General features: G+C 41.5%; 1 protein-coding gene across 1 annotated transcript; it reads left to right on the top strand.

Moving 5' to 3' along the window:
- Nucleotides 1-54,557: 54,557 nt before the first annotated feature.
- JCAD (junctional cadherin 5 associated) lies at nucleotides 54,558-99,173 on the top strand. The gene is made up of 4 exons (XM_081160680.1): nucleotides 54,558-54,654; nucleotides 68,075-68,413; nucleotides 83,776-87,554; nucleotides 94,795-99,173. The coding sequence occupies exons 2-4, from the start codon at nucleotides 68,133-68,135 to the stop codon at nucleotides 94,827-94,829; spliced, it is 4,095 nt and encodes a 1,364-aa protein (XP_081016806.1). The 5' UTR covers nucleotides 54,558-54,654; nucleotides 68,075-68,132; the 3' UTR covers nucleotides 94,830-99,173.
- Nucleotides 99,174-144,179: the final 45,006 nt, after the last annotated feature.

Here is a 144,179-nt window from a genome sequence, read left to right as displayed (position 1 = left end):
CCAATCTTAGATAAGATCCCACTTTAGGAAAACTTTGATCTAGAGAGAGAAGCCACCACCCAGGGCTGTGTTCTGCCAAGGAGCTCAAAGACACTCAGGAAGAGGTGTCAAGATTGAACAAAGGAAGAACCATCTCTGGTCATTAGGGACACTGGTGTTGATCAACCACCATCTTAGTTGTTTAGAAGCAACCATGGTGTAAAGGCCAATGGACTGGAGTCAAAGAAGACTTTCCCAGTGGTGTAAATGTGGCTCAGCTCATTTCTCTACCTGTTAATAGAGTCAGGAAAGGGGCTCCACCATCTCCATGGGAATGTACATGATAGTATGTGTAAAGCACTGAAGATACTTTATTATTAAATACCATATATTATTCAGCTCATATTTAAAGTCCTACTTGCTCTTGTTTCTATGCAGGTCCTAAGAATCACTAAAATTTCGTATTACCTTGTTTCTCAGTATTTCTCATTTTATTCTTTTTAATATTCTTTACTAGTTCCATGCCCCCTTCAGTGTGCCCCAAGTTCCTGGTAGTTGGCTGTCACTCAGCCCTACCTGTCCTCTTCTTGTCATCACTTAGTATTACATGACCCTAGATAAGAAAGGGAAGGGAAATATTTATTGTTGTGCGAACACCCTTATTTTTCAAAAGACAGCTTTGTAAAAAAAAAATTTTAAAAAATCTACCTATCATTGTATCACCTTAACATACCAATTCATTGTCCCACACCATTTCTAGTTTGTCCATATGCCTCTGTGCTTTTCACATGGCTGTGATTACAGAGTAGACACCTTATCTGGTTCTGCTAGTTCTATTTATTAACACTGCTATAAACACTTCCCAAGTTGCTGCATCAACTTCATTATTATTTTGCTATTGGTTGAAAACTATTCCATGATATAAAACATCTCATGATGAAACATAATTTTATTATTGTTGGACATTTAGATTTATTTTAATAAGTAATACCATAATTAATATTTTTCATATATAGCCCTACCCCCCCACACACACCTCTTTGAACTAGAGAGAAAAATGTTTATAATTGTTTATCTAACAGCTGGGCAAATTTTTCTATATTTCTTATTTATGTACCAGCCTTCCCTGACCCATCTCTGTTTTATTTCGTTTTATCCTCATGGGATCTTCTGGTCAGTGAGGCAAGGATTTAACTGCTGTTTCTAATCATTACTTTTTCCATTATAAGTCTCTTTGAATGCTGTTTCTTGTTCTCTGGAAAGACCAGAAGAGTTATGGAGATGGCCTGATAACACTTACTTCATGGTCATTAACTTTGGAGAAGTGATCTTGTCTGAAGCAGTAAGAAAAATTCTACACAATGGGTGAAGGTTCGGCACAGAGTCCCACCCACTCAAGCCCACAGGCATGTGCTGGTTCTATGACCTGAAGCGGAAGTGATGTTTTCATACTGTATCATTCAGGATCCAACCAGGAAAGTGGGAACCACTCTAAACATTTAAACAGGGGGCATGTAATACAGTGAGGTGGTAACACAGGTGATGGTAAAACTGAGACTCCAAATGGAGGTGGTGAGGCCACTGAGAGATGAGCAGCAGCAGCAGAAAGTCACTACTGCCCCTGGGCTGAAGCACAGAGCCAGAGTCACCTGGCAGAAGCTGGAGCCAGGGGCCTGTCCCAGCTTAGCTGAAGTCATGGAGCAGAAGATGACCCTGCTGGAGAGCTATCCAGAGTGGAGAGAGTGGGAGAAATATCCTGGCATTCCCCTCCATCTCCCACCAGTGCCTCTCCTTGGCTGAAACTAGCTGGAAACCATGTGTCACAAGAGCCTGGGACACACAGCTTTCAGAGATGAGCTCCCTATCCCTGACACAAAGTAAGTGGGGAAAGGATGAGGAATGAGCCCAAGGCAAACAAACCAAGAATTTGTACAAAATCACATTGCCAAATATTCATTCAAAATAGCACCAAGGAAAGAAAGAAAAATCCTCTAGAAAAGCTGGCAAAGAAAGCAAAAGGAAACTACATGGTTTAGTTTTTCGTACTCATATCATTTATAACATTGGCCTTCTTGGTTGCAAATGGTACCTCTAGCTAGTTTGAGCTAAAAGATGATTTACTGAAGACTATCAGTTGATCACAGAATCTCTGGGAGAACAGGGTCAGGTGTAGAAGTGGTACAACCAGGAGCACAAGTTTCATGTGGTGAGGGTGGGGATGGGGGTTAGCTGTCACCACAGAGGTGGGGGCAGGTCCCTGGATTCACCCAGCAGATAACCTGAATTGGACATCGTGGTTGGCTCTCCTTGAGACTGCTTCTGAGAACTTCCTTGCCAAATGGCACCAGTCTCCTGTAGAGTGTATTCAACCCTTTTCTTGCCTCCTCCTGGACTTTACTGAGTTGAAGACACCTGGCTGCCCAGCCTGTGACATATACCTGCACCCCAGCTGCAAAGGAGGTTGGAAGAGTGAGTCTGGTTTCTATTTGGGGGAAGAGTGACTACTATGGACTAAATTGTATGCCTCCCACCTCTCCCCTCCATGGCAATTCATATGTTGAAGCCCTAACCCCCAATGTAACTATATTTGAAGGTAGGGCTTTTAAGAGGTAATTAAGTTTTATTAGCTCATAAAGGTGAAGTCCTAATCTGATAGAATTAGTGACCTTATAAGAGGAGGGAGAGAGAGAGAGAGGGAGAGAGAGAGAGAAAGAGAGAGAGATCTTTACCCATACAGACACCAAGGCAAGGCTATATAAGCACACAGGGAGAAAGTGAGAAGGGGAACTAGGCAGTCCACAAGCCAGGAAGACAGCTTTCACTAGAACCTGACCATGCTGGCACTTTGATCTTAGACTTCTATCGTTCAGAGTAGTAAGAAAACACATTTCTGTTGTTTAAGCTATCCAGCCTATGGTATTTTGCTATGGCTGCCTGAGTGGACTAAGACAAGGCCTCAATGTGGGAAGACCAAGTTTACCACAGGAAGGCTGTTCACAAACAGTTAAATGGCCACTCATGTGATAAATGCCCAGAACACCACATTACCAACTTTTGTTCACTACAAAATGTTATCATGTCTTGCCACACTTGTCACCATTATAAAGGAATATAAATAAGAGAGTGATGGCATTGCTGCTGAAATGGTACAATGCTAATGTCACTTGCCACATAAGAGGACTAGTTCCTTTTATGCTCCTTTCCTGACGGGGGCAAATATGCATCCCATGGCCATGTGATAGTTCTATCTTCTGATGGGTGTTGACAAAAGAACGTCCAAACATGTAGAGAATTTTTATAAAATTTATTTGAGCCAAAAAGAGTATATACCTGGAAGCAAGATCCCAACAGACTGAGATAAATGCTTTTGAGAATAACAATCTGCAGTTTCTTTTCATGCATTTGAAATTAAGGAGAGGAGGTAAGGAAGATTACATGAAGGTGAGAGGAAGCAACTTGGGGATTGGATTCCAGGATAGTTAATAAGAGTATGTGCTCTCTTGAGGGTGGTTACAGCTTATTTCCAAGGTGTGTTAATCTATATACACAGAAATAAAGGACAGGGCTTACTAAGGCAAAGGTCAGCCTTTTAGTAAAGAAATTGTATACTTGGGGCATGACTAACCACCATTACCTGCCCAGTTCAGAATTTATGATCAAATCACCCTGTGAGGTTACTTTTCATAGAACAGGTGTGGGGGTTTTTGTTCACATGGGTCCACACCAAAGACACTAGGCTGTTACCAATCCTTAGAATGAGACAAGAACTTAGAGAATACTCAGCCTATTTTCCATCCAATGCCAGACCCTTCCAAGTCTTCTGAAAGCTCTAGTTGTTACAACAAATGTCTTTTTCTAAGTGCTATTGGTATAGATTTTTACAATAAGGCTGTTTTTCCACAAATTCAAAATTAAATGGCCAACTAATGAAGAATGTGTAAAAGTCAGCTGCACTTAGGGCCAATGGTTAGAAGAGCCACTGTCATCCCTGGGGAAGACTATTTTAAGCACAACTAGTTTTCAGAGAATATCAGACAACCTTTTCATTCATTTCCTTTGAGGTTATGTTCCAGTGGAGTAAGATCGAGTGAGTTATTTTTGTAATAATCACTAATGGAATGTCCCCTTATATGCTTTTCACCATATTAGGTTTTGGGTATGAAAAGTTTAATAAGATATAGTTCTTACTCTCAAGAAATTCATAGTCTAGTAAGAAAGGCAAACATAGAATGAGATAATTGGAAGATAACTACAAGAACTGCAAGAATGAACAAAAATATTATGAGAGCCCGGAGGAGGGAAAAGTAACTCTGCCTGAGAGAACTAAAAAGGATTCAAAGACAAGGTGCTTTGGGGTGACATGGTGGGGCCTTGAGGGTGCTTTCAACACTTCCATTTGAGAGACCAGTGGGACACATCCATTGGTAATTTCTTGGGGATGAAGTTAGGTACTCTGGGGCAGTGTGGCTAGGCAGGAACAAAGGGTATCTGGATAAGAGTTTCTCTGATGAAGGAAACTGGAGACTCATAATCTGAATACAATATTTCTTCCACAGTATGATCTTTAGAGATTATTGAAAAAGTTTCCTTGTTCCTTTCTTCTACCTCTAAAAAATAAAGCAATGAAAAACTAAACAAAACACCCTACATGCAATCTCTGCCACATCTGCTCCACTTCACTGTTGCAGTCATAGACAGTCCACAGATGAGTGTGGCTGTGTACTAATAAAATTTTATTTACAAAGCAGGCAGTAGTCTGGATTTGGCCCAAGGGCCATGATTTGTCAACCCCTGGTCCACAGGATCAACTTTTAAAATGCAGCCATCGTTTACTCTTAGTTTGTGATTTTGAGGTCCATTGTGAGATTGTGTATGTAGGCAGGACTGGGGAGTGGTGCAAAATCACTAGAGGAAGGTACAGGGACTCAGAAAGGAACGTGTTATTATGGGGTAGATCGTGAGGGGTAGATCGAAGAGGTCCTTTGTAGCTCCGGGGAAGAAAGGGTGACATTGAAAGAGCAGATCCCACTCATTCTTCCTCGAAGAGTGCTTCCTGGCAGTGGTCCTGCTGTCTGACTGTGGCTCCAAACTGACTGGCTGTGTCCTGGCCAGCTGCTGCTAGGTAGGAACTATATTTTGTCCCCAAGGTGACTTGCACAGGATAATTTATATTTTGGTGTAAATGCACCTCAAGCTCCTTTGAGATGAAAGACTATATAAAACTGAGTTATGACCCTGCTTAATAGGAGCACTGCTGAGGTTTTCCAAAAGTGGAGTTAAACCCCTTTGGCATCTGTGAAAGCCTGGCTGTAAAGGACCATTGGCCATTTCAGCAGCTATAATCTTTGCTGTTGATTCTGTGTGTCATAAATCATTCTTCTCCAAGACCAAAGGCGGCCTTTGTATTTGCCAAAACACTAAGGAGCAGTATCTCCAACTGGTCCAAACTGAGGCTGAATCTTTTCTTTTTAAGTTGTTTGGGAATTAAGGAGAATACACACACACACATTTACACACACAATCCCTCATGCTCACATACTCACACACACTTTACCCTCCATAATAACACATTCCAGAATAGCTATCGCCCTACCCTGTAACTCTCTGTGGATTCTCATGACACTGGTTTTGTTTCTGACCTGATCTCATTCCTTTGTTATTCTATACTTTAACCCCCGGAAGGGCTACTTTCTTTGTGTAGCAAAGCTACAGACAGATGTCACTTTCTCCTGTCTGAGGCCCAGGACTCCACAGGCCAGCTTCGTGCTGGGCTTCCCTTCAGATGGTATCTGACAGGGCATACCAACATGTCTTTTTTTAAGAAAAGACCTCAAGTGTCTTATCTTACTCCATTGGAATTTTCCACAGTTCTTTAACCTCTAGTTTAGGAAAAGTTGGTTTGAGGGTTCTTCAAGCATCCCTGAGCTGGTGCAGCAGGTCTGTGAGCTTGCTGCCCTTGAGTGGATGGTGCCTCCACTTGCCAACAACCTACCTCATTTCCATCTCTCCTCCCTACTGACTAGAAACCTTGTGGTTAAAACAACATAGCCTCTATTCAGAGCTCAAACTGAGAGCTGCTATCGGAGGCAGATTTTGGATTTAAGGAACTCTCAGAAGATGCATTTGAGTTGCTTCTTAAAGTTTCCATTTTAGCTTCTCAAGAAATCAGGGTTCTCATCAGGTAAATGTTTTCTTTTTCATGGCTTTGTTTGAAAAACTTGTTAAGAAAATTGTGTCAGTCAATGTTGGAAGAAGTCAGCTGCTTTCTAGCTTTTTCCTGGTGAACAGGGCTTGTGTCTATTTCTCTGCAAGAAGTGATGAAACAAGTGTCTCATGGGGAGAAAACTGTAGCAGCAATTCTCTGTGTGAAGAAAGGCCTGGGTGTTTGAGAAATAGGTATGTGAGGTGGAGCAACCTTCTTTTGGGTATGTACAGGTCTCGGAGGTTGGAAATACCACTCATGTTGGTCTGATTTACTCTCTGGTGCAGCTGCTTGGAGGGTGGTCAGCTCATACAGGAGTGGTTCCCAGCCCTATCTTGGCATCATACCTTTTTATTGAATAAAACTAAACTGGTTCTCTTTTCCTTGCTGTTTTTCTTCAGCTAGTTAGGTATCTCTCTCTCTCCCCACCCCCTTTTTTCTCATTTCTAAATTTTTTGAAGTATATTTCCCCACTCTCTCCTGTTTTTATATTTTTAAGCACACATCTTCCTCCAGTGATAGAACATTAAAGATTTGTCTTACATATATTTGTAAAATGTATTAATACTTTCTTTGGACACCCATAGGTATAGCCTCTTGAAATAAAAGAAGTCCATTGGTACAGTGAGCCACTTTTCTGAAAGTCTTGCCACCATTCCTCCAGGAATTTTTTTTCAATCACTTGTTCCTATGAACAATATATTTCACCCTGGTGAAACCTGATGTTTATTTACCAAGTCTCTTTTCTCTCTCTTTTCTCTCTCTACCTTCCTCTCTCTCATCCCCCCAAGAGATCATGTTTCCTCTAAAGTTTTAATTTGAAGAAAATTCCATTCTCATGTGATGACAGAGCCAAATCAATCAATCATTGGCCAGTCAAACATTTCAAGCGTCTTCTAGATGCGCTGTGTTGGAATAGTCTCAAGGGATGGGGGAGGCCGTCTCAAGAAACATCAATAACTCCATTGGTGTTGATCGAGTATTTTTACTCCTACCCACACTTATGAAATAATCACCAAATATTATCAGATAGAACAAGATGAGTGCTAAATTTCAAACTTTATTTGATAGGTCAGGTTGAAATAATAATACAACTACCATTTCTGAGACCTCACTATGCACCAAGCATTAAGCTAAGCACTTTGCAGCCATCTCATTTTATTGTCTCAACAGCACTCATTTTACATGAGGAAATAGAAGATTAAAGAGGGGCTAAGTGCCCAGGATCATACAGCTGATGGATGGTAGACTCGATGCTCAAACCCCCAGTCTGGGCCTCCTGTTCGTGCTCTGGCAGGTGTCAGAAAAGTACCCCAGATGATGTGGTCTCCGGACTGGGACCAGAAGGGTTGTTTGACATCCAAATGGCTGGAAGGAGCAGTCGTGTGGGTGATGGACAGGTGGATGGGGCCAGTGTGTCTGGAGGACAGTGCAGCAATGAGTGCCTTGATGAGAAGCAGGAAAGGAAAGGCTGGGTCAAGACAGGCAGAAGGGTTGGGTGCCAAGGAGCCATTTGTGTTTCTGCATTGAGGAATGAAATAAGGAAAGCAGAGTGAGATCATGATAAATGCTGCTCAGAGCCGGCTGTGAGCTTTGCTTCTTTTGCCTGGGAGGCCTTCTGCCTGGGTAACTGCAAGGCTCAAAGCCCTCTGCTTCAGATTGCTGCCCAAATCTCACCTCATCTCAGAGGCTTCCTTGACCCCCCTATTCAAGGAGCAACCCCTGATACCCCATTCAACTTTTCATTGTAGTAAAATGAGCATAACATAAAATTTACCTTTTTAACCATTTAAATTGGTGTTTAGTACATTCACAGTGCTGTGCAGTGATCTCTAGTTCCAGAACATTTTGCTCGTCCTGTTAAGCAGCCATTCCTCATTCCCCATTCCCAGCCCTGACAACCACTACTTTGCTTTCCATCTCTGTGGGTTTGCCTGTTCTGGACATTTTATATACACGGAATCATACAATATATGGCCTTTTGTATCTGGCTTTTTTCACATAGCACAATGTCTTTAAGGTTCATCTACAATGTAGCATATTTCATTCCTTTCTATGGCTGAATGATATTCTATTGTGTTTATACACCACTCTTTGCTTATCCATGCATCATTCGACGGACATTGAGTTGTTTCCACCTTTTCACTATTGTGAATAATGCTGCTATGAACATTTATGTACAAGTGTTTGTGTGAACATGTTTTCAGTCTCTCAGGTGAATATGTAGGAGTGGAATTGCTACGTCATATGGTAGCTCTATGTTTAACTTTTTGAGGATCTGCCAAACTGCTTTCCACAGCAACTGCACCATTTTACATTCCCATCAGCAATGTATGAGAGTTTCAGTTTCTCCACATCCTTGCCAACATTTGTTTTGTTTTTAAATTATAGCCAACATAGTGGGTGTGAAGTGGAATGTCATTGTGGTTTCAATTTGCATTTCCCTAATGACACTGAGCATTGTTTTCTGTGTTTGTTGGCCATTTGTACCATTCACTTTTTGTTCCCTTTATTTGGATCTATTTTTCTTTATAAACAAGTTTTATGATTTATCACTTCCTGTCAAATTGTATATTTATTGACAATCTATCCTTTGACTAAGTAAGCTCCATGAGGACAAGGACTCTGTCTGCTTTGCGTATTATTGTATCTCAATATCTAGGACATGGTTTGGTAGTATAGGGACTCAGTATATACTTGCAGAATAATTGAAAATTAAATTATGGTTATCCCCTCAGCCCTGCACTTAGGGTCTCCCCTCCCTGCAGGTGGATGAGCAGAGGGGTGGCACTGGGAGGGGAAAGCCACAGCAGGCACATTCATCAGTCCCTGACCACATTTTCCACCCTCCACACCCCCAGGCCTGGTGCTAAGACAAATGGATTGTAGTGCCCTCTGCGATCCACCCACCCCTGGGGTTATGGGGAGAGAGGTTGAAAAGCAAAGTACTTATAGAGATAATCAAGGTTTGAGATAATGAGAGTTGGAGCTAAGGCAGCAGCAAGAAGAGCAGAGTGGGAGGAACAGATATTAAGGAGATATTTAGGTAAAAATCAGCAAGACTAGGTGACTAGCTGAGGTGTCAATCAAGGTAACTTCAAATTTGGAACTTGAAAGGTGGGGAAAGTAGTGACACCATTTAACTATAAAAGGGAATTGGGAGAAAGAGCTTACTTGGTAGCAGGAGGAAGGGGAAGTCTGTTTTATATTCAGTTTGAAAAAAAAAAGAGATCTGAGTATACACAGCCAGAATAGGGAGGTGTTGGAGCACAAAGGAGGAATGGAGGCGAGGTATGACACAGAAAAGAGAGGGAACAAAGAAGGGAAAAAAGAGTGAGAAGAGGGAGCAGGGGGTTAGGAAGACAAGAAAGCAGGAAGGGGTTGATATTTTCACCTGTTCTGTAGCAAGAATGAGAGAAGTGTGGGAAAGAGAGAGCCGGGGGCGGGGGGGGGGAGGTTCTCAATTGACTTGCTGGTCTACCTTCTCTCTCTGTCCTGTCTGCTCCCTATAGTCTTCTAAAGTGCCATAAAAGTAGCCTCTACTTGGCTACTTGCTGTCTAGGACCTTTCCAGTAAAAGGCCATTAATGAATCAAGTCCAGCCTTTCATTCTGGAGAGTCTGTAGTGATTCTCCTGATACAGGAAGCCTTTGAGCCTCACCTGGCTTCTTTGCCCCCTTGAGTGACGTTTGGCTCTGCCCATTGGTACTCTGCCCACTCATGGAGCCACGGTGGAGAATGGCCTCAGTGAGCATGGAAGGGAAGCATAAAAAGGTAACTGGGCACAGGGACCTGTGAGAGAGGCAGCCTGACAAAGAGGGCAGATGCTCAGTCCCAGGGCTCTCTCTGTAGCTCTAGCTCATGTATTTCAACTGGGCAAGTTGGTCCAAGAATTCCAAGCTCTGCCACATCAAGGTCAGGATGGGAAAAAGTTAACAATAGATCTCTTCCTTATCTGTGGTTTTGTTCACAGTTTCAGTAACCCACGGTCAACCACAGTCTGAAAATATTAGATGAAAAATTCCAGAAATAAACTATTTATATTTTAAATTGCACAGCATTCTGAGTACAAGTACCTCACTTCGTCTCATCATGTAAGCAATGTACCACCTCACATCATCACAAAAAGAAGGAAAATGTGATATTTTGAGAGAGACAAAGATAGATGACATTCACATAACCTTCATTACAGTTATTGTTATAAGTGATCAATTTTTTATTAGTGTTGTTAATCTCTTACTGTGCCTAACTTATAAATTAAACTTTATTATAGGTACATATATATAAGAAAAAACACAGTATATATAGGGTTCGGTACTATTTGTAGTTTCAGGCATCCACTGGTGGTCTTGGAACATAATCCCCCACAGAGAAGAAGTACTAACATACCTCCAAAATGTTCAGTGTGGTTCATACTTGTGGGAACTTGCCAAAAGCATGTGAGAGTTATTATTATTATTTTTAATGTTGAATGCATGAAGCCCTTATACTTCACTGGGAGTTTCTTTTCCATCAAAATGTAGGATGAAATGTTTTTATGAAGAAGGTGCTTATCATCTAGGGTGAAAAACTATGACTTGCAGAAGACTACTAAATGGCGGAAATAGACTCTGTGAAAGCTCTGGAGAGGGGATGCTGGCTGCCATCCTTGCCCTTCCCTCTGGCTGAGGACACCAAGTGGGGTGCACATACCTGGGAACTGAGTGCTGGGAACAAAGGGGCATCTTCTCCCTGTGAGCCTCTCAGAGTGTTTAATGTTGTTCCATTCTTGAAGTCTTTCTGATAAAATTGTCACCTCTTTATTGAAAATCAGCGCTCACCAATCATAAGGTTAGATGCCTGTACTTCTCCAGCTCTGGGCCTGAATAAAGAGAAAAGTTATGAGAGCCAAGTGGCAATCCACGACAGTCACCCTGTATGGCCATGTTTATCACAAGATAGGGCTCTTGATATTTTTCTATAACATAACCTAGTTCCTAAGGTGTCCCAGGCAGAAGAAAGACATACCAGGACAGGGTGCATATTTTATTAAATGGTATAGCCAACATTTTTTTTTAAGTTTTCAGGAAGTTTTTTTCCCCTGACACAATTCAAGAGCAAGTAAGAGTTTTGGCTTCATTCTGAAATGATGGGGCTTTAGGATTGACTTCCTTGGACAATGTGTTTTCTGATTTCATTCAATCATTAATTAATTTATATACTTATTCATCTAACAAATATTTGTGTAAGCTCACCGCGAGTCCCCCTTGGAGGAGACACAAGACCCTATCCATATTCTCCAGTCTTAATAAAGACTCGAGGCTGCCATGGGGATGAAAAGTGATCACAGTAGACAAGTGCAGCAACCAGGTGCTGTGAGGACAGGTGTGTGGGGCTTGTTGCACACAGCTGTGGCCTCCCTATATTTGAGCAGATGGCCACCTCCTTAGCATGTCCAGCCAGGAGGGTGGAGGACAATCACTGAGAAGTGAAATGGGGGCACTGTATAAGCATTCAAACTCAAAGATATACAGCATACCATGTTCATCCAAATGAACCCTGTGTAGGCTTTGCAGTGACAAAATCCTATAGAGTGTGCTTTTTCCTGCTGCACCTTTCCTGTTGTAAAATGTCTGTTTAAAATGATAGATAATGTTTCAAGCATCACCTATAATACTCATTCTATTGTTCTGGAATTGTGTTGAAACAAAAGTACTGTTGGGGTCTTGGTGCCATAGGATATTTTGTCCTGAAGAGAGTGGTGTGTTTCTTCCTCAATGTTGCCTAGGAAATAAGTGATTACAAGGGTTAGCATAGTTAGGTTAATGCTGGGTCTGGATATAGAATGTAAAACACCATTCTGAATTTTTGCACATAAATTGTAAAATCAGCCTTTGCTATTTTATCTTTTCTATTTATCAAAAGCAGTAATGTCAATTAATGCCAAAGCTAATTTATACTGACAGATAATTAAAATAGAACAATTATCCCACTGGCTTTAGGCTTTGAAAAGTGTTACATAGATTACTTTACAATATCCTTACCTTCCTGATTCTTAATTTTCTTAAGTCAATATTAAAGTCATCTTGTATGATTTTTAGCACATACAAATGAAAGTGAGGAATTAATTGGGCCAGAAAATTGGCAGAAGGAGCCCCTCAGGGGTTAAATGTCACCCACAATGTAGGGCTGCTGACAAGCACAGTCAAGCTCAGCTTTTGTCTTATCATTTTTTTTCAATATGAGCCATAAAAGGTGGTATTTTCACCTCTCCCATGTGTACCTCCTTAACAAAATCATTGTCAACTGAATTTAGAATTGAGGGCAATATAGTACCACAGATAAGAGGGTGGATTTAGAACTAAAACTAACCTGGTTGGTTCTCCAATCTGATTCTTTCCAGCACACAACTTCTCTAAGCTTCAGTTTCCTGATCTGTGAAATCAAAACACTAAAAGCTCCTAGTCCATAGGAATGTGATGACAAATAAGTGAGCTAATGTATGCAAAGCTCTTAGCACATTCAATCAGTGCTAACTCTTATGATCCCGGGTAACATGTGAATAATAGAAGTGAGCTGTCATTTTTCAGGCAACTGCCAATGTGCCTCTTTTCGCTCTCAGTGAATTTAGTCATAAAGCACAGTTTTAATGAAGTTACTCCTCTATTCAAAACCTAGGACTGAGCCCTGGCTGGATAGCTCAGTTGGTTAGAGCGTCATCCCAATACACCACGATTTTGGGTTCAATCCCTAGATAGGGCACATACAAAAATCAACCAATGAATGTATAAATAAATGGGACAACAAATCAAAGTTTCTCTCTCTCCTTTCCTCTCTCTAAAATCAATCAATTAATAAATTTTTTAAAACAAACAAACAAACAAAACAACCCAAAAAAACCTGAGACTGAATCAAGTCCAAACTGCTTTGGCATGGCCTGTTTAGCCCATCAGGGAGGGGCATTCCCACCTCCATCCCATTCCAGCCATTGTGGGCCCTAGACCCCAGGACCTGTAAAATCATCTCCTTTTTCCTGAGTGAGTCCTATGCCCCAAGGCCTCTGTGAGTTAGCTTCTTATTCCCTCATCCCTAATGCCCTTTCCTCCCATCTCTGCCTGAGGGCAAGTTCCAATCAAAACTAGTCAAGCTGGAGTCAATTTCTTTGGGTGCATTTCCATAATTGTGCCTCTACGTAGCACTGACCACATTCACTTAAAATTATCTTCTGTGTTATATAAAATCTCCTTGAAAACTGGAACAAAATTTTATTCATTTTTATACCTCTGATAGTACTTTGTAAGCTGTTTTGCACATAACCAAATAGCAGAAAAGTTGGTTGAATTGAATAGTTGACTTTGTTTATTGTCAGTAGGTTATTATTGTAATAATAGAGAAAGGGCTTGTTTGGGTCAAAAGAATAGGATATTTATGTATACATGTGTGTATATGTGTGTGCATGTATATGTAAATATATGTAATATAATACAGTCTTGTCCTACTTAATGATGGAGATACATTGTTCTGAAAAAAGTGTTGTTAGGAGATTTTGTCATGGTGCAAATATGATAGAGTGCATGTACACAAACCTAGATAGTATAGCCTGCTATACACTTAAGCTGTATGGTATAAGCCTATTGCTTCTAAGCTACAAGTCTGTATAGCATGTTGCTGTACAAAATGACATGAGATTAAATCAAGCACAAGAGAAAATTATGCAATCAAGAGACACAGTAAACACAAGACATATGAGGCTGCTGGTGGTCTAACACGCATATTGTTTTACAGGTATTTTTTAAAAATAAGTACAAAGAATACACTCTAAAAAGGCAATGAAAGTATAGTATAGTAAATACACAAACCAGTGACATAGTTGCTTATCATTATCAAGTATTAAGTACTATATATAATTGTATGTGCTTTACTTTCATATGACTGGCAGAGCAGTAGGTTTGTTTACAACAGCACCACCACAAACACAGGAATAATGCCTCATGCTATGACCTTATGATGTCACTAGGCCATAGGAATTTTCTAGGTCCATTATAATCTTATGGGACCACTGTCGTAAATGCGGTCTCATTGACCCAAAAGTCATTATGTGGTGCATCACTGTATACATGTCCTCATCTGTGAAATAGACATATGATGTTCCTTTCAACTCTAAGTCTATGAATCTGAGTTATTGGCCTTTCTATTCTTATAATACACCTTTAAATTTTATGGTAAAAGAAAAACCAGGGCTCTGACATCTAGAGCCATGGAAAATTGACTAGGTGGCAGGCAAGTCACCTAGAGTGGTCGGAGGGTAGTGCACTAGCTCACCTGCTGGCTCAATTGGCTTTTTCCTAAAGGCCATGGTGGAGGTGGCTCACGATTTTAGTCCTGCTTTTGAAGTCAGAATGTCACAGGTTTTCTGTTCTTTATTGCAAAACTTTCCCAGGGTAGATACCCCATAAATATCTCTTAGATGAATGAGTAGGTAATCTCTCCTTTCATTAAAAAAATAAAATAATAACAATAAATCTTAATACATTTATGAAATAAATCTTAATACATTTATACATTATTTAAGCATCTGTGCTTAAAATACATCACAATTTCCACCAAGAATAATGAACCATCCTCTATACATTATGCATACATTATACTCATTAATTTTCACAGTATTCCTGTGGTCTAGGAGCTATATATTCAGACATTTTAAATTGTACATAGCATTTGTCATATAACATTATTTATAGAGCTTATCACTATCTAAAATTAAACTATATATGTCCATATATTTATTATACCTCTCCCCATAAAATGTAATTTCCAGGAGGAAGAGATTTTCTTATCTTATTCATTGTTGTTTCTCTAGCATGGTGCCTGGTACATAGTAGGTGCTCAATAAATACTTGCTAAAGGGAATTGTAATTTATATCCAAGAATTTGGGATATTAGACCCAAACTAAATAAGATCTATTAGAAAGGAAAATCACTTACCTAGTGAAGAAAGCTCATTCTAAAAATAAAAAAAATGAAACCTAAGGCATAACTACTTGATTGGGCTTAGAGACGGGGGATTGGACTAATGGGATTTTTTACCTCTCATTTGTTTAGAAAAAAAGTAAAGAGACAGAAAGTAGGAAGTTGGGAATCCCCTGAAGTTTCTGGAAATGATTAACTGAGAACTTTCCTTTGTAATGCTGTTTTATGTTTCAAAGGTAGGGGGTAAAAAGAGTTGGGAATAAGTGTAAGTTTAATTTCACCCACTTTTTAATACTTCTTTTAATGGAAAGAACAAGAAATAGAAGGATTGAAAATTTAGAAGTCTGTGGAAGAGATAATAGAAAAAGGCTGGGTGGAGGATAGACTGAAAAAAACACTCAAGAAAATGGCTTTGTTAAAGAAAGAACCACAGAGGCAATTCCACTTGCCAACATGAGATCCAACAGTTTAAAGGAAACTGGAAGCTTTGGGGCAGATGTAGTAAGTAGAACAAGCAAGGGAGAGGTGGGTGGAATTTTAAGTTTGAAGATTTCAGGGCAGTTATTAGACAGTAAGAACTTTGGAATGGCACTTAAAGAGATGAGTCATCACAGAGACTAAAGAGAATTTATGAAAATATGTGAAAGTATTAAAAATTGGAGGCCGTTTATCATACTAAAACTCTTAAAACCAACATCCATTCTTTCACTTAGCATATTGAGTATCTACCAGCTACTGGGGACACAAAGGTGAATGCCTCAGGCCAGGACAATCCTTGCTTTCTTAGAGTTTACAAATGACCAAATCAGACACACTCACTGATGAATAGCTATGTTCAAACAGGGGTTCAGTTGGAGGAGTGCTTGACGAAGGAGCCAGGCCTGGCCAGGGGAAGGCGGGATGGAAGTATAAGCAGACTTTCCAAGGAGTGTGGCCTTTGAACTGGGATCTGGAGCTGGAGAGGGATGGAGGTTGGGATAGTGGGAGCAGCACATGTAAACCCTATGGAGGTAGGATCATGGCACCTTCAGGAACTAGAAGGAAGGCCAGGATAGCTGGAGAGTTAAGAGTCAGAAGAAGTGGGTAAACTGAGGCAGGAGTGGTGGACAAAGCTAGCAGCCCAGAGCATGGTAATTATCTGGGGTTTCAGCCCAAGAGCAGTCAGATGTCATAGGGAACTACAATTTCTTGCTTTTTGGGAAGACTCTTCAGATGACCGAAACTCACACATTTGTATGCCAAGACTATCGATATTTTTACCACCTTTGGTGGACAAAGGTCTAGAGGAGTCTTGCTCATTTCCTCTTTATCCTTCCTGAAGCTTACATCCTAGAACTTAACATTTTCTCAATGATCCAAGGAATCAGATACTGTACGTCTGAGGAATAAAGGCCTTGTGCTCAGTAACCCTAGACTGTTTCTTTCGAATCCTGTTCTGTATTCAACCCTTTTCATCTCCCTTTGCTGCCATTGTGTCTGCCTCTTTCTAACTAGATGTTCCCAATCTGTTGTCAAACGAAAAATCAGAGAACCAAATCAAGAGGCTTTAGTTAATCTTCAGTACATGGGTTTGTGCCTCTCTGGGTGCCTTTTGGGTGCCCTCTTATGCCCCACTGGGGCTCCAAATGGTAGGGCAGCTGGAGTGGGCTTCCAGTTGGTCCCTTAGCTCTGTGCTGTCCAATACACTAGCCAGTAGCCACATGTGGCTATTTAAATTTCTTTAGTTAACATTAAATAAAATTCAGTCCTTAGTCTCATTAGCCTCATTTCAAGTGCTTGGTGGCGGAATGTGGACAGTAGCCACCATGTGAGACAGCACAGATCTGAGCACTTCTATTATTGCTGGAAGGCCAGCTGGACAGTGCTGTCTTAGAGCATTGGTGGAAGGCATGAACCAACTGATCTGCACTATTGTCATTAATATTTTTAAACATCAATCTCACAATAACTCCAGGCATGTACCAAATGCAGAATTGGATGTAATGTTGCTTTTCTTGTTTCTCTACGCTTACAAAAATACATCCTGTGAATTATTCTTTTCAGAAATGTTATAGTTATTGTAATGCTATTGACGAAATGCTTAGAGACCTGCTATTTCCAGCAGAGAAATGGACTCAAAGTTAATTAAAATTCCACAGTTGCTCACTGGAAAAATCTGAGCTCTTGCTTGAGTCACCTTCCCACAGTGTCTCCAAATAGATACATGCTGCATATGTGTCATGCAACCTCAATAATCTATTTAAGAAATTCCATGATACCATCTTGAGCTTCATCAGTTCATACCTCAACATAAGAAATATTCAGGAACCTGAGACCTTGGCCCAAACAGATGCTCATTAAAAGAGAAAAATCAACTCAATGAACTGACAAGCTAGTTATCCTATGTCCTGAGCTCAGAATAGCAAATGGAGAAGAAACAGATTGAAGATATTCTGGCTGAATGTTATATAAAAGTCATGTCAAGGTGTGATGAATAATGCATTTGACATTCCCTGCCTTTTATTATGTGCCAGCTTGAGAATGTGGTCTGTGCCTGGAGGTTTCCATAATAATCACAGTAATAATTTATACATTATCACCACACTCTATAACAACTCTGTAAGGTAGGTAGCATTTCCCACATCTTACAGATGAGGAAACTGAGGCTCAGGAAGATGGGGTTTGTGGCAGAGCACGAGTTCAGCTCTAGGCTGATAATGACTTTGTGTGTCCCCAGGGTCAACCCCTCACCACGCATGCTCCTCTATGTCCTGAAACCTCTGGTGATAGAAAGGTCAAGGAGGTGGGTTAGGAAGACATAAGGCAAAGTGACAGAGAAGAGTCCTTTATGGTCCAGGCTGAGAGCATCTTTCTGGAATCTTCTCTGCCTAGTAGCTCCTCTGGTGATGGTATAGCTTGTGTGCAGGAAACCTTAGCTTTTACTGACAATGAAACAAAAAAAGTGGAACACAGTATCTTTTTTCCTGACTGTTGTGGTCAGCTGATTCAACAGGACATAAGTTTCAGAGAGAATTCACACTCTATTTAAAAATGAACAAATAAGTAAGTAGAAACAAAGAAACAAAACAAAACGGTAAAAAATTCTCTACCATGAATGGGAACAGCTTGTCCCTCGCTAGTTTGTTATCATCCCTACTTCTGGGAAAAAGGACTGTTCATGGCCAGGCTGAGGGTTTGGGATTCTGTGAGGTCTCTTCCTGGGAGAACCTCAGCTGTTAACCACAGTATCTTGTAAATATTTTCTGAGTTCCTGTCATGTGTCAGGTACCCACTATCCAAAGATGAGTCATATGCATTCCCTGCCCAACAGCAGTTTGTGTTCTATACCAGGAGACCAACAGGTAAGAAAATAATTAAAACACAGGTGGATAAATGCTATGATACCAGGACATATGAAGTGCAAATGATCAGAGAACTAAATGCACATTTCCAACCCCAAATTCCAAGTTTGGCACGTTGGATGGGCATGTAAACTTGAAATGGGTTAAGACAAGGAGCTGGCTTATACTTAGTGCTGAGGCGATACAGACAAGGCACCTGAGACACTGGCACTCATTACTGAGGCCACAGGACCCCTGGTAAGGCTGGCTCATGACTTAATTTAGAACAATAGTTTTAAAAGCCATGATTCACCCAGGAATAGAATCAGCTTTAATAATTTGACTAGTAAATATCTATCAGCAATACTGAATTAGACATGAAGAAATGGGTCTAAGATCAGGAAATAGCTTTAAGAGACGAGAGCCACAGACTATTCTTCAGGGACAAAATTGAGACCTTCAACTTTAAGGCAGGACAGAAAAATGGGGGCCACGAACCACAGAAGGAGCAGAGTTCTAGGGCACAGAGAATGGGCTTAAAGTTTGTCCCAGGGTCATGGGGAATATGAGAGAAAAGGATAAAAGGGGCTCACACCCACCCCACAGCTTGTGGTGCATCAGCCCAAACCCAACCTGGTGGAAATCTAAACCATGGTCCAACATCCCACTCAGACAATTTGAATGAAACTAACCTCTGGTGAGAACTAGGTGTTTTCCTTTGCTCTTTGTACGCTTGTTTTGGAGAGACTGTGGGAGGACAAAAGATGGGAAAATACCCCACACCTCAGTGAGATCAGGGAGAGGAAAATTTAGGCAGGGAGTGGGGAATGAGAATGACAGAGAACTGGTCGCTAAACCTGTGATGTATGTAGTCAAGAAGGAAACAAGGAGGGATTGGGTGGCTGGGCCAAAGGCAAGAATGGTGCTTTAGTTTGAGCAGTAAAAAACTGACTTCTTTCCATAAGACTCTCATCCACCTCCCCCAAGACTGCATCAGGGAGACACAGGCAGGCATAAGGTTCCTCCACCTTCAACATGAAGGTGACCGTTCTACACAGCCCCTCGGACAGTGACAGCAACAGCACTGTACCTGGGGATCTGGCTTGTTCTTTTGTATCTACCATATTGCATGGGTAGCCTTCCAGTATACAAGTCAAGAATTTTCATTGTGACCTCAATATAATTAATGACAAAGTAGGAAGGCAAATTCCTGATGACTTCCTATAGCAACCCCAGAAGAAATCTCATTTCCTTCATTTCACATGGCAGTGACCATCTCATGCTCTGTAAATCCTTGTGGGCCTGGCAAAGTACTATGCAAGAAAGACGCAATTCTATGAAGTGCCCAACATGATGACAAGATGCCCAGGCTCTCAAGTGAGAGTCTAGTTATTGCAAGCAATGCTCAGGAAATCAATATTCTACACAAGCAAAGAGTTTAGAGTTTACTTTGGAGATGCTTATTAAAGAACCTTGACCTTCAAATACTTGCTGAATCTCTAAACTATACTCTATCCCTGGGGCTCCCTTGGCTTTGGTGTTGCTCACTAGAGTTAAGGCTAGAATAGCAGAGTGTGGCTCTGAGAATACAAGAGGGCTATGTGCATGGGCCCAGAGTTCAGGAGGTCCCTCAGGAACTCAAAGCACCAAGCAATGTGGTATGCACATATCCATCATCAACTCAACAAACCTCCCAGTCCTATTCTCTGTTTCACAGTCCTAAATGAGTGAGTTGCCGCCTTAGGTCTGTCTTACACTTCTCCACCAGCAGCCTGAATGTACCAATGATTTCACTGAAAGGCCAACTTCAGGATTCCAAGAAGGCAATGGATTAAGTGGAAGCTACACTGAGATTCTCCCAGAGCCAAACTGGAATTACAACTAAAATAAAGAAAAACCATCCTGAATAATCAACTGCAACTGGAGACTAGCTAGAGAGCACCCTCATAACTAAGGATGTAATGTGGAGACTGCATAGAGACTGGTAGGGAGTGTGGAGGCGTGAGAGGGCTGGCTGGGCTCCCACAGGCAGCAGCGGAAGGTCCGGAGGGATATCTCAAGTGTGGGAGGTTCCCACTGAGAACCCTGGGATCTAAACCCCAAGCTGGGCTTCTCAGCCCAGAGCACCAAAACTGAGCAAGATGCCCATATGACATCTGGCTGTGAAAAGCAGTGGGGTTTCTGTCTGCCAGGAAAAGATGGCTGGAAATGCAGGCACCCTCTTAAAGAGCCAATACACAAGGTTTACAGAAATTGATGGCATTTTTATACACCAATAATGAACTCTCAGAAAGAGAAACAAACAAACACCCCCATTTACCACTGCAACAAAAAAATTGATATTCTTAGGAATAAACTTAACCAAGGAGGTAAAATACCTGTACTCAGAAAACTACAGGATGTTGCAAAAAGAGATAGAGGAAAATATAAACAAGTGGAAGAATATACCATGTTCATGGATTGGAATAATTAGCATCATTAAAATGTCCAGCCCGGCTGGGCATGGCTCAGTGGATGAGCGTCGACCTAGGATCCAGGGGATCTGGGTTCGATTCCCAGTCAGGGCACATGCCTGGGTTGTGGGCTCGATCAATGGCTCTCTCATCATTGATGTTTCTATCTCTCTGCCCCTCTCCTTTCCTCTCTCTGAAAACAATAAAGATATATTAAAAAAAAAAAAAAGTCCATACTACACAAAGAAATCTATAGATTCAATGCAATCCCTATTAAAATATCAATGACATGTTTTACAGATCTAGAACAAATATTCCAAAAATTTATATGGAACCAAAAAAGACTCTGAATACCACAGCAATCTTGAGGAAGAACAAAGTTGGAGGGGTCACAATACCAGATATCAAGTTATACTACAAAGCCCCTCTAAACAGAACAGCCTTGTGCTGGCACAAGAACAGACATATAGATTAGTGGAAAAGAACAGAGAACCCAGAAATCGACCTAAGCCATTATGCTCAATTAATATTTGACAAAGGAGGCAAGAACATATAATGGAGTAAAGAGAGTCTCTTCAATAAATGGTGTTGGGAAAATTTGACAGGTACATGCAAAAAAAAAAAAAAAAAACTACACCACCAACTTACACCATACACAAAAATAAACTCAAAATGAATAAAAGAGTTAAATGTAAGTCTTGAAATCATAAAAATCATGGAAAAAAATATAGGCAGTGAAATCTCAGACATCTCTCATAACAATATGTTTGCTGATATATCTCCTTGGGCAAGGAAAACAAAGGGGAAAATAACCAAATGGGACTACATCAAAATTAAAAGCTTCTGCACAGCAAAAGAAACCATCAACAAAATGAAAAGGGAGCCCATTGTATGGGAGAACATATTTGCCAATGACACATCTGATAAAAGGTTAATATCCAAAATACATAAGGAACTCATACTACTTAACAAAGGAAGGCAAAAAATCCAATTAAAAAATGGGCAAAGGACTTAAATAGACACTTCTCCAAAGAGGACTTACAGGTGACCAAGAAACATATGAAAAAAAGCTCAGGATCACTAGCCATCAGAGAGATGCAAATTAAAACAACAATGAGGTATCACTTCACAGCTGTCAGAATGGCTCCATCAACAAATCAACAAATGACAAGTACTGACGAGAATATGGAGAAAGGGGGACCCTAGTAGATTGCTGGTGGGAATGCAGACTGGTATAGCCACTGTGGAAAACAGTATGGAGGGTCCTCAAAAAATTAAAAATGGAACTGCCATTTGACCCAGTGATCCCACTTCTAGGAATATATCCTAAGAATCCCAAAATGCCAATCAGAAAGAGTTTATGCACCCCTATGTTCATAGCAGCACAATTTACAATAGCAAAGATCTGGAAACTGCCCAAGTGCCCATCCGTAGAAGAGTGGATAAAAAAGCTGTGGGACATTTACACAATGGAATACTATGAAACTGTGAAAAAGAAGGATCTCTTACCCTTTGGGACAGCATGAAGGGACCTGTAGAGTATTATGCTAAGCAAAATAAGCCAGGCAGAGAAAGACAAGTATCACATGATCTCACTCATATGTGGAATCTAATGAACAAGATAAATGGATGAACAAAATAGATCCAGAGACATAGAAGCATGGAACAGACTGAGGAATCTCAGAGGGAAGGCAGGAGTGGGGGCATGAATAGTGAGAGATTAATCCAAGAATTTATATTCATTTATGTATAAGCCATGGACACAGACAATAATGTGGGGAAGGCCTGTGGGGAGGTGTCTGATGCTGGGTGGAGGGGGTCAATGGGGGAAAAAAAGGTGGCCATCTATACTTTCAACAATAAAGGTAAATTAAAAGTAAATAAATAAATAAAAGGCCAATTTCAAATTATCCAAACTGTCATGGGTGGCCAAATATTAAAAACATGGACCTATAAGCAACTCTAATACGTGGACACCAAAAAGTTGTCATAGAATTAGTTTGCCATTGGGATCTACATGGAAAAACTAAAAGACTAGAAGACTATCTGTGGGTTTTATCAACATGTAAACTGTGCCCAAGATGAGTGATACCTTAGTTTTGGCTGAAGGTAGATCCCTTTTATTACTTGGTCCAATATCTACATCGAGAGTAGCTCTCATATCAAATCCAAAGACACAGTAGACTCAACATCCAGGACCTTGGAACACGTGCAGATTTTAATCCTTCTATAGTACTTTCTTTCCATTATTATTTTTATTATTTTTATTTTTCATTTAATTTTTTTTCATTTACAGTTGACTTCAATGCTATATTAGTTTCAGATGTACAACATATTGGTGAGACATATAAATTGCAAAGTGATCTGCTTAATAAGTCTAGTACCCCCCTGACACCATGCATAGTATTATTTTTTAATTTCATAAAAAATTTATATTTTTCTGGCTAAAACCCATGGTTTATTCAGAGAATTTGGCATTCTTTTAACTTCCAGAATCAGCATGCATAGTTGGCTTTCTTTATGGACTATTTTCTGCAACAAAACATTTTATTTTAATATGTTTTTATTTATTTCAGAGAGAGGAAGGGAGAGGGAGAAAGAGATAGAAACATCAATGATGAGAGAGAATCATTGATCCGCTGTGTCCTGCATGACCCCTACTGGGGATCGAGCCCTCAACCTGGGCAAGTGCCCCTACCAGGAATTGAACCACGATCTCCTGGATGCTAGGTCCATGCTCAACTTCTGAGCCATGCTGGTTGGGCACATTTTATTTTTAAAAGCACCTCCCAAGAGTTGCTGAGTGATAAAGGGCAAAACCTGAGTTGAAATGCAGCTGCTAAGCAGTAGGCCAAGCTCATTCACTAGCTAAATGGCTCACTGTCTCCCAGCATTGCTCTCACCATTCTAGACTTTGCCTCAGCAAAAGAACAAATTATTACATATTACAGGCTTTGGGGTTTGTTCACAAATAGAACCAGGGACATTCAAGCTGCAAATGCCCAGTATCCCACATGCTGGCTTCGGTGCTGCTACTAATCCTGTCCTCGGGAAGGAAAATGCTTCTTTCTGGAAGCCTAGAAGCCACTCACTGTGGGGGTAGTTCCACACACAGCACTTAGCTTTATGCTCAGAGGCGGAGCTTTTTCCCAGCCTGTTGTCCACCGGGGCAGGTGTCTCTGCAGAGAGCTCTCAGGTGTTGCTTCCTCCTCAGGTTTGGTAAGCTAACACTCTGGCCTGCTCACTCCTGTTTGCTGGGCCTGAGGGTAGATGATGGAGTGAGGGTGGTAGTGATCGTTTTGACAACTACGAAGCTCCCAGCTGCTCTGCTTTGCCTGCCACCATATACCAGAACCTGTGGCTCGGCACTGCCATGCAAACGTGTGTCTTTGGCCCTCCCTGCTGCTATGGCCCTACTTGGATCCCCCAATAACCCCTCAATGCCCTCATTTCCATTCTCCACTCTGTTTTCCCCTTTCAGAGGATCCCTATGTGTTATAGAAAATGTACTTTTTTATTTTAGGCCTAAATTAGATTGACATTAAAGAACTTGAATACAGTTTAAAATACAGCTATTGACATCATGAGAAGATTCACATGGTTGATAGTCATATTTTCACATCTTTCCTCCTTCTTGACTCCTGCACCCATCCGAGAAAATCTGACATCAGTCTCCATATGTTTGTACCGACTTCTTTAACTGTCTTAGTCCTGCTTCTGACAGGAACTTCCTTTAAAGATAAATTTAGAGAGAAATTCCATCATGCTATTAGAATCTCATCCAGAATCATATCTATTTCTGAAAAGTTCTTTCTTAGCTTGGCTTAGTGATCTTTTAATTATGCCAAACAACTGTCAGAAATAATATTGCAGAGCTTCTCACAGGTGTAGCAGTTAGTTAGTTGTCTTTAAGTCACCATGCTGTTACTTCTCCAGAGTTTTCACAGTCTTATTTAGCCATAAAGGTGGAGACAGACTCTGCACCTGTGGCCTGAATAAGTCAGTGGGCCCAAAAGGAGACCAAGAAGTGTGGCCCTGCTGACTGTGTGAGCAATTCCCGTGCTTGCGTTAGTTAAGGCTATGTCTGGGTCAGACTGCCATTTCTAATCCTGCCTTGGGGGTTGGCTTCAGTCCCCTCTCTCACCCCCCAATCTTATTTATCAATGGCATGTGAGTTAGAGCAGAAGCTAACAGACAGTGAGCTGATTGTGGCCCATCCTCTGCCTGTGAGGATAGCAGTGTCCTGGAATCCCAGTGCACCACATTCCCCATAGGGACTGGATTATCACTTTCTAGGGTCCTGCTTCTCTGGTCTGAGAGGACCTTTGCCTGGACATGAAAAGGGAGTTAGGAGTAAACAAGGATAAGATCCAGAATGTTCACATTTTTCTTCTCTGGCTGCCCATCACTTGTGCAAAGGTTTTTCCTACAAAGTTTCTCAAGCAATCAGCAGGTAAGCAGATAATGTCCCTGATGAGTGAGTGTTGGATGTTGGTGGACTCTTAGGGTATTTTAGTGTCATTAGCTTTGGAAACAAAGGAACACCATTTGTCACACTGCTGGGCTCAGCGGCTTTTTTGGTGATAATTCCTAAATTAAAGATGGCAACACCTAGTTAAATAAGCACCCATTAGGTTGAGAAGGACAATGCCAGCATAGTCTCTTGCTGTTGGTAAAAGGTAAGCACATTATAGATCATTGATGTTAAACACTGGGACACATTCTTTTGACCATTTCATAAACATAATTGGGAACAAAACAAAACCAGTCATCTTGAATTTAATTTGAAACAATTGTGTTTTCATGTACTGTGAATAACTTTTATACAATAGAGGCGTGTGTGTGCGCGCTTGCGCACTTTAAAAGCCTCAAAATACAGAAAAGCCTTTCTATTTGCTAGACAACTGGCATCTGCTGCTCTATTCCAAGTGATTAACTCATTTACAGTGACTTCTCACTCCTTTGGATAAATGAGACAGCATCACTGGCCACAAGAATGCAGGTGGCCATCCTATGAAACAATTACCCAGTGAACTCTAGATACTTTTAACATTTCAGAAGACATTTCCAAAAAGGGCTTCCAACGTTTTTGTCCCTAGATAACCATTAGCAGCAACTAAAAAAATATAGAAGCAGTATCCACCTTTCACACTCTCACCCCTGATGTTCCAGTGAGATTTGACACATGGAGTCACAGCAATGGTTCTGTAAGTGGCTCCAAATAGGGCAGCCAGGCGAAGCAGCGATAGAAGATGCTGTTCCAGATGCTGAGAGGGGATGCTTCTCTGCAAGCCCCTGTGTCCTCCCAGGAAGCCATCACATTCAGCTCCTCTTGCCAGACAGAGGCACTTGGAGCCAGGAGGCCCACCTTCACCACCATGGAAGAAAGCCACCTAGCTCTTCATTTCACAGATGGGAAAGTGACTTACCAATGGCATGGAATGTAGTCTCTTGAATCCTAGTCCAGCGGTCAAACTATGATACCCCATCATGAAATCTAACCAGGGATTTAGGTACTATAGGCCCTTCTGTCACCAATGGCTTCTAAAATTTCCCCTGAAGAGGGGAAAAAGCAAACAAACCTCCATTTTGGTTAATGAGCATTCTTTTTGTACATCGCCTCCCTCCTTAGGTTAGAGATCAATTGTCTATGCTGTGTCTTCTTTTCTTCCCATATCAAGGCCTGGAAACCAAATGGACTTCATCCAGTTCCTGCTTTTGAATGATTGTGTTTCTGAACCTTATTATTTTTAAAAGAGAAAGAAACTAAAATTGAATCAGGGTCTTTATCTTGCGATCTCCCAAACTCTTCGATTTAAAACCTGGACACAGAGCTGGCAGATCTTCCACTTGCTCTAAGCAAACAAATGAACCAGGAGGCCTGCAATAGGGGTCCCTCCAGCTTTGGTGGAGATCAGCAGATGCTCAGAAAAGTGGCATGTTCTGGAACTCCAACCAGTGACCATTTTATCCTGAATTTCCCATGGGGAGAAATACTGCTGTTTTCTATTCTAATGCTAATGATATATCTCTGGGAGTCTGAAGCTGGATCAACTGCTTCAAACTGCTTTCTATTTATAATTTTCACATTCAGCCTACTTTGTTTTATTCCATCAGATCCACTCTTTCCACCTTCATTCATTTTAAGCCAAAATTTACTAAAGTCCAGTGAGGTTCTAGGTACCACACCAGGTATTTTTTCATGAGGATGAATAAATCACACACACATACACACATACACACCACTTTTTTACTTCCCACATTCAGAACCAGTTGAGTAAGGTAATTGTATTATAGATAAAATGATATTGGAGAATGTGGTTTCAGTCTATTGGGTTTTATTACAAGTGGGCTTAATATCATGTCCCTAAATCAGATATACTTTACCAGTCATGGACAGTGTCACTGCTGAACAAACACAGCCAGCCCCCTTAAGAACTGACTGAGTGAGTGTGCTCACTGGTAGATTCAGACGGAGGAGGAGGAAGGTGCTGATCTGAGTGTGTTCAGCTCCTTCCAAACTTAACAATGAGACACAAGTTTGCCTTCTGCCCAGGATAGAGGATGTGAAGGAGTGAGAGCCTGGGGGATGACTCTATATCAACAATGGGAATAGGGTTTCTTTTGTCATACAAGTATTCTTAATTCAGAAAGCCAGGGTGAGAGCTCTTGTTCTAGTTGCCGAGTGACTAGAGGACATCTTCAAGGTGAACCCAAGACTCCCCATTCACATATACAATTTCCAACATGGATCTTTGGTTTCTAAAACTAGTTCTCACTTCTGGGGCTCATAACTCACATTGTCCCTCACTTGGAAGCCATTTCTTCTCCTTATCTTACAAAGGCACTTCATCCCCTTCAAGTGGCCTTTTGTGGTTGCACAGCTCTCCCTGGACTCTGTCTTCTCAGTTCTGCAAAAACCTATGTCCTGTATTACAATCCAGCACATCTTCTCTTTAACTTGATAATAAATTTGTTGAAAGCAAGAACCATGACTTTTATTCATTACAGAATTTTTGAGCTAGAAAAATATTATGGTAAAATCTCATGGACAAACATGGAAATACTATTGAAATATAAAAACCAATACAAGTCACATAAAAATCATGGCAAACAAAGCAGATGGTCCACACAGAGTAGGGCCTTAATATATGCTCATTTTATAGCAGATCATTTTATTTTATTTATTTATTTTTTAATTTATCTTTATTGTTGAAAGTATTATAGATGGCCACCTTTTCTCCCCCCATTGTTGATTCCCCTCCACCCAGCATCAGGCACCTTCCCACAGGCCTTCCCCATATTATTGTCTGTGTCCATGGCTTATACATAAATGAATATAAATCCTTTGATTAATCTCTCCCCACCCATGCCCCCACTCCTGCCTTCCCTCTGAGATTCCATAGTCTTTTCCATGCTTCTGTGTCTCTGAATCTCTTTTGTTCATCAGTTTATCTTGTTCATTATATTCCACATATGAGTGAGATCATGTGATACTTGTCTTTCTCTGCCTGGCTTATTTTGCTTAGCATAATACTCTACAGGTCCCTTCATGCTGCCGCAAAGGGTAAGAGATCCTTCTTTTTCACAGTTTCATAGTATTCCATGGTGTAAATGTCCCACAGCTTTTTTATTCACTCATTTACTGATGGGCACTTGGGCTGTTTCTAGATCTTCACTATTGTAAATTGTGCTGCTATGAACATAGAGGTGCATAAACTCTTTCTGATTGGCATTTTGGGATTCTTAGGATATATTCCTAGAAGTGGGATCACTGGGTCAAATGGCAGTTCCATTTTTAATTTTTTGAGGACCCTCCATACTGTTTTCCATAGTTGCTGCATCATCTGCATTCCCACCAGCAGTGTACTAGGGTTCCCCTTTCTCCACTCCCTCTTCAGCACTTGTCATTTGTTGATTTATTGATGGGAGCCATTCTGATAGGTATGAGGTGATATCTCGTTGTTGTTTTAATCTGCATCTCTCTGATGATTGGTGACCCTGAGCATTTTTTCATATGTCTCTTGCCCATCTGTTTGTTCTCTTTGGAGAACTGTTTATTTAGGTCCTTCGCCCATTTTTCAATTGGATTGTTTGCCTTCCTTTTGTTAAGTAGTATGAGTTCCTTATATATTTTGGATATTAACCTTTTATCAGATGTGTCATCGGCAAATATATTCTCCGATGCAATGGGCTTCCTTTTTGTTTTGTAGGTGGTTTCTTTTGTTGTGCAGAAGCTTTTAATTTTGATGTAGTCCCATTTGTTTATTTTCTCCTCTGTTTCACTTGCCCAAAGAGATGTATCAGCAAACATTGCTATGAGAGATGTCTGAGACTTTGCTGCTTATGTTTTCTTCTAGGGTTTTTATGCTTTCACAACTTACATTTAAGTCTTTTATCCATTTTGAGTTTATTTTTGTGTATGGTGTAAGTTGGTGGTGTAGTTTCATTTTTTTTTTTTTTGCATGTACCTGTCAAATTTTCCCAGCACCATTTTTTGAAAAAACTCTCCCTACTCTATTGCATGTTCTTGCCTCCTTTGTCAAATATTAATTGAGCATAATGGCTTAGGTTGATTTCTGGGTTCTCTGTTTTTTCCACTGATCTATGCCTGTTCTTGTGGTTATTCGGAGTCCTTTTTGGTTCCATAGAAATTTTTGGAATATTTGTTCTAGATCTGTGAAATATGCTGTTGGTATGTTAACAGGGATTGCATTGAATCTATACATTGCTTTGTGTAGTATCGACATTTTAATGATGCTAATTATTCCAATCCATGAACACGGTATATTCGTCCACTTGTTTATATCTTCCTCTATCTCGTTTTGCAACATCCTGTAGTTTTCTGAGTACAGGTATTTTACCTTCTTGGTTAAGTTTATTCCTAAGAATCTTAATTTTTTTGTTGCAGTGGTAAATCGGGGTGTTTTGTTTCTGTTTCTGAGAGTTCATTATTGGTGTATAAAAATGCCATTGATTTCTGGGTATTAGTTTTGTATCCTGCTACCTTGCCAAATTCATATATTAAATCTAGTAGTTTTTTTTTTTTGGAGTCTTTAGAATTTTCTATGTACAACATCATGTCATCTACAAATAATGACAGTTTCACTTCCTCCTTTCCAATTTAGATGCCTTTTATGTTTTCTTCTTGTCTGATCACTGTGGCTAGGACTTCCAGTACTAAGTTGAATAAAAGTGGTGAAAGTGGACACCCATGTCTTGTTCTTGTTCTTAGGGGAAACACTTAGTTTTTGCCCATTGAGTATGATGTTAGCTGAAGGTTTATCATATATGACCTTTATTATGTTGAGGTATGATCTCTCTATTCCCATTTTGTTGAGAGTTTTTATCAAAAATTGGTGTTGGATTTTGTCCAATGCCTTTTCTGCATCTATTGATACAATCATGTGATTTTTGTCTTTCAATTTGTTGATGTGATGTATCACATTTATTGATTTGTGAATATTGTACCAGCATTGCCTCCCTGGAATAAATCCCACTTGGTAATGATGTATGATCTTTTTAATATATTGCTGGATCCAATTTGCTAATATTTTGTTGAGGATTTTGGCATCTGTGTTCATCGGCGATATTGGCCTGTAATTCTCTTTCTTTGTAGTGTCTTTATCTGATTTTGGAATTAGGCTAATACTGGCTTCATAAACAAAGCTTGGAAGTGTTCCTTCCTCTTGGATTTTTTGTAATAGTTTGAGGAGGGTAGGTGTTAATTCGTTTCTGAATGTTTGGTAAAACTCCCCTGTGAAGCCTTCTGGGCCAAAGCTTATGTGTGCTGGGAGTTCTTTGATTATTTCTTCAACTTAATCAGCAGTTATCAGCCTATTCAGCTTTTCTGGCTCTTCCTAATTGAGTTTTGGCAGATTGTATTTTTCTAGGAATTTTCCATTTTGTCCAGGTTGTCCAGCTTGGTGGTGTATAGTTTTTCATAATATATTCTTATAATCCTTTGTATTTCTGTTGGGTCAGTTGTTACTTCACCTCTTTCATTTCTGATTTTGTTTATTTGGGTCCTCTCTCTTTGTTTCTTGATGAGTCTGCCTAAAGATTCATCAATCTTTTTTATCTTTCAATGAACCAGCTCTTGGTTTCATTGATCTTTTGTATTGATTTTTAGTCTCTATGTCATTTACTTCCACTCTCATCTTTATTATTTCTTTTCTTCTACTTACTCTGGACTTTTCTTGTTGTTCTCTTTCTAATTCTTTAAGTTGTAGGGTTAGTAGCTTATGGAAAGTTTTTCTTGTTTTTTGAGATAAGCTTGTAGTGCTTTGAACTTCCCTCTCAGGATCACTTTCATTGTGTCTCACAGATTTTGGGTGGTTGTGTGTTCATTTTCATTTGTTTCCAGGAAGTTTTTGATTTCTTCCTTGATCTCATTGGTAACCCAGTCATTACTTAATAACATGGTATTTAGCCTCCATGTGTTTGAATGCTTTTGAGTGTTTTTAATGTAGTTGATTTCTAATTTCATGCTATTGTTAACCGAGAAAATGCTTGATCTGATTTCAGTCTTCTTGAACTTGTAGAGACAAGTTCAAGATAAAGACATTAGATAAAGACATTCTCTATCTTTGAGAATGTCCCATGTGCACTTGAGAAGAATGTATATTCTGCAGCTTTGGGGTGGAATGTTCTGTAAATGTCAATTAAATCCATCTGATCTAGTGTGTCATTTAGGGTCACTGTTTCCTTTTTGATTTTTTGTCTGGAAGATCTATCCAGTGAAGTCACTGGGGTGTTAAAGTCCCCTACTATAACTACTGCTATCCATCTCTCCCTTAAGTTCCTCCTTAAGTTTTTTTAATTAATGTAAGTACTCTCATATATGGTACGTATATGTTTATCAGCATTATATCCTCTTGTTGGATCAATCCCTTTACTATTATGTACTGACCTTTCTTGTCTCTCATTATGGTTTTCATTTTGAAGTCTATTTTGTCAGACATGAGTATTACTACTCAAGTTGTTTCTTATTTATTTCCATTTGCATGGAAAACTTTTTTCCATCTCTTCACTCTCATCTTGTGTGGATCTTTTGTTCTGAGGTGGTTCTCTTGTAGACAGCACATATTTGGGTCATGTTTTCTTATCCACTCAGCTACCTTATACCTTTTAATTGGAACATTTAATCCATTTACATTTAAGGCTATTATTGATACTTATTTGTCTACTACCATTTTAATGCTTTATGTCTATGTTTTTCCCTCTCTATTTATACTTCTTATTACAGCAGTACCTTTAACATTTCTTGCAATGCTGGTTTGGTGGTGATAAACTCCTTTAGATTTTTTTTTGGTCTGGGAAACTCTTTATTTCACCATCTATTTTGAATGATAGCCTTGCTGGATAGAGTAGTCTTGGTTTCAGGTCCTCTTTTTGCATTACCTTGAATACTTTATGCCATTCCCTTCTGAACTGTAGCATTTCTGATGAGAAATCAGCTGACAGCTTTATGAGAGCTCCTTTGTAGGTAACAGATTGCTTTTCTCTTGCTGCCTTTAATGTTCTCTCTTTATCTTGAATTTTTGGCATTTTTAATTTTGATGTGTCTGGGCGTGAGCCTCTTGGGTTCTCCTTGTTTTGGACTCTCTGTGCCTCCTGAACTTGTGTGGCTTTTTCCTTCACCAGGTTAGGGCAGTTTTCTGCCATTATTTCTTCAAACAAATTCTCTATCCCTCTTCCTCTTCTGACTATCCTATAAGGTGAATATTGTTATGTTTCATGTTGTCCCACAGCTCCCTTAAGCTGTCCTCCTGCTTTAAATTTTTTTTCTTTTTCGATTTCTGATAGAGTAATTTTTTCTTCCATGTTCTAATTCACTGATTCAATTCTTAGCTTCCTCTAATCTCCTGTTTATTCCTCCCAATGTATTCTTTATTTCTGCTATGTCATTCTTAATTTTCTTCGTAGTTTCCATATCTTTTCCCATGCTGTTGAGCATCCTTACAATAGGTATTCTGAACTCTATATCTCATAGATTGCTTATCTCCATTTCATTTAGTTCTTTTTCTGGAGACTTCTCTTGTTCTTTCATTTGGAGCTTGCTTTTTGTCTCCCCATTTTGGCTGCCTATTTAGGTTTGCTTATATGTATTAGGTAGGTTTACTAGGAATCTCAGTCTTTTGGAGGGTCTCTGGTGCAGGCCAATGTCAGACACTGTGTTTTACTGACCTTGAGTACCCCGTTTGGAGCTATCAACAATCCATGGTTTGTGGTTCCCTCTTCTGTGCTGGCTTGTTGTTCTCTCTGCTGTGGCTGGGTGCATTTGGACAGGACCAAGATGCATACCAGTCTGCTTTTCCAAAGCCAGGTCCAGAAGCAGTTCAGCCAAAGACTCAAAGCACCTACAGGTCTGCCTCTGCCTGCAGGCTGATTGATCTTAGTCTTTTAATGAGCCTCAGGCTGTAGACCACAGCAAAACAAACTCTACAGGGTGGGGCAAGAGTTTTTCCAGTGGGTGAGGCAATTGCTTTCCCCCCCAAGCAAAAGTTGCCTGGCTGGCAAAGGTCTGCCTGACAAAAGATGTCCTCTGTAGTACGGGGGAATTACTCAGCACAGGAATCTGGATGGCTGCCCTCTGAGCTCCATCTCCAGAGGCTGCCACTCCAGATTCTTCTCACACAGCTCCAGTCCACTCTACCCCCTCTCCCCCCCCCCCCCCCAGAGCTCAGGCTGAGTGGCTGCACACAAAACTTTGTGTGTTGGCCCTTTAAGAGGGTGCCTGCATTTCCAGCCTTCTTTCCCTGGCAGACAGAAACCCGGCTGCTTTTCACAGCCAGGTGTCATGTGGGCACCTTTCTCAGTTCTGGTGCTCTGGGCTGAGAAGCCCAGCTTGGGGTTTAGGCCCCAGCGTCCTCAGTGGGAACCCCGCCAGCTGAGAGATCCCTTGGGACCTTCCGCTGCTGCCCGTGGGGGCCCCGCCAGCCCTCTCAGCCCTCTGCCCTTCCTACCAGTCTCTGTGTGGTCTCCACTTTAGGTCCTTGGTTATGAGGGTGCTCTCCAGCTCATCTTCAGTTGATTATTCAGGATGTTTCTCTGTATTTTAGTTGTAATTCCCATTTGGTCCTTGGAGAGTGCCAGTGTAGCTTCCACTTAATCCGCCACCATCTTAGAATCTCAGTGTTACTTTTATTTTTTTCTATAACAGATCATTTTATTTATGCCTTTCTTTTTGACTAATTTCTCAATTTGACAAGCTGACTCATTAACATTAAGTATTTAGGTTATATCAAAAAGATAATCAAATTGCTCCTCTGAAATAGTGAAAACGTAAAAACTGAAGTTCAGAGAAACCAAAAGATTTAAACAAAAAAGGTTATATAAGTGGACGAAAAGACACCAGTGAGCAGTAGAATATCTACTGTTATTCTAGAATCAGGATTCTAACATACAGGTAGGTCTAGTATCAGGATTGTTACTTTGTTTTTGTTCCGGGAGGATATAAGGAAAAACCAATTTGACAGCTGTATGGAAGCAGGATACAGAATGACCATGAATTGGGTGACTGATGATTTCCAGGGTGCAAATAATTGCTATATTTTACATTAATTGAATTTGCTCTCTTACCTCATCAATAATAGAAATTTTCTGATTCTTTAAATCTGTTTGTTCATTTGCCTATTTTCTTTCTTATGGTTTAAATGTCTACATTTCAGTTCTGATTCATGACTGACTTGTGATAGAAGTTTCATTTTTATTCCTATATAAAATTATGGACTGAGTTATTTAAACACAGATAGGATGGCTTAGTTAATAGGCATTTAAGCTTTAACTACTGACGTTCTCCTAGCTGTCTGTAGACTCTGTATTCTGGGAGTACAAAGAACTCTGGTGTTTCTACTGAGTAGAGGAAGACACCCATAAGTACATTTATCTTGACAACTATGGTAAAGTAAAATGTTAATTTTTTTTTTAATCAAATAACTCAGATTCACATGAATATATACATACAGAAAAACCAATATGAGTGACTATTTACAGAAACAGTCTTTTAGAAATGATTATTTAGCATTCAATGGAGGTGGTAACAAATACACCAGAGAGATTTGATTTCCAGTGTCTGCTCTGGCTCCAAACCGTTGTCTGATCTTGGACAAGTCATTTGCTTCATCTATAATGACTTTAAGGGTTTCTCCAGTTCTAGAAAACTCTGCTTTTTATAAAATGAGAGATTATTTTTTTCTCCTTCTTATGGTTAATAGAAGAGAGAAAACGTTTCTACAAATGGGGACAGGAAAACTACGCATATCTGAAAAACCCTGAAAATTTGCACTATCTTTTAAAATACATTTTGAATTAGGTTTCATATTATTTGATTAGAGAAGCCATTTCTTTTGCAGTGACACTCATTAATAGTGAGTTGCCACAGTGTTCCCATGAAAAATATTTTACAAAAGAATTCATATCCTGAGATATTAGAATAAGTGAGAGCTTTTCTTAGCACTACCTGAGAATGACTCTAATTTTTATCCTATGGAAAGCTGGATTTGACAGCTAATGGGTCTGTTTTCTTCTAAAACTACTATCTGTTTTAGGTACTTTTAAAGGTTTCTATCATTACCATTGTGTGTGAAATGTATAAATATATATATTTATAGTTATTCATTTCTAAGAAAAGGTAAAAACAGTTACACTTGGTCTTCAAAGATATAATATTTAAATAAATGCAACTAAATTTAAATTTCAGCAAATAAAGAAATTTTGTATACCTGCTGAACCTCTAGTCATATATATATTTGATATCTCTAAAGACTAAAGGGATATCTTATTGCAACAGAACTGCAGGCTATACTGAAGGTGATAGCACCTCACATAGCTTCCAAACAGTGTCTACTGCTCCTGGGAGCTGCTGTGCAGCAGGCATGTATGACATCCTCAGGGATGTGTCTCAGGGACATTGGTTCTTTTCTAGTAGGAAGAATCCTTATACCACTGTGGTACCTGCTGGCATTTGAATTCCAGGCTCTGATTAAACTCCATGCCTTAGCCTACCCTTAACATACCCAACTTAGGTGTTCAATCTTTTCTTCAATTTTATGATCCGATTAAATCTTCTTATATGACCATGCTAGTTCAAACTGTTTTTTGTTTGTTTGTTTGTTTGTTTTGTCATTTTAACAACAAAAAAATCCCAACTGAGAAGTAAAATGTTAATTATACAGTGGTTCTTTTTTCTAGTCTTTTATTTTTTATACTCTAGCTAATCTGGTAAACCAGTCTGTGGTATGAGTTCACTAGAGGCCAATAATGTCTTATCACTCTTAGGTAACATAGATGCTTGTTGAACTAGACATTTGCTTTCACCTGGGGGACCATTGGTGGTCAGTAATAGGAAACCACTGTTCTTCAGTGAATTGGGAATACAACCAAAACCTGGTAAAACTCTAAAGTAGGGTTTCTTTGATGAAAATATACTTTTTTTCTCCTCTTTCTGTAAACCGAGGACAAGTCTTGGTCGACTCCTGGTCTTACATGTGAGAGAAGCTTAGGGAGCCAATTGGGCAACAGGTTTGTGTAAGAAGACAAGAGAGGGGGCAGGTGTGTGTGTGGTTGATAACCTGTGAAGCATCTGATTGGGAACTTTAAGGTAGGAAGTGTGTGATGTAGGATGTGAATTTGACAGAAGCTTTATTATAGTTTTGCATGAAGAGGAGTGGGGTGATCCAAATGAGATTTATGTCAGATTGCTCTTCAGGCTTTGTGCAGAAAATCTGAGGGCTAGAGGAAAATCAATGGCAGAGCTCCAGATGGGAGACTGTTGCCAAAATTGCAGGAATATATTGGAAGTGGTGGGTTGAAAGGACACAAAGACAGGACTCAGTGATGATTTATTATTGGGGAAAGAGAAAAGGAGAGAGGGACACAAATTGACTCAAAGCTGTGTAACCCCAGTGACACAGGCCAGTAAGTCAGGACAAGCAGAATAGGGAAACTGAGACAGTTAAACAGCAGTTTGCACCCATCTAGAAAATCTAGATGCCAAGCAGTTTGCAGCCATCTAGTAAACCCTATTTTTCCCAAACCAGGGACACTTAAGAGTAAATGGTTTGCACTTCTCCCCAACCAGAGGGTAAGTAGCCCTACTCAGGGAGACAGACAGCAGAATCCAATTAGTGCCATTCGCAAACCACACCCAAGGACAGATGAAGTTAAGAGAATAAATCTCATTTTGGTACGTCTCAGCATAAAGCTGATGAATATTCTATTGAAATCCTCCCCTAAGACCTCCCTTAAACACTCAGCCTTTAAAACCCCTCAAAACAAAGGTCCCTGTGTGTGCTCTCTCTCTCCCAGGAGTAAACCTGTGCCTTTTCCCCTTCTTTCCCCACAGGCATGCATCTCCTAAACTCTAAGGGACCCCCTAAGACTTGCAACCAGAGGAGCAGTGGGCAGTGGCAGTTCATCCAGGGCAAACCCCCTGAGCCTGTCCCCAAGGCCTCCTTTTCTCTGACTTCTTAGTAAATCCAAGCAGTCCAGCCTAGGCTCATTTCCCCAGCCCCTTCTTGTTTCACTGTCCTCAGCTTTAGTAAAAGTCTTCTAAAATTCATCTGGACTGGTGTGAAATTTTTCCTGCACAAAGTCAAGAACCCACACACTACCAGCGAGCCCTAGGCAGACCCGCTCAAGGCCAGGTCCCCTTTCTGGTAACACCAGGAACTAAAAGGAGCATGCCATTAATGCAGCTAGTTGAAGGGTGAAGAAGGGAAGATGGGGAAAGGAAAAGCAACACTAAATCTTTAAGAAAAAAGACACTGATTCTTTGAAATCTAGTGGTTCTTCTAAGATGAGAATTCCAAAAAGAGGGAAGAATTTTTTTTATTTTTTACTCATTGAATATTAGATCAAACCACTGGATGGTGAGAAAAGTAATTCTATTTGTGCTTACTCTTGAAAACATCTAAACTATTCAACTCAGGTAACTCAATAAAGAAACCTTCTTATAGATTTTTTTTCCTGCCAAGAGATTTATATGGGCATTCTTTTTGATTCTTGTTTTTTCTTTGGGAGGGTGGGCTTGTTTGAAAAATTAAATAAATGATGAATAATGATTAAGAATAACCATGTAGAGGAGAAAAAGGGACATCTGTAACATTTTAAACAAAAATAAACAAACAAACAAACAAAGAATAACCATGTAAATAAAGCCTGAGCTAAATTCTTTTTATAACTTGTTCTTATAATCTGCAGAATCTGTCCAAGTTTTAAGCAGGGGACACAAACATGAAGCCCTAGTGTCTGTTTTTTGTAAGTGCAGAGTTGAGAACGAAGGTATGAGATCCATCAACCATAGATGTGATTCACATTCTCTGTGACTCCAGAAACTCTTGCCCACTACCCTCTGGTCTTGGAATTGGAGCAGTCATGTTGTGTTTCATGTAACCCAGCCCTCCAGCCACAGCTGATTGGCTCCTGGTTAATAAGCTTACCCGAGGATAGCCAATCCATGGCCAGAAATCAGGAGGAAGTTTGTCAAAAGAGCTTTCCCTGGAGATAATGATGATAAAGTAGACTATCAGATTTTTTCTCTAGGAAATTTTGCTTCTTAGAAACTCAAAGAACCCATCTAAAACAATAATCTTTCTATCACTCTGAAGTTCAATTGTACCTTTCTGTGCCCTGTACCAGTTAGCCAGAAATTCCTGTAATTACTGTTCTTCTTGACCCACTAACAAAGTAAGGCAAATCCCTAGACAAGCATCACTGGTGGAGGTGAGTCCTACCGATGTTGACTGGAAGAGCCTCTCCAGAGTCTGACATCTAGAGCCTACCTATACCTAGATTAGTGGGGCCCTAACCTTCCTCTCCAGGACATGAAATAGAGTTTCCTGTTTCAAGGGCCCACAAAAGAAGATGACGATGACATCTGACCACCCATTACCAAGATGTATTTAAGAACTCTGGCTATACCCCTTCTGTCCTGATTGTTTCCAACATCAGTCCCTACATCAGGGGCACTTTCCTCTTAACTGTCCTCAAAGAGAAATGCCTGCAGCAATTCTGATATACCTGGTTCTAAAGGGGAACACACTATTGTCTTGTGGCCTTTCCATGGAGAGCATAAAGGGCCTGCTGCCATAGGCCAGTCACTGGAGAAGCAACTTCTCTGATGGATCATTCCAGATCCAGCTCTTTCCAATTATCACAGGTATAACTTATTGGCCTTACTGTCAGGTTACAGCAATCAGCTTTTCCATCAAAAGCAGCAAGCCCTGCAATAGTCGCCTTTGTCCAACCTTCAGCCATTAGGGCATATATTTCAACCACCTTCAGAGGCTTGGTGGGTGAATTGCTCAGTTTGCACTAAATGACATTTTTTTGAAGCTGCTATATTAAAAGGGAAATAAAGAAAATAAACCCTTCATCTAGCCCACTGAGAGTGCAAAGCTCCCTTCTTGATTCAGATGTTCACCTTTCTAAAACACCTATCAGTCTCTTTGTGCTATGTGATTGTGACAGTTACAAGGTGGATCCCTGTAGAGTGGCTCTGAGATTTGTTGAGAAACAGGCTATACACTCACACATACTGTTTGGTTGACCAGGCAGAGCTACTAGAATTTCAAAAAAGAGGCCTCTGTTTTTAGTGACTAAATTATTAAAAATATGGAATGTAGCCCAGCCAGTGTGACTCAGTGGTTGAACATCGACTCAAGAACAAGCAGATCGAAGTTCAATTTCCAGTCACATACCTGGGTTGCAGGCTCCATCCTCAGTAGGGGGTGTGCAGGAGGCAGCCGATCAATGACTCTCTCACCATTGATGTTTCTATCTCTCTCCCTCTCCCTTCCTCTCTCTGAAATCAATTAAAACATATTTAAAAAAATATGGAATGTAAATCAAAACCACAATGAAATACCACTACACACATATTAGGATGGCTGTTTTGAAAAAGAAATTTGAAAATAACAAGTGTTGACGACAATGTGGAGAAATGTAAACCCTCCTTTATTGCTGGTGGGAATGTAAAATGGTGCAGTGACTGTGGAAAACATTTTGGCAGTTCCTCAAAAAGTGAAACATAATTACCGTATGATCTTCAATTCCACTCATAGTTATATACTCAAAAGAATTGAAAGCAAGAACTCAAACGTATTTTTGCACCAATGTTCATAGCTGTATTATTCACAAATGTCAAAAGGTGGAAACAACCCAAGTGTTCATTGATACACAGATGGATAAACAAGATGTGACATGTACATATAATGGAATATTATTCAGCCTTAAAGAGGAATGACATTCTGATACATGCTGGAATATGGATGAACCTTGAAGACATTATGCTAAGTGAAATAAGTCAGTAACAAAATGAGAAATATTATACAATTCCACTTCTATGATATACGTAGATAAATTTATAGACAGAACATAGAACAAAGGTAACCAGGGGCTGAAGGGAGGGAAGAATAGGGCATTATTGTTTAATGGAGACAGAGGTTCTGTTAGAAATGATGAAAAAGTTCTGGAAATGGATAGTGATGGTTGCACAAGACTGTGAATGTACTTAATGTCACTGAATTACACAATTAAAATGGTTAAAATGTTTTTTTAAAAAAGTATGGAAAAGTAAGTTTCTTTTGTTCAATTCCTTGGCAAGGCCATAGGCAGTTCAGTTCCATATATCATCTTCTGCCCAGGGTTTGTAAAAGAAGTCCACACCTGGAGTGTTATCTGACCTCAGAGAAGACTGGAAGCTCTGGCTCTGGGAGGCAGCTCTCACCGGACCATTCTGGGAGGCTTGCAGCAGTATTGTTAATATTCTCTGCATTTAAAATGTCTTCCTATATTTTTCTGAGTTCAATCAAATGCATGTGCATTTTTCTGCCTGACATTCTGGGCAAGTGAGTTCTGCTGGGGAATGTGTCTTCTCTTCTCCCTAAGAAACCCTTTAAATGAGTAAAACGTGGACCTGAGCAATTCAGCCATTACAACAGGTTCTCATCAGCTTATGGTGTGTCTTTTGTTTTCTTCTACCCTTGACAAACCTGATAGCTTTGCTCTCATGCTGACTTTTATCTCTATGACTTGAGGATAACAGGCTGTATTTTGATCCCATCACACCAGAATTTAATTTAGACTCTAATGATTAGCAATGTCATGCTACCCAGGGCTGCATGTGTGTTCTTACGTTGTCCGAACTCCACATAGATGGCCCTTCACAATTTCACCACAGAATTACAAAAGATAACTGCTCGGTGCTGGGATGCTATCCCTTGCTGAAACAGGCAGTCCCATTTCTAAATCTAGTTGAGTGATACCTACAGTCTTGGAGGACTAGGACTTTGAAGCTCAGCTCCAGCTGTGGTTTCCGCAATCAACAAATACCTCTACAGTGTAACTATTTTGATAAAATAAAAACTCTATAGGTAGACACCAAATGATCAAAAAGTCCTGTTTGAAACATATAAATTAGAAGTGAAAACACATATGCCTCAGGAAGCATCATCATAACTCCATTTGTCATCTCAGTTGTGAAGCTTCAGAACTAGCAACAATACTTGGAAATAAATATAATATGGGCTGCAGCAATGGCAGGCTGTGGAAAACTGCACATGCAGAGGTATGACCGCTCCTTTGCTTTTTACCCTAATTCTTTTGAGGGACTTCTTCTTGCTTTAGCATATATATTAGTAAAACAAAAACAAACTGCCCTAATGAGTGCAGTTCCCCCCTTCCTACTCACTTCAGATATTTCCGCTGTGCTGCTTCGTAATCTGATGGCATAATTCTGACAGGTTGGCATCTGCCAGTGTTTGGCATTTCTGATGTGACATCAGCTTCAATTTCTGCAAAAGTTTTTAGCCAGATGAGCATAAGTTCCTAGAGTGGGCTAAGAGTACATCTTCACTTCAAAATGCAGCCAAGCCCAGCCGGGCGTGGCTCAGCGGTTAAGCGTCGGCCTAGGATCCAGGCGATTGGGGTTCGATTCCCTGTCAGGGCACACGCCCGGGTTGCGGGCTGCAGCCGATCAATGACTCTCTCATCATTGATGTTTCTATCTCTCTCTCTCTCCCTCTCCTTTCCTCTCTCTGAAATCAATAAAGATATATATATAAAAAAAAAGAATTAAAAAAAAAACACACACACACAAAAAAACCACACAAAAAAACAAAACAAAATGCAGCCAAGTCAGAGCAAACCCTGGGCATTCTAAGTCCTCAACCAACCATCGGCTCACTTATGTAACAATTACCCAGTGCCTCCGGTACTGACAGCTTGTTAAATCAATTAGGCCATTCCCTGGAGTTGGGCTAAAGCCGTCACCAGATTAACAGGTTTAATGAGAAGAACATGTCATTCCTAAAGAATCCAATCAGAGACATACTGAAAGCAACATGTAACAGAGCCTGTTACGTAAGCTTTTTCTTGGTATCAGGGGGGAGCTATGAATCCATCGGGTGCTCTCTTACCAAAGCAGGTTATTCCCTTCAGGAATTAGGACCACCCCACCCATTGCACTTGGCTTCCAAGGCCTTTTCCCCATGGGAGAATAAGATGCTTCCTACAAGTCTATGTAGATTTCCTGTTTGTGAAACAAGAATTTAAGTAAATAATTAAAGCCTTTAAAAATGAATTCGACATGGGAGATGGGAAGCTGGAGGACTGCTGTCTAAGACTAAGCAGGTGTTGCTTTACCATGAGAAAGGATCCTGTGTTGGATGTAACGGATATAGTAAGGGGAACAGAGGGATTGCCACAGGTGACATCCCCTTGCTGATCTCCCTCCACCACTGCCCAGCTCCGAGGATTGCGGTCATGACTTCTCTACCCTTTTAGACTCCTCTTCCATGTGGGGACTGCTGGCCGCTGGAGGTGAGCACAGCCGCAGAACCTGTTGTTTTTCCCTGGAAATGACTGGATGTTTGGGTGACTGTGGAGCTGTGCACGTCAGCAAGGCCCGGCTCTGACATACCTGTCTGTTTAGTGAGACATTATCTGCCTGGGAACTCCTGGAAGCCAGGCTCTTCTGAATGCTCAGGCCAGAGTCTGGCCCAAGATAATAAAAGAGTATTTAAATGTGAAATCAGTGAAACTTTCAGCGAGTTTATAATATGGTCGCATTACTTTTACCTTGGCCAGTTGCCTAGATTTGTGCCCTCCCATTAGCTTTGGAAGAAAAGGGTGAAAGGCAGGGAAATAATATCATAGCCACAGACAATATGTGCTAATATCCAAAGGAAGAGTCCTGCAAATTTACCCTGCTCATGTATGCTTCAAAGAATATCCTTGATTTAGTATCAGATGGCTATTTTGTACATAGTATTTTTGTCAAGATTTTTAACACATATACTTCTTGCAAAACCACTCTTCCAAATCCTGAAAGCTGGTTCTTTTACTGTCCTCCTCTTTCTCTCTCTCTCACACACACAAACACACACACACTCTCACATAGCCATATGCTCACATTAAGCTCTGAGACTTCACATCTCACATTAAATAAGAGTCTTTTTATTAAAGTGTTCTCTTAGAATCCTGGGATATCTGGGCTCCATAGAAAAATGAAGGTATCTTTAAATACCCTGCCTTAAACAATACCTTAACTCTTTGTGATATTTTAATAGCTTAAGGCGCTCTAGCAGTTTCTTTTAACCTGAAAATGCACATGCTCTTTGTAATACCATTTTCTTGTCTGGAAGGAAAAATGGAAGGAAGGGATGGAGGGAGGGAGAAAACCACAATCTTGCTTTCTGTTTAAAGAGCTAAGTGGAATAGCCTTTCTTAAAATTTGGTAACCATCTAGAGTCTCTGTAACATTTTTCCTATGAAAAGCAAACGAATATAGAAATAGTTTCCTCCCTTGGTTCTCAACAAACGAGGGAACTGTGCTTTAGGTTATATTTAGTCCCCAGAAACTGAAGATACTAATGACCGTGGTTTGCAGAGTGCGATGATGTGCCAAGTGCTCTGCGTTTCTTTCCTGCGTTCTCACACGAGCCCCACCAAGGGTGCAGCGTAAGAACAGCTAACCTCAATGGAATGTTGACTCTGTGCTGAATGCTTTCACAAAATATCTCATTTAATCCTCATAACCAGACTGTAGTATGTTATCATATAAAGAAACTGAGGCTCAAAGAACTGAAGAGATCTGCCTAAAGACACCCAATAAATGGCAGCATGGAGATCCAACCCAAATCTGTCTGACTTCAGAGCCTAAGTGCTTTTTCCTTCAGGTTATGTTACCTTCTGACAAGCAGGGGAATTGGGAAGCACTTTACTGTGAATGAATGCATTTAGCTTCCCAAAGGGGAGCATCTAATTGCTTTGTAGTTAATGAGATATATGGAGCCAGAAAGGGTATTTCTAAGAGAGCCTGTCAGTAGCAAGTTGATATTAGGATAGGTCCCAAGCTGTGGCTCCCAAACTTTGTTGCTCATTAGCATCAGGAAATTTGTTTAAAATGCAGATTTCTGAGCCCTACCTCTAGGTTCCTAGCTAATAACACCTAACCATGATTTTTTTTTAATGGTCCATAAATTTATCACTTATACTTTAATAGATTCAGACAATGGCATTTCTAGTCTGCATGGTTGGTGATGTGAATGGTAGTTGTCATCAGGTAGCTTGCCATTGAGATACGTACAATCTGGTGTGATGATTGAGGCCTTGGTGCTTAGAGGAATGCTGCAGGAAGGCCTGCACTTTGAAATATCAGTGCAAATAGTGTCTACTGTAGCACAAAACACAAAATATAGCACATAAGCTGAAAAATGGGAATGTTAAATAAATATACTTTACTGAGTAGCAGTGGGCGTTAACTGTGAACTAAAGATGTTTCATGGCCTTTAATTTAAATGCCAGGTAAGTTTTTATGATACTAACCTCTAGTCACCATCTTTATGAGGAAGAGGAGAATATTTTGTTTTTCCGAAGCACTGATATATTGGTTTCTGTGGCGTTCCTTCTTATTGTTTTTATATTAGTGTTTCAAATCTACATCTAATAGAATCTGCCTCTTAACTTTTAAATATATTCCCTTAAATATAGTTATTAAGACCTTAACATTTCACATCAAATGGCTGAAAATCAGATTTATGGTCCTGCAGTTGCTTCGACATTAGAATATTTTGTCCTTACATTCCTCAGTTTGCAACCCTCTCTGTTCTGCCTGTGCTAGTGCCCTGTTCATAGAAAATCTGGGAAAAGTAAAAACAATAATAATAATGATAATAATATTGGAACAGTTTATTATAAGAAGCTGCAAAGAATTGGTAACTAGAAAATGTTCTACATTTTAAATTAATCCTTTAGCGTACAAAATCCACCATAACCATACATGTAGTTTTGCCTTCTGATAAACAGGTGGTCCTTGATAAAATAAACTAGTGGCCCCTGACCACAAATAAGACAGGCTTCTCTGGAAAAGACATTCATTCTATTTATGAACAGCATCTGTTCCAAGAATGTATAATATTATGGCTCCAGTGACTGTTGTATATGGATGGGGAAAAATTGTGGTGGATTTAATACTACAGCTGTGACTAGTTAGGTATGGTAACTTTCAGGTATTTGGTGGTTTCAGCAAAAGTTCTAATACACATTCCAGGCATTGAGAACCATAAGAAGACTGTAAAAATATTTAGACAAAGAATTAATACACTCACTGGTTTGAGAAAACTAGAAAGTACATGCAGAAAACTGTTCTCAGTTCATCATCTCAGGATGGAAGTGTACCATGGTTCCCACACAGGGACAGAGGTTATAGTGATGGCACATGCAGAAATGGGGAGTCCTGCAAGGTCTTATCAGTGATGACTGGGAAAAATGGACTGAGTGATCGGGAGGTGGGTGACAAAAGAAACATTGCAGCAGTTGTTCAGGAGTTTAATGACCAATTGTTCCAGTCAAGTGACGCTGGGTTTGGAATTTACTGTTATTTTTTAACCACAACTGATGAAAACCTGACTTTCACGAGTGATTTATTTTATTTTGTCAGACTTATGTTTTATGTTTATTAGTTGCCTTACTATAAAACACTAATAATTCTCTTTGGCGTCTCTTATGTGGAATTTTTTTGTTGATTTCAGAAAGTTTAATTTTTGTTGGATTAAGCCAAACAAACAAATAGCACCCAATCTGTTTGAGATTATATATATATATATATATATATATATATATATATATATATATATATATATATATATATATATTTTTATATATACTCTCCCAGGTACTTAAGAGGCTCATAAACAGAGTTTGAGGACAATAATCTGAGTTTAAGACAGAACATGAAAAAAAGCAAAACTCAAAGCAGTTTTAAAAAAAAATGGGCAAAAATTCAAGAAAACCTTAACATTTTCTAAGAATTCTGGCTATTTTGTCCTTTGATAACTCTCAACCCAGCTAATATTTTGACCATGTTCATATGATGAGGATTTATAACTCAAGATTTGCACAATATGAGTTTAAATGACCACCTTTTATTTTGGAGATATTCAACAGTGTAATTCAATAGACAGTTACTTTATTTACCTTACCACAGATATGGTGCTAGGTTGTGAAAAACAGAGGAACTGATTTGTTCCTGGGTCTTAATTTATAAAGGTGACTAAGTGACAACATGGAGGGGTCAATGCCATTGAAAGAGAAGTTTGAACTTACAGTTCCCCTAGAAACAAGAGGCTTGGAGCAACATGCAGGGCCACAGGGGGAAGCACTAGTGTCAGGAGGCAGAAAGGAACAAGGGGAAAGCATAAACCTCAACCTCTTTTGGGTTCTCTGTGGGAAAAGAAAGGCAGAACTGGGAAAACCCTTATGATTGGCTGGTTTGAATAACTCTGGTGGGCTTTGGGACACGGGGGCCTTCCCTCACTGTCCCTATTTAGGGCAAGGAAAATATTGACTTAGCATGCAAGAGTTATATAAGGAGGTAGTTCAGAGTATGGCTCTAGATTGCAGAGGAATTGTAAACAACTGTGGCCTTTAGTTTGGCCCTGTAATTAATGGGTGCCAAGTAAACAAATACAGAACCTAACAAAACAAGGTTAGGGCAAGGGTGAACAGTTCCTTCCACCAGGAACTCAGAATCTGTTATCTGAACTAAATGTGTATGCCAATAAAGCAGATCCAATGTATACCATGATCAATGCTATGCTAGCAGCTTAACAAAATGCTATGGGACTTTTATGAGGCAAAAAAAGCAAAGATATGGAAAGCGAATTTCTCATATGGAATATTTGCATTCTCTTCAGTGCTCAACTAGCATCACTACTTCAAAATCATGCAACCCTGGTAATAAATGCTACCCTTATATACATGGAAGAACATAAGTCAAGGCCTAGCCATGTGCCTGATGCATAAGAAATGTTAAATGAAAGGTAATTTTTACCTCTTCCTCCCAACCTGGTGTCATTTTTGTGTTGCTGTGTTTTGTGTTATCACTGACATAATAACACCCTGACAGGCCATTTTGTCCTGAAATGAAAGTTCTGTGTGTTGTTTTGCAGTTAATGTTGGTAGCTAACTTGTTTCATGGTTGTTCACATATTTTCTATTTCTTAAGTAAAAGTTCACATAAGGTTAAAGAAAGTACTCAAGTTAATTTTGGTTGATTCTTGATCAGCTGGTGTGTGATGGCAGAGCGCAGCCCTGGGTGTCCATGTCTGGCCACACCACTGTCTTCTGGGGGCTACATTTGCATCACCTTTGTACCAGTGGGATTCCAGCCAGCCACTGACATTCCCTGGAGTACAGGAAAACAGGGTTTTCCTTATGAATTTGGCAAAGAATTGTAGATTGCAGGCAGGGGGATGTTTGGAATGTTCTGTCAACCACTAGTAAACAGCAACCCTTTGCTCGGGTGAGTGGTGACAGGGCTTAGGAGAGAGGCTGGTTTCCATTAATGTGTAGCCTCGTGGAGGAAAAAGCTGACAAACAGATAGCAAATACTTGCAGATTCATTCTCCTCACAGTGAAGGTATATGATTGAAAAATGTTTGTTATTCTTTTCTTAATCCCAAGGGGTGTAAAGTTCTCTGTTTGGGAAGTGTCAAATCTTCTAAGCAAAGGTTAACAAACACCTCATGCACTTATTCCCGAGGGACATTGCTGTGCTATTCATCATCACACAGTGATGTCTATGGCTACTGTTTTTTTGTTGTTGTTGTTTTAATGTTTATTATGTATCAATCATTCCATTAGGCTCTTGACACAATATTTCTGTTTCTTGAGCTGTACCCCGGCTTCTCATCTGGCCATGTACTTCAAGTCCAGAGTACAGGGTCTCAACTGTAGGAATTAGAAATTAAATTCTGCTTGTGTCCATTGCTGATGAGGCCGAGGAGCACTCCCACCCCCAGTTGGTCCTGAAGTAGGTGGTCTATGGAGCACACTTTGATAAACAGGTTTCATGGTTAAAAATAATTATACAGTATCACCTCTGAATTAATATACAGCATGTTGATATCTAAAAGCAAGTTTTATTAGCACCTGTTGATATAAAACTCTCTCTGGTTTTTCTATAATCCTTATTGTTTGACAAGAGGGACTTCAAGGTTTTATCAAGAGCATTAATTTTTTAAAAATTGAGAACTGGGCCTGGCCGGGCGTGGCTCAGCGGTTGAGCATCGACCTAGGATCCAGGCTATCGGGGTTCGATTCCCAGTCAGGGCACATGCCCGGGTTGCGGGCTCCATCAATGACTCTCTCATCATTGATGTTTCTATCTCTCTCTCTCCCTCTCCTTTCTTCTCTCTGAAATCAATAACGATATATTAAAAATAAAAATAAAAATTGAGAACTGGTAGTGTTTTTCAGACTAAGAAAAACATCAAAGACTATCCAAGTCAGCTAAAGAAAACCTTCTAGTAGGTTATCAAGGAAGAGCCCTATAGCAGGAGTGAGGAGAGTCATTCTCAGGTCCTTGAAAAGAAAGCAAGTTAAAGAAACAACGGTTTTATCTTTTTTTGTTTAAGAAGGTCATTAAGCATTCTTTCTCTGGTCATTGCACATCTGCCCCGATGACTCAATAGTCCAAGTTCCTTCCTGAGTCTGTGAAATCCCTTCTCCAGGACTCAGAGAAAGGCGGGGACATTTGGGTGCCCCAGGCTATAAACTAGCACACGCTCCCAGGCAACACTGAATTTCTAGCATCATCACACAAAAAGTTGCTTTAAATCATATTTTATATAGGCAGTAGTTGTTTTCCTGTGTTTAAATCCCCCAAAATCAAGTAGGTGGGAGAAAGGGAGTGAAGTTACATGAAAGTGGGAGTGGGTGGTGATTAGGCGAAGGAATGTGATTCTTCTAATGGTCAAGACAAAACTTACACATGTGCATTCTGAGTTACAAAGACCTGACTTAGGAAGAAATGCTCTTTTATCTGGAAACATAATAAGAATATACATATGTATATTTGTATATGTGTGTATACATAAAAGACAAGTTTATACACACACACGCACACACACACACACACACACACACACACACACACACACACACACATATACGGCTGGTTTCTCACATCTCATGTCCACCATCTCATGTCTATGTACTGGTGATTTGTGTGGGAAATGGCCCTGTGGATTTTCTCACCAACTTTTATCTTCATTTGGGGAAGCACCACACTCCCCTTCGCCCCCGTCTTCTTACATTATATTTCAGACAATCACCCACTCTTTCTCATGTATCTTTTCAACCTTGCCTCCCTTCCTCTTCATAATTCTACTCCCAAATCTTCAGGAAACCTCCCACCTTTCTTCTTCTCCCCAGCACCACCACCTCCTCCCATCCTCATTTTTTTTTTCATTCTGCTTGTTCACTTGAAACGGCCTTCATCATGGCTGGGAAGCATTAGAGCAGGGCTAGTGATAGATCAGAACCGAAGACAGGAACAAGCTGGCAGCGTAGGTGGCAGCTGCACCCACCGCCTCCCACAACCACATCAAAATTACAAAATACAGAACCACCATCACTCAGAACCTCCTGAAATCTAGCCGAACAGAAGCCCTACAACCAGGGAACTGAAGAAGCAATGAGACCAGTAGGAGGGGTGAAGACACGGGCAGATACGGGCCGAATCATGGAGACTCAGCCGCGGGCCCACACCGGATGCCGCAGTTTAAACCCAGAAGGGCATCTTGGTGGTGGAAGTTTCCCGGAGGAGTGAGGGATCCCAGCCCCACAAGACACCCCCCAGCCCAGGGTTCCAGGGCTGGGAAGAGAAGTCCCACAACTTCAGGCTGCAAAACCCAGCAGGGACTGTCGCTGAGGGACTCGGAGGCTGTGGGAGTCCCACGCAACTCCTCTTAAAGGGCCAGTGCACGGATGCACTCAGGCGCGCTCCCTCTGAGCCCCAGCATCGGGCAGTAGTTGGAAAGGAACCTGGGACCTTTGGGGAGGAACTAACCTGCCTGAAATTGGGGTGAGAGCTGGAGGGGCAGCTTTCTCCCAGGCAGAAGAGCTGGCAGAGGCCATTGCTCCTTTGGCAAGTCCTCCCCCCACACAGCCTACAGGCAGGCACCATAATTGAATCTCCAGCACCTGACTCACAGCTTTGGCCCTGCCCTGGTGATTCCCAGAGACCCCGCCCCTCCCTACTTGCAAGTTCATCCAGGCCATTTCCAAGGGCTTTTCTATGCCAGTGGCCTCTCCAGCCTCATGCTTACGACTTTCCTAAAATTTCTCAAACAAGCAGCAGCATACCCCATATGGCTTGATAAGTAGCCCCAGGCCTAGCACTAGTGGCAGCCTGCATTGGTTCATAGCTTGGCCTCTCCTGGACACCTCCAAGCCTAGCACAAATAGCAGCCAACTATGGATTGCTGTGTAGCTCATGCTGGGTGGTCCTGGGCAAAGCACAGGCAGAGGCTGACTTTGCACCTCCCGGAGGCCCCAGAGACAGTGCATCTGGTGGTCAGACTAGACTGCGCTGAATTAAACCCTACCACATCCATGAGTGCCACACACAAAGGGTGCACTTGGTGACCAGCAAAGCTCCACTGAAGTAAATCCTGCTCCATAGATGTGTCTCCAGCACAGCAGCTCTTTCGCTGTAGTTGCAGCTAGTTCTCACAGCCGATTTGCTTGGGAGTCAATTCCTCCCAGTGATGCCAACAGCAACCAAGGCTCAACTACAACAGGACAGTGCACACAGCCCACACAGGGGAGCACCTAGAAGGACCAGCTCAGGTGAATGAGGAGACTGAACCACTGGATCCTACAGAACACCTACTACAGAAGGCCACTCTACAAATTCCAGGAGACATAGCAGCTCTACCTATAAACAAACACCTGGAAGCAGCCAAATGTGGAGACAAAGAAATATGTCACAAAGGAAAGAACAGAAGAAATCTCCAGAAAGGGAACTAAATGAAAAAGAACCAAGCAAACTATTAGATACAGAGTTCAGAATAATGGTTATAAGGATGCTCAAGGATCTTAGTAAGACTATTAAGAAAACAAGTGAGACCATTGATGACATAAAAAGCACCAATCAGAAATTAAGGCTACATGAACTGAAATGAAGAATAATTCACAGGGAATCAACAGTAGAGTAGAGGACGCTGAGAATCAAATCAGCGATTTGGGATATGAGAAAACAAAAAACACCCAACCAGAAGAGCAAAAAGAAAAAAGAATCTAGAAATATGAAGATAGTGTAAGGAGTGTCTGGACAACTTCAGACAGCCCAACATTCACATTATGTTGGTGCCAGAAGGAGAAGAAAGAGAACAAGAAATTAAAAACCTATTTGAAAAAAATAACGACTGAAAACTTCCCCTACTTGGGGAAAGAAATAGACTTACAAGTTCAAGAAGCACAGAGGGTCCCAGACAAGAGGAACCCAAAGAGGCCTGGACCAAGACATATCATAATTAAAGTGCCAAAGTTTAAAGGCAAAAAGAGAATCTTAAAAGCAGCAAGAGAAAAGCAGTTAGGTACCTACAAGGGAGCACCCATACGACTGTCAGCTGATTTCTCAACAGAAACCTTGCAGGCCAGAAGGGAGTGGCAAGAAATATTCAAAGTGATGAAAAACAAGAATCTACAACCAAGATTGCTCTACCCAGCAAAGCTACCATTTAGAACTGAAGATCAGATAAAAAGCTTCTCAGACAAGGAAAAGCTAAAGGAGTTCATCACCACCAGACCAGTACTACATGAAAAGTTGAAGGGTCTTCTTTAAGAAGAAGGTAATGAACAAAAGAATCTGACAAAATAAATAGATCCAGAGACATTGACACATGCAACAGACAATCATATTTCAGAGGAAAGAGGGAAGAGGGCTGGAGGGTGGGAAGAGATTAACCAAAGAAGTTATATGCGTATTTGCATAACCCATGGACACAGACAATAATGGGGTGAAGACCGGGGAGGGGGTGGGAGCGAGGTGGAAGGGGTCAACTGGGGGGAAAAAGTGGGACACCTGTAATACTTTCAACAATAAAGATAAATAAAATATAAAATAAAATAATGAAAAATAAAACAAAGAGCTGAAGAAAGAGAGAAGCCAAACATTTTGAAATGAGGTCTTATGATAAAGAGGCAGTGTCAAGAAACCACATAAATCTCTAAAATTGTGAAGTTGTCTTTTTTTCAGAATCTGGTATTTCACTCTCTTTACCTTCTTTACCAGCCATTCTGCTAAAACACAGTTTCTTCTTAAGCTTTATTTGAGTTGCTTTCGCTTCCTTCCTACCATTGCTTCAATGTTGTTTTCTACTGCAACTATACAGCATTTTAGTTACATTATAAAACTTCCTTGAGGGTGACCTAGAAAGCCAACAATATCACATTGTTCTATGGAGAAACAGTATCCTAATCTCAATTTGCTGGCTGATTAATGATCTTGGGGAAACATTTGGCTCCATATGTATCTGCATTGTGTTGGGAACATATAGGTGCTCCACAAAAAGTTATTTCACTGAGCTGACAAATTGAGGACAAACGGGAATTGTATGTTATTGAAACAATCTATCCCCAAAAGATGCTTTTATGACAAGACGTAATGTCACCATTGTTAACAACTGCAATTTCCTGGAAAAGCTGCAGAATCCCTCCCCCTTTTTTTCCTCATTCTAATCCTCCAGCCTGGAGATAATACCCTTTGTCTCTGCCTAGCTACAACCCTTTAAGGTGCTTCCTACCAAGCCTTCCTTGGTGGCCCCAGCCTACAGAGCACTATTAGCACAAATATTAGTGGCAGCAGCTAACATTTCCTTCATTCTCACAATGTTCCAGTACTGTGCTGAGTGCTTAAAAGTCATTATCTTATTTCATTCTCATGGCTTTCCTAGGCGGTTAGCATTGGCATTACCCCCATTTTGTTTCAGAGGAAACTGAAGCTAAGAAAAGTAAAGCAACACATCTAGAAAGTGGCAGAAGCCTCCAAATTGGGACCCAAGTAGTCTGCCTCTTGAGCACGTGACCATGCCGTCTACTCCCACCTTCCCACCTGGGGTCCTCAGATGCATGGGGTCCCCAGATAATTCACAGCATGACACCTGATTACAGTTCTTCCCCCTACACCCCAGCTCTACTGTATTTGGCTTTTTTGCCCTCCTAAACTGTACATTCCTCATGGTTAGGGTCAGAACAATGGTCTTGGGCCAGATTCTGAAACATGCTAACCAGGTGCCTCTCCGAGCCCCAGTATCCAGTGGCACCCACCTCAAAGGGCTGTGGTGAGGATTAAAAGAAAATAACACATATGAAGGGCTCAGACTGGGTGACAGTGAAAACAAGTTTAGATATTATTGGTGTTATGGCATCAAGCACAGCTGTAAATCCATGGTGTGATTAAATGTTTTTCTAAAAGTTCACTCCAGTCTGTTTTGCCATCCATTTTTGTCCATGGACTTGACCTAGCCAACATCCTCTCCTTCTCCCCAACTCATCAACAAAGTTGCACATTTTATGTCTTTTTTATGCTCTTCAAAATACAAGGACTTTTGCCCCTTAACAGACCTGACAGCAATCTAATCTCTGCTGCAAGAGAAACTTGGAGTGGTTGGGAGACTGTGAAGGCTCATTCTGGTCTGAACTCCCCACTGACCTCCTTCTACTCTTGACTTTAGGTAAATCCTACTCCTGGCTTCAGTTTCCTCCTCTGTCACAGCTGTCCCCTGAGGTCTCTTTCAGCCTACAGCTAAGACTCATACATGTTTTCTTTTTAAAAGAAGGAAATCCCAAGCACTCAGCTATTGTCACCATCACTGTTTTCTGCTCTTCATGCCTTCAATAGGTGTGTTTCTGCGTGTGCTGGATACAGAGGTGTTCGTGTGTTTATTTCAAATATGTATACATATTTGTGTATGCGTGTGTATATGTGTTTGTGTGAGACTGTACATGGGTGTGTTTGCATTTGTGTGTGAATGAGTATTTCTGTGTTTCGTGTATATCTGTGTGTGTATGTACATTCTCACTGGGTTGAAGCAGCCCAAATCCAAGTGTCAGGAAAAGAAAGGCAAGGGTGTCCGGCCCACCTGTGCCTTCAGCACGACCCACGCGGGCGGGACGCGAGCCCGCGGGGTTCCTTGCCAGGGCGCAGCCCTCCCACCCCGAGAGCCGGAGCCCGGAGGCGGCCCGCGGGGCAGGGCGGGGTCGTGGGCGGGGCCACCGGCCGGGCGGGCGGGGCGGGGCGGGGCGGGGCGGGGCGGGGCGGGCGGTGGGCGGGGCGGGGCGGCGGCGCTCGGGGCGCGCTGGGCCGCGGCGGCTGCGGGCGGGCGGGCTGGTCGCGCTCTTCCCCCTGCCGGCGGGAGCGGCGGCGGCGGCGCGGGGCAGCGGGAGGGAGCCACTCGGTAAGTCCCGGCCACTCTCCCCACTCCTGACTCCCACCGTGCCTTCGGCCCACTCTCACCGCGCCACGCGGGCTCGCCCCAGCCCCCCGCGCTCGCCCCTCAACTTCTCCAGGCGGACGTTGCTCGGGTCCGAGCCGCTTCCAGCCCCGGGGGACATCTGCATCGCGCCCCGAGTCCCCGGCGGCGCCCAGCCCGCAGCCTCCGCTTCGCCAGGAGGGCGAGTCCCGGCCCCTCAGGTGTCCACCCCGGCGCGGGGCGCGGGGCGCGGGGCTCCCCGGTGCCGCCGAAGGCCGCGCCTGGCGTTAGGGTTCGCGTCGCCCCCGGCCGGGGAGGGCCGGCGAGGGCCGGGGTCGCTGTTCCACTCCGGGGGCGTCTCCGCCGCGGCCCGAGTCCGGCCGCCCCACCCCCTCTCCCCCGCGCGCCGCGACGCGGAGGACACCTCCGCCCGGGAACTGACAGCCGCCGCTCAGAGCCCGCGCTCCCGGGTTCCCACGACACCCGCAGCCCCGACCTGCCCGCCGGACGTCGGGAGCCGGCCGCCGGCTCCCCCGCTCCCTGCTCGGGTCCCCGCCCGGCCTGGCGACCCCGCTCCTCGCGTCAGGGCTGGGGATTAGGGCGCTAATCGCCGCTGCTCCCCAAGTGCCGGTGGCCCAGCCCCAGCTGCCGGTAGTCAAGCAAAAAAGAAAAGAAAAAAGGGGGGGAGGGGGAGAAAGGAAGCGCTCCGCGGAGAGCCGTAAACCTCGTCCGTGCCGGCCGTCGGGACCCGGAGCTGCCCGCCCCGGGGCCCCGCGCCCGCCGCGCTCGGTCCCCGCCGCGCCTTCGGCTCCCCGCCCCAGGGCGCTGTCAGGGCCCCCAGAATCAGGGTTTCCCTGGATGTCTGGGCTGCAGTGAGGCTTGGCACCTTCAGCGGAAGGCGCCTCTCTCGGTCCTGGTCACGGCAATAGCAGCGGGGTGCCTCGGATTCTTTTAGGGGCTTGAAGAAGAAGCTGTGATTTTACTACCGAAGAAAAAAATAAAAACGGGAACTTTGTGCCTGCGCAACCTGGACATGCCCTAGCCTTGCTCATCCAAGCTGTCTAGGAGCAGAGGACTTTGGGGAATTAGCTTAGACAGATTACCATCCCCTTCCCCGTCGCGCACACACCCTGCCACCCACTCTCCCACCCCCAGCACCCTCCCCCAACCCCCTGCCCGCACGTCCCTCCCTGGTCTTGGGCAGGAGCGTGAAGTAGTGTGGACCACATCACTCAGACATTTTCCCCACAGCTTCTTGTCTTCCTTTCTCTGGCTTTTTGTCTTTTCAGATTTGTAGATATCCCGGCGATTTGAAATGAGGGCTGGAAGATGGGAGGGGATTCCTGGGAGGGAAGGGGGGTGGGAAATGGGATTTGGGCGGGCCAGAAATTTTCTTGACAGAAATGGCAGACTCAGTAGTCTAAACTCAGTGGTCACAGGCTGTGCAAGTAAAACTTCATGGGAAAGGTGCCTTATGCCAGGTAGTTTTTGAATTTAAGATGACCAGGTTAAGACCATCCAACAATACAAATGCGAGTAAAGGTTTTTTGTTATATATATATATTTTTCCCCTTGCAAATCACACTCAGATTCTGTTTCACGGGACTTGTTCTGGTTTTCATGTGAAATTGGGAGTTTGGTAAATTCATTTGGTTTTCCGTGGCGTTCTGTGGGTTTGGGCTTTCTGTTTACCTTGATGTGAGGTGTCTAACTCTTAGCCATCTGCTGAACAAGCTACCTGGAAGTCCTAAATGTTACTCTGGGCAGGCAGCAGGAGGCAAACTGTTCACTACCTTTGGAGTGGGTGAGCAAATATTTGTTAAATAGAGACCTTAATCTGCTGGGTCTTTCTTCTCCCAAACTTCACCCTCTGCTGCAGAGACTGGAAGGTCAGGACCTTGGCAGGCCCAAGAGATTTAGGGGAGTTGGGTGGGGTGGAGGAAGCCTGTGCCAGAAAAGAAAGAATTTTTTCTTTCCACCTCCTTGGAACATAACTTAAAATGCCTGAAAGTTATCTAATAACCCATCTGAGTGGTCACAGATTCAAGGGGTGGATGGTAGCTATAAAATATAACTGGACAGGGGTGATACCATACAGAGAATAAATAAGGACCAATTTTTCAGTTTAAAAAAAAAGCATATATGAAAAGGTCCTTGAAGTCTGATTTTTAAAATGCAATTTAAAAATAAATCTGAGAAACACTATCAGTAAAGGAAGCCCAGGAGTCTGTGGTCTTGCCAAGTTCTTGTCCTTGCTGGAAGAGCCCTCTAATTTGGGAGGGCAGCAAACACCAACCATTCTGTAGGAGTCCAGAAGTTTCTCTTTTAATGAGCTTGGTATGATTCCACGCCAGTTAATTTGGAGAGAGTGTAGAACAGTTTAGAACACATAGTGTAAGATTGAAACTGTTGTTCTGTTGTGATTTTTATTTTTATAGGCAAGGATTGTATCTCTGAAATCCTCCAGGCCTATTGCTGAACCTATTCCTGCAGTTTATTTGCTTTTTAACATGTTGTTTTTTACATTTTGAATGGGCAGGGTTATTTCACTCATTAAAACCTTGTTATTGTGCTTCATTTCAAGGGCCTGCTGACTTAAGGAATGCTGAGGGACACTCACTTGCCAAGGCCAGAAGCCCAGGGAAGGCTAGATCAGTCTTCAATGCTTTAAACAGTAAATGTCATTTAAAAAATACAGGAACTGCTCTGATCTAAAACCTCCATTATCTTAGTTTGAATGTGTGGTATCTTACTTAAAATTTGGGTTACTATCTTTACTTCCTTTAAATATATTTTCCGAAAATTTTCTATAGATAATAGAGTTGGAAACAGCCTGGCCACACTGGCAAAGATGATCAGACCACTAAATATCCTTGTAGTTTGCTGTTTATTGGTTATTTCTCCATAGCTCACCAATTAAGCTTGTTTATTATCTATGTAAATAAAAGAATTTAGATACTATTATGAAGAGACACCTATATACTTCAAAGAGGGGACGAGAGAGACAGAGACAGAGCACAGAAGCACCTGTATGTGTAGGAAGAAGACTTGGAGAAGTAGAAACTAGGTGTTGCTTGTTATGCCTTGGTACAGTGGGGTTATTGGGAACTTTTACTTTTGGTTAAACACTAAATTATGTAGTGTTTACTTCTAGAATATCTTTAAATGACTATTGTAATTAGAAAATCAACAAAAATGTAAGAGTTATATAAAATCACTTAAACTTTAACATTTTTATAAAACCTTTCTCTTTTATCCTAAAGATATTTGAAAACAAAACTAGTGTGTTATAAGGTTAGTAGACTATTTTAGGAATCTTTATATGTGGAGTGTGACATATTTGATGATAGTGGAATTAAATTCTAACCTATTATAAGTTTCAGTTATTTTTTTCAAATAGCCAAAAATTTTAGAAGATTTAAAATATCTAATTTCATTTCTTTAATTAATGACTGCTAACCTTTCAGAAATGTTAATGAGGTACTTAGGGTCTCAAGGATATGTGGTGAGGTCCCCAAAGCATAATTGTGTGCAGAATTTAAAGGTGAAAGAGAAAACAGGTGTGTGTGTGTATGTATGTGTTCACATAAATTGTGGGGGAAAGGCAAAAAAAGAAGCTAGAGGAGGTAATATTTGTGGAGAAAAATGAAGTGAGTCGTATTTTCTTCTCTTTCTCTCTCTCTTTGGATCAATGCCTTAACACCCGCCCAACCCAGAAAGATTGGGTTCCAGGATACTTTTTGATCTTAGGCCCAAGTTGTTTTTTCTGTCTCTTTTTTTGTCACCTTCTAGAAACAACTAAGTGATGGTTGCCTTACTAAAATTATTACTTCACAGATTAAATATGCTTTTTATGTCTTAGGAGATTTTTAACAACTTGAGTGCCCTGGCAGAGCTGGCCGTCACATTGTGTGGTTTGGTTATGACATTGTGTGAGAACTTACTGTCCCAGAACTTAAACTGGAACTGTTGAGTTCTTTATTTCTTAAGTCTGAAAAGGGAAATGACAATCCTATTGCTCATAATAAAATACATAGTTCTACCATTAAAAAAAAAAGCTATAGAAAGCATGGAAAAGTTATGTATCTGTTAAGCAACATGCTCCATTCTAGATTCGTTTTATGTCTTGACTATTTGCCTCTTGTTTAAAGAAAGTACTTTGTTATATATTAATCATAACATTAGACCAAAAAGTTGTCAGTTGAAGAAATATTTACAGTGAACTGCCAACAATTTGAGGGACTAATTACATCTTAAGTATGGAATGTCAGTGAATACTGCTAAGTTTTAGGTTCTCCAGAGGAGCAACAATGTCTAATCAAGAACTGTAGAGTGCTATTTGTAATCTTGTATTAGATTTTATCAGCAAAACATGTAATTTTAAGTTTACTGGAAACAGGTTAAGAATCTCTGTAGCAGATAAGACAGTTGTATCATATACTAGGCCCTGAGAACCTTATGTGATTTACCATTTATTCTTGTTTTATTCTCATTGAGTCTTCCAGACATGTAATACATTTTCAAAGATACATTTTCCTAATCCTACCTAAGCAACCCCTTGTTTTAATTTTTTTTCTGTTGATGACGTAATAAGTTAAAGTATATGAAAGTGCCAACATTTGACCTTTTTCCCCCTGCAAAATGGCACTTCATAAGGTTCATTTCATGGTAGAACCTCATAAAATACATTTTGTGACAGAACCTTATATATATATATGTGTGTATATATATATAAAGAACTTTATGAAATAAGGATATTTTAAAAACCCAGAGTCCAGTACCACTGTTGGTATTTTGGGTATTTTTCTTTTCAGTGTCCCCTCCCCCCCCTTTGCATATGTATATAAATGAAATTTGTATTACACTGAATATAGGTGTTTGTATCCTATATTTGTTATTTAACTTGGTACCATGAACATTTCCCTGTGCCATTTTATATATGAAAATATAATTTTATATGTGTGTCTACATATTATTGTCTATCATGTGGATGTACCAGAATTTTGAACCCTTAAACAGACATTTAGTCTTAATATTTTATTATCATTATTAACACTTAGATAAATATCCTTATATAAAACTTTGTTTATATCTCTGATTATTTCATTAGGATGGATACTAAATAGTGAGATTCATACTGTTTCAAATTTTTAAACATTCTATAACATATTAATCACTTTTAAGAAAGGACATTCCCATTTACACACGACCCTCCCATATTCATATACCCACAAATAGAAGGTCACCAACAACAGATACTGTTTTTTAAAAGATAATTTGATAAGTAAATACTGGAATTTTGGTTTAATTTGTATATCTTTGATTATAGGTGAGGGTGAACATTTGTTTCATATTTTTAATGGGGTATATTTGTCTTTTTATTAATTTTCAGTTCATGTTCTAGGCAAATTTTTAAAAGGAAGACAAATTCTGGTTGATTTAATGAATTTATTCATATTTTGTTTTATTTCACTGTCTTGGGGAGTCTTATAATTGTAAATATGAGAATAAAATTTTTAACTTTTGTAAATAGAAAGGGAGGAGGAAATGGTACCATTTGTGAGTCTCAGCCTCTAATGATGAAAATGCCCATAATCCAAATAATACCACCTAGATTATGACATCCACAAGGAAGGGCGTTGACAGGTCTTATGTGTTTTTATGTTCTCCAGCACAGAGACCAGTGCCTGGCACTTCCAGTGTGGAACAAGAATAAGTGTGCAATAGCTGTGCTCTGGGATGGTGTACTCCCTGCCCCCCCTCCAATACCCATCCCTCCTCTTAGTGTGTGGCCATTTAGTTCTGCTCTCTTGGTTGGCCTCTGTATAGGAGCTAATGAGGCCAAAGTCAGAGGTTCTATCTTCATATGACCTATTTAGCTTTGTGTCATGGCCACAAGCTGTATTCTTTTCACTGTGGCCAGCTGACAGAAATGCATACTGCTCATCACAAGGGAGAACAGACTAGAAGGGGGCAGATTTCTAGAGCTAGAAGAACCCTGAAGAATCTCTTATTCAACCTTCTTCTTTCACTTTTTCAGGGGAAGACTGAAGCCCAAACAGGTTCTTCCCTTTTCTCTTGTGTAGTGTCTCAGGGTCAATTCAACATAACTGATATGTATTGAGCAATGTGGAGAAATATAAATTTATCCCTACAGTGAGGGGGTGGGCAACTGAATTCTGTGCTTAAATGCTGATAGATTGTTAATGCTTTCCTAACTTTATCATCTCTTCCATGTGGATATAAATGATATGACTAATATTTAAAGAACTTAGAAATCTATCACAGTAAGGTTACTTTAAGTGGTCTCATTCATGTCTTTGGAAGGAACAAATAATAACCTGATGCAAATTCATTTGAAAATGATTTGGGGAAAGAAAATTTTGTGGGAATTGGTTGGTTAAATCAAATTCAAATTACTTGTCATCTTCTCTAACCAATAATTATTTCTGACTTCTGTATTCTCTTAATGAAAATACCATTATCTTAGTCACCAAGACTCAAATTTATTTTACATCTTCCCTTGAAAATTACCCTTCTTATTTCTTTTTCTTTCTTATCTCTCTGATACCACCCCTGCACATTATAATAGAAGGGATTGTAACTAGTCTGCACATCTGTCCTTGGTCTGGCCACTTCAGTCCACTTTCCTGCTACATTCTTTGTGGAGCAACCTTACCCTTGCTTGCCGAAACCCTTTATGGTTTTCCATTGTCTGTTCAGATGAAGTCCAAATTCTATTAAGGATGCAGATAAGAGTGGCTATTTCTATATAAATAATATTTTTTCTTTAGCATTCATTTTTTCTGAAAAGTTACTCTTCCATTTAGCAGAGATATAGTTTGTCTGTTTTTCAGATGTACACAATGTTTTTTATTTGTTTGTTTGCTTTTTTATTGATTTCAGAGGGAGGAAAGGAGAGGGAGAGAGAGATAGAAACATCAATGATGAGAGAGTCATTGATTGGCTGCCTCCTGCACGCCCCCTGCATGCCTCCTGCTGGGGATCAAACCTGCAACCCGGGCATGTGCCTTGACTGAACCTCAAAATCCTGGATCATAGGTTGATGCTCATCCGCTGAGCCACGCCAGCCAGGCACACAACAGGTTTTATGATAGCTCCATGTTACTGATGAGGAGCCTAAAATCTCAAATGATGGAAGAGATCTGCTGAACGTCCCAAAGCAATTGCATAGCATATTTGTGAATGAGTCATTTTACTGTGTGTTTGGAAATTAATACTAGTATTGCCATTAAGAGATTACAGTCAAGTGAAGCATCAGCCCTGTGCGTGTGTGTGTGTGTATGTGTGTGCATGTGTTCTGTATGTATAAGGAAAAAAGCATCTAGAAGAGCCATCCTAATCCCAGAGAATAAAGGAGACTTTCTTCTTTTTAAAAGTACAATTTTTTATTTTAATGTCACCATGCTTTCTATCCTTTCTTGTTTATGCATTATTTGGTAAATTAGGAAACTGTTGTTGCTATATAATGGGTGAACCTAAAATAGTAGTGCAGGTTTTGAAGCTAGCTGATCTTGGTTTGACCTTGTGTCTGCACTTATAAGCTGTGTAACCTTGGACTCAGTCATCCTCAGTTTTCTTGTCTGTGAAATGGGGGAAATCATATGTACACCTGGAAGTGTACTGGAGTATAAAATAAAATAAAGTGTGCCAAGCAACTAACAGAGTATCTGGCACATTGCAGATGCTCAACGGATGGTTGATGTTATTATCTTCCATGTGTGCTATTTTGAGCTTATAAAACAGACTCTTCTTTCTCTCTATATAGGGAGTTTATTGGGACAGGGGAGAATAAATTAACCATGAATTGGAAGATATTCTTGACGAATTTGTTATGCATCCACTGAAGAGTATTTTGAGCATTTTACCACCTATTACAAGCATCCTGGGGGGGGGGGAGGGCAAAAGTAATAGAATATAAACCTACTGATGTTATGAATCGATTAGAAAACCTACTGCAGGAAAATTGGCTGTTCAGCACTGTTATTCCTCCACCTCATCCCCTTCAAACTACCTAAATTAGAGACTGCATGTAATAAGCATTTCTCTTTGGGTGTCATCTCATAAATTTAATTTAATTTGAACCAGTCTCATAGAGGTGAACAAGAGAATTGTGGATTGAGCCCTGCCTTTCCACCCAGCTCAGTGTTAGTTGTTTTTTGTTTCTTTCCCTGTTTCTTCAATTATGTTATAAGTTTCTATGCTTGTATCATTTTAATAATGGAATAGAAAAACAAATGTTTGTATTTATCTTATCCTTTTGTGTGTGTGTTGTACATTCAACACAGAATCTTCCATAAAAAGAGAAATTTTATAAATCATTTTTCTTCTTTCTATATACATTTGACCCTTGAAACAACATGTGACTTAGGGGTGCTTACAGTTGGATTTTATACAGTTGAAAATCCAGGTACAACTTTGACTCCCCAAAGACTTGACTAATAGCCTGCTGTTGTCTGGAAGCTTTACCGATAACATAAATAGTCGATTAAGACACAGTTGGTATGTTATATGCATTATATACTGTATCCTTACAATAACATGATTTAGAGAAAAAATGTTATTAAGAAAGTCATAAGGTAGAGAAAATATATTTACAATATTTATTGAAAAAATCCACATATAAGTAGACTTGAGCTATTCAAACCCGTGTTGTTCAAGAGTCAACTGTATGGTCCTAAAAAGTTTGTTTTAATCAAATGGTTTGTTTTGATCAACCCAAGTTGTACAACCAGGCGAGACATTCTTTGAGTGGGTGGCTGGACCTTGCTCTGATTTATTTCTAGTTAAATCGAGTAATAGCATAAAATCCATTAGCAATCACTCTCCTAATATTGTAAGGCTCCTAGGAGCCCCATATGTTTCCTTGGAACAAGTGGCAATCCCATCTATTTTACACATGAGAAAACTGGGGCTTGGAAGTTAAATAACTTGATAAGGGCCACTTATGAAATGAAAGCAAGGATGGAAATCTAGGTCATTCTGACATCAAAACATGTGCTTGTTCTTCTTACTGTGCTCTGCCACCCTCTCTACACTTCTTTTTAATGTTTTTATTGATTTTATAAAGAGGAAGGGAGAGGGAGAGAGAGATAGAAACATCAATGAGAGAGAAACATCTATTGGCCACCTCCTGTACGCCCCCCAGCGGGGATCAAACCCACAACCTGGGCATGTGCCCTGACTGGGAATTGAACCAGCAACCTCTGGTGTATGGGTGGATGCTCAACAACTTAGCTCCACTGGCTGGGCCCTGTCTACACTTGTGTAGGATAGCGGTTTGCAACAGGTGTGCTGTGGCAGGCACACTGATGTGTGTCAAGGATTTTTCAAACATGCAATACCTGTCTGTTTAGTCAGGGGCACTGACCTCTTTTCCCTTAGATTGTCAGATAAAAAAATGACAACAGCCAACACAATAGCTGTATGGTGTGAATGAATCAAAATTATACCCACTTTTTTTTTTGTCAGATCGGCCAAAAATAGAATTTTTTGGTGTGCCACAGAATTTTAGTAATTAGTTTATGTGTGCCATGAGATGAAAAAGGTTGAAAATTGCTGGTGTAGGAGAAAGTCTGCAATCTCCTTCCACCAAGATGACAAGAAACAGCTGAACACATGCTACCCAGAGAACTCTATCCATTAGCATAAGTGTTCCCTTAACTAGGCTGTCAGCTTTTCTTGTGGTGCTAAAGTTTTTAAACAGCTTTATAAGTTTTGTCTTTGAAATGATGGACTTACTTTAGGAATATAGGGGCCAGAGAATAATAGGAAAACATGAAAAGAACAAAAGTGAAATCAAAAGAAACAAAAAGTTGTGTCTTGACTTTCTCAAACCAAAGAGAAGAGAATAAAGGTGGCAGCATTGCATGTCCACTTGTTTCCGGGAACCTGTGGCTTCCCTTTGCTTCCACACGGCTGGTTGCTCTGTCCACCAGTGACGTGGGGCTCCCAGGCCTCAGGTGTCAAGCCCCTGGTAGGTCATAGGTAGAGTAAGGAAGGGAGCAGAAGACAGCAGACTCATTTCTTTTTCTTTCTGTCCTCAGGAATAGGAAAGGAGCTTCACTTAGTAGCTATACTTGGAACATTTCTGATAAGATAGAACAGCTGTATTTGCTGTTGATGACAGTGATGAACTTAATAGATCAAGGAATTTCTCACAAATTGATAGGGTCCTTCGACTTGCTGAAATTTCAGAGGTTATCTAGTCCAGCACCCCAACCAGTGCAGGAATGATTTTCATAAGAGTGCTTTTCTCACTATAGGTTGTGACTGACTAGGGCACCATGAAATTTCCTGGGTGGTGATCATCATTTTTAAAAGTGTAATAGAATAGAAAGTGTTACAGAACATGTCAGGATGTGAGGGCACATATTTCTCCTTTAATGTTTGATTGATGTGCATGCACAGTGCTTTCAGTGGGCAGCTGTTGAAAGAAAACAGGTTCCAAATCAGTTCCCTACACTTCTACATTTTACAGACCAGAAAACTGAGGTTTGCTGTGGTTAAAGATTTGCTGAGGAATCATAGCATGGGGGCTGGTATCAGCATGAATGCTGGGATCAAAAGGATCACACCTAAAACAGTGCTATTTGAGCTGTACACATATATGCCAAGTTGTGAAATCTGCTGTTGTAGTAACTGACATTCATCATTTTTAGTGTGTCTTTCCAGCAAACCTTTGCGATGATGCGTGGGTGATCAGATTAAATGTTGTTGATGTAGAGTGCTGGTATCTTGGGATTGGAAAGGAACTTTAGAAAGGCCAGCTTTTAATCCAGCAACTCATTGGCTGCATGGCTTCTCCTTAGCCCCACAATGTCCCCTCTTGGTGGCTGCTGTAATTGACATGTGAGTGAGGCAGCTCATTTCATCTTAAGTAGATAAGGATGCTGAAGAAAGTAAGCTGGATATGACAGGGATTAGAGAAACAGTGTGACTGCTCAGCAGTCTGCATAAGGAAGAGGTGATGTTTAGCATGGGTAAGGTGATGCGGTAGAAGCCCAGGCTCTGAGTTGGGACTGAGAAGGTGAAGAGTGTGAGGCAAAGGATTGGATGGTGGCTGGGAACACTTATGTGGGTTATGGGACCTGGGGGTCATCCCCTCCTCTCTTCTCTCCCAGGGGCTCAAGCTGGCATACTTTGTACTCCTGCTCTCCACAAGCTCTGGCTTCTGTGAGATGAAAAAGTTAGGAGTTTCCAGTAATCAATGTTTTTGACCTCAGACCTATAGATCAAATTGTGGCTCATAGGGATTTGAATCTTTTTTGAAAGATGTTTATGGCTTGGCCTGGGTGGTTTTGCCATTTAAGGGTTTGCTAAATATAATCACCATGCAGACATAGCCATAATGGCCCAATTTACCTAACCCCAGAAGGAAAATAAGCCACATACATGTTTGAGAGGCTCATTTCTTACCACTCCAACAATGGACTGCAGTACAACCAGCTCTGTGGTAGACACTGGCCTGTCCCTCAGTCTATGGGACGGCTAGTTGGAGTGCAGTGCACTTTGCTCTTAAAGAGCCTGGGGACCCTGGTCTAGGCCACCAGGATTCTGTTACGTTATTTCTTTACTGCTGAAACAATTGTACCCAAAATCTAGTTTAAATGTCAATTCACCCTCTCATACACATGCACATGCAGTTTATCTAGTGAACTCCTAATCATTCTTTAAAACCTAGGTCAAATGTCCCTTTCCCTCATTTGTGAATTCATTCAACAGTTATTTATTGAGTGCATATTATGTACCAGATTCTGGGGGTATAGCATCGAACTAAACAAAGACCCTGCCTTCCTAACCTTGACTCTGTGTCCCATAGCCATGTGTCTGTAATGGAATCTCTTTTATCTGCAATCTGTAGTCCAGCGACTTACTCAGTTGAATCAAAGAACAGATGGCTTGCCTCTCTGGTCCTTCCATTTCTGTCTAAGTGAATGACCCAAGTTGTACAACTCTCTAAAAAACACCCAGCGGTAATGTCAGGGATGGCAGAATTCTATGGAGATTTTTCTACTAGTGCAACAACTGCCAGAGCTTGTCAACCTCACATAACATGTAAAGACCTAATAGAAAATTATAGCCTTCCAAAGTCTGATACTCTCCATGCTGATAACTGAGCCTTTGCTGCTGCTGGAGTCCAGCATGTGGTGAGGAGGAAGGACATGTGCAGTCAGAAGAAGCCTGGGCCTCAGTAAGAATTCCCACCGACAGGAAGCACATGCGTCTCCTTTCACCTGCACACGGGCAGCAGGCATTTCCTGGCCATTGTTCGAGGGGCCGCCTCAGCACTATTTCCGTCCACCAGTGAAGCAGGGCTGGAGCTGGCCAGCTCTTAAAGGCTTGGCCTTGGTGTGCTGCTTTCCCAAGCCAGCACCACAACCTCTGGGGAGCCAGAGCCAGCTGACCAAACTGCCTTCCACCCTTCTCGTTTAACAACGAGAAGACGTAGGAAAGAAGATTCTCTTGTATAAAAATAAACGTGGCAGCCCCACTTGCTTTCAAAAACATGCTCTCAAGCAGGTTCCTGTCTTTTACTTATTTATTTATTTATTTTTTTTGTACTGTGGCTTGAGGACAGTTTACTGTGGGAAGCAGCTGCCAGTGAATTCATGTACTATGGCAGGACTCGGATGCGGACACCATGGGCCTGGAGATGCAGAATGTTAACCCAAGATTTATTGAGGAGAAATTTGATTCTTAAAAGTTTCATGTGGAAAGGGTAAGGCGTGTAGTAGGTTAGGCGTGTAGGCTTGATCAGTATGTCATGTGTTTTCTCATTATGAGCCTAAAAACTTAAGATCTGTTTTCAGCAGCTGATTGACCTCCCCAGGTAGCTGCCCTTGCTCAGCATTTCATGCTCAAGTATGTCATGGCTCTGTGTTGATTAAAGATCTCTTTCTGTGCTTTTAGAGTGAAAGGTATATCTACAAGATGAAAGCAGGGAAGTATAATAAGATTAAGCTGGACACTAGCAGTTTCTCTTTTTAGAAATACCAACTAGTAATTGCAGCTTCCAAGTCTGTATTTTACCCTCTCTCCTATGCCTATTGTTTTGAAAAGACTGGGGCAAGGGATGTTGGACACTGCCAATCATTTCATTGCTCAAACACCATTCCAGACTCCTCTGCAGGAGGCAGCCATCTGAGGGTGGGGTCCCCAGAATAACCACCACATCCTACAGAGCCCCTGCAGCATCCACACTCTCTACTTGAAAAAGACAGAGAGTCATTTCAGGCATCAATCCCCATCTCCACTTTCTGTGCGGGGACTGTGCTGTATTCATAACCAGGGTCTAGTTCAGGGTGAAGGGAGGTGGTGGTGTCAAATGTGGCTGCAGGGAGAATTGGTGGGTCCTCACAAACACTTTCTGTTGTCCCCTCAGTGTGGGTCCTGCTATGATGACCATCCCAGAAGCTGAGCTTGGATGAGGCCGGTGCATTATGTACAGTGTAGAAGACCTCCTGATTTCTCATGGATACAAGCTGTCAAGAGATCTTCCGGCACCACATGAGGGGCGCAATGAGGGGCGCCAGCCAGAGAGGACAAGAGCGAGAGTAGGCCATGGCCTGCTGAACGGGTGTGAGGATGGCCCTGCAGCCTTCCCACACAGTAAGGGGTCCCTGGGGACAGGACGTATGAGTGATTCTGAAAATGACCGCCATGCACTGAGAGCCGGTGGAGAGCCCCAGTGTGCCTCTGCTGCAAGGATGTCTGAGGAAGGGTAAGTGTATACCCACCATATTCTGCGTTGGGCAGTGGATATGAAATAAAGTCCTCCAACTCCTTATAGTTGGCTGGGGTTGGGATGGAGGAGGGTGGTGAGGGACAAGAATGCTGCTCTCCATTGAGGTACTGGGATGTCCTAGCAGCACAGGACCAGGCCATAGAAGGCCTTCAATAAACTGGTGAGGAAATGAATTTTGTCACTGCAGTTCAGTACTCGGCTTCTTTGTTCCCTTGTAAGCTCTTGATATTGCCTCAGGTAGGAATCATTTAAAAACTCTGTAAAAGGCACACATTCCTAGTACATTAAGCTTTCTTACTAATATGTTTCAGTATTTGGTACTAAAGAGTTGAAAGAGGATTGTATTCCCCTCCGTTGGTGAAGAACACCTTTCTTCTTGGGTATCCATATAATTCCACTGGCTCCTGACCCATGCTTCCCTTGCACACACACTAGACCCAGTGTGGGTCCCCATCTGAATACAGCTGCATCTGTGGGTATTTGCTTACAACAACAGAAAAGGCCACTTGACTGGGAGAACAGGAGGGTTAAAAAAGAGGGAATTTCAGCAGCTTGCCACAGAGGCAACATGGGAGAGGAGCTCTGCAATCTCATCCAAGTCATTTTGACCTAGAGGAAACCTTTTTCATCACTTCATAAAACTGTTTGTCTTTAACGCTGTGTTGGAACCAGGCTCAGACCAGGGAAAGAGGGCTCTGCCTGTATTGAGCATCTTTTGAAACTGTGTATAACTGGCAAGAAATTAACCTGTCTTTAAAGGAAACAAACAAGCACATAGAAAGGGGAGTGAATTAAGTCTACAGGGGCTGAACTAGCCTTTAATGGTTAGAAGTCACCTTTTTACAGAACAGATCTTTTTTGTTCTTTGACAGCTTTCAGGCAAAACATGGTAGGGATTTTGTTCTTATAATTCAGAGCATCTAACATGTTGGTTATTAAGTAAAAGTGAAGGTGATCATTTCATGCCCAGTGTAGTAAAAGTAGGTTTGTGTAGACAAGCCAGACCATTTCTCTGGTGGGAAGAGTTATCATTGATGGGACCAGGTTCAGGGGAGACCCAGAATGGAAAAGAACTTGAAGCTGCGTTTATTTAACTTTGGCCTTCCAGAGCACACTTGCGTCCACTGCTGTCTCGAGCTTAAGTCTCTTTTGAGCCATGTTCCCTGAAAAAGAGACCCACCATGGACTCTGGAAGAGGGTACTTATGGATGAGTGACTGAGAATTAGACCAGCTTAGTTACCATGACACAGACTTGTATATCTGTACTTTTCACCTTATATTTCAGAGTCATAAGAGCTTGTTACAGTGCTGGGCGTACTAGGTGTTTATTGTATGTTCATGGATTTAGTTCATTCTTCCCACCATTGTGACAACTGTTGAGAAGCAGAAAGTTCAGGCTGTGGAATTCATGTGCACACACCATGTAGGCTCTGCGCAGTCTCCCCCAGTCTTGAAGGTCTGGATTAGAGATGAGAGTTGGATCCCTGAGTAAGAGATGATAGAATCCCCTTTAGAATTCTGTGTGGGCAGGGTGGCTCCCAACCTCGTCTATAACTTGCTTAGGACTTAGTAGCTCCTATGTGACAGCAGGTTCCTGAGGACCACAGGGCCCACCAGCCTAGCCTCTAAGTGGGTGGGCATCACCAGGTCTGCCAGAAGTCTTTCCTTCTGACATGAGTAAAGTGCCCAGGTGAGTGGCTCGTGTCTTCATACAGATGTCAGAAGTTTTTTTAAAATTATTTTAATTAATTTTTTATGTTTTTATTGATTTCAGAGAAAAGAAGGGATAGGGGGAGAAAGACAGAAAATCAATGATGAGTCACTGATTGGCTGCCTCCTACATACTCCCTAGTGGGGATTGGGCCCGCAACCCGGACATGTGCCCTGACTGAGAACCTCCTGGTTTATGGGTCAACACTCAACCATTGAACCACACCAGCCGGGCTATGCCAACAACAGAGATCTTGACAGATCTGGCCTCTTTCTCCAATTCTGTGGTTGGCTGATTAACTTGGGAGGTGTACACTAGCTTTGGGATTGAAGGTTGCCTGGTAGTGTTGAAAGAGATAATGTACAATACATGCTTGCAGAAATCCATGCCAGTGCCCAAAGCCTCAGAGACCAGCTGAGTTGGGTTGTAATGAAATGATGTTTTTTGCTTTTTTATCCTCACTGGAGGATATTTTTTTCAATTTTCATTGCAGAGAGTGGAAGGGAGAGAGAGAGAGAAACATCAATGTAAGAGAGAGAGACACACATCAACTGGCCATCTCCTGCATGCACCCCAACTGGGGCCTGGGATCGAGCCCGCAACCGAGGCACATGCCTCTGGCTGAAATTGAACCCAGGACCCTTAATTCCATGGGCCAACAGTCTAACCACTGAGCCAAACTGACCAGGGCTGTTTGTTTGCTTTTAAGTAGTCAACAGAGAACTGAAAACAGGAGGTGAACAGAAAGGTGGGCAGGAGGAGCATTATTTTTTCTCATCAGAAAAAAATGTGCTTTGGGACAAAATAAATAATAGTTAATAGTCTAAAAATTAAAAACAAGAAAAATGAAACCAATAATACTTCAGCTTTCATAAGTTCTGAATCTGGATAAATAAATGGTACTGAACCAGATCCCAGCCTTCAGTCACTGGATGAGTGCAGCTGTGGTCCTGCAGTCTAGCCTGTCCCTCTGTGACCCTGCTTGGCTGGCCTCTGGGTGGGGGGAAGGTGAGGCCCAGAATGGCCCTGTGTTGGCTCCAAGCCATCAGGGTGACTGGGAATCATCACATGGACCCTTTCTTCCTGTAGTTTCTCTGGTGGGTTGAGGTCTACCCTAAAGTGTGTCCCCACACCACGGGCCGGTCCTCAGCGCTCCACTGACTTCCTGGGAAAGATGGCTGTCACAGTCATTTGGAAGACCACAGGGGCCAATCAGTCAGTTTGTTTTATTCTGGCAGGATAGTGATGGAGGCATGCTGGTAATGTTATTTCATAGCCAAAGAATGTGAAGCCCCGTGAATGTTGGTGACTTGGCAAGGGCCACCGGAAGCAGTAGGGGGAGCTGCCAGGCCGGCTGGTGGTCACCTCCCTGCAGCAGCATGGGGCCTGGCCGAACTCTCTCGTGTGAGGCCTAGCCCACTTTGGAAGGGACGGACACTCAGTCCTCTGGGCGCCTTTCGCAGTTGCTCAGTGGCCTGTCCTTTCGCACTTCCTTGTCCTCTGCCCTCCCAACAGCTCACATGGATGTGAAACTGCCCAGCTACAGCCCTTTCCTGTCTGGAGATATGTAAGGAATGAATCCTGTAACACCTGAATTAGAAACATGTTCATCACTCTGCTTCTCTAGATATGTTGCTCAGGGCTACATAAATGAAGGTGGGATTGTCCATAATCTGGGCCATGGTGGGAATGGTCAGAATTTAGTTCTTTCCCCCTGATAATTAACATCAGCTTAGAACAGAGTTTATGTAAGGGCTGGTTATATCAAGTAAAACTTTAAAAAAAAAAAAAGAGTATAGATATGGAGTCTTGACCAGATTTCCAACATTCAGGAATATGAATTTCCTAACTTGCTGAAGATCAGGTTGTGCTTTGAGCTTCTACTGTCATTAGATCAAGTGATACCGAACACCCAAGATGGGACGAGAATGACGGTTCTGACAGGAGAGGTGAAGGAACGACTGAACTTGCTAAAAAGCTCTTACTCTCAATCAGTGGAGCCAGGACCAAGAGTCCATTCTTATTTTACACAGTTATTTATCCAAACTGATGATTAGAGAGCTATTGTTTTCCAAAGCTACATTCAGTGTGTTGCAGTGGCTGCCTCAGGGCTGGTAACTTTACAAGCACTGACCCTGATTGTACACCTGCTTGCTCAGGGCCTCCCTGGGCCTCATTGCCTGCTTTGTCAACCCCCAGCTCTTTAATGGGCCCTGCAGGCCTCCTCCTTTGACTCACACCTGCCTTTCCTATGTCCTCTCCCATTTCCAGGATGCCAGCCGCACAGGGCACCATGTGCTCCCCACTCCCTAAGCCCTGCCCAGAAGCACCCAGAACCCTCTCCTCCCCATCTCCTTGGGAAGCCCAGCTTACCAGTTTGACTTGTTCAGCTTCCTCCAGTTAAAGTTACTCTCCCATGTGTTTTTCCAACACTTTCTCCTAGTCCCCAGGATTGCTAGCTTCCTGAAGGCTGATACCATTCTCATATTCTCATTCATCTCTGATTTTGCTAATTCTGTTAAAGATTTTTGCATTTATTAAACACTCAAACATATTTCAGAAATAAATACATGGGATAAACCTAGTCCTTTTATGGCAAAGCAGTTGTGTAAGTGCTGAGTATTTCAGGTCATTGGCTATGTGAGATGGGAGGTAAAGATCTTGTCAGGGATAGGACCTGTGTGAGGCTAGTTTGGGGAGCTTCCATTGTGAAAGGAGGGGTGTTGGCTTTCTGTGATGGACAGTTGAGGTAGCAGTGCTGATGGCTTCATTTGCACACACTAACTCTTGGGGGATGAGCAGGGAAGTAGGGATGAGGAAATAATAGAGACTCAGAAAAGTCCCTGCAGACCGACTAGTCCTGGTGATACAGTTTCCCTCCTCTGTGGAGTCTGTGGGTGCAGGAAGCTGAGCCCACCTGAGTGAACAGGGGGCGGTTGTTGTGAGAATGTAACAGGGCGTCTCCTGGACCATCCTCAGGTAGGAAACATAGACTCACAGGCTTCATTTCATGTGGGAGCCAAGATTGGTCCATCAGTTGAAGTCTCTCTGGGTTGGAGTTTGTCCCTGGGGGACTCTTTGGGTCTCTGTCAAACAGTGTCTCTGTCTCTGCATCTCCCTGCACTTCTGCTCCCTCCTCTGCTGACCAGCCTTTTCCCTTCATGGACAGTTATTTTTCCTAGGAACTTGGGCTCTTGGTTGGTGAATTTTTTTCTCCTTTTCTACATCATGGTTTAACTCCAGAGCCCCTGATGGCCACTACCTGCTTTTATCAGTTAGATTTTTGAGAGAAAGAATTGGTAGTCTTGGGCAGGCAGTGGATGCTGTGGCCAGCCAGTGGGGTCAGGGGGAGAGGCTAGACAAGAGAAAGTAGATTAGGTAGGGGAGTCTGAGCTTCATCCACTGGGCGAAGAGGCTGACAATGAGGGCAGTTTCCAGGCTGGGTGGGGGGTGCTCTCTTCACAGATTATTCATTGACTCTAAAGACTTGGCATTTTCCCCTTTGTGTCATTGACTCCACAGAGCTCATCTACAGGCTAACCCACTCCTAAGTGGTCTCAGTGAACAGGTTGTGGTGCTGAAACTGGCTGAAGGCTTTGCAAGAAAGTCCCTCACATGCTACAGAAAAACCTCACAGACCATGTCAGATGTCACTATAGTTATCCTACGTGCACAGCTGGAAAATCAGGAGTGTCTGTAAAACAGCACCCAGTCAGTATTCTATAGATCAAATCATTTAATGCTAGAGTTTTATTATGTCCTAATTTTTTGCCATATAATTAACAACAGGTACTTAGTGAGTGCATTTTATATGTGGCATCTCTGTCCTCTGTCCGGCAATACAAAAAGCATGTTCCTGAAAGCCTCTATTTACATCTGTGTCCAAAGATTATAATGAGAAGTATTCTTTTAATTCAGGGATGGGGAACGTCTGGCCCGTGGGCCATATAGGGCCCGCGAAATCATTTGGTCTGGCCCGGCCAAGGCAACTGCTGGCAGGACTCAAAATTCAATAAATCTAGGAGTTTTTTTCATAGCTAATTTTTTTTCATAGATAATTTTGTATGGCCCACAAATGATGTATAAATATCCAAGTGGTCCTTGGCAGAAAAAAAGTTCCCTACTCCTGTTTTAGTTCATCAGTTTGCACTAAGTTTAACTGTTTATGCACATACTATCCTGTTCCAACACCCACACACACACACACACACACACACACACACACAGACAAATTAAGGGGGAAAGAGGAGACAAAGGAGAAAAGCTAGCTGTTATCTATATGTGGAGGAAACTGCTGCTTAAAATGCAAGTAGCCATAACTACCATTAAATTTTGTAAAAGACTGTTATCAGGCATTCACGGTTTCCTTGATGTTTCCTTTGAAATATTATAATCAGAGGAAACTGTAAAATAAAGTAACATAGCAGAGGTTTGAATCTAAAAATCACACCATAATAGGTTCTTTTCTGCTTAGCCCCAGGAATTCTGGTAAAAATTTTTGTTAGTTAACCATGAGAATGACTTGTAATTATCTCTTGTCATCAGCGGCAGTTGTAACTAATTAGAGACTGAACAATCTAGGAGAGTCTGTGATGTGGCGGTGACCTGGGGCCTCATCTTGGGAGGTTTATATTTGATCAGTAAACATCCATTCTAGACAGTGCTACTGGATATGGTAAACAGTTAACTTCCAGAGGCTTTTAAGCTTCTCTCAAATCATATCCTGCTTATAATGGTTTTCCAAAAAAGGAATGCTTCAAGTTTAACATCTGTTTCTCTGTAGCTTTTTCTCTTTACAAAACCATACTTCTACAAACATTACTTGTCTTTTAGCCGCTTGCTTCATATCCTAAGTGTTAGGTGTTGTTATTTTGACCTCTTCACAGAGAAAAATCTGAATTGTTTGAGCTGTTGTGCTTATGAGTACACATGAAGATTCAGACCTCCTATTTTTCCCATTGTCTTTCTGTAAACCCTTCTTCTGAGGTGTTTTTGTTCTTAAGTGGTGTGACCTCTGGAAGTGCTGGGACCCTCGTTCTCTCTCCTGCACACACTCTCATGTTGCTTCATGGTCACCAGTTTTTCCCGACAGGAAGCAGGTTGGACTCTTGGAACATGAGACTCCTGGAAGCGCAGTGATGAGGAAGTACTTGTAGAATGGGAAGACTTCAGCAGTGCAGCCTAGAATTCCATTTGTGTTGGTAGCCGTGTCATCACCAAGAGGAAAATTATTAATGTTTAGTTTCTTCTTTAGCTAGAGAATTGGATTAGTTAGCCAGCTGGGAAATACCCAAGTGAGAGACACTGAGTAGTAAAAATATGAAACATGGGTCTAAAAACGAGCTGAGTGGGTCTTCAGTTCTAGTCACTTTGTTTCAGAGAAGACTACAGTTGACTATTGAACAACATGGATTTGAATTTCAGGTTCAACAGGCCGTGGATGGAAAAGAGTATTTTTGATGAAGCAGTTGGGAATCCGCGCATGCAGAGGGTCGAATGTATGTATGGTTCTACACCATTGTATATAAGGGATTTGACCATCTGTGGATTTGGGTATCCACAGGGGTCCTGGAAACAATCCCCCAGCAGATACTAGGGGATGGCTGGGGCATCAGAGTTACACTCAGACTTCTGACTGCGCAGAGATTGGCACCCCAGCTTCTGTGTCGTTCAAGGGTTAACTGCATCCCTCTGAGTTCTTGATGAAGTACAAAGAGTCTAGACGAGAGTCTAGCTGACATACTAACATGTACCAGCTGTGGGACCTCAGGGCTTTAGTTAGCTCCCCTGGGGTGCAGTGTCCTTGTCTGTCTATGGAGTGTGGACGGGTTCTTTATAGCCTCAGGCTCTCTGGTTTACTTGTCCCTTGCTAGCTGCCTCCCCTACTCTTCACTGCTCTAAGCTTTCCTTCCAAAGAGCAGAGGGACAAAGGCACAGAGAGCACGCCATAAATGTTCATTGAATAAATGAATGAATATATAAAAGTGAGGGGTGGTGATAGAAACATGAAAGGGAACTGAGAAACTAGGATGTTTTTGTTTTTTTCATTGTCTATGGTGACACTGTATGGACGACACTAATGAATATATTTTAACTTGATAAAAACATAATGTATCCTTATTAAAGAGAAAATAGGAAAACATTGAAACAATCTGCCTTACCTATTGGATTTATGTGAGAGAAAATGAATCGTAGCTTGTTCTTCCTGCTTTGTTTTCATAAACGAAATACGTATTCGTTTGTTCTACATCATCATTATGGAAACGGGTGTAGCTTCTTCCTTAGAGACCAGCCAGCACCGGAGGGACAGAGTCTGTTATGACAGTCAGCTATATCATTGTTTCCTGTGATTGTGAAGGCCTATAGATTACGACTTAGAGAAAGACAATACAGATCTAAAATAATCACCACGTTGAGACAAACAGTTCTCCTCTCCTCTAAGCCCCTCACCCTCTTCCTTGGATGATGTGAGGAAAAGAGTTTCAGAATTATGTGCTCCACTGAGAATTTATTTTAATTGGGTTAACAATAGTAATAATAACTAAAAGCAAGAGTTTATGTTAGATACTTTGCTAAATAGTTTAAATGTATTATCTTATTAATCCTCTCAACAAAACTTCAAAAGGAAGGAATTATTATCATTCCCTTTTGATATATGAAGAATCAGAGGCACAGAGAGGTGGAGTATGTTGCAGAAGGCTTACAGTTAGATCATCGTGTGTTGGCATTTGAACCCACGCCATCTGGCCAGCTCCCAGGGCAGATTCCCACACTTTCCCAGCAATATTGCCACACTGCTCCCTGCTGGTGCAGTGAGAAGCCTGAAGCCACCATGGTCTCATAGCCTTGTGCAAGTGCCACAAGCCTTGACTGGGATTGGCTGCATGCTCACTGGGTCCCCCTCACCCCCAGGCCTGACTGCAGGCACCATCTTCTCATTCCACTCTTGCTTATCTAAGCCCTTTCTCCCTAGAGCTTGGAGATATGTCAGAAGGTGATTAGTAACCTATGGTAAATGCAAGTGCAGCCACCAAGCACTCAGATGAGGAGGGAGGAAAGGCACATCTTGAAGGAGGGAGGAAAGGCATTTGCCCTGACTTTTACCTGGGTTTTACCTGCAGTGAACTGCAAGTCCAGTAGTCTCCACTGCTCCCTGCACTTGATCTGACATGACCCTCCCTGAGGGTCAGCTTCTCCATGAGCTCGAGGAGGCCCCTACATCATGATGGTACACAGATGATGTTTTATATAGATGGTTATTTACACAGTGTAGTATATTGAGTATACCAAGGCGTGCTAAAAATTACATAGCAGGCTTCCAGCACAAAGAGCATTAAGAGCAAGTTCTGTAGCAATAGATAGCCGATCCCATCACAGAAACATGTCAAACTTCCAACACTGGGGCTGGTGCATATGAGTCACTCTGAAGAGGTTCTTCAACACCTCTGCTTGTCTAGAGAAAGGGAGCTTCTCCTTTGAGGAGTGTGAAGTTCTTTAGGTGACACATGCTACCGTTATGCTCAGATTGTGCATCTGGGTAAGACTGACTGACCCACTGGAAGGGAGCAACTTCTGAAGGAATGACTGTCGTAAAGTGCTGCAGCCCACCCTGGTCCAGAATGTGATACCAGGGTTTGAAGGTGATGGCAGTGCCAGCATCTGCTAGGCTGGCAGACCTGCAACTGGAAGAAGTAACTGGGCCTGGGCCACTTTAGTGGGGCATCCCACCCTCTACCCTAACCTCACAGGGGAGCATAGCTGACTGGACTCTGGGAGCTGGCGAAGGGGACCAGATTCAGGATTTTGTTCATGGAGGAGAGAGGGCATTTATCCCATGCCCACCGACTGTTGGGCACAGAACTAGATGATAGCAAGTTGATACAGCAACTAAGGTTCTTGGAATCCACTGAGAAGGTAATCCTGGAGTGTGTGAAACCATAGGTAAAGTCATTCAAATATTGCCATTCTAAGTAGGCTTTTACTTTAAAAAGAAGGGCAATATTGTCATTGAAAATGAGTCATATGAACTAATGGAAATGTTTCCTAAATTTTTCATCATTAGCTTTTATATATTCAGTGACTGGGTCTACCTGTTTGTTTGTTTTTTTAGACATATTGTTTTTCACTTGTTTATGTTTCAAATATTTTCCAAACAGTTTTTATCAGTTGTTTTATTGGCATCATGTCTCTTTTCTGTGATAAAACATGGAGCTGCTCGCAAGTATAACTTCCTTCTCATCTCTGTACTGTTCTCCCAGGAATTCTGTATAAAGACCCTGCTTGTCTCATTGAACTTGTCAACACAATTTATTTGGGCTATCAAATTCCACTCTGCTTTTCTTATCTTTTTCCCACCCTATATTAATGTATTCAGCATGTTTTTGTAAAATGTGCTATTGTTAACATTTTAAAATGTCAATTATTTGCCTCATTTTTTAAAAGAAAAATTTGATTTCATCTTATTTCCTCAAAGGTATTAGAAAATATATCCTTGGCTTTGAAGCCATCTGAGGTAGCACACATTTTAGCTGGCAGTTGACATCATACATCAAATATCTACTTTTGATAACTTGTCTGAAGGAGAAATTTACCAGAACTATCACCATGTGGGGTTCACTTGTGCCTTTCAAAGCCAGGGTCGTACTAGGTACAAATATAGATGTTTATTAAATAAATGATTTATAGTTTTTATGTCATGTGAACTATTTTTAAAATAGATTATTTAAAATTTCCCAGATGACCTGTGTGTTCCTTAAATTGGGATTTAGGTGCATTGTGCAAATAGAAAAGGTTTAACCCAGAATGTTTAACCATTTTGATTAGTTATATATGACAGTTTTGACAAAGTTAAGGTGACAATGTAACATTTTGGGGAGGGGAAGGAAACTGACCACATTACTTGTGCAGGTAGTTGCAGTCTGTTTATATTCTTGTCATATTTATGTCTCTTTGTCTTCTGATTATACTCATGGCACATAGCTAGACAAGTAGCATCTTGGGATTTCAGCCACATCTTGGCATTTAGATACACCACGTGTTTACCAAGAAACCAGAATACTGATTGAGAAAATGAGCAGAAGCCACATAGTATGGTTTCTTCCATAAAGTCGTGCACCCCAGGAAAATGTTTGTAAGACCATAAGGAGTGTAGTGTGTGTGGTGCTTATTAAAGCTATATGGGCCCTGGCCGATTTGGCTCAGTGGTTAGAGTGTCGGCCTATGGGACTCAAGGGTCTCAGGTTTTATTCTGGTCAAGGGCATGTACCTCAGTTGTAGGCTCAATCCCCATCTCCTGTCGGGGTGCATGGGGGAGGCAACCACTTGATCTCTGTCTCTCACATCGATGTTTCTCTCTCTCTTCCGCTCTCTTTCCCTTCCACTCTCTTTGAAAAGCAATGGAAAAAATCTCTTTGGGTGACGATTAAAAAAAACATCATCAGCCGAGAAAGTAAACTCTGACATAGGGCGTCAACCACATACTCCCTAATGATTTATTTTACTCTCTCTTAATTGAGTCTATGACAATTGACACTTCTTATTAATTTCCAGTTTTTGTCTTGCCCTTGGACTTTCCATGGAGTCTAAGACCCTATAGCCAGTAGGTGCTGAGGACTTTTAAATGGTTCATCTTCTATGGTGTTTCTCAGGCTATGGATGGGAGTCACAGAGGATTTTCTAAGGGAAGGGACTGTGGCTTCCAGAATTCTGGACTGTGATTACTGGCTCACCTGGGTGGGTAGCAGTGTGTGTGTGGTGGGGGGAGATGTGCAAGCCCCCCTCCCTGCTGCTATGCAATGACTAATCCTTACAGAACCTGACCCATGAAGTGCTCTACTAAGCATTCAAAAGCTAAATGTTCAAAACCTGATTTTGATGACAGCAAAAGCAACAAAGAAATTGGCCTTCAACCAGGCCCAATGTTAAGACAGCTTGCACTATGTATGAGTAGTAAATGCAGAAGCATTTAGGCTGCTCAGTGGCCAATGCTTTCCCTCAGGTTGATTTTAAATACTTTCTAGTTTTTCAACCCATAACTCAACCTTACTTTAAGTGGCTGCTTAATAAGTTATCAAGGGTGGGAATGGAGACAGGATTTGAAGAACTACACTCACTTTTTAAGGCAAAGAAGTAATTCCAAAATAATAATAACAATAGATTTTTACTATTCTTTTACCAGCTAGGCTTCTGCAGACCAGCAGCCTTCCGCCTACGTGCTGGGAGTGGTTCTCCTCCAGCCCAGTCCCCTCAGCTGCCATGTTCCCGGGCCTTTACATGCTGTGGTTGCACAGAACTAGTGGCCTAGGAGCCTCTCTCTGTTCCCTGCCATCTTCACTCTATCGTGCTATCAGCTGAAAAATGGACTGTGTTGTAGAAACTGTTTGAAACCACAAATGACTTGTAGACACATGAAAAAAATTAACCTTACTATTGATCAAAGAAATGCAAACTAAACCAATGAGAAGTTATTTTCACTTACCTAGTAATAACAACAACAACAAAATGATTGTGCCCGGCCGGACATGGCTCAGCAGTTGAGCGTTGACCTAGGATCCAGGCAGTCGGGGTTCGATTCCTGGTCAGGGCACATGCCCGGGTTGCGGGCTCTATCCCCAGTCGGGGGCGTGCAGGAGGCAGCCGATCAATGACTCTCTCATCACTGATCTTTCTCTCTCTCTCTCTCCCTCTCCTTTCCTCTCTCTGAATCAATAAAGATATATTTTAAAAACAAAACAAAACAAATAAAATAATTGTAATAACCAGAGATGGGAAAGGTTCAGCATGACCAGCTCTCCTCCGCCCTGCCCTGGGGAGGACAAATGGGAATGGCTGATCTGAGGTCAGATTTGACAATACGGATAACATAGGGAATTATTCTGAGACATGCTTAGTGTTTGTGAACAACAGTGTTTCTCAAAGTGCTTTAGAATGTAATCTACATAAATGTCCAACAGTGGTTAAATAAATCATTACATATGATAGAATACTAATCCATTAAAATTATGCATTTGAGGAATTTTTCATTACATTGGAAGAAGTAAAACAGTGGCTAACTGAATGGGCTTTATGGTCACACTTCTTGGGTTTGAATTCTTTCCCCCCACTACTTACAAGCTGTGTGACTTGGGAGAGTTGTTTAACCTCTCTGTGCTTCAAGTTTCCTTATCTATAAAAGGGAGAAATAATGGTGGTTATAGAGTTAAGGAAAGATTCATTTAGCATGCTTTGCACAATGCTTGACACAGCATAAATGCCCCCAAAATGTTAGTGTTAAGCAAATTAACTTTTGTGTCTCAGTTTCCTCCTTTGTAAAATAGGAATGAGGATAGTCCTCTACCTCAGAGGAATGCTGGTGAAGCATAAGTGAGTATATGTCTAGAACATACTTAGTATGGACCTAGCACATAGTAACAGCTATGTGTCAGTTGTTTGTACTACAAATGGTAAGGAATGTTCACATAAAACAGATTCCTAGTAGAATACTAAGGTTAATTTGAAAATCCATATCCTTGCACACACACAGACTAGAAGATACCAAAATAACAGTCTCTGGGTAGAAAGATTGTAACTGCTGTTTGGTATTTTACTTTCCTATATTTTTCCAAAATTTCAGCAATGAATACATATTACTTTTATAATTCAAAAAGCAAACAACAGTTCTAAATTTGAAACTTTTTCTATTTAATCAAAATGATTGAGTACCCCAAGCTTCCTTTCAGTTAATGGCTTTTTTGTGTTAAAGTCCTAATATCTGGTGATTTTTAGGCAGTCACTTAATATTTCTGTGTAGTATAACAGTGTTGTTCAGATTTTTTCTTCAGCTGCATTTGAACAGTGATTTTAAACTTTGGGTGAATGCTAGACTCATTTGAGAAGATATTAAAATATACTAGTGGTGGGCTCCTTGCTAGACTGATTAGATCCAAATATAAGGGGGTAGGCCCTGGGAATTGCTATTTTTCAAACGCTCACAAGGAAATTCTCATGTGCAGCCAGGTGGTGAACAGCAACCTGGAACTAGGCCGGCATTTATACCAGACTGTGCTACATTTCCTGCCTGGCAGAGAGTTCTGCCCATGAACAGAGCACCCTCTTCCTCTGGTCAATCTCAGAGTCAGCACTGGAAGTATTTACCACATTGTCTAAAGGGAAGACTTCCCCCTGGAGTGCTTGTTAAAAATACAGCCTCCTGGCACTGGCCGGGTGGCTCAGTTGATAGGAGCGTTGTCCCATACACCAAAAGGCTGTGGGTTTGATCCCTGATCAAGGCACATATAGGAGGCAACCGATAGATGTTTCTTTCTCACATTGATGTTTCTCTCTCTCTCTCCCCCCTCCTCTCTCTCTAATAATCAATGAAAACATATCAGGTGAGGATTAAAAAAAACCAAAAGAGCTGCCTAGACCCTAACCCATACTTGAGGCTGACTTCCAGGGGGAGAGACTTGGTAATGTGTGTCTTTAATGAGCCCACATGAGGGAAGTGTGGGAACTCTGCTAGAGCCGTGTGGTTCTGTCTCAGCCACACACTGGGAATTCCTGGGGGACCTTGGAAAATGCTGATGCCTGGTCCTCCTCCTGCCTCCACGATTCTAAGGTGATGGAGTTGGGATACTTCCTAAGCATCTGAAGCTATGATGTTCCTCCAGATTCTAACGTGCAGCCATGGTTGACAACCACGGGCAGTGATGGTTCTCAGAGTGGGTACTAGGACCAGCAGCATCAGCATCACCTGGGGACCTGTTAGAAATGCTCACTATGGTCCATATATGAGAGAGATCATGCGGTATCTGCCTTTCTCTGTCTGACTAATTTCACTTAGCATTATATACTCAAGGTTCATCCATGTTGTCGCAAATGGCAAGATTTTATTTTTCTTTTATGTCTCAGTAGTATTTCATTGTTTCTGTATACAACAAAACAAAAACAAACTCATAGATACAGAGAACGGATCTGTGGTTACCAGAAGGGAAGAAGGTTGGGGGTGGGCCAGAGGTGGGAAGGGAATCAATTATATGGTGATGGATAGTAATTAGACTTTTGGGGCTGATAACTTTATAGTGTTGAATTATAATGTTATACACCTGAAACTTAAATAATAATTTAAAATGTACTTTATGGAGCCCCATCAGGCCTGCTAAATCAGAAACTGGGGATGGGTCCCAGAAGTCTGTGCCTCAGCAACCCTCTCCTGATTCCTGCACACGTTGAAGTTTAAGAACCACTGCTATAGGGTGGGATTGTGAAAAGCAGGTTCTCATACTTGCTTCCGAGAGCTCAGTGGTCTGGACTGAGCTGGGAATGAACTCCCAGTGGCCCAAGACCTCAGGTTTACCCTTGTTCCCTTGGGCATTCAAAGCTATAAGGGCCTTGACATCTCTCAACTATAACCAGTGTCCTGATGTCTGTGGGCAGCCTGTTGCTGCCACTCCTAGGCCCTTGGATGGCAAAACATGTGGCTGCCTTCCAGCCATAATTAGTGGGATGTGTTTTCTTTAAAGTTGACAAGTACTCTGGTTGGGAATCTACTTTTCAAAAGTACTGACCCATGTTTGACTTGGATCACCAGTCACAGAAGCAGTGTGTGCTTCCTCCCTTGGTTTAACTTCCATGCCTCTTATTTTGTAGGTTTTATCATCACCCCATGCTGGCATGGTCCTCTCAGCACCAGAGTGGTCATAAGCACGTCTATTGGAGAAGAGGACAGGAGGTCAGTGGCTTGCTGGGTCCAAGAGACCGAGAAGACCTGGAGGTCAGAGGAGTGGCCCAAGCCCTCAATCTGCCCATCCACACGAGGGAGGGCCCATGGGAAGTTGGAGGAAGGACAGAGAATGTGATGAAGAAGGTGGTTTGGGAGGAAGAGTTGAGAACGGCAGGTCCTGCCAAGTGGCGGAATGTGAACCTGGAAAGCTGGAACCAGCCAAGGAAGTTAGGAAGGCAGATGTCTGATGGTGACAGGGAGAAACTGTTTCAAGATCTGAACCCATTTATGGGAGGAGAACACGTGTTGAATTCCCAAAGCAAAGGGAAATCCCGGTCTTTGCCTAGAGTTCTCTCCCCCAAGAGCCTGAGTTGCATGGAAATTCCGTTCAGTGATGGGCATTTATCAGGTGTCCCTAAAATGCCATTTTACCCTCCAGATTATGCACCAAATTTGGAATCCACAAGGAACCCTGAGAAGGGTGGCTCCTTGGTCCCTTTACTGTGGCCAAAATTTGGGAGACCCCTCAAGCCTCCATCCTATGACTCCTACCAACACTCCAGGGGAGGAGTGGAAAATAGCGACGATCTGGACAGCCAACAGACAGATCTGAGTGTTTCCTACATGCCCAAGACTAGCGACTCCAGGCAGGAGGTCGGCCTGCCCGACTCTGGTTTGGAGCCTCCAGTGTACGTGCCTCCACCATCGTACAGGTCACCACCCCAGCACATCATCACAAACCCCTACTTGGAGGATGCGGCCCCCAGGCATGTGTGTGATGGTCGCTGTCATCCGGTTGAGGAGGCTGCTGCCAGCTGCCAGCTTCCTTCTGGTTCCCTTGGGACTGGAAATGAATGTGGTGTAGGCCCACTCACTCCTCAAAAGTTCCCGCATCAGCCCCATCGCATCACTGCTTACGACGGCTCTGTTGAGTATATTCCCTTTGATGACCCACGGATCCGACATATTAAACTGGCCCAACCCCAGGGCTTCTGTGAAGAAACAAAGGTGGATGAGAAATTGTACAACTCTGTTCCAGTCTCTGTCCCAGATCCAGCTCATGGAAACATGCACCATGATGGTGCTGTTTTGAACCCACAGAGCATCATGCCCCCGTCAGGGAGTGAGAAAGGCCCTACCCTTGTGGATCCCAGCCCCCGGTGGCTGTGGGGCCAGATCCCCAGGGATGGAGAAAATGGTGGCTTTCCTGACCAGAGAGACCACTGTGTTATGAGAGGACAGTGGCCTGATGTGAGAGGCAGCCAGCATGGACAAACAGAAAGCCAAGTCCCCTCCCCAAACCCACAGGGAGAGAGTACCTGTGAAACCCAAACCAAGCTCAAAAAGTTTGAAACTGGGATTCAGACCAAGAAAAGTTCAAAGAAAAAAATGAACGAGACGATATTTTGTTTGGTTTCCATCCCAGTGAAATCAGAATCACATCTGCCAGATACAGATACGAACAACAATGACTTAAAACAGAATGCTGATAAGAAGCATGGGCCTGATAAGAGCCCGGCTCTGCAAGAACAAAGTCTGCTGAGCATGTCTTCCACCGACCTGGAGCTGCAAGCTCTCACAGGAAGCATGGCTGGGAGAACAGAGTTCCAAAAACAAGATCTGGGGAAACCAGAAGAAGACAAACAAACAGATGACCTCAGATTCATTCACCCCATGAAACACAGAGTACTCCAGCATTCTGGCTCGTGGCCAGGGCACCAGTACAAAGATAAGCAAACACAAACCACTTTCACAGAAGAATCCAAAAGCCTGCAGCCCCCCACTGCTGAGAAGTTGGGAGAGTCACCTAATGCAGTGCTGACTCCAAAATTTCTAGACCCTACTGCCTCCGAAGCTCAGATGCACATGGCATTAGATTCCAGTGACCAAAACCAGAGGCCAAACGTTCATCACCTAAAAGGTCAAGTGTCCCTCAACCCTTCTAGCTACAGTGCTTTTTCAAGGACTTCCTTATTCACAAACCAGGCCCCTGTGCCAAAAGTGGGCCAGAGCCAGCCCTGCGTGGATGACTGTGGACGTGGAGCCAGCCGTGTGCCCAGAGGAGAGGTGGTGAAGGGGGCAACCACAGGTCCATGCAATAGTCAACAGCTGTTTGGTCAGTTTCTTTTAAAACCAGTTAGCCGCCGTCCTTGGGATTTGATAAGTCAGTTAGAAAGTTTTAATAAGGAGCTTCAGGAAGAGGAAGAGAGCAGTCACAGCAGCAGTGGCAGTGAGAGCAGTGAGACAGAATGGCAGCCAGAGGGCCATGTTGCCTGCACACTCAGGAATTTGGGCTTCAGTGAAGACAGCCAGGAAAGGAGAGCGGAGGAACCTCCAAGGAGGTTGGTGCCACAGGAGCCTGTGTGTAGGTCGGGAAGAGTTAAGAGTAAGTCTGAGAGTTGGAGTGAGGAGCAGAAGCCTACCACCAGCCACCAGGGTGCTTGTCCTCAATGCCCGGGCCCCTCACAAGTGGAGGGCAGCAGAGGGGAAGTGTTGCTGTCAACACAGGGAAGCTTGATTACAGAGAGGAGAAACCAGGAGATTGGGAAAAGAATAAAAGATCTAGCAGTCAGCCCAGGTCCTGTGAAAAGAATCACATCTTCTAGGTCAAATGACATTGTGTCTTCATCTGATTTAGCAGAACTGAGGGAGCCCCAGGAAAGGCAGGAACACCCTGGTGTTTTAAAGTCTGTGGAGTGGAGCAAAGCAGAACCCCCCAAGCCTGGTGGTGGGGAGGAGAGGAGCACGGTGGTCCCACTCTCTCTTGCCAGCAAACCTCTCCAACTCTCAGTACCAGACTTGAGGTCCATGGGGCTGACCCCGGCACAAGAATGGAGTGCCAGTAAATTAGATGGGCGTTCAGGTGACACGAGTACAATAGAAATCTCTCCAAATGAGTCCCTTCAAGTGAGGGCTGCAAGGATCCTGGGCATCGAAGTGGCTATGGAGTCCCTGCTGCCGGTCGCCAGGAGAACAGGACATAACCAGCCCCCTGAGCCTGATGGCAGTGCTCGCAGGTTGGTGTCACCTAGGGAGGAACCAGTGTCCCGTCCAGCACAGCCAAATGACCCCACAATGTCCACTGATGCCTTTTATGGCAGGAGAAAGTGTGGCTGGACCAAAAGCCCTCTGTTCGTAGGGGAAAGGGACAGTGCCCCACAGGCCGCATGGACTTCTGAGAGCTCATGTGTGGACAGGGCTGTCCCCAGCAAGCCTGCTGACCCTGAGTCTCAGCCCAGTGACCTGGAGTCCAAGCCCTTCAATCACAAGGACATGGGGACAGAAGCACCCTTCAGGTCCACTTTGTTCCATTTTATAGAAAGGACTCCAAGTGTGGCAGGCTCAGAAAAGAGGCTCAGAAGTACTTCCAGAGTGATTGAAAGTTTACAAGAGAAACTGGCATCCCCCCCCCGGAGAGCTGACCCTGACCGCTTGATGAGGATGAAAGAGGTGAGCTCCATGTCTCGGATGAGGCTCCTGAGCTCCCGGAGTGCTGACCCCATGGAGGAACTGAAGGCCGAGGAACTGAAGGCTGAGAGGGGTCCAGGGACTCAGCCGAGAGGCCTGGTGTCTCTGATCACTGGGGACCTGGCCCAGAAGGTGGGAAATACATTCTCGGTCTCCAAGGGCGCCCTCTCACTAGAAGAAAATGGGCATCTGGCAGCAGGAAGAGAGAAGAGCTTGGATCAGGACTTTTGGTGCCCAGGTGAGGAGTCAGGGAAGTGGCAGGTGTTGGTGTTTTATTTTTTTTTTTAAATCCTCACCGGAGGATATGTTTAGAAAGAGGAAGGGGGAGAGAGAGAGAGAAAGAGAGGGAGAGAGAGACATCAATGTAGGAGAGAACTGAAATAGAAACAATCAGTTGCCTCCCATACGCACCCCAACCAGGAATGGAACCCAGAACCCTTTTGGTGCATGGAATGACACTCCGACCAACTGAGCCACCTGGCCAAGGCAGGCGTCTGGTATTAATTTAGTGTCCTTGGGGCATAAAAAAATACCAGATTGATGGATAATGAAAATTTGCGTATTCAGAAAAGATCAAGTTGACCCTGTGAATTATTATACCAAAAGATTCTTCATTTTACAAAGTATTATTTAGAAGTTTCCTGAAAAAAATTAAGATCTTATAGTATATTTTAAATGATTATATCTTTATAGAAATTACATAAATTTATATCAAATTATCCATATAAACAACATATTGGACCCCTTACTATGAAGAGGTGAATCAATAAAGTATTCTAACTTTGGTGCAGGCACCTTGATAAATCTTGTAGAGACCATAGCATTTGTGCTCTATACTCTCTCCTAAAATAAATAGGCATTCACCCAAATAATCCTTGTTGCTCTTTATTAACCTAGTAAGAAAAGACATACAGGTTGATTAAATAAACTACCATCCCATGATGCCATGTCTCACATCACCTTCCAAATTCCTTTGTCCCTTCCCCATTTTTATCTGTTTTCACCACCACACCATTTATGAAACTTTAGTAGACAAAAATTAACAGTTTTCACTTTCTCATGCCCCACCCCCTAAAAAATTCACTCATTAACCCTGTTTCTTAAAGGCCCCTAAGTTCTGACTTTGAATCCCAGGCTGGATGGTTTGGGTAACAGCATCCTGCAGGCCTTTGGGACTCTCCATCTCTCACCTTAAGGTGTCTTTAGAGCCTTCTGTTTCATAAACCAGAGGCAGGTTCCCAGTGACAGTAACAGTGATTTTCCTCAAACACAATTTCATCACCTCAGCTATGACACAGATAGGCCAGGAGAACCCTTGGCATCTCTGTTTCAGATGCTTTCTCCAGGGGCTGGGAGTTATCAATTATATATCCAAAAATGATCAGAAGAGTTGAGGTAGTTATCAGAGGTCTGCATCATAAACCACAGACTGGGAGGACCTTAACTCATTAATTCAGACCTTTTCACAGTAAGCTGAAACAGTACCCCTGAGGTGACTGTTAGAGCACTGCCCTCAGACCCCAGTCTGGCCTCCTGAGCTGGGCCCCTCCATCTTCCAGTGCTGCCCTAGCAGGTTGGTTTCTTGCCCTGCCTCTCTGTTTTCTATTTTGAAATCCAAGGATGGATTTATTTATTTACTTTTCCATAAAGACAAACGTTATCTGAACATCTCCATTTCTAGACTGTCAGCATTTTTTTCAGCTTCTTCTTACTTGCTTTGAAATAGGTTTGACTTTGTGGTGATTCTTATTTATTTATTTTACCCATTATCCCCACCTCCCATCCCCTTTGTCAACCATCAGCTTGTTCTTTATGTATGTGGAACTGTTCCTGTTATGTTTTTGGTGTTCATTTGTTTTCCTTTCTAAGATTCCACGTATAAGTGAAATCATATGGTATTTGATTTTATCCAACTTATTTCACTTAGCATAATACTGTCTACTTCCATCTACACTGTCACAGTGGCGAGATTTCTTTTTTATTGTTGAGTAATATTCCATTGTGTGTATGTACCACAACGTTTTATCCATTTATCTATCGATCGGGTTACTTCTATATCTTGGCTACTGTAAATAATGCTGCAGTGAAGCTAAGGTTGCATATGTCAGTGTTTTTTTAATTTCAGATAAATACTCAGAAGTGGAATTGCTGGGTCATATGGCAGCTCTAATTAAAAAAAAAAAAAAAATTATTTCAGAGAGAGGAGAGGAGAAAGAGAGATAGAAGCATCAATGATGAGAGAGTCATTGATCAGCTGCCTCCTGCACACCCCCTGCTGGGGATAGCGCTCACAACCTGGGCATGTGCCCTGACCAGGAATCGAACCGTGATCTCCTGGATCCTAGGTCGATGCTCAACTGCTGAGCCATGCCAGCCAGGCGAATTTCTATTTTCTGAAGAACTTTCATACTGTTTTCCACAGTGGCTACACCAATTTACAATCCCACCAACAGTGCACGAGGGTTCCCTTTTCTCCACATCTTCACCAACGCTTGTTGTTAGTTGATTTTTTTGTTGTTAATCCTCACCGGAGGATATTTTTTCCATTGATTTTTTAGAGAGTGGAAGGGAGGGGGAGAGACAGAGAGAGAGAAACATCAATGTGAGAGAGGCACTTTGATTGGTTGCCTCCTGCATGCACCCTGACCAGGGCTGGAGCCTGCAACTGAAGTACCTGCCCATGACCAGAACTGAACCCATGGTCTGTCACTCTAACCACTGAGACAAACTAGCTAGGACTGTCAATTTTTTAATAACCATTCTAGCAGGTGTGAAATGATATCTCATTATGGTTTTAATTTGCATTTTCCTAATGATAAGTGATGTTGAGCATCTTTCCATATGCCTGTTGGCTATCTGTATGTTCTTATTGGAAAAGTGTCTATTTAGGTCCTCTGCCCATTATTTAATTAGATTGTTTGATATTTTGGTGTTAAGTTGTATGAATTCCTTGTATATTTTGGATACTAACCCCTTATCAAATGCATCATTTATGAATGTGTTCTCCCATCCAGTAGGTTGCCTATTCATCTTGTTGATGGTTTTCTTTGCTGCGCAAAAACATGTTAGTTTGATGTAGTCTAATGTATTTACTTTTTCTTTTGTTGCCCTTGCTCCAGGAAATATATCATAAAAAATAATACTAAGAGAAATTAGAGAGTTTACTGCCTGCTTTCTTTTTTTGTTTAATGTTTTTATTGATCTCAGAGAGAGGAAGGGAAAGGGAGAGAGAGAGAAACATCAGTGATGAGAGTCATTGATTAGCTGCCTCCTGCACGCCCCCTACTGGGGATCGAGCCCACAACCCGGGCATGTGCCCTGACCAGGAACTGAACCACAATCTCCTGGATCCTAGGTCAATGCTCAGCTACTGAGCCATGCCCGGCTGGGCTACTGCCTGCTTTCTTATAGGAGTTTTATGATTCCAAGTCTTACATTTAAGTCTTTAATTCATTTTTAGTTTATTTTTGCATGTAGTGTAAGAAAGTGATCCACTTTTCTTTTTGCGTGTCTCTGTCCAGTTTTCTCAACAACACTTATTGAAAAGACTGTCTTTACCCCGTTGTATATCCTTGTTTCCTTTGTTGTAGATTAATTGACCATATAAGTGAGGGTGAAATCCAAGAATTTAAAAGTAGATGGAAAAGATCACTTGTTTCAGCAGGAAGAATCCAAAAATTTTTGTTAAACAAAAAAATCTACTTGGCACTTTTTAAATTTTCCCAGAAATGCAGTATGATTTTTAGGAGTATTAGCCAATGTTGCTTTGTTCCCTGTGCAAAATACTACATTATTGAAATTACTGATTTGTCAGGGCCTTCTTGGACCGCCTCATTTAACAAATTTGATCTTTGCTGAGGATGAGCATACTAAGAATGTGGAACCTTTGCCATTATGGTGGAAAAAATGTTATATGGCCTATTTTTTGAGCTGTGGGGATTTATTAGGCTTCAGCATGTTTCTTCCTTTCCCACTTCCCCCCAAATATTCTCACTCACTTTTAAATGCTAGTTAAAAAGACACCATAGGCTTTTAAAGTCAGTTTCTTTATCTATAAAATTAGGATGATTTTATCAGTCCTGCCTCATCCTGAGAATTATAAGGACTTTAAAATAAGACAAATCCTGTTAAAATAAAACACCAGTTTGTAAAGATTTCTATGTCCCAGTCCATAGCTACATATTTCAGGCAGTATTTTATAAAATTTCTCGTTCAACAAAACACTCCCTCAATTTTTAGCTTGACCATTTGCCATGTGAACGGGATGGGATAGGTATCTGAAAACACCTAAATAATGCCAATTTTAATTTTATTCAGCCATTAAAAACAGCTCCTTGTGACCTTATTTTTTTAAACCATAGTTACTAAGGAGTAGAAATATTTTTTCTTCTCTTCTTCTGATGCATTTGTTAATACATAATAAAATGACCAAAAATCTGAAGGCAGAGAGCTACTAATGATGACAGACAGCTACCTCAGGCATTCATAAGTAATTGCATAGCAGGACACCACTAGGGAAGATTTCTTAGACGTGCAGCGGCCCATGTGAAACTCCATCGGCCTTTTATGTGAAGGCCATCAGGCCTCAATATTCAAATTAGTTCTTTGGAGAAGTTACATGAGTGAGGTAGTAAAACTTTTCACAAATGTTAAATTTTCTCTGTAGTGTTGCTTTACAAATTAGAATAAAGCCTTGTTGCTTTGTTGCTGGTAAACTTGGACTTTGTTTTCCTTTTGCTAAGATTTATTTATTTTAATCCTCACTGGAAGACATGCTCATTAATTGATTCTAGAGAAAGGAAAGGGAGAGAGAGAAACATCAATTGGCTGCCTCCTGTACGAGCCCCAAATGGGATCAAACCCAAAACCTAGGTATGTGCCCCTGACCAGGAATTGAACATGTAACCCTTCTGTGCATGGGACAACACTGCAACTAACTGAACCATGCTGGTAAGGGCTTGCTAAATTTTATTTTAAACACAAGAATCCTCATCTCTATCCCTACCCCACCCCTGCCTGCATCACCCCAATGTGTCAGAACCACTTCACTGCTTCTGAATGCACAGCCTACTCAAATTTAGATTTTGTTATGGAATTTAAAAACAAGAATATACCATGTTTATCTGTAAATTCCCCCCACACCCAGAATGCTATTATCTATGTTGTATTGTGGTACCTATCATCATAAAGTGTCCTTACTTCAGCTTAAAGATGGGCATTTCAGCTAACATGTTTTCAGTGGCCTTTTTGGGCTCTGGCTAAGAAATCAGCAGCTCAGAACTAAGGGAACAGAATCACATCTCCACTGGATGGATTATATTCCAATTCAGAATGTAATCCTAGTCACTGACAGTGTTCAGAACCTGCTGGTTCCATTAACTTCCATGTATTCTCTTCATGCAAGTATGGGAGGAGGGACTCTGCCTCAGGCCACAGTGGGGGAAATCTGGGAAGGTTTCATGATGTCACATAATGCTATTAGAAAGCTAGATGTCAACACATCTTTAAAGGGGTGTTCATATATGAAATATTCACTAGTGCAGGCTTAGTGACTTCTCTTCACATGAAATATTGCCCACAGGAGCCAGGATTCCAAATCCTCAGCTAACCTCTCTGTTCTCTAGACCTGGGCTGCCTAGTGTAGTAGTCTTTGTCACATGTGGCTCTGAGCACTTGAAATGAGGCTCATACAAACTGAGATGGGCTGTACATGTAAAATACAGACTAGAGTTCAAAGCTTAGTACAAAAATAATCTAAAATTTCTCAGTTTTTATGTTGATTACCTGTTGAAGTGGTACTTTGGATCTATTTGGTGAAATAAAATACAGCATTAAAATTAATTTCACCAGTTTTCCTTTTATTTGGTTTAACATGGCTACTAGAAAATGTAAAATAATGTTATGTGGTTCATTTTTAATGGACCTAGACCCTCTATGGTCCGAGGAAGAAGCTCATGTTCTGCAGAATTATCTTCCTGTTCTCTGTCTCTGGGCTTTTATCTTCAATAGTAGGGCTGTGGGGTGCAGGTACGTTCTGTGTCCCCGTGTCCCTGGCCTGAGGAGACTGGTTAGTGCCCGTGTCTATATGATTTGAGGCTTCATAGATGCTCAGCCTCTTCCCTGCCTCTCACCAGCCGAAGTGCGCCTTTTCCTGAGTCACCATTAGTGACCGCCCACCTCATTCTCAGTGGAGAAGACCTCTGCTCACAGGCGGTCCCTCAGAATCAGTTCATGGTGAGGCTGGTGGAGCACAGAAGTGTGATGCTCAGTTGTTAACATCCTCTTGTCCTACTGGGTGGTGGTCTCGGTGAGAAATCAGAAGGCACTGACTCCTGGGGACTCCGCTGGCTTTAGCCTGATGGGCACTTGGTGCAGTGAATCCCTTTGAGGAGCAGCAAACTCTTTTTCCCAAATGTAGAGACTACAGTATCTGGTTTATAGTGTCAGACTCAGAGTCCCTAGGCACTGTCTCAGTTGTCACAGTTGTAGCTTTGTGTCGTAAATATATCGTGGCTAAGTCAAGCAGGTGCAAGGAGGCTGTGTTGCTGAAGACACTGGGATCTGTGTGTCCTCATAACACACAGTTTTCCAGATTACTTGAGAAGCGATTGTTTGTAATACTTTTTATAACTATCAAATTGTACCATCCTTCCAGATTTCTTCTGTGTTCTCTTCTAAATAGTTAGGAAACCTTTGAGCTGCTGTGGCAGGAATTTCTGACCATAGGAAGCCCATGTACGTGTGAGCTTCAGGTTTGCCTGGACCCAGAGATCTGTGCCTCCCAGGTGGTAAAAGTCAGTCAGCATCTCCCGGCTGCAGCACTGATGGCAGTTTCAGACTATATGTTTTTGTGTGGTGTCCCGTCTGGGAAACCTAGGACATCTGGGCCCAGTTTAGGGTTTTCCAGTGTGGGCTATAGAATGGATCTGTGGGTGACCCAGACTCATATTCACCTGTGTGTGGAAAAGCCCAGATTTGTGCTAACGGGCCTAGGCCTATGTCCAACCCTGGGCCTGCCTGCTAGCTGGAGGCAGTCACAGGCAGGAGGCCAAGTCGTCAGGATTTCAGGGTCCTCAAGTTTTCCAGTGACAGCATTTGATCACGAAGATGTACATTGCAAAGCAAACTTTCATGAGTTGTAATTTACCAAAAAAAAAATTTAGACAATCTTTGGCATCAGCCAAGCACAACACTGCTGGTTAACAGGCATTGCATTTAAAGTTAATTATGCTTCACTATGAACAGCAGGAAGGGACCATCAAACTGTTAAGCAACTCACATTTTCCCATTTGTGATTAGGTAATGATCATACATGCCCCTTTAAAATAGCTTTTTGATGATAGTTTTTTACTTAGTGAAAACAAGATTGTTGAAATGGATTTTGCTCCCTAAACATATTTATCTGTGGTCTGAAGATTAAACAGGAACAGACCAGTTAAACATTCCACTAATTTTCTTTTTTCTTTCTCTTTTTACAGATTCATATGACCCTAGCAGAGTGGAGCGGGTGTGATGAGATGCCAGTGAGGTGCACCCACTGCGTTTGCGAATTAAGCCTTCTGTGATACTGTCAGCCAGTTCGCCCCTGCATCAGCTGGGAGCTGCTGGCGTTAGTGCCCTGTGACATCCCTACCGCCGCTAGGAGGAGACTCGACATGCCTACAGAATCACTTTGTGGAAGTAAAGGAGTAGTCCTTTGAAACCGTCTGTTTTTATAAATGAAGAGTTAATATCTGTATTTAGAAAAGAGTCACATGGACTCTCCTGCGTGATGGATTTAGCCAAGCTGGTAAAATGTAAAATGTTTGGTGTTAATCGGGTTCTGTGACAATTTGAACATGGACAATAGAGTGAATGATTTTTGAAAGGACTTGTGAATGTCATAAATTCCCCTTTGTATCTCCAGGGTCTGTGGTCCGTGCTCATGTTAAGGAGTTTGGGACATAGGCCATTGTCCATTGTTTCTGCACTTTGAATTTAGGGGAAATGTGAATGAATATATCTGATCCATTTCTAATCAATTTGGCCTTCTGCTGCTGGAAGTAACTTCACTTATAAGTAACTTGCCATCAGAGACTAAAAGCAATTTCTTAAGTTCCTCCAAGATTAAAACTTGCCGTAATGTACTAAGAATATTATTTATCTAGTAATGAAATATTTTGATCATTCACAAACATCCATTGTCTGCTTTGCGCTTGGTATTATCTATTTTTATTTCCTGTATGGATGTTTAGAAATTCTTTATATGAAAAATAATTGCGGTTTAAAATAGACCATTTTAACAAAGTAACTATATTTCTTTTTACAAAAATGCTATTTTTCTATGATGTAAACAGTTGTTAGGTGGCAGATTTTTAAGGAAGTTTATTTTATTTAAGAACCTGTATCTCTTTGTGTGAGAGGGACCCGGAGAAGGTTCACATCTGCTTTAAAGCATATATCCCTTACCCATTCACAACTCTGCTATTTTTATTTTGTCTTAGAAAGAGATCTCAATACAGACATTTTACAGGGTTAATCAAGTAAACTTTTCACAAAAGTTTTTTTTACAAATACAGCTATAAGGCTATATGTGAAAATAACCCTCTCAAAACCAGCCAACATCCTTATGACAATTTTTGCTGACATATCCAGTAGAATTACCAAAAAGTGTACTTTCATTTTTGTATATCTATGGGCATCTGCCCTGAGACCATACTTTCCCCCACCTACCCCTTTAAGAAATATGTATTTTTATCTAGAATGATCCTTACTTAGTCTCTGCATATTTTTTAAAAATGCTAGAGACATTATATATATATGCCATTACAAAAGTATTATGAGGCCTATGTACTGTACTGTGTTTACTATTGCATTAACCTGCACAAAGTTTATGCATTTTTTATGCATTTGTCCCTTCTTTCTGAGTAAGGTATTCTTGTTAGCTAACATTTCCTGAATGGGTTCTTGCCTTCTGCCTTCCTTCCTCTCTCCCTTCCTCCCTTTTCTTTCCTTCCTTCTTTACTTCTGTCTCTCTCCATTTTTTTTTTTTTTTTTTTGAGAAACCACCTTACCTATTTTTAGACATTTCAAATTCCCAAAATGTGAACTGTTGGGTGGTCTGCAATTTGGCCCTAAAACAACTCTGACTGGGCTGTCATGGCCTGTTTTTATCTGTACCATATGATTTTTATTTCATAAGAACTTCATGTATTTGGACTGTAATAAACAACACAGGATCTAAATAATTCTGAAAAATCTTTTCAAATACACTTATCTGCAGTCTTGGTTCTTACCTGTTACTCATAGTCACTTCTTTCCAGAATTTTGGCTCTTGTGAAAAATTATAGTAGGCTCTGGTTTTCACAACACAAAGAAAGGGGCCAAGTCTCTGCTAGGAGTAGCTTAAATTGTTTTTCCCAGGAAAAATTTAGTGGGTAAGAGGTTTATTACTCTGTCAGTCAGTGAATCACTTAAGTCATCTGGTAGAACTAAATGAGGGCAGTTACCTGCTTCCCTCTTTAAATACAAGTGAAAGAAGGTATACATATATATATATGGAGATGTATATGTACATATAGACATATACATATAGACGTACATATATTTGAACTCTGTTCTGACTTCCTTCTAAATTTTGTTGATCCCATATAAAGACTTTTTTTTAATGAAAAGAATTAAATTTTTGCTTATTCCTCAAGAGAAAGAGAAGGATCCTAAAGAGAAAAAAATTATTGTACCTTATGTATATCACAAACAAACCAAAATATGATACTTTTATTTTGTTTTATTCTAAATTATTGTATTATAGCTTTCTGAAACCATCTGAATTTAGTTGAAATTATCAATATTTATACTTCTAACTTTTATTTCTAGATTCCAGCTTGAATATAAATCTTTTAGGCGAGGAGGGAAGGTAACTTTGAAAATCTGAGTTTTAAACTTGCATACACTAAGGTAAATAATACAGTCTAATCAAAAATAAGTTTCCCAGAAGTTTTGAACTTAATGATAATTATTCTTTTATTACTTCTACTGCTCATACATACATACCTCTTCGTTATTATTTGTGGCTAAAAAAAAACCTTTTCATATTTTGTGTTTGTCATTGTCTCATATGTACAACTAACTTTTGGTGTTTAATAATTTAGGGCTTATAAAATTAAATTAAATTTTTAATTTTGACCATTTGGACTAAAAATTATATGAGGAATTACATGTGAAATGTATTTGTATTTCTTAATTTGCAAAAGAAGGGGAAAATGTTGGTAATATATAGCTCTAATTACCTCTTTGAAGAAAATTTCTGAATGATTGATAGCCAAATATCTTTATTATCATTTTCAACTTTATGTTTCTGCAAACCACAAAAAACTTAGAAGTTCAACCCCTGACTGCAGCTTCAGAATCCTTTTCCATGTTCATAACTATTTGAATTTCTTTTTTAAAAGTCACTTAAAAATGGTGTCTACTCTGAGATCCTGGTGTCCATAGGTTGAGGTTTTGGCTCATGTGGAAATTCTAAGTAGAACTTTTCCTATTCATCTGACTTTTGGGGAAGAGTTGGTGTTAATGCAAGTTCAAGTGCATAAATGCCAGTGATTCTGAAACTAGACCTTGACCATGTTTTGTGGCAGTTAAAGGACTTACTCTGATAGAAGCTTGGCTTAAGGGCTTCTGAGGGGAAAATGATGAGCCCTATCCACTGTTGATACAGCTACTTCCCAGCTCTGAGCAAAAGGGACCGTTGGAAGATAAGATTAACCCTCATTTCATCTGATCCCTAAGGATTATGTTTGTGCATTTTGGCTTATTTTGTTGTTTTGTTTAAAATTATTAAATAATATACAGTTAAGTGTCAAGTTAGCATCTCTTAGAAAGTGACCAGTGCAGCAGAATTCTCTCTAAATATTTGAGCTCAGAGAAACACTTCCAATTTTCTAAATTCTTGTAGGCAGTTACTTTAGTGTTCGGGCCATTGTTCTGCCAAATCATCTGCGTGGGGGGATGAAGCTTTAAGGATGAAGTGAGGGGTAGGAGTGTGTTTCTTGAGCTGAAGCTGTTAGAGCAGGCCTGGAGTGGGGGGGGGTTGCATTTTCTGTTTTGCTTTTCATTGCAGATTCTGTACATCTGTTTGTGGGAGGAAGCTGCTACTCAGGACAGGACTTAAGAAACACATTCCAAGTGACCTTTAAGAGTCTGCATTGTGGGAGGTCCTTTTCCTGAATTGTGGGTTGGTCCACTGTGGGACTCACCAAGGGAAGATGATAAAATAACATTAAAGAAAGAAGGATCCCCAGTGGTTAAGACTGTAATTCAGATTGAAGCCCCTTGGAAAGGTTGGTATGGTCTAGCAAGTTGCCCATGGAAGCAATCCTTGAGTTCATCAGCAGTGTGGTGAGGCTGGCAGAGTGCGTGCAGATTTCTGGCTTTGACTTTTGAGAGCCCCTGTCACAGTTGTGTTTACAACAGGGGACAAGGAGGGCCCTGTGCTGTGGCCTCTGACTAAAACTCGAACCCAAAGGCAAGTCTGGCCATTCATCCCAATGCCTTGATTTGGGGTGAGGAGGAACACCCCCCCCCCACACTACTAGCCCCTTTCCCCTGTGGAAGCCAGAGGGGCAGGCCTTCTCTCTCCTGTTCCCTTCATCCCACCTCATGTCAGGGCCCAGACATGTGCCACTCACTGTTACAGAGCAAGGAGACAACGGTTGAGAAGCATATGGCAGAAATTAAAAAAGAAAACTGTATGTCTCATCCAGGGAGAAAAGCAGTGACCTACAGATTATAAAACTCAATGAGTACTTATTCAGCTGGGTCAGCCGAAATCTGAGCCCTCACACACCGGCCTGACAGGAAAGCTAAGCGGAAGCATCTCAAAAAAAAGAATAGAACAAGAACTTATAAAATATGGTGAATACAAGGCCTTGTAACCCCATAGAAACTTTGTGCAGCATTTCTTTGGGCACCATTAATACATAGGTAGGTAGGGAGGGTCCCAGGAGAAAACAACAGGTAAGGGCCTGGAGATAGCTGTGGGCATACCCCAGAGAGCAGGCACTACCAGAGACCTGAAGGTGACAACAGGTGAAGGTGGGTGAAGGCTAGTGACATCAGCAAAGCACATTTGAATATCTTCAAAGGAGCTCTTGTATTTCTCTGTATAATGTAAAGACTTGCTATTTCAGGATGACTGACCTGCTCAGTGACACACATGTTCCAAATAAAGATTTTGCATGAAAGTACCTATATTCATTGTCTTTGGCTGTGGGTGCAAGAGCTTCCCTGTAAGCCTTAAAGGCTGGTCCCCAGAGGGCAGCAAGCTGCACAGGGCACAGCTCAGATGGTGTCGGTAACACAGGGCCAAACAACCCAAGATGTTCCAGCACCTTTAGGCTCCACCAAGTATTTCCTGGGTGTTGAAGCTCCTCTTTGCGTCTTCCTCAAAGGCTTGCTGACATGGTGGAAAGAGGCCTAGGGTCAATTTGGGGACTTGGTTTGCATTTTGACTCCATCACTACGCATGTGTCCTTACACCTGCCTCTCCCCCAGGTTCTATTTCCCCATCTACCTCTTACTCCTTGAGTATAGTAATCAATTATATAGAAAAGCCCCTGGCACACTGGGCATTCAACCCATGGAAAGTGAATGTAGATGCGTACTTTACGGGGAACAGAGTAAATAAATGTGTGTCTGGCAGTTCGTAGGTTTTAAATCCAGGTTGGCCGTAGTCTTTGTTCAAAGATCCATCTCCTTATTTCTAGCATCACCGCTCTGGAAGCAGAGGCACATGCTGTCAACTTGTTTCTGGTAGCCCAATAAACGTATAAACTGTTGTTTCTGAGTTTTAAAAAGTTTGGTCCTTCTTTCCAATTTAAGCTCCTTCTCATTTCCATTAGATTTTGCAGACCTTGTCCTTGTCTCTTCCTTGGCTCCATGTGTGTGGGTCTCAAAGCTCGAGGGCCCTTGCAGTATCTGAAATTTCAGATCATGTTGAGGTGTGAGTTTTAAAGTAAGAGCTATTCCCAGTTGGTTGATAATTGAATCCATATATTAAAATATAACTGAAAAAGACCTTGACCAAATTAATAATATAAGATGAAATATACAACCTAGGAATCAGAGAACCCAGTCCTGGGCCTAGCTCTGCGTTAACTACCTGTGACCCACCACCTCTCCTACTCTCTCTGGAACACTTCATAAGTGGATAAGAAAGATTGAACTAAACTGTTTTTATCTAACTTTAAGATTACATAACTATTTGTTTGGCAAAATTGGAAGTCCATAGGGTCTTTTGCCCTGCCTGAAGGGTCCAAGAGTAAAATGATTTCAAAACTACAGCCCTATGAGACTGTGGACCGGGTTATCGCCAGGGTAGGGAGCCCTGCCATTATTTCTTTCACCAGGGTGGTCCACTTCCCCATTCCAGTAACATCATACTCTCTCCCCCACGCCGTAGCTATGGAGCAGCCAAGAGCCTGACAATCTTGAATTTTCCCAACGTATTCTTAGGTTAGAGCAGGGCACTGGCGTGTTTATGAGCCTGGCTATCAGCCCAAGGCATTCATCCACAGTGTCTATATAGACTGTTTTTCTCACAATTTGGCTGCTTGGGGTTCTTTTAAATGAACTTAGTTTCAGAGATGTTTGGGTCTCACCAGCTAAACTTCTACCCCACACATAAATCTTCCCACAGGTGGTCAACTTGTATTTATTTCGCAAGCTGGAAATGCTGTTGGTCACCCCATTTCTTAGAATTTAGGGGACAACAGCTCCATGAAAATTGAGTGCCAGCCATCCCAGGCCCAATGGGCTTCTGGTTTGGATTCAGCTGGAGAACTTAGCTCTTTTTTGAGCTACAGGAGATTTTGCCTGATCACATAGAGGCTCCATTTACTGTTTTTTCTCTTGGCTGCCCTTCTCTCTTCTGTGCTTTCTACTGCATTAACTGTGGGTGTTTTTACCTTCCCCAACCACACTAGTGTATTTCTAAGATTATGTTAGCAGGGTCAGTTTGTGAAGAAATAAACACAAATGTGCATTTATCTCGAGTTTCTTTAAGGTATTTAAAACACGTGCTTAGCATGGGAATGAGGGGAAGACAAGAACACTAACATTGTTGGTCCCTCCTATGTGCCAGGTATGTTATATCCATTGATTAATTTAATACATACCATTTTACAAAAGACAATAGGTACAGAGAAGATGAAAAATTCCTTACAGAGGCAGCAAGCAGCAAAGAAGGTATTCAAACCTATTTCAATACCCCAAAGTCCATGCTGTTTATCTTAGCTTGCTGTACCCCAGGAGAACAAGGGAATGATCCTCCATTGAGCCAGGAAAGTCAAAAGTAACAGCTTAAAATACTAAATGGATTTATTAGGATTAGGTTTAGCTACTTATGTCAGAAAATTGGAAACAAACAATGACATAAACAAGATGAGAGCTATTTCCCTCATACGTCAAAAGAATCCAGAGGCAGGCAGTCCGGCATGTTATCTCCATGGCAATTGGGGAGCCAGGCACCTTGAATCTTTCTGTTCCAGCATTCTCACACAGTGTCTTCCATCCTCAAGGTAACCTCATGGTCCAAGGTAGCTTCTAGAGTGCCAACTATCTTAGGCACTTTCCAAGGAGCTGACAGGAGGAAGAATTCTCCTTAGCTTCCTTTAAAGAAACTTCCAGGGCTGTCCTACACTCTTCTGCTTATATTTTCTGGAACTTGATCACATAGTCTAAGTAGCTGCAAGGGAGGCTGGGAAATGTAGTCTTTTATTCAGACCATTGTGGGTCTGAATAAAAATCAAAGTTCTATGACTAATAGAGTGATGATAGTTGTTGGCTGACAACCAGCAGTCTCTGCCATACTTAAACTACCTCAAGGCATTAGCCCCAGGGTGAATGGATGCTCACCAACCAGTAATATGGAGCAGTTCATATGCCTCCCATGTCTCTGTGGGAGCCTTTGCAGGCAGCACTGAAGATTTTGTCTCACCAAAGACTAAACATGTCCCAAATGGGGAGTTTTTAATAGTGCCTTCCAAGGAGGGAGCAACCACAAAGGCCAAAATGACTGTGAACAGCCACCTTTGCAAACCAATCTTAGGGTCTGTCAAATGTGAACCCTTGCTTTCCTGAGTGATGCACCTTCAAGGGAAGGAAATGATTTTACTACATCGGTGCCCCTGGTAAACAGAAAAGTGTGAGGTGAATGGCAAACACAGGAGTTTAGATGCTATGTTTCTGGGTTCTGGGAACAACAGACTTTGTTCACCCTTGTCTTCTCTCCTGTGAACACTCATCACACCTGCAGAAGCAGAGACTGTGGATTCTGGGCTATCTGTACATCAAGGGTCCCAACGGTCTTCAGGAGAAGACCTCAGGGTGGGTGAGGGTAGGGCCAGCCGCTGCAGAGATGGATGGAGCAGCACAAGCACCTGCGTCCTCACTGGAAAGTCCCAGGAAAGGCTATGCTGCTGCTTTCCTGCCCAACGCTGGACCCTTTCCACCTTGGCAACCCTGCAGTTTACCACAAGGGAATCAGAACTAACTATGAGCAGTTTGGATAGCAGGTATTACCACTGAACATTCTGCCTTTTTAATTATTTCCACTCATATCATTTGCAGTGGAAGAGTTCTGAACTTTCTTTCCTGGTTTATTGAGATTTTAATTTGTAGAAATATCTCCTCCGTTGAAGAAGATGCAGCTCGGAAGTACTTTTTATTTTTGTCAGACTTTGTGACTAATGACAAAAATGAAACAGAAACCACAAGAAAACATTTAAAGATGTCAGGAGGAAAACATCACAGATGGCATGTTCATGCACCATAAGTTAGCGTGGTGTCAGTGGTGTCAAATACTATGCCCCCTGGTGGGTCTCTCTCTGAGAGGGAGCAGAAGAGTTGACTTCTGGCCAGGTGGGCATGCTGAGCTAAGCCAGGAGGAGAGGCTGGGAAAGTGGGGAAAGACAAAAACAATATTTCAACAAACCTTAAAGACATGCCATTAATTCTTTCATCCTTAAAAAGGAAGAAAATGTTATTGATTAAATTACTTCTTGCCTTGGATTATAAGTGTATCGCAATTCCAGAGATGTTAAGATGTGAAAAAGAGATGTGCCTGTAGAGTTAGTGAAATACAGTAACTTTCATTCCTCATTCTCTGGGGTTCCACAAGTGCACCTCTCCCCTAGGGGTCTCCTGGGCTGGTTCTGGGATGACCTGCGATCCAGGAGCTCCTGGCCACCTGCACTGGCAGCACAGACCTTTGGGCTGTTGATTTCAAACTTGGGTGTGCATCCCATGCCTGGAACTTGTTAAAAGAGAAAAAGAGTCTGATTTAGTTGTCTGGCAAGGGAACTAAAACACTTCTTTTTAAACTAGAGCATCATATGATTTCAATGCACTCAGTCCCATAGACACTTAGGGAAGCTCTCTTGAGTCTTCAGAAGTGGTTCAATAGACCAGAAACCAGAGCTTCTCTTAGTCCTTCCTGGCTTAGAACACCTGCAAGTGCTCATATCTCTCACTGCCTGGCCTTAGCCTTGTCTTCTCTTGACAACATCTATTCATCCTTCAGGTCTCACTTAAGCCTCAGGTTTTGCAATAGCTTCCCTGACCTAACCAGGTGAGCCTGGTGTTTAGGTCTAAATGTGATCCCCCATATTCATATGTTGAAACCTAACATCCAAGGTGATGGTGTTAGGAGGTAGGGCCTTTGTGGGGTGATTACATCAGGAAGGTGGAGCCTTAATGAATGAGATTATTGTTCTTATACAAGAGAATCTAGAGAGTTCAAGATGACAGTGGGTTAGGTGGAAGCTACACTGACCTTCTCCCAGGACCAGGCTGGAATTACAACGAAATTATAGAAAAATCATCCTGAATAAACCAACTGAAGACTAACTGGAGAGAAGCCTTATAGCCAAGGACATAAAGAGGAGGCCACAGAGAGACTGGTAGGAAGTGTGGAGGAGGCATGAGACAGCTGGCCAGGCTCCCACAGGCAGCAGCTGAGGTTCCAGAGGGATATCTCAGCTGCAGGGGGTCCCTTCTGAGAAGTCTGGAGTCTAAACCCCAAACCAGGCTCCCCAGTCCAGAGCACCAGAACTTGGAAAGGTGCCCACATAACATCTGGCTGTGAAAAGCAGCAGGGTGTCTGTCTGCCAGGGAGAGATGACTAGAAATGCAGGCATCCTCTTAAAGGGCCAATGCACAAAATTTTGTTTGTAGTCACTTACCATGGGCTCTGGCAGAGGGAGGGTAGAGTAGCCTAGAGCTGTGTGAGGAGAGTCTGGGATTGGTGGCTCTTGGGGAGAGAGCTGAGAGGACAGCTACCTGGATCCCTGTGCTGAGTCATTCACCCATACTGCAGAAGTCATCATTCTCAGGAAGACCTTTCACATCCATTCAACATTAGCCTAGGGCAGGGGTAAGGAACATCAAGCCCACAGGCCATGGCCCACAAAATCTTTTGGTCTAGCCTTGCCAAAGCAACTGCAGGTGGGACTCAAAATTCAATAAATCTAAGAGCTTTTTCAATAGCTAATTTTTAAGTTGATAAATTTGCATGGCCTGAGAATGATGTCAAAAATATCCAAATGCCCGGCCAGGTGTGGCTCAGTGGTTGAGCTTTGACCTAGGATCCAGGTGATCAGGGTTCGATTCCCGGTCAGGCCACATGCCCGGGTTGTGGGCTCGATCAATGATTCTCTCATCATTGATGTTTCTCTCTCTCTCTCCCTCTCCTTTCCTCTCTCTGAAATCAATAAAGATATATTTAATTATATATATATATATATATCTCCAAATGGTCCTTGGCAGAAAAAGGTTCCCCACCCCTGGGCTAGGGGGAAACAATAGCCCCACCTTTTAGAATCTCTCTCACCCCACCCTGTGGAGCTTACATCTTGACTATAGCCAGAGACTCTGAGAATAACAGACAGTCTGCAGGCAGAGGTAGATCCATGGGTGTTTTGAGTCTTTGCCTGACCTGATTCTGGGCCCTGGGATAGTAAAAGCAGATCTTGGTGTGTAGCTTGGTTCTTTCCAAATGCACCCAGGCCCAGGAGAGGAAGCCACAAGCTGTGGATCTTTGATAGCTCCAAACAAGATGCTCAGGGCCAAGCAAAGACAGTGGCTGATACTGGCCTGCACCAGAGTCCCAAAGACGCCCAGAACGAGTACACCCAGTGGCTAGCTTCAAACAACAACAGAGCAGGATCCAATAAGCTTCACAAGCAGCATATCCACAGGGAGATACTGACAGGCACCAATCTCTGGTGAGGCAAATTCTGTTTCATGTGATCAGAACTTGCACAGCAGCCTACATGCTATGTTGGGGATTGAGCCTCACTGTCAGCCAGTCTGAGGTTTGAGCCCACACAGAAATGAGCCAATAACAATCAAGACTCAATTACAGCTCTGGCCAGTTTGGCTCAGTGGTTAGAATGCTGGCCTGTGGACAAAAGGGTCTCAGGTTTGATTCCCAGTAAAATGTACCTTGGTCGCAGGCTCATTCCAAGCCCTAATCAGGACTCACGCAGAGGAAACAAATCAATGTGTCTCTTTCACATTGATGTTTCTCTCTCTCTCTTTCTCCCTCCCTTCCACTCTCTCTAAAAATCAGTGGGGAAAAAAAGACAACAGGAGGGCCCACACAATGTGTACAAGGGACAGTCTTAGAGCACCCAGTTTTGTGATCAGGGAGACTACACCACTAGATCCCACAGATCACCTACTACATAAGGTCACCTTACCAACTGGGAGTTGTAGCAAATCTACCTAATACATAGAAACAAAGATCAACAGGCAGCCAAAATGGGGAGACAAAGAAACAGGCCCCAAATGAAGGAACAAGAGAATTCACCCAGCAGAAAAACTAAGTGAAGTGGAGGTAAGCAATTTATCAGATATAGAGTTCAGAGTAATGATTATAAGGATGCTCAATAGCATGAGAAAGGATATAGAAACCATAAAAAAGGACCAGCCACAAATGAAGAATGCCATATCTGAAATAAAGAATACACTGGAAAGAATAACCAGCAGGCTTGATGAAGCAGAGGATCAAATCAATAACTTGGAAAACAAGGTAGATAAAGCACCCAATCAGGGCAACAAAAAGAAAAAAAGACTTTAAAAAGAAATGAGTTTGGACAACATGAAGCGCAACAACATCTGTGTGACAAGGGTACAAGAAAGAGAAAAGGGAGAGCAAGGGATCAAAAACTACTTGAGAAATAATTCTGAAAACTTCCCTAACCTGGTGAGGAAAAAAGATATACAAGTCCAGGAAACAGAGAGTCCCAAACAAGATGGACTCAAAGAGGCCCACACCGATACACATCATAATTAAATTAAAGGGAGCTTCCATAAGACTGTCAGCTGATTTCTCAACAGAAACAATTAAGGTCAGAAGTGATTGGCATGAAGTATGCAAAGTGATCAAAAACTAGAACCTACAATCAAGGCCACTTTACCCAGTAAGGCTATCATTTAAAATTGAAGGAGAAATTAAGAGTTTCCAAGACAAGAAGTAGCTAAAAGAGTTTGTTGCCAACAAACCAGCATTAAAAGAAATGTTAAAGGGCTTGCTTTAAGAAGCTGAAGAAGAAGAAAAAGAAAAACAAAACAGAAGAATGTACTAAAAAAAATAAAATAGCAATAAATATGTACCTATCAATAATCACTTTAAGTGTAAATGGCTTAAATGCTCTAATCAAAAGATATAAGGTAGCTGAATGAGTAAGAAAATAAGACCCATGTATATGCTGTCTTCAAGAGACTCACCTCAGAGTGAAAGATACACATAGACTAAAAGTAAGTGAATGGAAAAAGATGTTTTATGCAAATGGAAAGGGAAAAAAAGCTGGGGTAGCAATACTTATATCTGACAAAATAGACTTTAAATCAAAGATATAGTAAGGGACAGAGAAAGACAGTACATAATGATAAAGGGATCAATCCAACAAGGTTTACATATAACCCATGTAAACATTTATGCACCCTACATAGGAGTACCTAAATATGTAAAGCAAATCTTGATGGAATAAAGGGAGAGATGGAGAGTAATACAGTCATAGTAGGGGATTTTAACAACACTTTGATATCAATGGATAGATCTTCCAGACAGAAAATCAATAAAAAGATGGCAGCCTTAAATGACACACTAGATCAAATGTATTTAATTAATATCTTCATAGCACTCCATCCCAAGGCAGCAGAATATACATTCATTTCAAGTGCACGTGGAATGTTTTCTAGGATAGACCATATGTTAGGACACAAAACAAGTCTCAATAAATTTAAGAAGATTGAAATCATATCAAGCATCTTCTCTGACCATAATGCTATGAAACTTGAAATCAATCACAAGAAGAAAACTGAAAAGTACACAAAGACATGGGCGTCTAAATAACATTACTAATTAATGAATAGGTTAACAATGATATCAAGGAAGAAATCAAAAGATACTCATTTGAAATGAATGAAAATGAGAACACAACAACCCCAAATCTGTGGGACACAGGGAAAGCAGTCCTAAGAGGGAAATTCATAGCATTACAAACTTATCTCAAGAAACAAGCAAAAGCTCAAATAAACAATCTAACTTTACACTTAAAGGAACTTGAAATAGAACAACAAACAAAGCCCAGAGTGAGTAGAATGAAGGAAAAATATAGATGAGAGCAGAAATAAATGGCATGCAGTCTAAAAAACAATGAAACCAAGAGCTAGTTCTTTGAAAAGATAAACAAGATTGACAAACCTTTAACCAGACTCATCAAGAAAAAATGAGAGATGACCCAAATAAAGAAAATCAGAAATGAAAAAGGAGAAATAACTGACACCAAAGAAATACAAAGGATCGTAGGAAGATATTATGAATAACTATATGCCAACAAATTGGACAATCTGGGAGAAATGAATAAATTTGTAGAAACATACAACCTTCCAAAACTAAACCAGGAAGAATCAGAAAATCTGAATAGATAGATTAAAACTAGTGAAACTGGGGCAGTAAAAATAAAAATAAAAAATTCCCAACAAGCAAAAGCCCTGGACCTGATGGCTTTACAGGTGAACTTTACCAAACATTCAAAGAACTAATACCTATCCTTCTCAAACTATTCCAAAAAATTCAAGAGGAGGGATGACTCCCATGCTCATTTTATGAGGCCAGCATTATCCTAATTCCAAAACCAGATAAAGACACTACAAAGAGAGAGAATTTCAGGCTAATATCCCTGATGAACACAGATGCTAGAATCTTCAATAAAATATTAGCAAACCGAATCCAGCAATACATTAAAAAGATCACACACCATGATAAAGTAGGATTTATTTGGGGGATGTATAGATGGTGTATTATCTGTAAAACAATAAATATACACCACATAAATAAACTGAAGAATAAAAACTACATGATCATATCAATAGATGCAGAGAAAAGTGTATAATAAAATCTAGCACCCATTTATGATAAAATAAAAACAACCTCTCAGCAAAGTGGGAATAGAGGGATTATACCTAAACATAATAAAGGGCATATATGACAAACCCAACAGCCAACCTCATACTCAATGGCCAAAAACTACAAGTGCTCCCCTTAAGATTGGGAATAAGACAGGGATGTCTGCTTTTACCACTCTTATTCAACATAACACTGCAAATCCTAGCCACAGCAATCAAACAAGAAATTAAAGGCATCCAAGTTGGAAAGGAAGAAGTAAAACTGTCATTATTTGCAGATGACATGATATTATATAGAGAGAACCCTAAAAATTCCACCAAAAAACTACTAGGACTGATAAATGAGTTCAGTAAAGTAGCAGGATACAAAATAAATATCCAGAAATCAGTTGCATTTTTATACACCAATCCCATTCACAATTGCTTCAAAAAAAAAAAAAAATACCTAGGAATAAATTTAACCAAGGATGTAAAAGACCTGTACTTGCTGCCTGTGTGGCTCAGTGGTTGAGTGTCCACCCATGAACCTGGAGGTCATGGTTAGATTCCTAGTCAGGGCACATGCCAGGGTTGTGGGCTGGATCCCTAGTAAGGGGCATGCAGGAAACAGCTAACTGATGATTCTCTCTCATCATTGATGTTTCTGTCTCTCCCTCTCCCTTCCTCTTTCACTCTGAAATCAATAAAAACATATTTACAAAAAAAAGATCTGTACTTGGAAAATTATGATACTGAAGAAAGAAATTGAGGAAGATACAAATAAGTGGAAGCATATACTGTGTACATGGATAGGAAGAATTAACTTCATTAAAATGTACATACTACCCAAAACAATCTACAGACTCAATGCAATTCCTATCAAGATTCCAATGGAGTATTTCACAGAACTCGAACAAATGTTTCAAAAATTTGTATGGAACCACGAAAAACCCCAAATAGCAGCACCGATCTTGAAAAAGAACAATTTGGAGGAATCACCCTACTGATATCAAACTATATCACAAGGCCATAATAATCAAAACAGCATGGTGCTGGCATAAAAACAGACATACAGATCAATGGAACATAATAGGGCACCCAGAAATAAATCCACACCTTTATAGTCAACTAATATTTGACAAAGGAGGCAAAAACATACAACGAACAAAAATTTATTCAATAAATGGTGGTGAGAAAATTGGACAGATATGTGCAAAAATGAAACTATATCACCTTCTTACATCACTCGCAAGAATAAACTCAGTATGGATTAAAGACTTAGATATTAGACTTGAAACCATAAAAATCTTAGAAGAAAACATAGGCAATAAAATCTCTGACATTTCTCTTAACAATATTTTTTTCTGATATATTGCCTTGGGCAAGAGAAACAAGAGAAAAAATAAACAAATGAGACCACATCAAACTAAAGAGTTTTTGCATCAACAACATGAAAAGAAAAATCACTGAATGGGAGAATATATACATCCGATGTGTCAATGATACATCCGATAAGGGGTTAATATCCAAAATTTATAAGAAACTTATAAAACTCAACACTAAAAACAACAATCCAATTAAAATATGGTCAAAGGACCTGAATAGACACTTCTCCAAAGAGCACATACAGATGGCCAATAGACATATGAAAGCATGGTCAACATCACTAATCATCAGAGTGATACAAATTAAAACCACAAGGAGACATCACCTCACAACTGTCAGAATGGCTACCATCAATAAATCAACAAACAGTGAGTGTTGGTGAGAATGTGGAGAAAAGGGAACCCTCATGCACTGCTGATGGGAATGCAGATTAGTGCAGCCGCTGTGGGAAGCAACATGGGGTTACCTCAAAAAATTAAACATGGAACTTCCTTATGATCCAGTCATTCCTATTCCAGAAATTTTTCCAAAGAAACCTAAAACACTAATTGGGAAAAAAATACAGACCCCTATGTTCATTGCAGCATTATTTATAATAGCCAAGATTTGGAAGCAGCCTAAGTGTCCATCAGTGGATGAGTGGATTAAAAAACTGGTACATTTCCAGGGGTGGGGAACCTTTTTTCTTCCAAGGGCCATTTGGATATTTATAACATCATTCGAGGGTCATACAAAGTTATCAACTTAAAAATTAGCTATCAAAGAAGCTCCTAGATTTATTGAATTTCGAGTCCCGCCTGCAGTTGCCTTGGCAGGGCCAGATCAAATGATTTTAGCCCACCATGGGCTGGACATTCCCTACCCCAATTTACACAATGGAATACTACTATGCTGTAAAAAGGAAGATAATCTTACCCTTTGTGACAGCATGGATGGACTTCAAGAACATTATGCCAATGAATAAGCCAGTCAAAGAAAGACAAGTATCATATGATTTCACTCCTATGTGGAATTTAATGAACAAACTGAACTAACAAGCAAAATAGAGACAGACTTGTAGATATAGAGCAGGCAGACAGCTTGGGGAGTGGATTTGGGGGTGGAAGAATTGAGAAAAGAGGAAACAGAGAGAGAATTCATGGACATGGCAATGGTGTGGTGATTGTGGGGGTGAAGGGGGATGAGTAGAGGTGGAAGAGGTCACAGGGGGGATAAATGGTGATGAAAAAGTTAAAAAGAAGATTACACAGAAAAAATAAATAAAAAATAATAAAACTCTACCTAAGCTAAGAGAGAGAGAGAGAGAGAGAGAGAGAGAGAGAGAGAGATTCCCTTGAGGTCCCTTGTCCCTTTCACCACAATGAGAGGACACGAGAAGTCTGCAGCTTAGACGAGGACCCTCACCCCACCATGCTAGCACTCTGACCTCAGACTTCCAGCCTCCAGGACTATGAGAAATCAATTACTGTGGTTCATAACCCACCCAGTCTGTGGTAATTTGTTATGGCATCCCAAACAGACTGAGACAGTTAGCGTTAGCTCTGAGATGCTCTTCCCCTGCACGACACTATGACTGTAATGAAGTGTATTTAAAGTGTTGAGTGTCACTGCCCCCTCCTCTTAAGCAATAAGCATCCCGAGGGTTTGGATTGTGTTTATCTTATGAATCCATGGAGCCTAACAGTTCTGGCACATATTGACAGTACAGGTTATCAAACATTTTTTTAAAGCCAGAGCACAGCCGTTCAGATGTTAAACAAAAGGAGGAAGTAGGGGCCACCAGGTCCTCTATTTTATTCTGGCAGAGCAGGAAGTGAACACCAAGTACAACAAAAATTTACAAGTCTGGAAGTGTTTACACCAAAATGTTAACAATCATTATCTCTGGAATTGGGATTATGGGTATGTATGTATTATTTATCTGGATTTTCCATAAGGAACAGCTATTGCAGGAAAAAAAGAAGAAAGGTTAAAAGAGAGGAGAAGAAAAACATGGACAGTGAGTTGAACTGGATCCTGAGATGCTAGATGGGGTAGAAATCGCATGAGTTAAGATGGGGTAGTAGGGATTCTACTGGGGAAAGGACACTTGAGTAGAGGAAGACTCAGGGTTGCCCTAGCAAAGCAGAGAGGGTCCAGCATCCAGCATTCAGGAAAGGTGGGCAGAGGGCTTGAGCAGGCGTGGGCCGGAGGAGAGCAGAACATATCCCCCAGCATCTCTGGCCTGTAGACACTCTCCTCCCTCACACAGCCCTAGCTGGGCCCTCACTAATTTGATGTGTGGGTTGTGTGGACTCACACGAAGGATGCGACCCTGGAGAAAGCCAGCAGAGCACACACAGCCCCTTCTAATCCATTCACTTTCAGAAGGTCCAGTCCAGTTTCATCCTCAAATTCCACCTTATGTAAGTCAGCACAAAGTGACTTTGGAGGCCCCCATTCCTGTTGGCTCATGTCTACCATTCTTTCAGTATGGGACAATGCCTGTTATTACAACCAAGGATAAAATCCAATGCTGTTTGGTGTGACTCTTGAATGAAATTTACTCTGAAAGCCATCGCTAAATTATTGATATTAGTTTATTTTCCTTTTTAATAGGAGAAAGGGGGCTCTTTTAAAAAGGTCTCAGAAAGTGAGCTGGAGGTGTAGTAGCCAGCCTACAAAATGAACTCATAATCCTTGCTCTAAGATATTCATATCCTTGTGGAGTCTCCTCCCACATTAAATAAGCCTGAACTTTGTAACAGATCAGCATGTTGCAAAAGTTATGGTTTGTTAATTCTGAAACTAGGACATAAAAAACACTGGATTTTAACTTGCTGGCTTGGGGCCCTCATTTTCAGGGAAGCCTGCTGCCATGTCAGAAGGACACTCAAGCAGCCCTGTGGAGGTTCACATGATGGGGAGTTGAGGCCTCCTGCCAAGAGCCAGCATCAGTTTGCTGGCAATGGGAGTGAGCCACCTTGAAAGTGGACCTTTTAGCCCCAGCTCAGCTGCTCCTACATGCTGACAGAAACAATGTGAAATGATAAATGTTTATTAAACTTTTAAACTGTTTCTGTTTGGAGGTGATTTATTTTGCAGAAATAGAAAACTATTTTTGACTTTGAACTGAGAAAGGAAGTTAGAAAGCAAAAGGGAATTTTGTGATTTCTGTTGGGAAAAGACGAAATATAAGACTAGGGCCTGGGAGGATTAATTTTGGCAGCTTCATAATTTTGCCACAGGGTCTGCCCTTTCTGACTTCAACTCTGGAACAACAAATAGAAGCTGCCAGGAGAGCTATTTCTGCTTTGGGAAGCTCTACATGCATGAAGTTGGACAGAATGCTGTGTCTGCATCATGCCAGCATGGTGCCACATGGTTTATGCCACTATTGTTAAATAATTGTCTTTATTGTAAAGGTGTGTTACTCTCAGAGGGTTTCCTGTCAGAGTTATAATTGTGCCCATATTCTATCTGGTTCAGATCCATTCACATACGTAAGATTGTACCGGGAAGAAAAATAAGCTAAAGTTTGCTAAATTTATTTCATTTAAAATAGCTCATTAAGTTTGAGTACCTCCAATGGGTGGTACCTGTGAAAGGGGTCATTATATTCTTTTTTTAAAATATATCTTTATTGATTTTAGAGAGAGGAAAAGAGAGGGAGAGAGAGAGATAGAAACATCAATGATGAGAAAGTCACTGATCGAGCTCGCAACCTGGGCATGTGCCCTGACCGGGAATCGAACCCCGATCGCCTGGATCCTAGGTCGAAGCTCAACTGCTGAGCCATGCGTGGCCGGGCTTCATTATATTCTTAATTCAGAGAAGTGTCAAGTCACAGGACCTTTGCATGGATCTTGGCTTCACATACTATTGAGAAAATACCACTTATGAAAATAATAGGTGGTTGCTTAGGTCAGGTTTCTTCAACAGGCTTTGATCATGGCATACACTGAGGCAGAGTTTAAATCCCGGCCTTGTCAATTTGGGGCTTGGCCACCTGACTTGCTTTGGCCAATATAACATGTTAGCAGATGTGATCTGAGCAAAGGCTTGAAATGTGCTCTCATGTACTTTTCCTCTTGTGCTTCTCCTATTACCATGAGACTATGCCCCAGGCATTTCCATTATTCTGGAAAAATAGGAGACACACAGAGGCAAGCCACCCCAGTCATCCTGAAAACCCATTGCTTGACACCTGGGGTGACCCACAGACATAAGCAAAAAACCCCAAATGCTACTGTGCTATGTCCCTGAAATGTTTGTAGTTGCTTGGTACAGAGTATCACAATGAGAGTAGCTGCTCACTGAGACATGGGCTTAGCAGCTTTTATTTATCTGCTACTGCACTTGGAGGAGAATTGTGCACTCAAAACATTCAGGAATTGTTGACTTGCAAGTGCCTTGGGTCAGTGTCTTCAGGAAGATCAAGTCTCCTGAAGAGGGTGTGGCTCCAGAGAGTGTCTCTCTGCCCTTTGACCCTGCCCTGGGAAGTCTCTCCGCTCACCCAATTCCACTTGATCCCATTTATACCCAAGGCTTAAGATGAACTCATGCTTTTCCTCTTATACTTCTTCAGGAACTAAACATCATTAGAAGGCTCCTTTGCTTTTTGTACTTTCAAACATTTTTCTAAAATCTTGACATGAAGAGTGGCTTTGTTCCTCAGTGTCAGATTTGTTTCTTTGGAAATATACTTGGTTTCTAAAGGGATAGTGATATGGGAGAGAATAGGAAATATATATGAGGTCTGTGGAATCCAAGTTGAAAATCTAGTCAAATGTCAGCACTTACCATTGGCTGTTGGAATAAATGACTCCAGGGATGAAGACTGTAGTTAATGTACAAATGTCCCAGTCAGAGAAAAAATATCCCCTCTCATAGGGTGGAGCCTGTGGAGTTTGCCAGGAGCCCCACATGGGGATTTTCATGCAGGGACTCTTGCAGTCTGTGGGGGAGAGGCCGCTAGGAAGTGGCTCATTCTTCAGAGTGTTTATTTAAAGTGTGGACTCTGTTCTGCCCTCAAGGGAAGACACCCTTTCATCCTGAGCAGAATGTCCTGCTGGTGATTGAACACTAGAGGGCAGCGCATGCCCATGCCAGGCAGGAGTTGCTCTGATGCTCTACAGTCCCACCAGGCTGTGGCAATCAATGGCTTGCAGTTTTTCCTGCAGACGGAACACACAGACCTGATTATCCAAAGATCTTGTTTGAGGTACTTTGCTGCAATGGATTGGCATGAGGGAAAGATTTCTAAGGTTCTGTTCCTGGACCTTTATTTTATTTGTGAAAATGTGCAGGTAACTAACAAGCACATATGGGCCTTAGAGCCAGTAGGGCTTTTGATGAATGGGGGTTTTGTGACTGTGAACAGAAGCATGTCACCGTAAAAAGGGTTCTTGTGAGGTTAAATAAGATAATACCTGCAAAGAGCTTAGCAAAGCACTTGTATAATCAATGATAACTCACATCATGCTGGTGGACTGGAAAAGAGGCCCCCCGCTGAGCATGAGCCCCTTGAGGATACAATGCAGTGCTCCTGTACAACCCATTCTCCCCACAAGGGCACAGCAAGAGTTCCTCCAGGGCAAGAACCCCTCATTGACATTTGTTGAAGTAGGAAGAGAGCCCTCAGTCCCCAGGCCACATACCTTTCTGGCCACCTTCATTGAAGAGAAAGAACCCTTAAGGTATGGATCCTGTGGAAGACAGAGCAACAATAGGCAGATCCTGTTTGAGGGCTGCTGACTGACAACCAACCCCTCTGCCCGCAGTCCTGTTCACCCCTCTTCCTAGGCAACTCTGGGCTTCCCTGCTCAGGAAGCTGGCAGCAGCATCAGTAGACCCCTGTGGGGACTGATTACTCCTGGGTGTCTGAGTTCCCTCTGATGCCCAAGTTGGCAGGTCTGAGCAGCCTCTGGAAGCACTACGATAACCCTGAACAAAGCCTTGTTGTGTAGGGCACACACCACACCACCTGTTTGCAAATGAGCTTGTCCATTGGAGCTTCAGAATTTTCTAGAGGCAGTGACTGCTGAATGCTCCTGGATATTCCAATTTGTAGATTGCAGTGGGGATGAATGAGTCTTGAGTGACATAAAAGATCATTTTCCCAGTGGTCTGGATTCTAGATTTCTTAGTGTTAGACATAGCGAACTGACATAGCTTGGTGGCATGGGCAAATACCTAACCTCCTGCTGCCCCTGGTCATATAAGCAGCAAAATGGTGGTATTTTGCCCCTCCCTCCTCACAGGACAATTGTCAAAATAAATGAAGCAGAAATACCTGATGGATGTATAGCACTTACATGTCACATAGTGCTTTGGTGGGGAGACAATTCTCCAAGGGTCCCTTGCCTTTATGTTATTGTGCCCACACAGTCACTGACTGCTTTTGTTCTGGACTTTGTTTCAGACCAGCTTCCAAGGATTTTTGCAGAATGAACAGCCTGGGAAGACAGCAACAGTGTCTGTCTCCAGAGCACAAGGCAGATTTGTTGGCTGCCCAGTAAAATAAAGAGAATGTGTCACGCTGGGGCAAAGCTTGGGCAGACTTATTGCCCGTTCTAAACAAAGTGGGTTTCCAAGCGCAGGGCTCCTGTCTTGTGTGCAGGTGTTGCCTGACCCTCTGTGCATCGTCCTGCGCAATTGGGGGCTTGGGGATCCAGTGCAAGAAGATGCTGCTGCCCGGCCTACTGCTCTCGCTGTGAGTAATACGGTCCTTCATCTCTGGCCCAAGAGTCTTGTGTCTTCTACCTCCACCTGTAAAACTGAGGTCAGCTCATTCATTAGGTTACAAGGAGGGCAACAATCTCAGACCCCTTACTGTTCTGTACAAGTTCCAAAGCACCCTTATCCAACTTTCACAACTACCCTGAAAGCCAGGCATGGCAGTTACTTTCATTCTTATTTCCAGATGAGGAAGTTTAGGGATGTTTCCAAGGCCAGCTAATAGCATGGCAGCCACTTAAACCTAGAAAATAAGTGCTATATGATTAAAAACAATGTTTCCTCTAAATCTCTCTTCCCCAAACAAGATGGGCAATTAGGAGTTACATCTTTGTTTGTTTGTATGTTTGAGGTATAATTGACATATAACATTATCTTAGTTTCAGGTGTACAGCATAATGACTTGATATTTGTATATATTGTGAAATGATTACCACAAGTTAACATCGAATACCACACATAGTTAAAATTTTTTCTTGTGATGAGAAAAAGATCTACTCTGTTAGTCATCTTCAAATATACAATGCAATATTATTAACTATAGTCATCATGCTGTACATTATATCCCCAGGACTTATTTATTTTATAAGTGGAAGGTTGTACCTTTTGACCCCCTTCACCCATATCGCACACACCTCCTATCCCCTGCCTCTGTTTTGTGTATCTATGAGTTATTTTATTTTTTTAAGATTCCAGATGTAAGTGAGATCATATGGTATTTGTCTTTCTCTGTCTGAGCTATTTCACTTAGCATAATGCCCTCAAGGTCCATTCATATTGTCACAAATAGCAAGATTTCCTTCTTTTTTTGTGGCCAGATAATATTCTGTTGTGTATATTACTACATTTTCTTTATCTACTCATCTACTGATAGACAGGTTGTTTCCATATCTTACCTATTGTGAATAATGCTGCAATGAACATAAGGGGTGCATGTATTTTTTTTGAATTAATGTTTTTGTTTTGCTTTGTCAGATAAATGAGAAGTGAAATTGCTGGATCATATGGTAGTTGTATTTTTAATTTTTTGAGACAGTTCCATATCTAGGCCTAGTCTTACTGTCTAGCATAGTGACCACTGGCACATATGGCAACTGAGTCCTTGGAATGTGGTCTGTCCAAACTGACAAGTGCTATGAATGTAGACCACACCCTGAATTTGAAGACCTCATACCAAAAAAAAAAAAAATGAACGTAAAATGGTTTAGTATTTTTATGTTACACACTGAAATATTATTTTAATATATCGGGTCAAATAAAACACATTATAGTCAAACGTTGGTTCTTAAAAGACATCTCCCATCTCGAACAATTTGGTTCTCGACCCAGTTCACAGAGAAATGTCTACATTGTTGAACAAAGCTTTGGTTCTCAACTCAACAACCATTTCATGCTGATACTGTATGACCAGTCACGCATCTCTCAGGCAACAAGAAAAGGAGAGAATGCATGAATATGAGTCAGTTTACCACGAAACCTTGTGTTGTTAACATCTCAGGAAATTGTGCTGTGAATATTTTCGTGTTTCTTTGCTTTTGGGAGCCTGGAATGGATTAATTCAATTTACATTATTTCTAATGGGAAAAAATGATTTGACTTTTTTTTTTTTTAAATATGTCTTTATTGATTTCAGAGAGAAGAAAAGAGAGGGAGAGAAAGAGAGAAACATCAATGAGGAGAGAGTCATTGATCGAGCCTGCAACCCAGGCATGTGCCCTGATCGGGAATCGAACCCCGATCGCCTGGATCCTAGGTCGACGTTCAACCGCTGAGCCACGCCCGGCCGGGCTGATTTGACTTTTGAACAGCCTTCAGGAACAAATTAAGTTCAAGAACCAATATTCCACTTGTATTAAATTAACTCCACCTGTTTCTTTTACTTTTTTAAAGGGTGCTATGAGAAAATTTTGTCACCAATGTGGCTTCCATTTGTGGCTCACACTTTATTTCTATTGGACAATGCTGCTCTATCAGCCATTTTACATTCTAGAAAAGAGGCAGAGACTTAGAGGCTTGTCTAACATCACAAGCCTACTTAGCGGCAGGGCTGGAACTAACACAGCAAATCCCCTCCCCCCGCTGGCCTCAGAGTCAGGGGCCACATGTTGGCTCTGGATGAAGCCCACCCTTGAGCGGTTTGAGGAAGCTGAGTCTTAAAGGAAGACACATTCCCGTTTTCCTCATTGCTGGTCCCTGAAGCACCCAGGACTATGCCTGGCACATAGTAGGCATTCCATGCAGGTTGTAAAGTTAACTCACCCTTCATGTTTGTTGCCTGTGGAAGCAAAATCCTCATCCTCCAAAGCCTTTGCAATGCTGTCCCCTGCTGGCTGCTCATTGGTAGCTGCTTGGGTGCATGCTGTATGTTTTGTGTGTGCGCTGCATGCATGTGTGTACACTGTGTGTGTTGCATGAGTGTGTTATGTGTGCGTGTGCTGTGTGTGTATCACATGAGTATGTACTCTGCCTGTGTTTCATGAGTGTATGCTGCAAGTGCATGCACTGAGTGTTGTGTGTGGACACTGTGTGTTATAAGTGTGTCTTACAAGTGTGGGAGGTGATGACACGTGTGTACAAAACTTTCTCTTGCTTTAACATTTGAAAGGAGGCAGTCTGCCTTAGCTGAACTCTTCTCCCCCTCCCTGTAGTTGCCAGGTCTAAACATCCTCAGGCAGTTGTGGAAGAGTCCCCTGTATATGAATCGGGATCTTGCTGTAGTGTTGGGTCTTGTTTCTTCAAAATAGAATTATTTCCATAATAGAACACAGTGTCCCCTGGGGGCCACAAAAAGTCTCTAGTTCAAGCCTGTTTTGTGGTTCCTATATTAACTGATTGTGCACTAAACAGCTTGCTTTCAGGCCCAGTGGTGACATTTCTTGGGGAAGGTGACTGTGAGGGGTTGAGGGCTCTGGGGAAGAGCCAGGTTCTCCACGGTGGAGGGGATCTTGTGCCAGGTTTCTGGCAAAGCCCATAACGTGGCACAAATGTTTCATGCCTTGGAAACACATGTAAACCAGTGACTGAAAACCCTTATTCTGCAGTGTATGGGCTCACCTGAGTATGAAACGTGGATAATGCAGGTGGGGCCTAGAACTCAGAAGGCTTTCCTTCATTCAATTTTGTAAGAGTGAAATTAAATCACGTTACCTCTAGAAACAGGGACAAACCATGAATCCACTAAAAAACATTCTCTTTTTCCTCCAAGGGCCCATAAAATTGTGGTTTTGGGATAAGAATCTAATGACTAGTCAGTTGGTGATCTTAAGACAATCACCTCACTTTTGAGATGCCGTTTTTGTCCATAAAACATTTCACTTTTCTCAGTGGGATGACAGAGATGATCACTTGAGGTCTTGTACATCCACGGCCCTCAGCCCCGGCTGCACATTTAGAAACACTGCAGCCTGAGTCCCCATCCAGGCCCATTAATCAGAACTTCTGGGTGTTTGCATGAGCCATCCATGTTTTTACAACTTTCCCAGATGTCGCAGGTGCTACACATAAACCCTCCTTGAACATGGCATATACTCCAGGCATGAGAAATTCTACATGTCATTTGCATGTGGGAACTGGGTTCTCCACAGGTAGAAATTGCCAGTTACCCAAAACTCCAGACCCAGGGATGCGTGGGTTGTGCCAGGCTTGTGTCCATTCTACTGTCCACTTGGGTACTTCCAATGGCAGATGATGGGGCGAGGGACTGGCTTTGTGAAACTGATGAGCAGGTTGACCTTACTCTGGGTCTAGGGAGTCTTGGCTGTGGGTTGAAGTGGGACTAGCTCTCCCCACAGGAATACAAGCCGCAGGGCCAGAGCCTCGGTTACTCTGGGCTATGAGGCTCTGTTCCCCCACTCCCTCTGCCTCACCTCTCATCTGTCCTCTGACCTCTCATAGTCCCCTTCCTTTGGTAACTCCTCCTGCAGTAACCTAGGAGGTGAGTAAAGGGGACACTCATTTCTGTCCCCTTTTTCAGCCCAGCAGGGAAGAATTCTATGATCTTTGCTCACACACCTGGACCAAAAACCCAAGGCAAGGGGAAGCCCTTTTCTTCTTTCTTCTTATTTTCCATGGGCCTTTCAGTTATGCACAGTTAGCTTCAACTGTCAGAGATGGACGAGGGAGGTGTCAGGAAGATCATTCCTTCAGCACAGAAATTCTTCAGGGAAGTAGAATAAATGTCAGCCTGCCCATTGTTGGCATTCCTGCCACCCTAGCTTCATGGCGCCTTCAGCCATGTCCCCAGTGTTTCTACGGAGGCCCTTATGCCTACCAACAATAACAGACACTGCTCCACCTAGTCTTAAGCAACTCATATCCTCAAATGGCTTACTGTTTCTTCCTCCTGGAGTGTGTTTTGGAAAAGGTAGATGCCAATTTTTAAACAGTCTTTTGGTTCAAATTCAAGGAACATGTGGGAAATCTCTATAGACAAGAAATTATAAAAAATGTATTTGTCCTTTTCTGCAGGGAGATTCTTCTTCAAAGTTTGAACTTGAAGTCTTCTTCCAGTAGACTCCAGTTGCTGATCCTCATCTCTACCTTCCAACTGCTCTCCCCTTCTTCCTGCGTACAAGACCATGAGGCTAAAGCCTAGAAGCCTTCCCTGGGTCGGGTGTGGCCACACAACCAGCTCTCCCCAATGGAATGTGAACAGGGGAGGAGAGGCATGAGCCACTCCCACCTCACTGGCTCAAGAAGGAATTTGCTGCCTTGGACTCTCTCTCTTTCCCCTTCAGTGACATCTCATGATCTGGCTTCAGCTTTGCAGCCTAGGGCAATACCCTAAGAAGTAGCAGGATCACAATGCCAACATCTGGGTCATTGCCAGTAAGGGTCAAAGCCTTAATTTTTTAGCAGAGCTGGTCTGGATGTGGGGACTGTTATATGAGTGGAAAATAGATATCTGTCTTCCTTCAGGCACCAATTTTGCTCAGCCTTTACCCAAATACATTCACTCGCAGTGGAAGTTTCTCTTCTACAGCATGGTTTCAGCCCTCTCATGACCATTAACTCTTTACTTTTCTCCTCAAGAAACACAACTTGGCCCAGCTGGCATGGTTCAGTGGTTGAGCATCAACCTATGATCTAGGAGATCGAGGTTTTATTCCCAGTGGGGGCACATACCCCAGTTGCAGGATCGATCTCTAGCAGGAGGTGCACAGGAGGCAGCCAATTAATGACTCTCTCTCATTATTGATGTTTCTATCTCTCCTGCTCCCTTTCTCTCTCTGAAATCACTAAAGATATATATGTATTTAAAAAGGCAACTTGTATGCCTCTATTTTGAAAACAACTTGACTTCCATCAGTCTTTCCATGAGTGACAGAGGGTTATTACAATGGAGTAACATCTTACCTACAGGTTTTGGTCTAAAGTTAGAGCATAAGGTGAAAAGTCTATAAAACCAAAGTGATCCTTGAAAAGTCTTTTAGGAAGTCTCCATGGTAAGAGCATCTCTCAATAGCCAACAGGGATCAGCTTTTCATCCAGCTCAGATAACATGTTTGAGTTGCATTTACAAGCCACAAAGGCGAAAACATGCCTTTGAATCATGATCAGCCCTGCAAGATGTTCACGACATGAGAAGGGCTTGGGTTCTGAGATGGACTGAGCAAAGAGTACACTCTTGTGCTCGGCTCACTCTAGGGCACTGGTTCTTAACCAGAGTTGATAGTTCCCGCCCGCAAAGAGAAATGGGAAATGTCTGGAGACTTTGTGGTTGTTAAATCTGGGGAAGGGTGCTATGAGCATCTGCTATGAGGCAGAAAAGCAACTAAACATCCTGCAATGCACAGGACAGCCCCTAACACAATTATCAGGCCCCAAATATGAATACTTCTGAAGTTGCCAAACCCTGCTCTAAGGCATGGGCTTATTGAGAGGAATGGCAGGGCAAGTTGCTGTACATGCACCTGCCAGAACTCTCCCGAGCACTTTCCCTTACTTGTGCATGTCTATTTTGATTTTAGTTCGAGATAGTTACATCTACTACTCTTGTTGCTCCTTGGAGCCAAACAGGATAAAGATGGCAAGATCACGGATCCTTGGCAATTCCTTGATATCTTGGTGTCCTAGAGACCAAAGATATACTATTTGGGTCAATTCTGGGCTGGTTCAGGAAGTTTCATCAATAATGATTAATGGTGCTTTATCTTGTCTAATTTTTTGCTTTCTAAGTGATGTAGGTTCCTACTCTCATGCTGACCTGCTGATTTTTGTCAAGGGTACTCTACAACAGCCAGTGTCAAAACTTCTCTTAGTTTTATCTTGGAGTGTTTCAAGAAGCAGCAATCTTGCACCAGCATCATTACACCACATTAAACATTTACTTTCCTGGTGGCAACTTCTGCTCTCAACAATCTTCCTTCCAGCCTCACCTTGTAATGTGGCCTCTCAGCTGTAGTTCTTCTCTGGAGCCCTCCAGTTGGCCTGTACCATCCTGGGAATGAGGTGAATGGACAGCAACTAGTTGATCTGGAGGCATCTTTCTCGCCCTTTTCTTGGGGGTAAATGGGGCAGTGGCCAGAGTAGGGGCAAGAAGGGAGGATTCAGAGAGCTACAGTGCCCGAAGAGCTTAAATGGGCCCTTCATTTCACAATTCTGTGGGTGCTTCGATGGTGGACAATTCCAGGCATGCCTCTATACAGAGTATGAGCCACACACAAGTCACCTGCCACTATCACATGGTCAGAACAATGATGACAAAACAGCTACCATTTTTGAGGTTCTCTTGTGCTTGGGGCACTGTGTCTGCTGCTTGACATACATTATCTCATTTAACCCCACCTCTTCATGAGCCTTACCCTAGGCATCTATTCTAGGCATTGGGGAATGACAGGGAACAGAGCAGACCAAAGTCCCTGCTCTCAGAGGGGCTGTGTTCTAGTGAAGGAAATTGACAAACTAAATAAGTAAAATATATAGTACTTTAATTCAACACCCATCTGTGATAAATAAAAATTAAGAATAGGAGAGAACTTTCATAATATGTTAAAGGTTAACTCTAAATAAATCCTCCAGCAAACATTCCACTCAATGATCAAATATTGAAGGCTCTTCCTCTGAGATTAGGAAGGAAAGAAACTTCTATTCATTCTGTTATAAGAGGTCCTAGCTAGTGCAATAAGGCAAGAAAAATTAATTGGTAAATAAACAATAACATTTATAAGAAATTATACTGTTATTATTGCCAGGTGCTATGATTTTGAACCTAGAGATTAAACTATTAGTGAATTTCTTAAGGTCGCTGGATTCAAGACCAATTTTTTTAAACTTATTTTTTTTAGAGCAGCAAATAATTCAAAGATTACATTGAAAATGTCATTTAGAACAGTATTAAAAAGTCAAATGTCTGGGAACTAAAGGTGTCCAGTATTCTACACTGAAAATTACAAAATATTTAGAGAAATTTAAGAAAACCTAAATAAAAGGAGAGGTAGCTCATGTTTATGCTTTGGAAGATTAAATATTATAAAGATTTTAATTCTCTCCCAAATTCTCCCTAAATTGAATCTGTAGATTCAATGAAATTCCATTAAAAACATCAACCATTTTTGTGGAAATAAGTTTCATATGGAAGTGCAAAGGGCCAAGAATAGCAAAGACAGTCTTGAATAATAACAAAGCTGGAAGGTATACTCTATGAAATATCAAGTTTATTACAATGCTGCATAATTTAAAAAATGTGGTATTGGCCCAAGAAGAAAAAATAGACCAGAGGAAAGGAATGGGAAGTCCAGAAACTGATCACTGCATAAATGATCACTTGATTTATGACAGTGGAAAAAGAATGTGCCTGGGGATACTGAATATTCATGTGAAGGAAAGATGAATCCTTATTCCTCCCCCGAACTATTAACAAAACCAGTTCCAGTTGGATTTTAGATTTAATTGTGATAAGTAAATGATAATGTTCTCCAAGCTAACATAGGAGAATATCTTCATGACTTTGGTCGGCCAAGTGTTAAAGCACACATAAAAAACTGACTTAAAAATAAATAAATTGGTCTACATTAAAATTATGAATTTCTGCTGATTAAGAGGTACCACAAAGATTATGAAAAGGCAAGTCACAATGTGGGAGAAGATATTTACCATACATATCCCAACAAAAGACTCAGATCTAAAATATGTGAAGAATTCCTACAAATCAATAAGAAAAAGGCAGACAGCACAAAAGAAATCTTACAAAAGTCCTGAAAATGTAGTAGATAAAAATATCCAAATAGCATCAACATATGAAAAAGTATTGAATCTTATTAGCCATCAAGGAAATAAAAATTAAAACCACAATGAAGTATCTGTACACACACACCAGTATGGTCCAAATTTTTTAAAAAAATAAACAATGTAAAGTGTTGGTGAGATGTGGGGCAGTGGGAGCTGCCTCCACTGCCTGTGGTGGTGGAAACTGATGCAATCACTTTGGAACACTGACTGTATCTATTAAAACTGAGCACACATAAATTCTTTTGATCCAGTAATTCCATTCTTCAGTCTTTACGCAATGTATTCATCAAAAGGAATGTGCAAGAATAACCCCAAACTAGAGACAATGGAAATGAATAACTAAATTATGGTACAGTGGCACCTCGGTTTTTTAACATCTCCGTTGATAAACATTTCGGTTTATGAACGCCTTAAACCTGGAAGTAAATGTTTCAGTTTTCGAACAACCACTTTGGAAGGTGAAGATGCCACACGACTTCCTCTGGGCTCAAGATCCTGAGGCCTAGCTGTTGGCTGTTGATCCCTCAGTTTTCAAACGTTTCAGAACTCCAGCGGTCTTCCGGAATGGGTTACATTTGAAACCTGAGGTATCACTGTATATTCATGCAATGAAATATACACAGCAATGAAACTGAACAAGCATCAATGTCCTGCGACAACATAAATAAATCTCACAAATATATGATAAAAACCAGACAGGAAGAGGGCATATTTCACAATTCCATTTATATAAAGTTCAAAAATAGGCAAAGTTAATCTATAGTGACAAATTCAAGATGGTGGTTACTTTGGGGACAGGGCTGGTAATTGTGGAGGGCTTCCAGGGTTCTAGCAATGCCCTGTGTCTAGATCTGGCGATGGTTACAGAGCAATTACATAAGTAAATGTGCTGGGCTATGCTCTTAAGCATAAGACACTTTACATACTTAATTATAAGCATGTAGTTCCTCAATTTAAAGAATTAATCTATTAAGTAAGTTCATAGGGTTAAAAAAAAGCTCTACTAATTTATTCTTTGTGCAGTGGTATGTGGAGTGCAGGGGTGCAAAGTTGGGGGCTGACAATATAGATCTAGAAGTTGAAGAGTCTGGTCTTTTTAAAATTATGCACACAACCTCCTCCTCTACCACCTCTTTGAGAGAAGGGGAAAAGGCTGCTGATGACTTAAAATTGTTCTAACCAAAAATTCTACAATTAACCATATCCAGAGTTATTTCCTGGGGAAAATAGACACTCCCATGCACAGCTGGTGAGGGTGTAAATTGGATGACAGTTTGGTGGTTATCTATCACAGCTTTTAAGAGACATACAATTTGATCCAGCAATTACAGTTCTAGAAGTCTGTACATGTGCACACACAGGCTCTTTACAAGAATCGAAGTTGTTTATTGAAAATTATAAAAGGAAAAAAGCAACAATCTCAATGTCAATAGGAAATGAATAAATAAATCCAGAGCATACACAGAATGAAATTTTTATGCATTATGCAGCCATTAAGAAGGATGATAAAATAAAATAAAATAAGATACCAAAAATAAAAGGATGAAAGGAACTAATATGGGATATCTACAAAAGACATTTTTTAAATGAAAAATGAAGTAAGTTATAGAACCTATGGGAGACATCATTTGATTCGGTTGTGAGCAAGAGTTCATCAGTCAGACGACTGGGGCTCAAACCCTGTCTCTGCCCCTTCCCAGCTATGTGACCTGGGACAAGTCACTTAACTTCTGTGTTCTGAAGTTTTCTATCTGTATAATGGGGATAAAAATAGTGCCTAAAAGGGTTGTTGTGAGACTAAAATGAGTTATTGCATGATAAGGACTTACAACAGTACTGGTGCTGAACAAACACCCCCAAAATGATAGCTGTTACTATTAATACAGAAAAATCCCACTTATAAAAATCAAGATAATAGAAAATGTATATGTATCTTCATAAATACATGTGGATATAGTTAAAGGAAAGCTACATAATATTTTTCTATATATATGTGTGTGCGCATGTTATTAGTGTAATATTCAATGGTGTGTTTTATTTTTTTGTGTTTTTTTAAAAAAATATATCTTTATTGATTTCAAAGAGAGGAAAGGAGAGGGGGAGAGAGAGATAGAAACACCCATGATGAGAGAGAGTCACTGATCGGCTGCCTCCTGCACGCCCCCTACTGGGGATCGAACCTGCAACCTGGGCATGTGCCCTGACTAGGAATCGAACCTCGATCTCCTGGATCATAGGTCGATGCTCAACCACTGAGTTATGCTGGTCAGGCTCAATGGTGTGTTTTAAAATAGTGCTTTCTCTCAGTTTTTCATGATGCTTTAAGTAAAGACATAGCTCCAAGGACTATCAACCTGGCTTTGGGATACAGTCTGCCTGAACCACACAGTCTCTCTCACATTTCTGTAGACATAGGCTTCTTCACTCCACCCTAGCTTCACCATCAGCAGCCCCAAGCCCAGCTGGTCTGTGATCAGGAAAAAGCATAGGACAGTTGGTACAGAGTCAGCCATAGAGAGTAAAAGGCTGGCACAATTACAAAGTTGTTTTGCCTCCTTCCTCCCTAGACTCCTCTTCCTGCAGTCTTTCCCTCTCTGTTTCATGCCCTCTATAAAGACCTCTCTTTCCTTTTCCTCTAGAAAACCCCTGCAGTAAAGTGTCTAATGCACTCACCCATACTGGATTCTATATGACTGATAAATAGCATATTGTTCTCCAGGACTGTTTACCTTTTTCCATGACTAAAAGAGAAGACTTGCTCACCTCCCCCCCCAAAAAGACTCAGTAATTGTGGATCAGCAGAGAGCCACAGTAGGAGTCTCTTTCTCATGAGGGTGCAAAACAAGTTTCCATGTGTAATTTCTCCCATTCCCCCCAGCCCAACGTCACTAGAGCTGTGTTTTCTACCACAACCAGAGCCTGTTCCAACTATTTATGTTAATATATCAAACACCAGTTGTAAGCTCCAAAGTCATGGGATTTGGAAGTGAGGCCTGGATTCTATCTTGATTCTCCCTGGGATATCTGGAAATGTGGTTTTAACTTTAGACCATAAAAAATAGGAATGATAGTAGTTCTTACTTATATGGACATACTGTAGGAATTTATGACATTTCTACTTGGAAATTACTTTGAACTTCTTAAGGAAATATCTCAATGTATTAAATTTCTTCAGTGTTTTCTCTTTCCTGTACACTTATTTAATTATCTAAGATTTATTGCACATAAAGAACAAATAATTCTTTTACTTCTTTCTTCTTTCTATCTCTAATCAGGAAAATATTCATTGAATACTGCAAGATAGCATATAGAGAAGCAAACTGATTTTAAAAATAAAATGATCAATTCTTGACCAGTACAATTAAGTGTTATCCTGAAAATGAATTTACTCCTATAATGCTGGAATTTCCTAGAAATCTTGAGGGTTGGGAAGCATAAACTGAAGGCATTCTTCAAAGAGGACCATCAAAGTAAATCCATTAGAGAGAAATAACTCTCACTTAAACGTTATCTTTTGCACATACTTGTGAGAATATCTATTACTTGAGATTTGACTCACTTGTGCAAGGTCACCTTGTAAGAAAGTTAAGGAGCTTAACAATCTAGATATCCATAAAAACTTTAAATAGAGTACCACAAATATGGCAGGAGATGCTGACAGTTCTATATGGACAGAAAAGAGAGTGATCAGGGAAATCCAGAAGAATATGGCATTCCAGCTCTGTCCTGAAAGATGGAACTGCACAGTGCCTCTGGGCAGCCATTCTCCATAGGTCATGTTCCAATCTCCTACCTCCAGTGGAATAGTCTATTGGATTACTGGGGGGATTTTGGAGCCTAGGTTATGGAAGGAGGACGTTGCTAAAAGTATGTTGTGAGCTAGATGCTGTGCTTAGATCTGTCCCCAGTACACCAGGGTTTTATACTGAAGTATCAGATAGCCATGGGAGGTTTTTTAACAAGTGAGTAACTAGATTAAAGTAACATTTAAAACATACTAGTTCAGCAACAGGAATTTGATACATTGCGGATGAAATACAAAATGGTACAGCCACTTGGAAAGATAGTGGGGAAGTTTCTTACAAAACTAAGCATTACTGTACAGTCTAGCAATTGAATTGGGTTCTTTGGTATTTCAACTCATTGATATTTTCAACTCATTTGTTATTTACCCAAATGAGTTGAAAACTTACATCCATACAGAAACTTGCAAATGAATTTGTAATTGACAAAAGTTGGAAGCAACTAAGATGTCCTTCAATAGATGAATGGATCAACAAACAGTACTACATCCATACAATGAATTATTATTCAGCAATAAAAAGAAATGAGCTATTGCCCAGACTGGTTTGGCTCTGTGGTTAGAGTGTCGGCCTGCAGACTAAAGGGTCATGGGTTCAATTCTAGTCAAGGGCACTTATCTTGGTTACAGGCTCAATCCTCGACCCTGTTGGGGCTTGTGTGGGAAAAAACCAATTGGTGTCTCTCTCTCAATATCAATGTTTCTTTCTCTGGTTCTTCCCCTCCCTTCCATTCTCTCAAAAAAATCAATGGAAAAAATATCCTGAGATGAGAATTTACAAAAAAAGAAAGAAAGAAGAAAAAGAAAGAAAGAAAGAAAGAAAGAAAGAAAGAAAGAAAGAAAGAAAGAAAGAAAGAAAGAAAGAAAGAAAGAAAGGGAAAGAAGAAAGAAGGAAGGAAGGAAGGAAGGAAGGAAGGAAGGAAGGAAGAAGGAAGGAAGGGAGGGAGGGAGGGAGGGAGGGAGGGAGGGAGGGAGGGAGGGAGGGAGGGAGGGAGGGAGGAAGAAATGAGCTATCAAGCCAGGAAAAGAGATGAAAGAACTTTAAAAGCACATTGCTAAGTGAAAGAAGCCATTCTGAAAAGGCTGCATACTGTATGATTCCAATGACATTACATTCTAGAAAGGGCAGAACTATAGAGATAGTAAGTAATAAGATCAGTAGTTGCCAGGGGCCAGTGGGGAGAAAGGAATGCGTAGGCAGAGCACTGAGGATTTTTCAGGCAAGAAACCATTCTATTTGATAGTGTAGTGGTGAATATATGTCAGTTTAGATTTATCAAAATCCATAGAATGTATGAACAAAGAGTGAACCCTAGCGTAAACTATGGACTTTATATATCTCCAATTGGGTGGAGGAAAGCAGCAGAGCTTGGCAGTCACCTCTGTGCCACCACCCATCACCATCAGTGTTTTTCTGGTTATCTGCCTCTGGAGACCCACATGGTTGGCAAGCTGCTACGGGACAAGAAAAAAGCCAAGAATCATCACAGGAGAGAACAGGCGTGCTATTTGATGCTTCTGGCTTTTAAATTCTCTCTCTTTTCTCTTTTTTCTTCTTCACTGTTTCTCTAAGTGTGGTCTCTGAACCAGCAGCATCAGCGTCACCTGGGAAGTTGTTAGAAATGCAAATTATCAGGCCCTAACCCAGACCTACTGAATCAGAAACTCTTGGGCTGGGGCTCAGCAGCCTCCTTTCGACAAGCAAATTCTTTTCCTTCCTATTCAAGAGGGGCTTTGTATGTGATGCCTTTCATTTAGCAAGGAAGCCATTGTGCATGAAAGAAGTCACCAGCTGTCTTAAAGTGTCATAATTGCTATATTGACTCCTATCAGTCCCCATGTGTTTATTGATTTGGAAAACAAAGTGAAAGAGATATGAATAATGATTGAACTAGCAAATCATAATATCTCAAGTAGGCTGTTGGTTCTTCGGTATTAAAATACAGTGGAAGACATTTCCGACATCTGGTCATTTATCTGAGGGATGGAGCAGCAATTTCAGCCCATTGTATGAACCCAGCTCCCTTTGTTTAAATAGGAGGTAATTCTGTGCTCCAGGTAATTACATACCCTCCTCCCAACACAGCTCTCACCCCATGGGGATGGAAAATAATCATCAGGATAAAATTTTTAAAGAAAAAAAATATCAGATTCAGAAGCGATTTTCATGTGCAAAAAAAAAAAAAATAGATTTCAAAATGCATTTCCTTCCAATAACCAAAGGCATCACTTTTGTAAGTCAGAGCTTAGTGATGTGTGAGAGTTTAAAATGTGGCGCAGCACTTAAATTACATAAGACAAAGCAGAGGTTCAAAGGATCAAAGCAAAGAGGCAATGTAAATGTATTTCAACACTGAATTTTCATCTTGTATTGCAGTCCAAGTCCATCACACATAATGGGGAGAGATTGTGGGGCCTCTGAAATGAATTCAAGCCCTCAGGGATAATTAAGGCATTTTGGGGGATAGAAATCTGTGCCTATATCCTGGGCATGGAGGGCTGGTTGTTTCCTCTGAAGCCAGAGAGTCCCCATGGTTCCATCTGCCCCATACCCTGTGGCCTTTTAATCAGTTGTCCTATTCCTGGGTACCTCTAGGCCTCTTCACCCCAATATGCTTTCCTCCATCCTGAGGCTAATTTCTACTCATCCTTCAAGTTTCGGTTTATATGCCACACACAGAGGAACACTGTGACCACCAGACAAATTTCTATCACTTTGTTTGGCTTCCCCATGGTATCCTGTCTCCTTTTCCTAATACAAGACATGTTGTAGTGTTTATAATTTACTTCAAAATCCATCAGCAGTGACAGTGTGAATTTATTTGTGCTGGTTAGTTGAAGCGTTGGCACCTAAGCAGGCATGATCATCTAACACATTAGAAACAAATAATCCAATTAAAAATGGGAAAAGGACCTGAATAGACATTATTTGAAAGAAGACATACAAATGGCCAACAGGTCCATGAATAGGTGCTCATCACTAATCATCAGGAAAGTGTGAATCAAAACCACAAAGAGATATCACCTCGCACCTGTTAGAATGGCCATTATCAAAAAGAAAAGAGACAACAAGTGTAGATTTTGATGAGGAAAAGGGGAACCCTCATGCATTCTTGGTGCGAATGTAAATTGGTGCAACCACTATGGAAAACAGTATGGAGATTTGTCCAAAAATTCAAAATAGAACTGTAATATTCAGCAATGTCAATTCTGGGTATTTATCCAAAGGAAATGAAATCAGTATCTCAAAGAGATATCTGTTTATTGCAGCATTATGCATAATATCTAAGATATGGAAACAACCTAGGTGTGCATTGATGAATGAATGGATGAAGATGCATGATGCGTACAGAGAGATATCCACATATCATATATGGTATATATAGAGAGAGATCGTCATATATATAGTGGAAAATTATTTAGCCATAAAATTAAATTCTGCCATTTGAGACAACATGAATGAAATGGGAGGACATTATACTAAGGGAAATAAGCCAGGCAGAGAAAGACAAATGATCTCACTTATATGTGAGATCAAGAAAGTCAAACTCACAGAAACAGAGACTAGAATGGTGGTTGCTAGGGGCTGGGGTGGAGAGTGAGAAAAATGTTCATTAAAGGGTACAAACTTTCAGTTATAAGGTGAGTAAGTTCTGAGGATCTAATGTACAACATGGTGACTATAGTTAATAATACTGTACTGTATGCTTAAAATTTGCTAGGGAAGTAGTTCTGACAAGTTCTCTCCATACACACATAAAAATAGTAACTATGTGAGGTGATGGATATGTTAATTACCTTGATTATGATACTTCATAATGTATATGTATATCAAATAGCTTTGTACACAAATATACACAATTTTGTCAATTATACCTCAATAAAGTCAGAAAAAAAATAAAAAGAAAAAACCATGGTCCAAAAGAGGCGACTACAAGAACCTGTTATCTTGACTAACTCTCTACTCTTTCAGTTAGCACACGAACACCAGAAGTAGGATTGTTGTAAACAATGGATTGTTGTTTGTTTTAAATATATCTTTATTGATTTCAGAGAGAGGATGGGAGAGAGAGAGAGTAGAAACATCATGATGAGAGAGTCGTCATTGATCAGCTGCCTCCTGCACACCCCCAAATGGGGATCAAGCCCGCAACCCAGGCATGTGCCCTGACCGGGAATCGAACCTCCATCTCCTGGATCCTAGGTTGATGCTCAACAGCTGAGCCACTCGTGACTGGGCTCGACTGTTGACTAGTGTGTTGAATATTAGCAATAAACCATCATTCATTCAATTAAAGGAAGTCAAGATATTCAGATAAGAGAAAGTATTTGAGAAACACTCTTCATCCTTGTACAAAGGAGGCCAGGAGCCCTTACATTTAGGGATGGTCCTGCAGCTTGACCTCAATAGTTCTTGTTTCTAATAAATTATTTGAGGACATTTTTATTGCCTGATACCAACAGGTTCTGAACATCCAGGTTCTATCCATAGAATATACTTTTTCTGAAGTAAACTTTTCATGCAAGGGGGTACTTACTTGGATACCTAAACAGCTTTCATCAAGCTTTCAAGTTAGCTGTCTAAACTATTTGGGACCTGCATGTGAATAAATATTTGTTTAATAAATGTCTCTGTGTGGGGTAAAATTTTATCTAAGGCTTACTTTTATTATAACCTGGTGGACAGGTGGAGGGGGCAAGCAACTTTTAATCACTTTGAATTTCTTCAAGGCTGCTATGGCCTTGCAAAAAGAACCCAAGGACTAGGCAAGACCTGATTGTGACTGCTTGCCTTACGTCTGATTGTTCCTGTTCAATTGTCAGCTTTAAGAGGGCAGGGACCACTTATTAAACAAATAATAGGAGCAAAATACATTTTGGAATGGATGGCCAAAGTGTTCAGGCTTGCCAGGACAGCCACATGGAGCAGGCCAAAGAAAATATAAACAGACTTACAAAAAGTATGAGAATACGTTGGCCAAGAAAAGATGGTGTTTTATGTAATTTCACTTGAAAAGAAGGTTGGCAAGTAGCAAAACAGCAAGAATTTTCATACTCTGACATCTATCTATCATCTATCTATCTATCTATCTATCTATCTATCTATCTATCTATCATCTATCTATCTATCTATCTATCTATCTATCTATCTATCATCTATCTATCTATCTATCTATCTATCTATCTATCTATCATCTATCTATCTATCTATCTATCTATCTATCTATCTATATCTATCATCTATCTATATCTATCTATCTATCTATCATCTATCTATCTATCTATCTATCTATCTATCTATCTATCTATCTATCATCTATCTATCTATCTATCTATCTATCTATCTATCTATATCTATCATCTATCTATATCTATCTATCTATCTATCTATCTATCTATCTATCTATCTATCTATCTATTTGTTTGTTTTTAGAATAGTTTGTTGACTTTTAGAGAGAGAGGAAGAGAGAGGGAGAGAGAAACATCAACATGAGAGCGCAAGATTGATCAGCTGTTTCCTGCACACCCCCTACTGGGGATCAAGCCTAAAACCCAGGCATGTGCCCAGACCAGGAATCAAACCGACAACCTCCTGGTGCCTGGGCAATGCCCAACCAACTGGCCAGGGCCTCTGACATATATTTTAATTGAAATAATTTTTCTTTTGAATTTGAGCTTTGGTTCTTTTCTGTAATTTGAAATTCTCTGCTTCCATAATGACTGGAGATTATGTACAAATATGGAGAGAGGAACAGCTATTTTCAGTAGTTTTAAATTATTGAATTCATTATTAACTTATCCCAAACCTCAGTTTCTGTCATTTTCCTAGGCTTCTATGTCAGCAGGGTAAAATATACAGCATGTGTAAGGAATAAAAAACAGGGAAATGCCCCAAGAACAGATGCGTGATGATTATCTGTTAGCCTGAACTGAGAGATGCCCAGCATTCCTTCCTTCAGGTGCATGCTCTCTTTCATCAGGAGAGAGCTGGTACCTCTCCTTGTAGCCAAAAGCTTTTCAGACTGACCTCTGATTACTTCAGGACAATGATGTGTCCTGCCCTGTGGCTCCCTTTTTTTGGCCAGCCAGGAGTTGAAGGCTAATCAGTGTTGCTATGGATTCTGCTCTCAAGCTCCTTTACGCAGTACCACTGGCCACATGTGCCTACTGAGCCCTTGAAATGTGGTTAGTCCAAATGGAGACGTGCTCTAAATACAAATACACTCTGAGTTTCAAAGACTTAGTATTAAAAAAATGTAAATATCTCAGTTATGTTTACACTGATCACATGTTAAAATAATATTTGGAAATAACTAGACTTTGGGTAGTAAGCACATGATGCAATATAGGAATGAAGTATTACAGAATAGTACGCTTGAAACATATTATAATGTTATTGACCAATGTCAATATGAGTCAATAAATTTAATTTCTAAAATGTTTGCCCATTTATTTTGACTTTTTAATGCAGATACTAGGAAATTTTAAATCACATACAAGATTTGCATTGTATTTCTATTGGACAGCATTGCTCTAAAAAAAGGTTCTATTTGAAAAGTAGCTGAGAAGATGAGGCTGATGACTGCCTGTGGGAGGCACTCTTTTCTGGCACTGGGCCCTGACCATCCAGGGTTCCTGCTAAGGTTGCCTTCTGGATCATCTCAGGCCAGGTCTAAAGTCCCTTCCTTCTGCTTAAGCCCCAGTTTTTCAGGCCTCTGCTCTGTGCCAGGTGACAGCTAGCTGACTTGATAAATTAATCCTTGTGAGGGGTTGGTGGATGCTGTTGGATTAATGAGTTCTCCTTTTCTGTGTCCCAGTTCTGCAATCCCGCAGGGTCCTTCTGGATGATGATTTCTCATTCATTCGATAAGTACTTACTGAGTACTGACCATATACCAAACACAGTTAGTCCTCAGGCCAGAGACACTGTCTTCTGAGAGAGAGAGAGGAGTTTCAAAGAGTGAGCAAGATTCTGGAGTAGCAGAGTCAGGGTATATACGAATAAATGGATTTAGAATCAGGGAACATAATGTGACTTCATGCTCAGAAAGACCCAGAGAGTCATCACAGAAGAGCATTTGAACAGTGAACAAATGGTCTCTAAGGGGAGAAGTTAGGAAAGAACCTTCTATAGAAGGGAATAGTAGACACAGAAGCACAGAGCCTAGAATGTCCTGATTCATTGTCAACTGGGAATTTCAATGCCCCCAAAGCAGGGTAGGACATTTGGCATTCCCCAACTATGGGTGTATCTAAAGGAATTCTTTCAACTTTTGCTTCTAGGGACTAAAGAGAAAGAAGTATCATTAATAACTGATGAAAAGGTTATAGCTGCCCAAGTATTCAAATAAGGGTTGAACAAAGGTTTCCAGGACTTCTTAACTTTCATGGTAATTAAATCAGGAAACTCCAGGAAAGAGTGATGACTAATTTTATGCTAGGTACTTGAAGCCCCTGAATTAATATAATCCTTTGTTTCTGATTCAAAGAGGGGAAAAGATGGGGGGAGGAAGAATCCCATTACTCACATTAGGCAAATGTTTCTTGGTCCATATGGAATCAGCAATGGTCTGGAGGTAGAACCCTATGGACACAATCTGGGGTCCCTCCTACCTTTGCCTTGAGGTCAGGAGTGGTTGGCAGCTGTAGTGCATGGGTTGGTAGTGGGCACTCAGGCCCAGGGCCATGGGAGCCCTGGGATCCCCTCTGCAGGTTTCCTGGCAAGGCCTCACCAGGTGCTAGCCAGTGCCCTCCCTTCAGCAGGGGGTTTCTTGGTTGGTTGGATTGGTGCTTCTTGGTAGGCTCCAGGCCTGGACATGATCTGGCCATGGTTCCTGTCTTTCTTAGAAATAAAAAAAATCTTAGAAAAGAGTATAGTTTTTACCCTCCAATTTTCATTTGGAAAATTTCAATCTTATAGAAAAGGTGAAAAAAATTGCATAATGAATACCAATATACTCTTTCACCATTGCTAACAATGTTAACATCATGCACACAACCTCGCTATCTCTCTCTCTCCTCTCCCTCCCTCTCAATTATTTTCTTCCTCCCACCTTTTTCTCTCCCATTTGAAAATTGGAGCCACCACAACACTTTGTTTCTAAATATTACAGCCGCTATCTCCTAAGAATAAGAGGGTTCTTCTATGTAAACAAAATAGCATGATCACACCCAAGAAATTTAGCATCAATGTGATCTAATATGGAATCCATATTCTAAGCTTCCTTATAGCCTGAGTAATATCCTTTAGAGCTGTTTCATAAAAGTTCCAGCACTGCATTTGGTTGAATATTTTTTAATCTTCCTTATTATGGAGCAATCCCTTAACTTTTTTTGTTGGTTTTGTTGGTAGGGGTTTGTTTGCTTGTTTTGGTCTCTTATGACATTATGTTACTATACACAACAGTTTTTTGAAGAACCTAGGCCAATGATCTTGTGGCATGTCTGCATTCTGGATTTGTCTGATGAGCCTTGATTATCAGACCAGGTTAGACATTTTGGCAAGAACACCACCTCAGTGACGTATGTCCTTTCTACTGTGTCTCATCAGTTTGTGAGGAGTGTAGACTTTTATGAGTTATGTGCTTGAAATTTTCCAGATGGAGGATAACCCTAAATAGTTTCACCTGCACAGCCCAGATGTGTGAATAAGACACCACTGAGTGGTCTGCATTGGTCCCGTTATTTTTTTATTAATAAAGCATAGAAAATGAAAGGACATGTTCTTTTGGGTATTTTTCAAGGATGAAAAGGGGTTCAACTCTCTCTCTCTTCCCTTAGCTCTCTCCATTCCCTTGGGTTACTAGTTTGATGTGAACATTATGTTAATCACCCTCTTGCTGCCTGACTAGCTCATATTAATGAAATATTCCACCTGGCACGTAGTTCTGCCTGCACAGTGCTGGCCAGGGCTTCCTTGCTGCCCTGGGGAGCCATCTGCTTCCCTTGCACATGTGGAGTTGAACTTTTCTTCTCCCCTTTCATTCTGCTTAGTAAGCAGACCTTGACCAGCAACACCTGCATCCTATTCACTCTGCAACCCGAGCCAAAGGGTAAGGAGGCTGGTCTTCCAGGGGGATGGGCCGGGGGAGCGTGGGAGTGGTGAGGTTTCTCTCTTCTTCTTCTTTTCATATCAAGAGAGGCAACTGGGAGGTTTCACAGAGACTCTTGTCAAAGCTCAGTAGATAATGACGCTTATTGTTTATTGATTGACACATACATTGTTGTTAATACTCACTGACAGGCAGTCCTCTGCTTCCTTGCTACATCCCTTTTAGTCAAAGAAAAATTTAACTCTTTATTAGGGTGCTAGTAAGGCAGACTTTGGAGCAAAGTAGAAAGCAAAACCACATTTTCTTCCCAAATTGAGCACACTAAGCACTTACATCCTGCAAGCACTTATGCACATGAATACAGTAGCTATTGCTTAAATAAACACACCATTACTTTTAGAATAGAATTGTCAGTATGGACACCAAATACCCCTGTAGTCACTCACAGTGGAAACAGGCTCAGCATACACACATAAACATTTGCCAGATAAGCCAGCACCACAGTGTCACTATCTCTGCTATTTCAGAAGGCTTTGCCAGGAGTTTCTTAATGTAAGAGTTAACATCACCAGTCACATTGCCCTGATCATATTAGTGTTTCTATAAACAAACATTTACGCTACATTTTCCATCCCTTTTTCAAGGCATGAGCTTGCCTGATGACTAACAGCATTAGATAGTGACTTGCTGTCCAGTAGCTCAGTAATTAGGCCAGGGGCTGCAGATTCATGTATAAGCATGCATTTCACACTCAAGAGTTAGGAAACAGAGGGATTCCAAGATGACAGCGGATTGAGTGGAAGCGACACTGACACTCTTCCAGGATCAAACTGGAATTACAACTAAAATATAGAAAAACCATCCTGAATAATCAACTGCAATTGGAGACTAGCTGGAGAGCACCCTCATACCAAGGAGGAAAAGCAGAGACCACATAGAGACTAGTAAGGAGTGCAGAGGTGCCAGAGGGCTGGTTGGGCTCCCACGGGCAGCAGCTGAAGGTCCACAGGAATATCTCAGCTCTTGGGGGTTCCCACTGAGAACTCTGGGTCTAAATCCCAAGCTGGGCTCCCCAGCCCAGAGCACCAGAACTGAGAAAGGTACCCATATAACATCTGGTTGTGAAAAGCAGCAGGATTTCTGTCTTCCAGGGAGAGATGGCTGGAAATGTAGGCACCCTGTTAAGGGGCCAATGCACAAAGCTTGGTGTGCAGCCACTCACCTTGGGATCCGGCAGAGGAAGGGGAGAGAGGACTAGAGCTGTGTGAGGAGAATCCATGTGTGCTGGCTTGGGGAATAGAGCTCAGAGAGCAGCCATCTGGATTCCTGTGCTGAGTCATGCCCTCATACTGCAGAGGACATCTTTCTCAGGCAGACATTTACCATGCAAGCAGCTTTGGCCTGAAGTGGAAGCAAGCAGCTGCCCCATCCTGTGGAATTTCTGCAGCTTGAGGCTCATTTAGAGACTGAATAACAATCAGCCTCCAGGTGTATTGAGTCTTTGCCTGATTTACTCCTGGACCCAGGGCTTGGAAAAGCAGAACTTGGTGCTCATCTTGGTCTGTTCCAAACAAACCCAGCCCAGCAGAGGGAACCATAAGCTGTGGATTGTTAATAGCTCCAAACAGGGATTCAAGCCAGTAACAAACAGCATCTGACATTGGCCTGCACCAGAGACCATTAAAAAGACTGGGAGTACTAGAAGATCTACCTAATACATAGAAACAAATCCAAACAGGCAGCTAAAATGGGGAGATAAGAAAACAAATCCTAAATGAAAAAACAAAAGAATTCTCCAGAAGAAGAGCTAAATGAAATGGAGATAAACAATCTATTAGATATAGAGTTCAGAATACTGATCATAAGGATGCTCAACAGCATGAGAAAAGAAATGGAAACTCTGAAGGAAATTAAGAATGATATAATAGAAACAACAACAACAAACTTTGAAAGGAATAAACAGCAGATTAGGGGAAGCTGAGGATCAGATCAGTGAATTAGAAGACAGGGTACAAAAAAAAAAAAATCACTCAATCAGATATCCAAAAAGAAAAAACAATTAAAAAACAGGAGGACAGTTTAAGGAAGCTGTGGGACAATATGAAAGTAACAATATTAGCATCATAGGAATATCAAAAGGTCTAGAAAGTAAGCGAGGGTTAGAGAACCTGTTTGAAGAAATAATGGCAAAAAACTTCCCTAACCTGGTCAAGGAAAAAAATCACACAAGTTCAGGAGACACAGAGAATTCCAAGCAAGAAGAACCCAAAGAAACCCACATCCAGACATATCATAATTAAAATGCCAAAAATTCAAGACAAAGAAAGGTTCTTAAAGGCAACAAGAGAAAAGCAATCTATTACCTACAAAGGAGCTCCCATTAAGCTGTCAGCTGATTTCTCATCAGAAACTCTACAGGCCAGAAGGGAATGGCATGAAGTATTCAAGGTCATGGAAAGCAAGGATCTGAAACCAAGACTACTCTATCCAGCAAAGCTATCATTCAAAATAGATGGTGAAATAAAGAGCTTCCCCCACCCCCCCAAAAAGGCTAAAGGTGTTTATCACCGCCAAACCAGCATTGCAAGAAATGTTAAAGGTACTGCTGTAATAAGTTGAAATAGAGAGAATGAGAAACACAGACATAAAGAAATAAAATGACAATAGATCGGTCCTATCAATAATAACCTTAAATGTAAATGGATTAAATGCTCTAATCAAAGGATACAAAGTAGCTGAATGGATAAGAAAACAAGACCCAAAATATGCTGTCTGCAAGAGACCCACCTCAGAACAAAAGACTCACACAGGCTCAAAAAAAAAAAACTTCTGGATGACTTTAAAAGGAGAGATTGACATCAATACATTCATAGTAGGGGACTTTAACACTCCACTGACTTTACTGGATAGATCTTCCAGACAAAAAATTCAAGCATATTCTTGGCCATTTACACCACTGAATAATATGCAGCTCTAAAAATGAAGGATCCCTTACCCTATGAGACAACATCGTGGGACCTGGAGAGTATTATGCTAAGTGAAATAAGCCAGTCAAAGAAAGACAAGTATCACATGATCTTACTCATATGTGGAAGCTAATGAAAAAATGAACCAATGAACAACATAGATCCAGAGACACAGAAGCATGGAACAGACCAATGAGTCTAAGAAGAAGGGCAGGAGTGGGTGGGTGAGTTGGGAGAGATTAAGCCAGGAACTTATATACATATATGCATAACCCCTGGACACAGACAATAGTGTGGTGAAGACCTGGGGGGAGGGGTGCAGGGGGAGAGAATCAGGGAGGGGAAAAACAAGACATTTGTAATACTTTCAACAATAAAGATACATTTTTTAAAAAGTGGAGGGGATAAAGTAAATTCTATGCAGGCTATTACATTATCGTCCTCCAGTTCCAAATCCACTCTTCCATATTCTGCTTTATCATATTGGGGTAGGATTCCACAAACTAGGTTTCTCCTTTCCTAGCTGGTCCCCCCTAGGTTTAGTCAATTAGTGTTTCTGGAGGAGAAGTGGAAGCAGGGGAGGGAAGAAGAAACTTCTTTCTCTGAGTTTGCTTGCTCTTCCTGACAGTCTCAGCAATGGGTTCTTAGCAGTTGGTTTCAGCTCCGGTATTCTTGAAGCTTTCCTGGAACCAGCCTCATCAGGACTCCTAGAGGGAGCAGCCACAGCTTGGCAGGGCCCCATCTTGGAGGCCTGAACTCCAGCTTTCTAGGCTCCTTCCTCCAAGCTTCTGGGTCTGTTATCCCAGCCCCTTTCTTGTTTCCTCAGTCCCAGTGGTATCTGCTCCCTGGGTTATTATTTCTGGATGACTTCAGTGAACGACCTTTCTGCCCCATTCAGCCCTCCAAAAAAAAAAGAGTTACAAAACAATGCTAATGCTTGTTTACTGAGCACATACTGGGTTGTGGGCCCTCTTCTAAGTATTCTACAGACACCTCATTTTTTTTCTCTACCTTTTGAGGTAGTTAGTAGATAGGAGACTGAAAGTAAAACACTGGCCATAGATGCTTCAGTTGATAAACAAGATGTGGTCTATCCATACAATGGAATATTATTTGGCCTTGGGAATAAAAGGGAATTTGACACAGGATATAACATGGATGAACCTTGGAGATATTATGCTAAGTGAAACAAGCCAGTCACAAAAAGACAAATATTGTATGATTCCTCTTATACGCGGTTCCTAGAGTCATCAAATTCATTGAGACAGAAAACAGAATGTTGGTTGCCAGAGGCCAAGGGAGGGGAAATGAGTCAGTGTTTAAAGGCTACAGATTTCAGCTGGGGAAGATAAAACACTTCAGGAGGTGGATAGTGCTCATGGTTGCACAACAGTGTGAACGTACTTAGTGCCACTTAGTATACACTTAAAAACAGTTAATATGGTACATTTTATGTTATGGATATCTTGCCACAAAAAGAAAGTAAAAATACTGTCAGGAGAGAAATTGATATCACAAAGAGACTTTCTTATTTGGTCAGTCTGAGAATGTCTATCCTAAAATTCTTTTTTTTATACTCACTGTCTGCAGGTTTCTTAATAGTAGAGATGGTTTTCTGTGAACTACCTATGTAACCTTTTCCCCAATGTCTTAAAAAAAGGAAGTTTCTTCTATTTGCCATTGTATATTTAATTTGCCTTTAAAGCTATAGAGTAACTTTCCTAAGCTCTCTTGAGTGTTGCTTTTTTGGGGTTCACTGCTACTCTCTTCCTAGGAACTCTGAAGGGAAAGGTTCCAACCTGTCTGGCCTGGCACCCACACCCACTGAGTCTGCAAATCTGAAGACATGAACTCTTCTCAAACACTCCGACACTACAGACTCTGAGGGTGAATCAGTCCTGCCAAGGGTGAGTGATGGGTTATCACAATGTGGGCGTTTAAAACATGGTCCTTTATGGAAGGCACTTCTCGGACATTTCCATGATGAAGACCATTCCTGAAATACAATGCCTAATCATTGCCCAAAATTGTTGATCTCCTCAGAGACGTTTATGCTTTACATTGGTGATAGTTAACTGTTAGCCATTGCCATTTTTAGTGTTCTCTATTATCTTCAAGTCCCTTGATTAGCTTATTTGATCCTAGAAACTTAATGGGGTGGACTGTGACATACTATTTTTACCATTTTGGGGGGTGACAAAAATAAGACTAGAAAGATAATGAGATTTGCCTAGGGCTGTGGCTCTCAAATTTGAGCAGGTTTCAGAATGACCTGGAGGGCTTGTTAAGATACAGTTTGCCAACTCCACTCCTAGAGCTGACTCAATAGGTTTGTGGTGGGGCTTCAGAATGAGCATTTCCCACAGCTCTCAGGTGATGATGGTGCTTATGCTGCTGGTCAGGGGCCACACTTTGAGGAGCACTGGCTTAAGGCCACGGAGTTGTTAATTGGCAGAAACAGGCCCAGTGTTCCTTCCACCTCAAGTCCTGTCTCCTAATTGATGAAAGTGTGTGCAGAAGGGGTTGTGCCAATTCATAAAATTGATTCCACAAACCATTCCTCAAAAATGTGTCATTATTTCATAATCAGGCAACCTTTAGCCCCTTGAAGGCAGGAATCATGCTGTTTATCCCTCTCCCTCAAAGCTTCCAGCACAGAAAGCCACAGTGGCTGTCAGTTCATAATAAATGTATAATTTCCCAAGATAAATAATTCATCCTGTCTGTCTATTGATTCCTAAGGTGAACTTTCAATCCCTGGGAAAGCTGGTGAGCCAAGTGTTCCATCCCTGCACCCTCACCTGCTTGGATGTTCTTCATTCTCATGTAGCTCAGCTTGGACTTGATGAATTGAATGTCTCTCTCTCTCCTGCCTGTAACCCAGAAGGCTCTGCTCCTAAAAACAAAGTCTATAGCAAAATGCTGTAAGACCTATAAATCTCCTTGTAATGATTTGGGCCTACAGGCTGAGTTAAATATGCCGTTAGCAATGCCAACAACAATATGGAGGCTGTTCACTGTCATCAGGGTGTCCTGAGCAGCTGAGAGTAGCTCGGCCATGAACCGCCACATCTGCACTGAGCTAAGAAGGCCAGATGACTTCATCAGGATGGGCAGTGTCCTGCAAAGTCTCCCGCCCTCCCCCCACCCTCCCACACACATTTATTCCATCTCCTACACGAACATATATCCTCGATGTGACACAAATCATTATGATTTTTGTTGTTCTAGCTGCCTAAAAGGGTGAATTTCAGTTTTGTGGCAAACACAAATTGTTACTC

The sequence above is a fragment of the Miniopterus schreibersii genome, assembly GCF_964146895.1.
Source record: "Miniopterus schreibersii genome assembly, chromosome: 1".
In the NCBI taxonomy this organism is placed as follows: domain Eukaryota; kingdom Metazoa; phylum Chordata; class Mammalia; order Chiroptera; family Miniopteridae; genus Miniopterus; species Miniopterus schreibersii.
The sequence above is the reverse complement of the archived record's forward strand: the minus strand, read 5'-3'. Positions and strand labels throughout refer to the sequence as shown.

What these genes read in the sequence shown, in the direction of transcription:
- JCAD (XM_081160680.1), top strand. Translation starts at nt 68,133, where the DNA reads ATGTACAGTGTAGAAGACCTCCTGATTTCTCATGGATACAAGCTGTCA. An exon ending in GCAAGGATGTCTGAGGAAGG is followed by an intron (nt 68,414 to 83,775) that starts GTAAGTGTATAC and finishes CTTATTTTGTAG; the next exon opens with GTTTTATCATCACCCCATGC. An exon ending in TCAGGACTTTTGGTGCCCAG is followed by an intron (nt 87,555 to 94,794) that starts GTGAGGAGTCAG and finishes CTCTTTTTACAG; the next exon opens with ATTCATATGACCCTAGCAGA.